Here is a 144,179-nt window from a genome sequence, read left to right as displayed (position 1 = left end):
GAATCTTACAATGTCATCTCGTCAAATTGTGCCGCACCTTTTTCTTCTTAGGCATCCTAAGTCTGAGGTATCCTGACACCAATCAGATCTGAATCTCGGCCAGATATGATGGTTGGAACATTTTCCAAGAGTCACAACATTGGTCTTTATATGGCCCGGTAAGGTGATGACATGCCTAGCACACCTGGCCGGAGGACCTATTGTTATAGTTTCCATCTTAGCAAGGTTAACCATTCTTCCATGAGGAAATTGTAAGACTTATTCTATAAGTTGTTCCTGATGAATCCTCTGTATATCCAAGTCCAACCTTTGCTTGAAGACCATGTCAATGCTATCTCGAAGCATGTCTGTGGTACTCCGATTTTCAACAAGAACATTTGAAGCCCAATGCTAAATGTTTCTTGCTCAATTATCCAAACACCGCTGTATGGGTAATGTCATGAAGTTTCTCTCCCCTTACCTAAAGGGTTCTCTACATTATATTTTGTCACAGATATCATGCCCTGCTTGTCCTTGGGAAGGATATACCCTTGAAATATGTGTTTTAATACATTTTCCTTTCCATTGTTCTGTTTATTCTGATAATCATATTTTCCTTTCCATTGGTTGGTTTAACGTTTCTGGTGATCATTATGATCTAACCAGTATTAATTCCCTGCTTGTGCAAACACCTCGGTGTACAACTCTGTCAGTAAGACCCTGTTACTATTGTTAATGACATTCCGGTAACCACCGATGGACGAGAACTTTGCCTATTGGCCCGCCTCGTTTCAACGAGCAGGAGAATGGTTCTCTTCGTCCCTCGCCCTTGGTACCAACGATGTTGCTGACATATAACTGACAGGCTACCCTCTGACTTGCCTTGCTATCATGATCGTGCAAGGTGTCACCGCCCTTCCTACTCTAACCACATGGTGGGCCCATAACCCATAGTTCCACAGGATCGAAACCTGACTCTCTTGTACACCCCTGTTCCCAAAGTTATTCCTCGCGCTTGATTTCGTATGTAATTCACGGGCCACCTTCCTAGTGATCAATTCTGGTATCATGCACAATACTTATTTTCGTTGCCTTGAGCCCCTTTCACGCCCTATTTCAGGCATCGAACGATTGCCTGCCCGCTTGAAACTTCCCAGGATACCTCCTTACTTTGCTCTCGATATTTTTGTAAGTTTCAATTCGAGAGTTACTTTCCGCCACCTTCCCCGATGTTATCAACAAGTTAGTCGACCTTGCAGAGGTTTGTTCTCCCAGCCCCTTTATTCTTTCGTAAGTACGATGGAGTTCCCAAAGAAAGGATGCCAACTTCATCATGATGACCTGAAGCAGAGAAATGAAGACATCAACATAATGGATCGACCTCTCTGAGAATAGCAACCAAGGCCGAGAAGATCCGTTAGAATTTCGTAACTAGACCTTCCCCTTCTCTACCTCTTAAATCTCGGGACGAGATTTCTTGTACTGGAGGAGAATTGTGACGCCCGGATAATTAAGCTACAGTAAACCTCTATTAATGGCGCCACGTCATCGCATTACCGTTGCCAATCCTCACTTGATCCAAATCACTGTTCGTATTCAAATTCAACTTTAAAGTCAAAAATTCAAATTTGTCAAACATGCATAGTAAAATGTTCAAAGTGTGGAAAATTCCATAACTAATTATGGTTGTGAACCAACATCTTTGCAAAGTGGTTTAATGCCTTTAACTAATTAAAACAGGGGCTAAAAATATTTATTACATGCTTTTAAATAGCAAACAAATATAGACCTATTAACTTCTTGTGGCAGAGGGGTAATTTAAAACACTAATTTAAGTGTTGGTCTCATATTTTTATAAAACTAAAATCTACTAGTAATAAAATAAAACAGAAAAGAAAAATAAATAAAAGAAACTGGAAAAGAATAAAAATAAAAAGGGGAGAAAACCCCCTGGGCTTCTGACCCATCGGGCAAGTGGGCAGCCCAGCCGGCCCACCCACACTTGCCTCCATCCCTTGCTACAGGGAGGCAGGGGGGTCGTGCCGCTCATCGCCCGGCCATGGCGCGCCCCTGCCGCCGTGGCGGGCATCCGCCGCCCCCCCCCCCCCGTCCTATATAGCCTCGCCCCCTTCCCCTCGGCGAACCCTAGCTCCTCCCTCCCTTTCCCCCTCGCGCCCCACGTCCTTTCTCTCTCACACACACACACACTGGCCAAACTAACCACGACGCACCGGAGCACGCCGCTGCGAATCACCGTGGCCACCGGCCATCGTCCGCCACACCGACGGGTTCAGGAGGACCGCCACAATCGACTTCGTCCATCCCGGGCCTCAAATCGAGCAGGGCCGCCCTGTACGCTCACCATCAACCTCGTTTCCACTGCGTGCATCGTCGTCGTCTGCCGTCGATTGCCGCCGCCCCGGTCCGTCCCCGACCTCCCCGAGCACGCCTACGGCTCCACGGTGAGCTTCTCCACCGGATCCTCCCTTTCCTTGCCTCGATCTGTCGCCGTTGAGGCCGCCCTTACGCTCGGCCGCCATGAATGGGAGCTCGAGCTCTTGTGTGTACGTGTGTGTGATGCTGCTTGCTTCTGTTGTGCTGCTGCGTGCTGCTCATGCTCCCACCGCTGCTCGTCGTTGTTGCCACTGGTTTCAGCCGCGCCCGCATCCCCTGCCGCGCCCTCGCTGCCCCGAGGCCACGCCCAGGCGCACCCGTCCGCCCGCTGCTGCTCGCGACTGCCCGCGTTGCCGCCGCCGCCGCTAGCGGTCACCGCTGCTGCTGCGCTACTACAAGCCCCTGCCGCTGCTTTGCTCTTCTGCTGGCAGGCGCGCTGCCCTTGCTTGCAGCTGCTACCGCTTTTTACTACTAGTTGCTGCTACTGATTGATGCTACCGCCGGCCGCTGCAGTAGCTTGGCCATAAGCGTGCGTGTGTGCACAACGTGCACAACCGGCTTTGCTTCTGGCCGCTTAGTTAATTAGAGATAAGATGGTTTAGGGATTATTTAGTGGCTAGATTAGCCTAGGTGTAGATGAAATGTGGGTCCCCTTGCTAAATAAATCTGTTTAACACTTTAGTTAACATAGCAGTCAATGACAAGTAGGCCCCACGACCACTATTCACACTTTGACCAGATCAAACATTGACTGTTGACTAGTTGACTGTGTATGCTGACTCAGCCACTGGACCCGTGTCATTCTAATAGGCTAGCTGCATGTGTGTATAAAAAGTAATACACTGTTTAAATTTCGAATTGAGGTATATTTCAGAATTCTAGAAAACCTTTAAAACTTAGAAAATTAGTAGAAATTCAACCGTAGCTCAGGTGAAAAAGTTTTATACATGAAAGTTGCTCAAAACAACGAGACGAATCTGGATACGCAACCCGTTCGTCCGCCACACATCCCTAGCATAGCAAACACGCAACTTTCCCCCTCCGGTTCATCTGTCCGAAAACGTCAAACATCGGTGATACTTTCCCAGATGTTCCCCCTCTTCGCCGGTATCACTTACTACCGCGTTAGGGCATACCTAGCACCGCGTATTGCCTCGTTATGTTTTGTGATGCTTTGGTTGCTCTGTTATTTATTGTGTTCCCCCTCCGTTACTTCTTCTCCGGCAGACCCCGAGACCGGCGCTGATGCCGCTGAGTACGACTACGTCACCGACGACCCTTCTTCCTGTACAACAGAGCTTCCAGGCAAGCCCCCCTCCCCCTTTATCACCAGATATCGCCTATTCTTCTCTATACTGCTTGCATTAGAGTAGTGTAGCATGTTACTGCTTTCGGTTAATCCTATTCTGCTGCATAGCCTGTCATTGTTGCTACAGTTGTTACCCTTACCTGTTATCCTACTGCTTAGTATAGGATGCTAGTGTTCCATCAGTGGCCCTACACTCTTGTCCGTTTGCCTTGCTATACTACTGGGCCATGATCACTTCGGGATGTGATCACGGGTATATACTATACACTTTATGTTCATGACACATGTGGTGACTAAAGTCGGGTCGGCTCGAGGGGTACCCGCAAGTGATTCTGATGAGGGGGCTGAAAGGACAGGTGGCTCCACCCCGGTAGAGGTGGGCCTGGGTTCCTGACGGCCCCCGACTGTTACTTTATGGCGGAGCGACAGGGCAGGTTGAGACCACCTAGGAGAGAGGTGGGCCTGGCCCTGGTCGGCGTTCGCGGATAAATAACACGCTTAACGAGTTCTGGGTATTTGATCTGAGTCTGGCCATTTGGTCTATACGCACTAACCATCTACGCGGGAGTAGTTATGGGTATCCCGACGTCGTGGTATCAGCCGAAGCACTTCTTGACGTCAGCAACTGAGTGGCGCGCGCCGCATTGGACCGTAAGCTCGCGCTTGTATTAAGGGGCTAGGTCTGCTTCCGGCCGCGTACGCAACGTGCAGGTGTGTATAGGGCGATGGGCCCAAACCCCTGCGCGCATAGGGTTAGACCGGCGTGCTGACCTCTCTGTTGAGCCTAGGTGGGGCTGCGACGTGTTGATCTTACGAGGCCGGGCATGACCCAGAAAAGTGTGTCCGGCCAAATGGGATCGAGCGTGTTGGGTTATGTGGTGCACCCCTGCAGGGAAGTTTATCTATTCGAATAGCTGTGTCCCTCGGTAAAAGGACGACCCGGAGTTGTACCTTGACCTTATGACAACTAGAACCGGATACTGAATAAAATACACCCTTCCAAGTGCCAGATACAACCCGGTGATCGCTCTCTAACAGGGCGACGAGGAGGGGATCGCCGGGTAGGATTATGCTATACGATGCTACTTGGAGGACTTCAATCTACTCTCTTCTACATGCTGCAAGATGGAGATGGCCAGAAGCGTAGTCTTCGACAGGACTAGCTATCCCCCTCTTATTCTGGCATTCTGCAGTTCAGTCCACCGATATGACCCTTTACACATATACCCATGCATATGTAGTGTAGCTCCTTGCTTGCGAGTACTTTGGATGAGTACTCACGGTTGCTTTTCTCCCTCTATTCCCCTTTCTATACCGGATTGTCGCAACCAGATGCTGGAGTCCAGGAGCTAGAGATCCCGAGGATGATTCTACGTGGAGTTCGGCTTCGAGGAGTAGTTAGGAGGTCCTAGGCAGGAGGCCTTGCCTTTTCGATCGTTGCTACTTTTGTGCTAGCCTTCTTAAGGCAAACTTGTTTAACTTATGTCTGTACTCAGATATTGTTGCTTCCGCTGACTCGTCTATGATCGAGCACTTGTATTCGAGCCCTCGAGGCCCCTGGCTTGTATTATGATGCTTGTATGACTTATTTATGTTTTAGAGTTGTGTTGTGATATCTTCCCGTGAGTCCCTGATCTTGATCGTACACATTTGCGTGCATGATTAGTGTACGGTCAAATTAGGGGCGTCACAAGGAGGCCTTAATATCCCTTACTTCCCTTATGGACCCCGCTGCCACGGGAGGGTAGGACAAAAGATGCCATGCAAGTTCTTTTCCATAAGCGCGTATGACTATTTACGGATTACGTGCTTACGTTATATTTATGAACTGGAGCTAGTTGTGTATCACCTTAGGTTATGACTGTTATATGATGAATATCATCCAACGAATCCACCGATCCAATGCCTACGAGTTTTTCGGATATTCTTCTTGCTAAGCTACTATTGCTATCGCTACTGTTACAACTGCTACAAAACGGTTACTATTGTTACCGTTACTATTTATACTATTACTATTACTGCTATCACTATCAAACTATTATACTACAGTGCTACTGATCACTTTGCTGCAGATATTAAATCTCCAAGTGTGGTTGAATTGACAACTCAACTGCTAATACTCGTGAATATTCTTTCGCTCCCTTCTGTCGAATCTATAAATTTGGATTGAATACTCTACCCTCGAAAACTGTTATGATCCCATATACTTGTGGGTTAGCAGTGATTTAGGAGCCGGTGTTAGTGTTATGCCTTTCTCTTTATATAAAAGACTTCATTTGGATAAACTCAGACCTACTGAAATATCATTGCGAATGGCTGACAAATCAACTGTCATACCTATCGTTATTTGTGAGGATGTGCTTGTTGTGGTTGCAAATTTACTATCTTAATAGACTTTGTTATACTTGAGATGCCTGAGGACGACAACATGTCGATTATCCTTGGTTGACCCTTTTTGAATACTGGAGGGGCTATTATTGGCTGCAACAAAAGCAAGGTCACTCTTCATATCAATGGTAATGAGCATATGATGCATTTTGGAAGAACAATTTCAAGTGAATGGTATTAATGTTATTGAAAAATCTCCAACAATTACTATTGGAAGTTTTCAACTCCCTCTACCTACTGCCAAAAGGAAATATGAAACACTTATTTTCGAGGAGATGCTTATCCCTGTTGAGGTAACTTAGTGTTTTATGAAAGTTCTTCGGGTTCATGCTAATCAGAAGTGGTTGTTAATAAGACTTGATCAACCTTATTAATGGATTATTTTCGAGAGGCATGTGGTCTATGAATTTAGTAGGCACAACCTTCTATACCCACTTTTTATTTGTCAGTTATTTCTAGTTAAATACAATAAAATGCTATGTTTATCCTCTTTTCTGAATTTTCCGTGCAATAAAAAAGTGCCCAAAAATATAAGTGCTCAAAATGACCTGAAATTTTAACACGATTTTTTTGTGAATGTTTGAGAATTTTTTATACAAATAAGATCATAGGGGGGTGCCCCTGGTGACCACTAGGCACCAAGGTGTGCCAGCTACCCGGCGGCGCTAGGGGTAGAAGACGAGAGATTGAAGAAGAATGTCGCTCGTTGGATGTAAATCCAATGCCTCGCTTAGGCTTCGACCTTTGTATTTTTAGTTTTTGCGTAAGTGCTTAGGCTTCGACCTACTGGCCCACATGTCAGCCAGTCCATTTGGTTTTTTTAGTCCATGTGGTGGGCTGGGTGAAACAATGATGTAGCGTCTATGCAGCTCGTTTATATATTATGTTAGAATTTAAAGCCCATTTGCATTTTTCTCAAAATCCGCAGACTTGTTGGGCTAGGTGAAAATATCTTGTTGGGCTAGACAGAGAAATGTTATAAAAACATAGACACATGATTGCACGTCTATTAGTGCATTGGTCAGTAAAATCTTTGCAAGCCTATGTACGCAATCACCAGGAGTTAACTTGCCAAGTTATATCTAAACAATTATTATTACTTTTTAGTAAGAACTTTCGATTCACAAAATAAAATATCATCTTAATTTGATGAGTTAATAGGACGTGGAGTATTATTATTTTTTAGGCTAGACGTGGGACAGTTGAGTTGGTTCTAGGGAAAAGTACTAGGAGAAAACTTAGATCACATCGAAAAAGAAAGTGGGAGAAAATTCAGATATAGGATTAATAAAAACAAAAAATAAAGGAAGTGGGAAGGTCTATACAATGGTTAGACGAATGACAGGTTTAAGGGAACCTTATGTTGTTTCTATTATATATATATATATGTGTGTGTGTGTGTGTGTGTAATAAAATAAGATATAAATATAAATATATATACTATTATAGAAGGGAAAACATAGGTTCAGTTTTGCATTCTTATAGAAAAATAGAACTGAGCTGTGCGTCATCCTAAAAAAACATAACTTGGGCTACTGATGATATAGACAAGCTAGGCTGGGAGACCCAGAGGCAGCTTGATACCTGCTGGACCACAAAAATAGTTGAAACCAACTGGATCAACTGTGTCTACATGTCGTGGGTTGTGCATGTTAAACAACAAAACCTAGGCCATGGACCTGGTGGGCCCGGGACTGTCAGCCTCTCGATGAACAGTCGTCTCCCGATTCCTCTCGTTCTGTTGACCATGTTGGGAACGACAGACGGCGGCGCCACGACGAGAGCACCAAGGCAGAGGACGACGTCGAGACCTTGGACCGAACGAACCGTATCAGGGCAAGATGCAAGCGGAGTGGAGTACGAGGGTCGACTTATTCGGGTGCAGGATGGGCCGGTGGAGCTACCGCCGCTGCCGGAGAATGTGTGGGAGTAGAGGGATGGCCTGGCCAGCGCCATAGGCTATGATGGGTCAGCAAGGCGTGCGCGGCAGCGCCGCCAGCCACTGTAGGAAGAGGACGAAAGATTGAACAAAATAAAGAAATAGAAATGGATAGGTGGTTGGTCCCAGATGTCTGTATACGAGACCTGCTGAGTCCACCTGAGAAGGGGAATATGTTGGGAGGAAGGAGACTCAAAGCATGGCAGCCCAGTGAACTAGTTACATACATAAGCAAATAGCCACTAAAAAAGCAAATAGGTTAATGAGTTCTTAGACAAAATATTTTGGACAAAACAGATAATTACGACACATAGGCTAATGCATGAAACACTCAGATGATAAAGGTGCTTAAACAGATAAAGTACATCATCTAGACATTCCTAGCACGCTTGACCATGACGCTGCGGCTGTCCGTGTACTCATCGGTTACGGGAATCAGACACGCCCTCATGTCCAAGATCCGCCTGTACATGTCGTAGCATGCGTATGCGTCCTTGGCCGTGTAGGTTATGTAGGCTAGATTCAGAGGTACTTCCCACATGTTCAGGTCCTCAGTATCGTCGTCTTCTTTCATGTTGGCCTAGCAGGGGTCGATGATATGGTCGCGGCGAGGTCAACCACGGAGTCTTTCTCCTGCCCATTGTCAATGATCTTGTATTGCTTCTCGATGTCGACAAGCTTGTTGCACTAGATGACCGAATCGTCACGTTCTTCCTTCTCTCCACTGTAGCGAAGGTGCAGTTGGCGCCGCTGATGAAACAGGAGAATGCTCCAGAACCTCTAATGGCCCTACGCAGTGGTAGATGAGAACCTCGTCCCGCACGCATACCTGGGAGACAGTGATCCGCTCTTCCCTGTCAGGAGACGAATGGATGGGCACAAGGTCTAGTCCTGCGACCTTGTGCTTTCTCCTCCTGTACGTACTGCTTGAACTCAGTGAGGCAGAGCTTCACCGAGTCCGGATCGTTGGTGTACATCACATTCAACTTGGTGTTGCAATGGGTCTGAAGGGCGAAGTCAAAGGTGAATTCCTTGTTAAAGTCCATATCCAGCAGGCTCACCCATCGGATCGCCATTGGAGTCTCTTCAAGTGAACGAGTGGGTAGGCGGCGACAGCAGTTCGTTTTTCAGCTCTTGGGGAACTGGATTCAACAGTGAACTGAGTGTGTACAGGCGACAACAGTTACTACCCCTCCCTTGCCCGCTGCACTCCCGGCAGAACATGCACCCTCGGCGCATTCAAACGCCTCCATTAAGAAACCTATTCCGGCCACACGTTGGTTCACGAGCGGGTCTGTATTGGTACTGTAATAACAAGTGTTAGTGGTCACTTTACTTAAATTTAATTAGCTTTAATTAAAATTTATTCTTGAAACAAGCAAAGCATTGGCTCGTTCTATCAGTGCCACAGGATCAACATGCACAACAATTAGAATTATTATTCTTAGGACGCACACGATCATCACATTTGCTGCACTTTCCACGTTTGTCCTCTGCATCATCATGTCGTGTTTCCTAGCTTGCAAGATCAGAACCAACAAATAAGATTCAAATAATAAGTACAACAAAGATGCCTACACATCTCATTGATTCCCAGCTTGCAAGATTCAGAACCAACCCATTAGAGACTTTTGATAAAGTGAATATCAGGATTAAATCCATCTTGGCTAGCCGTGTCATACAACCCAAGAACTTGGTGAATGCTCTTGACCATCACAACATCTGTAGTTGAGTATTCTTGTTTGCACAGATAAGAAAGAGCATGATTACTATAATAGTGGCACTAGTTGAAGCGAACTTTATTTCCAAAACGAGGAAAGGTTGCGATAGAATAGCTTTATTAAAAAATACAAAGTTAGCACAGTATGACAAAGCACAATAATGTTGATAAAGGATGTTACTGACCTCTGTGAGATGACTTTGGGAGATCAAGTTATTCTTCATGTCCCCATATCTTGCCATGAAAGCGATTCAATGACATTCATTAACACCTCAGTGTGGCAGTAGAAGGAGGAGCATCGACTCATTTCAATCACTTTTTTGTGTAGTTGAACTAAAATTATGGCGCCCGCCAGTTAGGGAGGAGGAGCATCGACTCATTTCAATCACTTTTTTCTGCAAATTATCTACATTGGAAATGAAATGGTAGCTAAGACAGTAGCTCTATTTTAAATGTATTATTACTTCATTTTATCAGTGGCAGTAGCAGTGCCAAAACAGTAGCACAAGAACACTAGCTGGATGCAGATTCAAAATCAACCAAAAAGGAACATACCCGGTCATGGGAACCATAACTGAGAGAGGGGCCCCTACGCCGCCACGACTCGATGAGGTCAACTTGCAGATCCATGATTCAATTCATGCAACTTTTTCTGCTGTTCACCTGAAATGAAGCAAAGATTGAATCATTCAGCTAGCAAGAAGTAGTTGCTCTCATGAGCTGGCAGGTTCTTCTTTAGTAGTTGCACTAAAATTGAGCAACATTAAGGTTGGCTGTCCTGCTCATGTAAGGTGCAACTATAATTTGCTTATCCTTTTGTGCAGTTCCACTAAAATAAAGTGCCATTGTGGTGACAGTGACGCCTCATCTTGCAAAGGCTAATAAAATGTTGCACGAGATTACCAGCAGAGTTTGACGGAGATTTTGGAAACTCCAATCACCATTTTGTGCAGTTCCACCAAAATTGAGAGTCGTTGCCCACGTGCCATTTTAGTTGAACAGTAGAAGACACTCATTCCAAAAAGTGTTTTGTGCAGTTCACCAAAAGGTCACAATAGCAACAAGGTGAAATGGATATCCCTATCCGCGCAAAAAGATAGAAAGAAAAAAGTTGCTGGTCAATAACAAGATACGAAACATACACGAAATGAAAAGAAGCATCATGATTACGTTCATGGCAATCACGCAAGGACAGTAGAAATTTTAAAACGACAACATTGCTTCATGTTACTGGAAGCATTATGATCAACAATGACATTCGTCAAATATGGGATTACTTTAATGGTGGCATTGCTTGTTTACCAGATACAGTAGATCAAAAGTAGCTAAAGAGTTGGTTTAAGGGCATGGGATAGTGGGGACACCAGGACACTCAGCAACGTAAAGAAGCAACTTACTTATCATACTGGGGAAAACAGCAGGAGTACCATTTGTAACACAGTTTAATTGCATCATATTACTGGAGGCATTAGATTAACAATAACACTGGTTAGACATGTCCTTACAGTAACTGTCTGATTGCTTCATTTTACATGCGCCCTTACATTAACAACATCAAAACATTGGTATAAGGACATGCGACAGTGGACGCATCAACACAATGTACCTACAAGGAGGCATAAAGTAGTGATGCCAAGTTTGTTCATACTCTGCGAGGGCACCAAATCTAATCATGGTGACCTTTTACTATGTGAGGGCAGCAAATCTAATCATGACATACTCTGTTGACTTGTCCACCAGCCACCACTTTCTATCCTTTTTTCAACCAATAATAGATCTGTTCCTTATCCAGTTTGTACTGCCTTTTCCCTTTATTTCCCTTTTCAACCAAGAGACCGGTTGGGTATCCAGACTCTACTACTTTCCCCCTGTTATCTCCTCTTTGAATCAAGTCCTACATTCATGCTACGACTTTCCCCCCTTCCTTCGTTGTTTGAACCAAGTCCTAGATTCGACTGCATGAAGTAGCTTTACCTCTAATAATACTAAAAAATTAGGTGGCTTTGGAAGAGCTGATGGAAGTCGAAAAATATCCACATGCAGACATGTGGGGAGCTGGGGCAGTAGATCAAGGACGCTTTCGAAAGAACTTATACCTGAGGGTCGTCGGGGTGTGGCTAGGAGGCCAGCGGCAGGTCGGATCTGCGCACAATACGGCAGGGAGGAAGAAGGGTCGGAGGACCTCCCGAGCCGGTGCTGTGTCGGAGAGAACGACACGGGCAGAGGATCTGGACCCGCCGGCAACTGTGTTTCCTTCCTCGTCACCGATGACCGCGTGAACGATGCACCTAGTCCTGTACACACACTGGTTGAAGGGAGCCGGCCGGATCTATGACCAGCGGTCAGCAGAGAGAAAATGTCACTACCGCTGTCTTGTTTAGATCCGGAGAGGATGAGAGAATGAAGAGAGCAACCCTGGTAAAGCAAGCGCTCAGGCCCCTGGCTATATATATAGTGGAGTGGTTATCTTTTTTCTCTCCACAGCAAGCATTTCCATTTGTGTACGTGGCATTAAAGAAAAGAAACTTTCTATTTAACGCGACTAACTGTAGTACTCCTACTTACTAGTAGTAGTATTGTTCATTTGTGCTCCCCGGCCCTCCATTCATTGAACAACCCCACGGGTGAATAAACATACAGTACTATTTATATAGAACGAACAAGCTTGAACTATTTTGGCTTTGAGATATCGATGGTACAATTTCACCACATTGCATCAATGGACTCAGTACATTGAAGTAACCTATAAGTACACACACATGCACGGTTTACATTCCGAATCACTAGCTAGAGCTTGAACTGTATTTGTTTACATGTACCACCTTTTTCTTTTGGTTTTCTGCTCCATGGCGCAATCCATCGATACAAAATTATATTGTGAGTAGTTAAAAGTTGAGGGCGGGGCTTTTCACGGGCAGTACGCGCGGCAGTTTTCGTGTAGCCGGTTTGACAAAGAGGCGAGGAGGGTGAGGGAGTAGCGGATTCAACTCACTGCTGGAAAGGTGGGGCTGTGCGATTTGACGGCGGGTTACTGCTGGAAAGACGAGGTCTTGTGATATGACTACTCACTATAGTCATTAATTAATGGCGCTACGACCAGGGTGATGCCCCCCTTCCGTTCCCCACTCTAATCTGGTGCATGACACGTCGACCGGGATGCTCGCTCTCCCACATGTCGGCGAAGTAAGAAGGAGCAAAGAATCATGCGGTATATATAGTGTATATACTAGTACTACTACTCACGTCGGAGGAGTGCGAACCACGGCAGCCCAGTGAACCAGCAGGCGATACGCCATTGAAAACAATCTGGTGATATGGCCATAAAAACAATGTGATATAGTCCAGTCTCTAGCATGTACAGTACTCCTCCTCTTCCACCTCCTCTCAGTTCATCGCCATCATACTTTCCCCACTCCTGTGTTTTCAGTATCCTCTAATCAAAGAGGCCCTTAGACTGGTTTAGGTCCGGTCTTTTTTATAAATGTGTTATGTCCAAAATTTAATGAACGTGCTCCGGTTTCTATGAAAATGCATCATTTATTTATTTATTCTTCCGCGGGGGGTTTGCATGTAGTAATTCATTTATTTATTTATTCTTCCGCGGGGGGTTTGCATGTAATTCGTAAGGTCTGAAATGTAAAGTACGCCGGCATGGTTGCATATGCTCCGAGTCGTGCATGCACTACGACCCAGATGCTCTATGTCCCACCTGTCGATGAAAGGAAGCACGTGGAAATAGCCTAGGAGTACATATAGGAGGATAAATGCGTGAAACAATATGTACTATGAAGCGTAGCTGCGGCTCGAAAAGGAGACATAAAGTGATGACAGGTATAGGTCGCACGCACCCAACTAATGGTACTAGACGTACGACTACTTTTTCCCTCAAAAAAAGAAAGAGGTATGAGTACTCAGTACTCCTATTCTATCAACACGAGTCCCATCTGACAACAATGTCTGTGTAGACAGCTAGCTCTTCTCCCTCGTTTCTCTCTTCTAATTCTAACTCAGCAGATGCGCGGTGGGCGGGGTGGGGATTTGACGATAGTCGGTTTGCTCAACTGCGGCCCCACCTGACAGTAAAAATGCTAAGACAACAAGCGTTCCCTAGCTTGAGCGGCATGCCGGACAGACCGTGTGGGGGTGCAACGCGAACGGCACAGCCATGTTGTACTTGTTCCACTTTCTCGTTTTCAACTCATGACATGTAGTAACACTCAGTTTTGAATATATAAGTTTGGTTGTCGCGCCAATATATACAGTACTCCCTCCATGTAGGTTGGGTCACTGAAGTCAAAATTAGACACAAAACACGATGGTGACGGACTAGTCTACCTCCGTCGTGGTTTATTTCTCCCCATCGTAATATGTGCCAAATTTTGACCATAAATTTGACTAACAAAAGGTTCATGCATGTCACCAAAATTATATCATTGAAAACTATGTTCAGATACAAATCAAACGATACAATTTTTGTTGACATGTCAGTTAAATCTTTGGTCAAAATTTAGCACAAATTACAAAAGGGACTAATAAACCAGGACCTAGGTAGTACACCAGGACGAAGACAGTGATACTACATATAATTAATGCCAAATAACAGCAAGGGATCGCACATGTCATTTCCGACTGGAATAAAAATGACATACACTAATAAAACATTAAGGCCATGAGGCGATGCAGTGCTGGTTACATGAGGCAAGAAGAAAGATGCATACATCGACGACGTCCACCTCCTCGACTCAGGGCGCCGGCCCACCGAACGGCGGCTAATTAGCAGCAGCTTTCATGGCCAGGTCGACGCGCTTCTGAACAATGGCATCAAAAGATTCTAGCCGGTGGAAGAATGCCAACGTCTTTCTGTCCTCGCTGGCCTTGTAGTGGCTTAAGTAGACGATTTCCTCGTAGACGTGGATGTGCAGGTCGACGGTTTGTTGCATGGCGAGGCGCTGCGCGGCAAGCGCGGCCTCGAGGTGCACATTCTTCGTCGCGACCTCTGGCAGCTGCAGGGCCACCAGTGCTTCAAAGAGTTCATCACCTGGAGGCCGATGAGGGTGGCAGGCAACGAGGAGCCTGGGTGCGTGGGCTGGAGCAGTAGGGCAAGATCGTCCGTGCGCTTCTTGACAGCGGTGAACTTGCGGATGGAGCCGACCATCGTCTCGCACATGCGAGAGGCGAAGCTGGCATCGACGAGGGCTATGACACCGGCGGTGGGGCACCTTTATATGAGAGTCCAAACTGTGTTGCATTCACATGTGCTAGCTCCATTCTGCTTCTCCAATTACTTACCTCTACATGCTAATTGAATGCAGTGACATCATTGACCGTTCAATGTTTTGGGAACCGCTACCCTCTCCCTCATTGACATTCAAGCCGTATCAACGTAAATGCGTGTCAAAAAGAGACTAGTCAGTAGTAGTATACTCAATATCGTGCACCGCGACCAAGGCGGAGAGGAAAACGAGAGAACTTAATACATATTTATTTACTACTTCTACAATAACGAATCAACTGCTACATGTTCGTCCACCGCGTGCGGGAGGGATAGCTTTTTGTAGTAAGCAAAAGCCTCTCCTCTTCTGTGAGCCACCGTGCGCATGGGCGAGGGAGAGGGCGTACTAGTAGTAAAATCAAGCTTCTCCTCATTGTACGAGTTGACACGACACACCATAGCACTGGCCCCACGTGCTTGCCTCTAAACTTGGCTAAAAGACCCGCGGTGTATGATATATTTGCTACAACCTGTAACATTTACCCCACCACAAATTAAAATATATATTCCTCTCTTGACCAGATCAGCGTGCAATCTACAATCACCGGGATAACAGGTAGGGCCAGAAGATTATTTTAATCAAAAAATGCTTTGAGACGGCCTCATAGCATGGAACCGACTCCAACAATTATGTGGAGAGTATCATATACTAGTATCATGCATATATGATAGTACTAGTGTATGATACTACCTCCATAGTGCATAATATCATAGAGTACTGTATCATAGATGATCATATTTATTGCCAAACATGATACGATATCTACCTATGTTACCCTCTCTCTCATCTCTAATTATCTGCCACATAAGCATGTTTACCACTACTATGGCCAGCCTTAAAGGTTGGTCATAGTGGGGAGTAAATTATACTAGTGTAATGCATATGACACTAGTCTAAGTTACTACCTCCACAGTGCAAAGTAACATAGTAGTAGCAGTATCATAGATGGCTTTATTTATTAGCTTGTAGACTCATCCTTTCTCGGGAAGCGCTATGTTACAGTAACATATTATGTTACTCTAAACACCTCTTTGCTCATTAACTACATGCCACATAAGCAAAATTTTCTTGGAGTGCGCTCTGTTACTATCTAAGTTACTCCCACTATGACTAGTAGAGGCATGGTACACGCTAATCCTAGATTAGTTACTACTACCTCCCATACACATGAAACTACCACACGAGCGTTCGGGTTGCGCTTGGCTCTTTGCCTCTTTGGGAAGTTGAACTTGATGGTACTACTACTATGTTACCACATGACTATCTTTCTTCATTAATTACTTGCCACATCATCTACTTTGCCTAGACATGTGTGATGTTACCACCTATGTTACTCCCATTGTGGGTAGTCTTATTGGTTGATTCCTATTCATGTACAGAAACAAGAAACGTGGTCGGATTTTTTTTCGGATTACTCGATTTCGTAAGATGACTATAACAAGCAATCGCCACAACAACCGTAAGATCTGCAACCAACGGTGGCACCTATTGGACGCAAACAACAATAGAAAAGAATTGCCACAAAACTGCCACACCACGCCCCACCCCTACATATAAGACTGCCACGCGAGCGTTCGCAACTGCCATGTTCGGGTTGCGCTTGGCTCTTCGCCTCTTCGAGAAGTCGAACAATGATGTTACTACTTCTACAGTATCGAATCAACTGCTGCATGTCCCGTCCACCACGTGGGCGAGGGAGAGCTTGTTGTAGGAGTAGTAAAAGCAAAAGCCTATCCTCGTCTGCGAGCCACCGTGCGCATGGGCGAGGGAGAGAGCGTACTACTAGTAATCAAGCTTCTCCTTGTTGTACGAGTCAACGCGACACATCATAGCACGGGCCCCACATGCTTGCCTCTAAACATGGCTAAACGACACACATTGTACAATATTTGCTGCAACCTCTAACATTTACCCCACCACAAATTAAAATATATATTCCTTTCTTGACCAGATTAGCGTGCAAACTACAATAACCAGGATGACAGGTAGGGCCAGAAGATTATTTTAATCAAAAAATGCTTCGAGACAGCCTCGTAGCATGGAGCCGACTCCAACGATTTTAAGCTTAGAGGCATGGTACACGCTATCCTAGACTATGTTACTATACTACCTCCCCTACACATGAAACTGCCACACGAGCGTTCGGGTTGCGCTTGGCTCTTCGCCTCTTATGGACGTCGAATAATGATGGTACTACTACAGTGGAGTACTACTAGTATGCTTCTGGCCATCTGACACCGAATGAACTCCTGCATGTCCACCGCGTGCGGGAGGGAGAGCGTGTAGAGAAAGCTTTTCCTAGTCCTGCAAGCAGCATGCTCATGGGCGAGGGAGAGGGTGTTGTAATCAAACTTCTCCTTGTTGTACGAATTGACGTGACACATCAAAGCAGCGCACTCAATATATTTCAATAATTTGTGTTTACCGACGCATTAATTACAACGCATGCATGCATGCCGTGACTTTCCTTTTGATACTTGCATGTGTTGATTTAATGCACATTGAAGTAGTATGAATATGTGATTGTAAAACTTTCTAATGCCCCATCCCTAAAGCGAGAGATGGTGGTGCACGAGGAGGGTGAGATCATGCCGACGGAACATGACCCGACGATGGAGCTCTCTATGGTCTCTATGGACCTCACCTTGCTCCACTGCCCCTTGTGCCTCCGCCCCTTGAAGCCTCCAATGTATGAGGTTCGAATACACCTCGTCTGTTCGGCTGATTGAGCAAGGTGCAGGTTTCTTGATTGATGTGATGTTCGATTGATTTGTGGAGTGCAAGGGAGGGCACCTGGCCTGTGCTGACTGTCGCGGCGAGCGCCCCGGGAACCAGCGGCATTGCCAGAAGGCCGAGCGCTGCGGCGGCTTCGATGTGCGGAACACAACACAGCGATGGACGTTGTTCTCTCCTCAGAGAGGGTGGAGTGCTCGCACGAAGGTTGTGGGCTCTACGTCACATACCACAAGCTCGCCGATCACCAGAGCGTGTGTCCGCTCGCACCCTGCAAATGCCTCATGCCCGTCTGCGGCTATGAAGGCCCGCCGCCAGCGCTCCCCCACCACATCAGCACCGTGCATCCCATGCCCGTGCACAGGATCCAGTATGGCAAGGTGCTCCAGCTGCAAGTGCCAATGTCGGAGCCGCGGCTCTTGCTGTTCGCGGAGGAGGACGGCCGCACGTTTTTCTTGGTCGGCGGCGTGCTCGACATTGGCGCGACTATCGTCGTGTTGGTCATCTGCATCAGAGCGGGGGCGTCCCCACCGCCGCACTACGCGGCCAAGTTGTGGTCGAACGGCCCTCCGGGGGAGCCCAAAGGAGGACGGATGCCGTCAAGGTGGAAATCGAGGTGACAAGCAATAAGGATCCCAGCGCCGTCATCGTGCAGGAGCTGACCTTCTTCACAATTCAGCCCAAGCTACTGGCCGGGGCTGGGTTGTCGAGGACGGTGTCCCTCCACATTCAGATTGACAAGCTCACCTCCTAACTGATTCTATAGTGCCTTATGTTTATCTTAGTAATATGCTAATATAGGGGTTAGCTCGGTCTACTTTAGCTTAAGAGATGGTGGATTTTGGTGGCAATGCAGCAATTACTTGGACATCAGATCAGCAGTTAAAGTAATTTGCAACAGTCGAACGGATATTTTGTCTGCTGGATATAAAGATCCTTTGGGTAAGAAGTATAATCTGCTTATATGGTTGTTTGTTGAGGAAGTATTGCATACTTCTGTGAGTTGACGCGACACATCAAAGTAGTACTACTACTAGTAGTACTCACCCGACTGCGCACCAAGAAGACGAAGCTCGTGTCGTGTTGGTGCCGTGTGCGGCCTGCACATTAACCAAAACCTCGCGCCTCCAGCTTAGCCTCTGTGTTTTAAACTTCTCAATCTCAAGGCCAAGGAGCAACAGGAACCTATGATAGAGCCAATCGGATGGTTGAGAACACTACAATTTGTAGCTACAGATGCGTGTGTGAGAGAGGACGAGTGCGTGCGTGCACCTCTTCTCTTCGTGTATAATGTACTAAACTCAGAGTACAACTGTATGTGGGTGGCATCGACCTAGGGAGCTAGAGATGGTGCGTGCGAGAAGTCCCGAGAGACTAGGTGTGTGCGTGGGAAAGAGGGAGAGAGATGATATGTGTCGATGTAATGCGTGTGAAAAAAAGACTAGTCTATAGCTCGCCACGAGGCTATTCCTAGCGAACGCTCCAATAACCGTAAGATATGTATCTGACGGTGCTAGTTATTGCGCATACATAGCAGTAGAAAAAAAGTACCGTGGCATATTACAAAACTTCTACACCACGACCGAGAACGCGTGCCCACGTTATGCCATCAAAGAATAGTGTCGCACTTCGAAACTAGAACCGTCAATAAATTTTGAGCTTGCGTCTCGCCACATTCCAAATTGCTACCATGCTATATTTAATTGCAAACCTATTCACAGCAATGAAAACCTAAATGGTTTCCCACTTATGAGCATATTAGTACTCGGTAATAAATACTCTACTCCAAGTTGACTGCACATTCCTCCTAAACTCCTCATCCACAAAAACAAACAGGTCTTTGATCGTCGTTCCCTTGCGTCTGCCATGGCCCGCATGAGTTCTGGATCGAGAGTTTACTACCAGGGAGAGGCGAGCATGGAAGCAAAAGCACGAGAGATGTCCCACCTCGCCGCGAAAGCAGCCGACATGCCCCGCCGCGCCGTCATAGCAGCACAGAGGTCCCGCCGCGCCACCGAAGCAGCACAGAGGTCCCGCCACATCGTCGATGCAGCAGACTGGTCCGGCCGCGCCGCGGAAGCAGCAGAGATGTGCCGCCGTGCCGCGAATGCAGCCTGGAGGTCGTCCCACACCATCGATGCAGCAGACTATTCTGGCCGCGTTGCGGAAGCAGCAGAGATGTGCCGCCGTGCCGCGAATGCAGCAGGGAGGTTCTCCCACGCCGTGGCGGCCTGGGAAAATGTCTCGCGGGCAGGCGAGGACTCTCGCAAGTGCATGTGCGCCATGCTCGATGGCCTGATGGGTCGGATCTCCGGCTGGATGAAGATGCAGGACGAGATGAATGCCTCGTTTGAAAATGCTACCGGCGTCATCCGGCGACTAGGGGAGGACAAGGCGAAGCTCCGCACCGAGTGCGACCTGCTGAGGGCGAAGATCGCCGGAAGGGCAAAGCAGGCAGAGGAGACTGCTGCCTTGTTGAAGAGGACGGGCGTCATCGTCAAGAAACTTATGGACGAGAATGCCATGCTCCGCATTGAGCGTGAAAGGCTGGTGGAGGAATCCGTGGATGCTGCCAAGCAGCGTAATGAGTACATGAAACTCATGAAAGATATCATCGCTGCTCGCTGTGAGAACTAGTCTCCGTGACCTACAGGGCATCAAGAAAGTAGAGATCAGCGAGCCAGAGCATTGTATGCATCTTCCTTCTTCTTTTGCCCTTGTGTATTTTGGGTGTAGCCGCATGTGGCTTTTTTAATTAGCTTCCTAAATATGTAAGAAAATTATTATCCACTGCCATCGTCCTTATATATTCATCAGTCTTGCTATAAGTCGCAGTAGATGCTATATAGGTCCGTCGGATCTTACATCAAGATCCGTGCAAAATTTTCTTTTCAGATTTTCTTTTTTCTCTCTTAAATCTCAGTCGAGTGAGACATTGCCACGCCATTAAACAGGGGCTCGAGCGCCATTAATGGAGACTTTGGGAGAGAGGTGGGCGTCAGATGGAGGTCAAAGGGCTCTCCTCCACGCGCAGGGTCCGATCACATGCCTCCCGTACTCAAATAGCTACCCCGCACGGTGCCTCCTAGCCAATAAAAAAAGGGACGCGTGGCAGCACGTAAATGGTAAGTAGAACACCCACGATTTCAATAATACTTGTGTTTCTGATTGTAACGTGACAACACTTGTTCCAAAATGACTTTGTTGATTGTTAATGTGTGCGCCTTCGCAAATCGGACAGCAAAATTACCACAGCATGTTGGTGCCATGTCATGACACCAAGCCAAGTTTCATAATTTTCATGCGTGATTTGGATTTACAGGAATTAGAAAACCAAGTTTCTCAATGTTTCCAGCCGAGCCACGACGCCCAGATGTTTGAATTCCAGTCCCATTTCTTGCATGGGACCTAGAAATTCACCCAAGGACACACATGTGATTTTTCAACCAACTTTGATGCACTGGAGCATGTGCTGGTAGTTCAAATTTGAATTATGCACATTAAATGACCAGAAACTCAATTAATGTATAAAAAAGGTCAAACGAATCTGGAATAATTCCAAAATTTAACATGGCACTCATATAGTTCTATGTTGCCTCTGTAAAGAAAATCAGGGGGTAGGGTATATCGTTTCGCACACAAAGGTGACACGTTCCCTCTCAGAACCACGAGCCTTCTTGAGAAAAGCTCCAGTTTGCGAGAAGCTTATACCAAAACTTGTTCCAATTCGGCCAATTTTTTTACCACAACATGTTAGTGACATGACATGACACCATGCCAAGTTTCATGATTTTCAGGTGAGTTTTGGATTTACGGGAATTTAAAAACCAAGTTTCTCAATGTTCTCGGCCGAGCCACGATGCCCAGATGTTTGAATTTCATTCCCATTTCTTACAAGAGACCTAGAAATTCACCCAAGGACACACATGTGATTTTTCAACCAACTTTGGTGCACTGGAGCATGTGCTTGCAGTTCAAATTTTAATTATGCACATCCAATGACCAGAAACTCAATTAGTGTATAAAAAAGGCCAAACGAACCAGGAATAATTCCAAAATTTAACACATCACTCATATAGTTCTATGTTGCCTCTGTAAAGAAAATCAGGGGGGAGCCAGCGTATACCGTTTTGCACACAAAGGTGACATGTTACCTCTCCGAACCATGAGGCTTGTTTAGAGAAGCTCCGGTTTGCAAGAAGCTTATACCAAAACTTGTTCTAGTTCGGCCAAAGAATTTACCACAACATGTTAGTGCCATGACATAACACCATGCCAAGTTTCATGATTTTCAGGCGAGTTTTGGATTTACAGGAATTTAAAGACCAAGTTTCTCAATGTTCTCGGTCGAGCCACGACGCCCAGATGTTTGAATTTCATTCCCATTTCTTGCATGGGACCTAGAAATTCACCCAAGGACACACATGTGATTTTTCTACCAACTTTGGTGCACCGGAACATGTGCTTGCAGTTCAAATTTGAATTATGCACATTAAATGACCAGAAACTCAATTAATGTATAAAAAAGGCAAAACGAACCCAGAATAATTCCAAATTTAACATGGCACTCATATAGTTCAATGGTGACATGTTCCCTCTTGGAACCACGAGGCTTCTCAAGAGAAGCTCCGGTTTGCAAGAAGCTTATACCAAAACTTGTCCCAATTCGGCCAAATTTTATACATATGAATCAACCTTTAGATTACCCCGAACATCTCGCTACCTAGACCAATGTACTGTGATTTGAATTCAACATAAAATGGATACAAAAATTTGAATTGGAGATCCTATGGTACATGCAGTTCATATTTAAATATGATTACTACTATATGCATGTTTTGTGTTATCAAGATAATATTTAAACGATGGTATAACTTGACAACAATCGTATTAAAATATGGAACATTGATTCAAATTAAGTCCATATGGTACACGACAATATATATATTCATAGGGTGGAGTAAAATGTTCATATAAGATGGAAGATCAAATTGTAGGACTACATCCATTGTAAACCGCAAGATCACCTAACGATATATTCGAATTCAACGTAATGTGGATTCAAAAATTGAAATTCGAGATCCTGGCATTTGTAATCATATAAAAAGGGACATGACTCTTTCTTGTGGTGGGAATTGATTTGTTTTTGTTGTTGCTGCGGGAAGTGCGAATTGATTTAGTACTATACATGCTAATCTGGTCTCCGGGTTTTTTTTATATTTTCTTGTAGTTTTTCAATGGCATTTATAGCAATATAGTAATAGGCGACATGAATCTCTTGTGTCTTGTATGAATTGTCCATTTTTTCTACACGTTAAGTTTGTTCTGCTGAACATGGAATCAACGCCTTGTTATCCCGAAATTTTCAAGCTCGAGTATTTTTTGTCTCTTCTTCTGCGAAACTCCCACCTCTTCAACCCGCGCCACGTTATCCCGAAATTTTGACGCGCGCGAAAACTCCCTCCTCATCCAGAATCAGTCCCGCAGCCCAGACACGAGAAATCCCCCTTCTACCCCTCAGCTAGAAATGTCGCCTCGGCGTCGCGTGGTCAAACGGTGGGGGTTCGTTCGTAACTTACCCCACATTTGAGACAAGCGCGTCCCTAAGCCATGGTTCCCCCTACCTTCCCCTTCGTACCCCGCCATTCGTACACCGAGGCCGCCAAAACCCACGAAACCCCACGCTCCTCCCTCGGCCTCCCGACCGTCGCTCGGCCGGAGCCTCTTCCCCAACAACATTGACCAAAGCAGCAACTCGACGTCCCTCATCCACCGCACCGGATGAGGCTCCGTCGTCAATCTTGTCGTCCCGTTGGATGAGCCACCCCGTCCTCCACCTCCAAGGAGCTACCCCAATGTTCGCCTCGTCTATCACGCCACCTCCATCGTCACAACGCTGTCTTGACCTGCCCCACTGGAACTGCAGCATCCTCAGCAATTCCTCCGATGAAGCCGAGGCCTACTCGGTGCCTCCAAGGAGGTTCTGCACTCACCACTACATTTTATCTTTTATTCGATCTCACGGGGCTGCCGGTGCTCGATACCAAGCAGCCATGGCGGGTCTCCATCGACAGCGCCGTCGCCGGCCGCTTCCTTCATGGCGTTTCTCCCCCATGTCGTTGCTTCCTCGGTGGTGACTTCCACACCAGCACTAGCTACTGCTGCTCCGGCTCTCGCACGCATTGCTGCTTCGGCTCTCGTTCGCACTGCCACTCTGCTCTTGTTGTCGGTCGCACTGCTACACTGCTCTTGCTTTCGTTCACGCTGCTGCTCTGCTCTGCTCTTGTTGTCGGTCGCGTTGCTGCTCTGCTCTTGCTCTCATTCGTGTTGCTGCTCCGCTCTTGCTCTCATTCATGATGCTGCTCTGCTCTTGCTATCGCTCGTGTTGCTGCTGCTACACGACCTGCGGCAGCTACAAGAGTTCTTGCTTTATCACTCGATCATGGTATTGCTGCACGAGCTACTCTCTGCTAGTGTGTTGCCTGCTCGAGCGGCTGCTGATTTAGATCACTGCTTCTCTGCTACCAGTGCTTGAACGCCCTAAACTTCTATTGCAGTGCCCTGCTACTAGTTCAATCAGTTTTGTAAGTAAAATTCAGTTTCGATAGTAAAATTCAGTTTCGACTATAAAGTTCAGTTTCTTCAGTTAAGTTCAGAGTCAACAGTATTTACAGCTTCTGTCGGAGCGGCCGCGGCGCGGCTGATGCTTTTTACATCTAGCACTTTTTGCGGATGTATTTTACATCATCTATTGCCCATGCTATTAGACTCCCACTTCAGATTAATGTTGTCTGTCTTGTCCTGCTTCAGCCTCGCCGTCGTACACCTCACCGGAGCTGCTCCAACGACGGAACCGTCCATCACAGCGGAGCAGTACCCTCGGCGCCGTCTCTAGAGGCCTCATGGGGCCTTTTTCGGCATCCTGCCGTAGGGGGATTCGATCATGAAGGGCATCTACATCAACCTTGGTGCCCTTCCGATGAAGCGTGAGTAGTTTACCACAGACTTACGGGTCCATAGCTGGTAGCTAGATGGATTCTTCTCTCTCTTCGATCTTCAATACAATGTTCTCCTCGTTGTTCTTGGAGTTCTATCCAATGTAATATTCTTTTGCGGTGTGTTTGTCGAGATCCGATGAATTATGGATTTATGATCAGATTATCTATGAATATTATTTGAGTCTTTTCTTAACTCTTTTATGCATGATTAAATATCTTTGTATTTCTCTTCAAATTATCAGCTTGGTTTGGCCAACTAGATTGGTACTTCTTGCAATGGGAGAGGTGCTTAGTTTTGGGTTCAATCTTGCGGTGTCCTGACCGAGTGACAAAGTAGGGGTAGCGAGGCACGTATTATATTGTTGCCAACTTGCCATCAAGGGTAAAAAGACGGGGTTTTCATCATATTGCTTGAGTTTATCCCTCTACATCATGTCATCTTACTTAAGGCATTACTCCGTTCTTATGAACTTAATACTCTAGATGCATGCTGGATATATAGCGGTCGATGTATGGAGTAATAGTAGTAGATGCAGGCAGGAGTCGGTCTACTTGACACGGACATGATGCCTATATTCGTAATCATTGTCTTTGATATCATCATAACTTTGCACTTTTCTATCAATTGCTCGACAGTAATTTGTTTACCCACCATATGTATTCTTTCAAGAGAGAAGCCTCTAGTGAAACCTATGGCCCCGGGTCTTTTTTCCATCATATATTTTCAGATCTATAAACCAAAAAACCCACAATTACTTTGCTGCAATTTATTTAGATTTACTTTAGTTTGCACTTTTATTTATCTTTTATACCTATCTCTATTAGATCTCACTCTTGTTCGAGACCGTGAAGGGATTGACAACCCCTTTTTCACGTTGAGTGTAAGTGTTTGTTAGTTTGTGCAGGTGTATAGATTGGAGACTTGCTTGTGCCTCCTACTAGATTGATACCTTGGTTTTTAACTGAGGAAAATACTTATCTCTACTTTGTTGCATGACCCTTTCCTCTTCAGGGGAAAAATCAACGCAAGCTCAAGAAGTAGCAAGGGGTCTCACATATAAATGCACTATCTTGGACATCTTTTATGATCGTGAGCCCCCATCAAATATTCTATGCTTGATCAACTAGTTGATGTTGGACAAGGATGACAACGTAATAGGTTATGTTTGATTATATTCACATAGAGGTTATACTGTCATGGATCCTCTAACATGTGGTGCTTGCTCATCATTTTTTGCTAGCCAAAATTTGTTCTAAGTGGAGATACTACTTTTGCATCTAAAAACCCTTGAACCTAGTTTCTTGCCATGAGATTCCACCATATATACCTATGGATTGAATAAGATCCTTCAAGAAAGTTGTCATCGGTCCAAACAGCAATAAAAATTGCTCCTAAGCAAGGTTGTGAGAATCACGATTCTGAATCCGAAGCTCCGATGGCAGGATCCCAAATCGCAGAATCTCCACTATCAGGATCGTAAGAACATAGATTCTATGAACAAAAATCGTAGAATCGGAGGGGTTAGTTTGGATCGTAAAGTCGTAGAATCATACAATAGAATCGCGATTCTGACAACCTTGCTCCTAAATATGTATGATCTTTTATTGTAAGGGAAAATAAGCTTTGCATGAACTTGTGATGGTAAAGAAATAAAAGCGACGGACTACATAATAAAGTTTTCTATCACAAGGGGCAATACAAAGTGACGTTCCTTTCCATTAAGAGTCGTGTCCTAAACTAAAAAGTACATGGCAACCTCTGCTTCCCTCTGCGAAGGGCCTATCTTTTAATGTTCGATATTTACTTTTATGCAAGAGTCAATAATGTTCATCCCTATTCCATTATTATTTATTCTCCAGGCACATATATCCAGTTGGATGTAGGTAATCATGAGTTATTATTGTTGACATTATCTTCGAGGTAAATAAGTTGGGAGGTGAAAACTATAAACCCCCATCTCCCTATGTGTTTGACTGAAACTTTTGCTCCATAAATATACCATTAGTGACAGTAATCATGGAAGACTAAATGATAGTTGAGTATGTGAACTTGCTAAACAATGCTCTTACATAGTTTTTTTTGGAAATACGATAAACTACAATTGTTTCAATGACTAAGATTATAGTTTTTTAGTTTTCAATGAGGTTTATGGCTCATACTTTAGCTTGTGAATGAATTGTTACTTGATCATGAGAAGTTTTATGATGATATGTTGCTGCTATGATAATGACCATGATGCTTTCATGTCCATATTTTGTTTTATCGACACCTCTCTCTCTCTCTCTCTCTCTCTATGCATGTGGTCATGACTATCGAGTTGACGAGTTTGGGATTCACTTGAGGACAAGTGAGGTCTAAGCTTGAGGGAGTTGATACATCCATTTTGCATCATGTTTTCCTATTGTTATTTATTATGTTTTGGGTCATTATTTCACTTTATGATGTAATTCTAATGCATTTTATCTCTTATTTTGCAATTTTCACATGAAGAGGGAGATTGCGGGCATCTGGAATTCTGTACCTAAAAAGCTACAATGGAGATATATATTCTCCACAACTCCAAATGGCCTGAAACTTTACGAAGAATTATTTTGGAATATATAAAAATATTGGCGGAAGAAATACCAGAAGGGGGCCCACCAGAGAATCACGAGTTCAGGGGGCACCCCCCATAGGGCGCGCTTGGTGAGCTCGTGGCTTCACCAGCAGGCATCTGGGGCCCATCTTCTCCTATATGATGATTTTTGTCCTATAAAAAACAGAAGAAGACTTTCGGGACGGAGCGCCACCGTCTCGGGGCGGAACCTGGGTAGGGGCACTTTTGCTCTCCGGCGGAGTGATTCCGTCGGGGATACTTCCCTTCGGGAGGGGGAAATTGAAGCCATTGACATCACCAACGATCCACTCATCGTGGGAGGACCAATCTTCATCAAAATCTTCACCAACACCATCTCCTCTCAAACCCTAGTTTATCTCTTGTATTCAATATTTGTCCCAAAACCTCAGATTGGTACATGTGGGTTGCTAGTAGTGTTGATTACATCTTGTAGTTGATGCTAGTTGGATTATTTGGTGGAAGATTAAATGTTCATATCCTTAAGCATATTCAATACACCTCTGATGTTGAACATGATTATGATTTGTGAGTAGTTACTTTTGTTCTTGAAAACATGGGAGGAGTCTTGTTATAAGTAATCATGTGAAATTGGTATTTGTTTGATATTTTGATTATATATATGTTGTTCTTCCTTTAGTGGTGTCATATGAATGCCGACTACATGACACTTCACCAAACTTGGGCCTAAGGGAAGGCATTGGGGAGTAATAAGTAGATGATGGGTTGCCAGAGTGACAGAAGCTTAAACCCTACTGTATGCGTTATTCCGTAAGGGGCTTATTTGGATACATATGTTTCACGCTATGGTTAGATTTATCCTAATTCTTCTTCCGTAGTTGTGGATGCTTGCGAGAGGGGTAATCATAATAGGGTTGCTTGTTCAAGTAAGAACAGCACCCTAGCACTGGTCCACCCACATATCAAATTATAAAAGTAACGAACGTGAATCAACTAATCATGATGAACGTGACTAGACGACAATTCCCATGTGTCCTCGAGAACACTTTGCTTACTATACGAGAACTTATAGGCTTGTCCTTTGCTATAAAAAGGATTGGGCCACCTTGCTGCACCTTGTTTACTATTGTTACTTGTTACTTGTTACAAATTACCTTGCTACAAAACTATCTGTTACCGCTACTTTCAATACTTGCAGAGAATACCTTGCTGAAAACTACTTATCATTTCCTTCTGCTCCTCGTTGGGTTCGACACTCTTACTTATCAAAAGAACTATGGTTGATCCCCAATACTTGTGGGTCATCGCAGACCTCCACTGCGCGGACCTCCTCCATTGACCTCCTTCGTCGTGGAACTCCTCGTGCCGACCTCATCGCCCGGCATACCTTCTCCACCGCAGGCCCTCATCGTCGGCCTCCTTGCGCTGGCCTCATCAACCAGCGGACCTTGACTGCTGCAGGCCCCATTGTCAGCCTACTCTCGTCAGCCTCGTCCCGACAGATTATGTCATTTAATTTCCAACCACATCAAGGCAAGCCAGCACAAGATCGGTTTCTTCCTCAAGACCTTGCCAAGCAGTCCAAGACGATGTTTCCGGTTCGACATCAACCCTGATGCAGACAAGGTACCGATCGAATGATACGTTGAGGGCGCCCAAGGGACCGCACGCCTGGCGACTAGAGTGTTCCCAAGGTCATATTCATGAAGATAGGCCACGACTATCATCAAGACAACAAGACTCCGCATGGGTTCTCATTCCCGAAGACAAAGGACTCTAACTCTAGACGCGCTCAGGGGCTACTGACGATGCCATAAACCAAGGGTACCTGACCTGCGGGGAGCAATGTCGCTCGGTCGGCCTCGGAGCCCTAGCTTGGACCTCCCACCACCAACGGTGGGCCTCCTCAGAAGGATATACATTACTTGTACCCTAGTTGTCGGGGGAAACGAGACCTATGGGATCCGGAGGAATCCCTTCTACGGTTGGCGGGGCACGGAGCTATGCAAAGAGCGGGACTGAAAGATCAGCGCGAGGGATTTTTACCCAGGTTCGGGCCGCAAACGATGCGTAATACCCTAGTCCTGCTTTTCTGTATATTTGGTGTTCTTGCGCTCTTGAACTAGCTATGGTGCATGTCCAAAAAGCCCGAATCCTTCCTCACTATGCCTCGGGCCTCCTTTTATATGTCAAAGGGGTCGCCACAGTGGCACACAGGAGGTGGAAAGTATGTACAGCGTACAAGTCTATCGCCTGGGACCGTAGGACAAACGCATTTAATGCGCTGCCGACGTGCCCTCTGATAACCCACAAGTATAGGGGATCGCAACAGTTTTCGAGGGTAGAGTATTCAACCCAAATTTATTGATTCGACACAAGGGGAGCCAAAGAATATTCTCAAGTATTAGCAGTTGAGTTGTCAATTCAACCACACCTGGATAACTTAGTATCTGCAGCAAAGTATTTAGTAGCAAAGTAGTATGATAGTAACGGTAACAGTAGTAAAAGTAATATTTTTGGGTTTTGTAGTGATTGTAACAGTGGCAACGGAAAAGTAAATAAGCGAAGAACAATATGTGAAAAGCTCGTAGGCATTGGATCGGTGATGGAGAATTATGTCGGATGCGGTTCATCATGTAACAGTCATAACATAGGGTGACACAGAACTAGCTCCAATTCATCAATGTAATGTAGGCATGTATTCCGAATATAGTCATACCTGCTTATGGAAAAGAACTTGCATGACATCTTTTGTCCACTACTAGGAAAAGGCTAATTAGCGGCGCACCTGTTTTAGCCATTAATGCGCACTATAGGTGCGCCACTATTACCATGCCACTAGTAACAAATACTAATGGCGCACCTCTGGTGCGCCATTAGTATTGCAGGTAACAGTGGCGCACCTTGTAGTGCGCCATTACTATTGCTACAGGTGCGCCACTGGTAACTTTTTTTTTGAAATTTTATGATTTTTTTTCAGAATTTTGAAGGCGGGAAAATAGTAGTGGCGCACCGTCCCACCGTGCGCCATTGCTATTTTTGAATTTTGAATTTGGATCTGGATCGCGATTTTTTTGCCCTTTTTTTTGCTCATTTTTTTGCACGATATTTTTTCAAATTTTGTTCTCGTTTTTGGATCTTGTACGTTCTTTTGCCGGAGAGGAGGGCCAAGGTCACCAGAGAGGAGGAGGAGGAGGTCACCGGAGAGGAGCTCGCCTACATCACCGGAGAGGAGGAGGAGGTCGCCGGAGAGGAGTTCACCGGAGAGGAGGGAGGAGAAACCGTGAGGGGAGGAGAGGGGGGAGGAGGAGCTCACCGGAGAGGAGGGAGGAGGAGATCACCGGAGAGGAGGGAGGAGGAGATCACCGGAGAGGAGGGAGGAGGAGCTCACCGGAGAGGAGGGAGGAGAAACCGTGATGGGAGGGGAGGAGAGGAGGGAGGAGGAGGTCGCCGGAGAGGAGGAGGAGGAGGTCGCCGGAGAGGAGGAGGAGGTCGCCAGAGAGGAGGAGGGGAGTATGGTGGAGGAGAGGAGGGGAGATGGAGTGGAGGAGAGGAGGAGATGGAGTGGTGGAGAGGTGGAGTGGAGGAGAACAATGAAGAGGTAAGGAGGAGAGGACCCCGCCCAGCCATATATACGGCATAGTAATGGCGCACCGTGGGCAGGTGCGCCATTACTAACTTTTTCTATTTTTTATTTATTTTGAATTTTGAAGGCGGGAAGATAGTAATGGCGCACCTTGGGCAGGTGCACCATTACTAACTTTTTTTATTTTTTTGATATAGTTTGAATTTTGAAGGCGGGAAGATGGTAATGGCGCACCATGGGCAGGTGCGCCGTTACTGAGTTTGAATTTTTTTTATTTTTTTGAATTTTTTTGCCTCTCCAGATCTTGAAAGACCTGTAAATTTTTTTCTGTTAGGTTTTTGGGGATTTTGAAAATGTTCAACGGGGTTCCCCGCCCCCCCCCCCCCCCCCCCCCGTTGAAATCGGATGTAACTTTTCGAGTAGATGATTTTTCATATAAAAAATGTTTTCATCGGAGTTCGTATGCAAAAGTTATGCCCATTTTAAAAATTCTCGAGAGATTTTGCAAAAAATTCGAACATTCATGTTTGTAAATTTTGCTAACAACTAGACCACATATCACATGGGAATCTTATTTTCTTTTATTTTTTTGACATTTCTATCATTTTCTTTTATTTTTATTTTTTGAAACTGAAAAGGCCGTCCACGGGGGGGGGGGGGGGGCGCATTTGGTGAATTTTTTGTAAGGCTCAGACGTGTGATGTGTAAATGTTAGTAGTGGCGCACCAGGGGACAGTGCGCCATTACTAGTTTTGAAAAAAAGTAAAAAAATTGTTAGTAGTGGCGCACAGAGTGTGTGGTGCGCCATTACTAGTTAAAACTAGTAATGGCGCACTGTCCCCTGGTGCGCCATTACTAGTTTTGGAAAAATAAAAAAAATGTTAGTAGTGGCGCACCGCGGGTGTGGTGCGCCATTAGTGATATGGACACTAATGGCGTACCTACACATGGTGCGCCACTGCTATATAGCAGTGGCGCACCACATATGTGGTGCGCCATTAATGTCCATATTAGCTATAGCCCTTTTCCTAGTAGTGGTCCTACCCTCCCGTGGCAGCGGGGTCCTAACAGAAACTAAGGGATATTAAGGCCTCCTTTTAATAGAGTACCGGACCAAAGCATTAACACATAGTGAATACATGAACTCCTCAAACTACGGTCATCACCGGGAGTGGTCCCGATTATTGTCACTTCGGGGTTGCCGGATCATAACACATAGTAGGTGACTATAGACTTGCAAGATAGGATCAAGAACACACATATATTCATGAAAACATAATAGGTTCAGATCTGAAATCATGGCACTCGGGCCCTAGTGACAAGCATTAAGCATAGCAAAGTCATAGCAACATCAATCTCAGAACATAGTGGATACTAGGGATCAAACCCTAACAAATCTAACTCGATTACATGATAAATCTCATCCAACCCATCACCGTCTAGCAAGCCTATGATGGAATTACTCACGCACGGCGGTGAGCATCATGAAATTGGTGATGGAGGATGGTTGATGATGACGATGGCGACGGATTCCCCTCTCCGAAGCCCCGAACGGACTCCAGATCAGCCCTCCCGAGAGAGATTAGGGCTTGGCGGCGGCTCCGTATCGTAAAACGCGATGAATCCTTCTCTCTGATTTTTTCCCCGAACACGAATATATAGAGTTGGAGTTGAGGTCGGTGGAGCTCCAGGGGGCCCACGAGGCAGGGGGGGCGCCCTGGGGGGGCAGGCGCGCCTCCCACCCTCATGGACAGGGTGTGGGCCCCCTGGCCTTGATTCTTTCGCCAATATTTTTATTATTTCCAAAAATAATCTTCGTGAAGTTTCAGGTCATTCCGAGAACTTTTGTTCTGCACAAAGATAACACCATGGCAATTCTGCTGAAAACAGCGTCAGTCCTGGTTAGTTCCATTCAAATCATGCAAGTTAGAGTCCAAAACAAGGGCAAAAGTGTTTGGAAAAGTAGATACGACGGGGATGGCAAAGAAGCTTGTCCCGTCCATCGCCGCCTCGCCTTGCTTCGACGCACGTCCAAGGTGACGAGGCATGCAGCGCCATGCTGGCTGGTTGGCTGCTGAGTTGGTGCGGTGATAGGGTCTTCACGAAGATCTGCATGCCACCACGCAGGTGCTTGGCTAGTTGGCCTAGAAGTTGCACGCTGCCATGCAGGCGCTGGCCTAATTGGCGGGCTGATTCCTGCGTCGGCACAGGCGCGGGCAGCGGAACGTTGGTGGGTGCGGGCCTAGCCTTGGCCCCGCAGTAGCCCCTGACAAGGGTCTTGCCGGGGTCTCGCGGGCGTCCCCGGCAAGGATCTGGCTGGGGGTCTTCATCTGTCCCCGGCAAGGCTCTTGCTGGGGGTCTCCGCCTGTCCCCGGCAAGGCTCTTGCCGGGGGTCCTCGCCTTCTGGTTTCTCTCCAGATTCGCAGGCCTTTGTTCCTCACAAAGATCTGCATGCAACCACACAGGCGCCCATGAGTCTTGGTCTCGACGTTGTCGATGGTGTCAGAACTCTCAGGCTCAAGGGTGGCGGCCTTGCTGGTGTTGGGCAAGTTGCCCGGCAAGGCTCTTGCCGGGGCTATGTAGGTCGCCTCGGCAAGGCTCTTGCCGGGGGAAATCCATCTTGTCCCTTTGCTCTCCGCGCCTCTAGCTTGAGCACTGCCCTGGCAGTCTTGTATCTTCGCTTCATCCGCCCCGCCAAGCGTGGCCGCAGGTATGGCTACAACTGCCCGTGCACAAATAAAAGGGTATAGAAAGGCCCCTACTTTTTTACACCGACAGGAGCCCCCGGGCCTGGGCCACACATAAGCGCGAAGCGTTGTTGGGCCAGGCCCAGAACAGTGCGCTGGCACGCGTGGCAGAGTTTTAACTGCGGTAACTCCTTAGGTTGGGGAGGCCGAGCCCCGGCCCCGCCCCTCTATAAAAAGGGGAGAGGGATAGTATCCTTCCGCATTCATCTCCTTCCATCTTGATTCCTTCCTTCCCTTTGCCATGGTGAGAGGCCACGTCGGTACTCCAATGGTGGTGACGAGGGCTTTTGCTCGACAGCGTGTCCTCCCTCCTCCGGAGCTCATGGCAGGGGAGCCTGCTGCGAGAGGACGAGGGAGGGGGCGAGGCCGAGGCCGACGCGGCGCTTGGGGGAGAGGAGGATGGGGCGGTGCACCGGCCGCGCTTCCGCCAGCGGCTCTTCCCCCAATGGAGGGCCATGTCGGAGACCAGCCCTACGAGTTCTTCATCAGGCTGTACAAGCCAGTGTGTGATCAACTATGCCTCCCCACTCCATTTGCTCGGGAGATGGAGCTCGACCCGCCACAGGCCTTGAGTCTGCACATGAGGGGTTGCGGGAATGGCGGCATGCGGGTCAATGTTGACTTGCCCGCCCCTCATGTCACATATCTCCGCCGCGGGTGGAAGACCTTCACCCATGCCCATAGCCTGGCAGAGGGGCTCGTTCTCCATTTCAAATTAATGGAGAACGGACTGCTCTCCGTCAAGGTCTTTGGGCACTTGGAAACCTGCTTAAGGTGCTACGCGGAGAGCTCCATCGACAACAAAACCTCCTCCTCGAGCGAGAGTGACGAGGAGGACATCGACAGCGACGACGAGGGTAGCGGGCGAGAGGACGCCGATTCCGACTCCGGCTGACAACATCGCCCTCCTCCCTCGGCCACGCGCCTTGCCGAGGGTCTTCCCTGTCAAGCTCTCCATCGGCACGTTGCCCGTCGCCCCTTCTTTGCCTTCACCTGCCGCACCTGGGAGGAAAGGGGCAAGAACGGAGATCACAGGGCACTTATCTTTTTTTTAACTTGTAGGCACTTGCCAAATCTTAATTTCTAGATAATGTAATCTCTCGAGCCCATGCTTGTGTCATGTAACCTTCGTACTTGTATCAGCATGTTAATGAAAAAGACTAGCCTTGCCGAGAACCCGTGCACGTGTACGTTCGTGCAGAGGCGAAATGCCTCCTTAGTGCAAATAAACGAGTCCTCCCGGCAAGCCGTCCTGCCGGTGCCCTCTGCGCCTACCGGAGAATCACATCTGCCGGGTTACAGACAAAGGGTCCAGCCCCTCGTTAATCTCCTTCTAGCAAGGGCTACTACGACCATTCCTACCGAAGTAGCGTTCGGACTAAGGATGGGAGCACCCGAGTTTTTAAAGAAGAGTGGCGAGGTTTTCTAGTGCACAAGTCATAGGTTACGAACACGAATGGGCAAGAGGTAAACTTTATCTATTTGGTCTGCCGGGGATCGTCGTGCCGGGCGGTCTTCTCAACTTCTTGCCAGAGCCGGGTCCTTAGCGGGATCGCGCGTCCTCGCTGTGGCTGGAAAGAAGAGAGGGCAAGAGCATGGAACCTTGGCAGTCCACTAATATTTGTTGGAATCAAAAAGTAGTACAATATCCTGGACAAGCATGCATATACGTATACACATAAACATGGAAATCAATGGGAAACTATACATACTAAGGGATTTCTTTCCCTGACTGCGCACAGGGTCTGCGCCTATCTCTGTACATAGGGTTACATGCCTTGCCGGTAAGGCTAGTACAAAAAGGGGGTTGCCGGGGCCCCCGGCAACCGCGCCTTAGGGGTAAAACTTGTGAAGATGTTCGATATTCCAGGAATTGCTCACCGGAATGCCATCTTCAGTCTCTAGGCAGACTACACCGGGCCTGCTGACTCGTATTACCCGATAAGGGCCTTCCCACTTTGGTGTCAACTTGTTTGAATTCTAGGCGGACTGGATTCGCCGAAGAACAAGGTCGCCTTCCTCAAGGCTTCGGGAGTAAACCTTGCGGCTATGATAGCGGCGCAAGGCTTGCTGGTAGCGAGCGGCTCTCACAGCAGCCTGAAGACGATCTTCCTCAAGGAGCGTTGTGTCATCTTGGCACAACTGCTCTTGCTAAAGCTCATCATAGGCGAGCACTCGAGGTGACCCGTATATGAGTTCCGTGGGGAGAACTACTTTTGCCCCGTATACCAGGGCAAAGGGTGTCTGGCCAGTGGCTCGATTTGGTGTCGTTCTGATCTACCAAAGAATCATTGGCAACTCATCAATCCAGCGCCTTCCACACTTGTGTAGCTTGTCAAAAGTTCTGGTCTTGAGGCCTCGCAGCACTTCTGCATTCGCCCTCTCAGCCTGGCCGTTACTTCTGGGATGAGCAACAGAAGCAAAACAGACCTTGCTACCGAGGTCTTGAATGTAGTGCATGAAGGTGCGGCTCGTGAACTGCGTGCCGTTGTCGGTGATGACTCTATTCAGCACACCAAAATGGCAGACTAGTCCCTTGAAGAACTTGGCGGTTGATTGTGCTGTCACCTTTCTCACCGGTTCCACCTCCGGCCACTTTGTGAACTTGTCGATCGCGACGTACAAGTACTCAAAGCCCCTGACAGCATGGGGAAAGGGACCCAGTATGTCGAGCCCGCGGACCAAAAATGGCCAGGAAAGAGGGATTGTTTGAAGGGCTTGGGCTGGTTGGTGAAGCTTCTTCGAATGGAACTCGCACACTTCACACTTGGTCACTAGTGCAGCTGCATCCTGTAGAGAGGTGGGCCAGAAGAAACCTTGCCGGAACGCTTTGCCGGCAAGGGCTCTTGCCCTATGTGGGAGCCACACATGCCTCCATGTATCTCTGCCAACAGCTTCAGTCCGTCTTCCCGAGGAATGCATTTTAATTTCATGCCGTTCGGTCTCCTTCTGTATAGGGCATCATCCACAAATTGGTACATGCTGGATCGACAGGCCACTTTCTGTGCCTCTTCTTGTTCCTCAGGGAGTTCCCCTGTTTGGAGGAAACGGACGGTGCGTTGGACCCATGCCGGAGCCTGGGGCTCGACGGCTAGGACTAAAGGCTCATCTATGGCCGCAGGTGCAGCTGCCTCTACGGTCAGGGCTTGAGGCCCTGCCAGAGGTTGCTGCTCCCCGGCAAGCTTGGGGCACCCGGCAACATCCTTGCCGGCGGCTCCTGGGAGCTCAGCCGGAAAGTACTTGCTGGGGCCCGCCTTCCTTCGTTTGTTCTGTCCTGCCGATGGCTCAACGGATGGCTAGGTTAATTGAAGCACAAAGGTACCTGGTTCCACAGGCAACTTGAGGGCAGCGCGTTTTGACAAGTCGTCGGCAATGCCGTTCTCTGCTCGGGGAACATGCTCTGCTTGTAGACAATCAAAACGCTCCTCCAACTTCCTCACCTCATCCACATTGGCCTCCATCAACGGGCTCTAGTAATCCATGTTAACTTTCTTGACGACGAGCTGCAAATCACCTCTGATGATGAGCTTCCTGATTCCGAGGTCTGCCGCGATCCTGAGACCGGTCGTACTCTGTCGTGTTGTTCGTTGATTTTTCCCGGGGAAAGTGCATCTGGACTATGTACATGAGGTGCTCTCCGGTGGGTGCAACAAGTAGCGCGCCGGCACCAGCACCTTGCAGCGAGAAGGTTCCATCAAAGTACATAATCCAATCACGGCTCGTCCCCTTGCCGGGAAGGGTGGTCTCTTGAATCTCTTCGTCGGGCGTTAAGGTCCATTCTGCTATGAACTCTGCCAAGCCTCGGCTCTTGATTGTCGAAGTACTTTCAAACTTGAGGCCAAAGCTCGATAGTTCCAATGCCCATTCCACAATCCTCCCAGTTGCATCCGGGTTGTGCAAGATTCGTTGCAAATGGAGGCAGGTGACGACGGTGATCTCGTGCGCTTGGAAATAGTGACGCAACTTTCTCGAGGCCATAAGGAGACCGAAAATTAGCTTCTGCATACCAGAATATCTTGATCTAGCCCCCTGCAAGAGGGAACTGACAAAAGAAACCGGGTGCTGCACCACCTTCTTCTTCTGTTCAACTTCGCACATCTGCGCAGACTCTGTCTTGACGGGACCGGGCCTTGCCGGGGGTTCCGCCTTACCGGCGTCAGGCCCTGCCTGGGAGAGCTCCGGCCCATTATCTGATGGCTCCGCTGCTACTGCTGCTTCTTCCTCAAGTTCCCTCTGTGCTACTAGCGCAACACTGACCACTTGATTCGTCGCTGCTAGATATAGCAGCAATGGCTCTTGTGGCTTAGGTGCGACTAGTATTGGCGTGGAGGAGATGTACTTCTTCAAATCTTGTAGCGCTGCCTCTGCCTCCGGAGTCCATTTCATCGGATCCACCTTTTTCAAAACTTTGAAAAAGGGGAGGGCGTGCTCAGCAGATTTGGAGATGAACCTACTTAGAGCAGCAATGCAGCTGGCGAGCCTACAGGCGTCTTTGACCCATCTTGGTGCCTCCATCTGCTCAATCGCTTTGATCTTGTCGGTATTTGCTTCGATTCCGCGTTGAGACACAAAGAACCCAAGAAGTTTGCCGGATGGGACACCGAACACGCACTTCTCTGGGTTGAGCTTGAGGTTGATCTTGCACAGATTTGCAAATGTTCCTTCTAGATCCTGCACGAGTGTGGCCTTGTCCTTGGTTTTGACCACTATATCATCAATATAAACTTCCATATTTCTATGCAGTTGGGGTTCAAAACCAATTTGGACTGCTCAGGCAAATGTCGAACCAGCGCTTTTCAACCCGAAAGGCATCCGTACAAGACAGTACCTACCACATGGGGTGATGAATGCAGTCTTTTCCTCGTCTTCCTTCATCATCAAGATCTGGTGGTATACTGAGTAGGCGTCGAGGAATGACAGCAAGTCACACCCGGCAGTGGAGTCCACTATCTGGTCAATGCGCGGCAGAGGGAAAGGATCCATTGGGCAGGCTTTATTGATATATGTATAGTCAATACACAGCCTCCATTTCCCATTTGCCTTACACACTACCACTGGATTGGCCAACCACGTGGGGTGGAGCACTCCTCTGACCAAGCCTGCCGCCTCCAACTTCCTGATCTCCTCGATGATGAACTCTTGTCGCTCCAAAGCTTGCTTTCTGACCTTCTGCTTGACGGGTCGCGCATGGGGACAGACAGCAAGGTGGTGCTCAATCACCTCCCTGGGAAAGCCGGGGATGTCGGATGCTTGCCATGCAAACACGTCGACATTCGCCCGTAGGAAGGCGACGAACGCTCTTTCCTATTTGCTGTCAAGGGTGGAGCTTATGGTAAAAGCTCCACCCGTGCCATCTTCTCTGACGGGCACCTTCTTGGTTTCTGGCGGGGCCACCTTGGACCTCTTGCTCCCGCTGGAGGAGCTCTCCGGCACGTCCTCAACGAGAACGCGGCGCTCCGAAGAGGCGCGTTTCCTGGAGGAGGTGCAAGAGTCCTTGTCGGGGTTAGAAGTCTTGCCGGAGGGGGCCTTGCCGGCAGGGGCAGCGGCCTTGCCGGTTCGCTTCCTTCCCCGGGTCTCAGCGGCAGGATCAAGTGCCTTGGCGGCAGCTGCTGCAACTGCCTCTCCGTAGAGTTGGTCGGTGCAGATGAGCACGTCTTTCTTGTCGTAGGGGACGGTGATGATGCTCATTGGCCCGGGCATCTTCAACGTGTTGTAGGCGTAGTGTGATGCCGCCATAAACTTGGCCAACGCCGGGCGGCCGAGGATCCCATTATAAGGCAAGGGAATCTTGGCAACATTAAAAACAATCTTCTCTGTCCTATAGTTCAGCTCACCCCCAAATGTAACGGGCAACGTGATCTTACCCTTCAACTGACTCCTCCCCGGGTTGACCCCTTGAAACGTGCCCATCTCCTCGAGATCTCCATCGGGGATTTGCAGCCTCTCGATCACGGCAGGCGAGATCAGGTTCAGACCGGCCTCGCCGTCAACTAGCACTTTTGTCACCATGAGGTTGCGTATTGTTGGTGAAACCAACAACTGAAGGAAATATGCCCTAGAGGCAATAATAAAGTTGTAATTTATATTTCCTTATATCATGATAAATGTTTATTATATTCATGCTAGAATTGTATTAATCGGAAACTTAGTACATGTGTGAATACATAGACAAAATAGAGTGCCCCTAGTATGCCTCTACTTGACTAGCTCGTTAATCAAAGCATAATGATCGTTTAGTTTAAATTGCTATTGCTTTCATCATGACTTATACATGTTCCTCTGACTATGAGATTATGCAACTCCCGAATACCGGAGGAACACCTTGTGTGCTATCAAACGTCACAACGTAACTGGGTGACTATAAAGATGCTCTACAGATGTCTCCGAAGGTGTTTGTTGGGTTGGCATAGATCGAGATTAGGATTTGTCACTCCATGTATCGGAGAGGTATCTCTGGGCCCTCTTGGTAATGCACATCACTATAAGCCTTGCAAGCAATGTGACTAATGAGTTAGTCACGGGATGATGCATTACGGAACAAGTAAAGAGACTTTCCGGTAACAAGATTGAACTAGGTATGATGATACCGACGACCGAATCTCGGGCAAGTAACATACCGATGACAAAGGGAACAGCGTATGTTGTTATGCGGTTTGACCGATAAAGATCTTCGTAGAATATGTAGGAGCCAATATGAGCATCCAGGTTCCGCTATTTGTTATTGACCGTAGATGTGTCTCGATCATGTCTACATAGTTCTCGAACCCGTAGGGTCCGCACGCTTAACGTTCGATGACGATTTGTATTATGAATTATGTGATTTGATGACCGAAGTTTGTCTGGAGCCCCGGATGGATCACGGACATGACGAAGAGTCTCGAAATGGTCGAGAGGTAAAGATTCATATATAGGACGATGGTATTTGGACACCGGAAGTGTTTCGGGTGATACGGGGTCACCGGAAGGTGTTCCGGGCAACCCCTGGCAAAGATATGGGCTTAATGGGCCAAGTAAGGGAACACACCAGCCCACAAGGGGTTGGTGCGCCCCCTATAGGGCCAGCCACGTGGGGAGAAAGGGAAAGGAGAGGAGGAAAAGGAAAGTATGAAGTAGGACTCCTACTTCCTTCCCCTCCCCCTCCTTCCTTTCCCCCTTGTCCAAATATGGTAAGGGGAGGGCCTAATTGGACTAGGGGCCCAAGTAGGATTCCTCCTACTTGGGCGTGCCCTAGGCTGCCTCCCTCCCTCTCCCTCCTTTATATACATGGGGAGGGCACCCCTAGAACACACATCAATTGTTCCTAGCCGTGTGCGGCGCCCCCCTCCACAGTTAACACCTCGATCATATCGTCGTAGTGCTTAGGCGAAGCCCTGCGCCGGTAACTTCATCATCACCGTCACCACACCGTCATGCTGACGGAACTCTCCCTCATCCTCAACTGGATCAAGAGCTTGAGGGATGTCATCGTGCTAAACGTGTGCTGAAGACGGAGGTACCGTACGGTTGGTACTTGGATCGGTTGGATCGTGAAGACGTTCGACTACATCAACCACGTTACTAAACGCTTCCGCTTTCGGTCTACGAGGGTACATGGACACACTCTCCCGTCTCGTTGCTATACATATCCTAGATAGATCTTACGTGATCGTAGGATTTTTTTTGAAATTACCGCATTCCCCAGCAGTGGCATCCGAGCTAGGTCTATGCGTAGATGTTATATGCACGAATAGAACACAAAGAGTTGTGGGCGATAATAGTCATACTGCTTACCAGCAACGTCTTACTTTGGTTCGGCGGTATTGTTGGATGAAGTGGCCCAGACCGACATTACATGACCACGTTCGTGAGACTAGTTCTACCGACATGCTTTGCACACAGGTGTCTGGCGGGTGTCTGTTTCTCCCACTTTAGTTGAATCGAGTTTGACTACGCCCGGTCCTTCTTGAAGGTTAAAACAGCACACTTGACGAAAAATGGTTGTGGTTTTGATGCGTAGGTAAGAACGATTCTTGCTAGAAGCCCGTAGCAGCCACGTAAAACTTGCAACAACAAAGTAGAGGACGTCTAACTTGTGTTTTGCAGGGCATGTTGTGATGTGATATGGTCAAGACGTGATGAGATATAAATTGTTGTATGAGATGATCATATTTTGTTAAAGTTATCGGCAACTGGCAGGAACTTATGGTTGTCTCTTTATTGCATAAGATGCAAGCGCCATATAATTGCTTTACTTTATCGCTATGCGATAGCAATAGTTGCAAAAGCAATAGTTGGAGAGACGACCACGTGACGACACGTTGATAAAGATCAAGATGATGGAGGTCATGGTTTCATGCCGGTGACGATGGAGATCATGACGGTACTTTTGAGATGGAGATCAAAGGCACAAGATGATGATGGCCATATCATGTCACATATTTTGATTGCATGTGATGTTTATCTTTTATGCATCTTATTTTGCTTAGTACGACGGTAGCATTATGAGATGATCCCTTACTAAAATTTCAAGGTATAAGTGTTCTCCCTGAGTATGCACCGTTGCGATAGTTCTTCGTGCTGAGACACCACATGATGATCGGGTGTGATAAGCTCTACGTTCACATACAATGGGTGCAAGCCAGTTTTGCACATGCAGAATACTCGGGTTAAACTTGACGAGCCTAGCATATGCAGATATGGCCTCGGAACACTAAGACTGAAAGGTCGAACGTGAATCATATAGTAGATATGATGAACATAGTGATGTTCACCATTGAAAGCTACTCCATCTCAAGTGATGATCGGACATGGTTTAGTTGATATGCATCACATGATCATTTAGATGACTAGAGGGATGTCTATCTAAGTGGGAGTTCTTAAGTAATATGATTAATTGAACTTAAATTTATCATGAACTTAGTCCTGATAGTATTTGCATATCTATGTTGTAGATAAATTGCTCGCGTATAGCTTCCCCGTTTTATTTATGATATGTTCCTAGAGAAAACTAAGTTGAAAGTTGATAGTAGCAATGATGCGGAGTAGGTCCGTGATCTGAGGATTATCCTCATTGCTGCACAGAAGAATTATGTCCTTGATGCACCGCTAGGTGACAGAACTATTGCAGGAGCAGATGCAGACGTTATGAATGTTTGACAAGCTCGGTATGATGACTACTTGATAGTTTAGTACACCATGCTTTACGGCTTAGAACCGGGACTTCAAGTTTTTTTGAAATGTCACGGAGCATATGAGATGCTCCAATAGCTGAAATTGGTATTTCACACTCAGGCCCGAGTCGAGAGGTATGAGACCTCTGACAAGTACTTTGCCTACAAGATGGAGGAGAATAGCTCAACCAGTGAGCATGTGCTCAGAATGTCTGAGTACTACAATCACTTGAATCAAGTGGGATTAATCTTCCAGATAAGATAGTGATTGACAGAGTTCTCTAGTCACTATCACCAAGTTACTGGAACTTCCTGATGAACTATAATATGCAAGGGATGATGAAAACGATTCCCTGAGCTCTTCATGATGCTGAAATCGGCGAAGGTAGAAATCAAGAAAAGCATCAAGTGTTGATGGTTGACAAGACCACTAGTTTCAAGTAAAAGGGCAAGGGAAAGCAAGGGAACTTCGAGAAGAATGGCAAGCAAGTTGCCACTCCCATGAAGAAGCCCAAAGCTAGACCTAAGCCTGAGACTGAGTGCTTCTACTACAAAGGGACTGGTCACTGGAAGCGGTACTGCCCCAAGTATTTGCCGGATAAGAAGGATGACAAAGTGAACAAAAGTATATATGATATACATGTTATTGATGTGTACTTTACTAGTGTTCATAGTAACCCCTGGGTATTTGATACTGGTTCAGTTGCTAAGATTAGTAACTTGAAACAGGAGTTACAAAATGAACAGAGATTAGTTGAGGGCGAGGTGACGATGTGTGTTGGAAGTGATTCCAAGGTTGATAAGATCACCATCGCACACTCCCTTTACCTTCGGGATAAGTGTTGAACCTAAAATAAATGTTATTTGGTGTTTGCGTTGAGCATTAATATGATTAGATCATGTTTATTGCAATATGGTTATTCATTTAAGTCAGAGAATAATTGTTGTTCTGTATATATGAATAAAACCTTCTATGGTCATACACCCAATGTAAATGGCTTATTGAATCTCGATTGTAGTGATACACATATTCATAATATTGATGCCAAAAGATGCAAAGTTGATAATGATAGTGCAACTTGTTTGTGGCACTGCCGTTTAGGTCATATTGGTGTAAAGTGCATGAAGAAACTCCATGCTGATGGGCTTTTGGAATCACTTGATGCTTGCGAACCATGCCTCATGGGCAAGATGACTAAGACTCCATTCTCCGGAACAATGGAGCGAGCCACTGACATATTGGAAATAATACATACCGATGTATGCAGTTCGATGAGTGTTGAGGCTCGCAACGGGTATCGTTATTTTCTGACATTCACAGATGATTTGAGTAGATATGGGTATATCTACTTAATGAAACACAAGTCTGAAACATTTGAAAAGTTCAAAGAATTTCAGAGTGAAGTTGAGAATCATCGTAACAAGAAAATAAAGTTTCTACGATCTGATCGCGGAGGCGAATATTTGAGTTACGAGTTTGGCCTTCATTCGAAACAATGTGGAATAGTTTCGCAACTCACGCCACCTGGAACACCACAACGTAATGGTGTGTCCGAACGTCGTAACCGTACTTTATTAGAGCGATCTATGATGTCTCTTACTGATTTACCACTATCGTTTTAGGGTTATGCATTAGAGACAGCTGCATTCACGTTAAATAGGGCACCGTCTAAAAATCCGTTGAGATGACACCATATGAACTGTGGTTTAGCAAGAAACCTAAGTTGTCGTTTCTTAAAGTTTGGGGTTGCGATGCCTATGTAAAAAAATTCAGCCTGATAAGCTCAAACCCAAATCGGAGAAGTGTGTCTTCATAGAATACCCAAAAGAAACTGTTGGGTACACCTTCTCTCATAGATCTGAAGGCAAGATCTTTGTTGCTAAGAGTGGATCCTTTCTAGAGGAGTTTCTCTCGAAAGAAGTGAGTGGGAGGAAAGTAGAACTTGATGAGGTAATTGTACCTTCTCTCGAATTGGAAAGTAGATCATCACTGAAATTAGTTCTAGTGATGCCTACACCAATTAGCGAGGAAGTTAATGATGATGATCATGAAACTTCAGATCAAGTTACTACCGAACTTCGTAGGTCAATCAGAGTACGATCCGCACCAGAGTGGTACGGTAATCCTGTTCTAGAAGTCATGTTGCTAGACCATGATGAACCTACGAACTATGAGGAAGCGAAGATGAGCCCAGATTCCGACAGATGGCTTGAGGCCATGAAATCTGAGATAGAATCCATGTATGAGAACAAAGTGTGGACTTTGGTGGACTTGCCCGATGATCGGCAAACCATTGAGAATAAATGGATCTTCAAGAGGAAGACGGACGCTGATAGTAGTGTTACTATCTACAAAGCTCGACTTGTCGAAAAGGGTTTTTGAAAAATTCAAGATGTTGACTACGATGAGATTTTCTCACTCGTATCGATGCTTAAAGTCTGTCCGAATCATGTTAGCAATTGCCACATTTTATGAAATCTGGCAAATGGATATCAAAACTGCATTCCTTAATGGATTTATTAAAGAAGAGTTGTATATGATACAACCAGAAGGTTTTGTCAATCCTAAAGGTGCTAACGAAATGTGCAAGCTCCAACAATCCATCTATGGACTGGTGCAAGCATCTCAGAGTTGGAATATACGCTTTGATGAGTTGATCAAAGCATATAGTTTTATACAGACTTGCGGTGAGGCCCGTATTTACAAGAAAGTGAGTGGGAGCACTACAGCCTTTCTGATAAGTATATGTGAATGACATATTGTTGATCTGAAATGATGTAGAATTTTCTGGAAAGCATAAAGGAGTGTTTGGAAGGAGTTTTTCAAAGAAAGACCTCGATGACGCTGCTTACATATTGGGCATCAAGATCTATAGAGATAGCTCAAGACGCTTGATAAAAAATTTCAATGAGTACATACCTTGACAAGATTTTGAAATAGTTCAAAATGGAACAGTCAAAGAAGGAGTTCTTGCTTGTATTGCAAGGTGTAAAGTTGAGTAAGACTCAAAACACGACCACAACAGAAAATAGAAAAAGAATGAAAGTCATTCCCTATGCCTCAGCCATAGGTTCTATAATGTATGCTATGTTGTGTACCAAACCTATTGTGTACCTGGCCATGAATTTGGCAAGGGGGTACGATATTGATCCAGGAGTGGATCACTGGACAGTGGTCAAAATTATCCTTAGAAGACTAAGGAGATATTTCTCAGTTATGGAGGTGATAAAGAGTTTGTCGTAAAGAGTTGCGTCGATGCAAGCTTTTACACCGATCTGGATGACTCTGAGTCTCAATCTAGATACATTTTGAAAGTGGGAGCAATTAGCTAGAGTAGCTCCATGCAGAGCATTGTAGACATAAAATTTTTGCAAAATACATACGGCTCTCAATGTGACAAACCCATTGACTAAACTTCTCTCACAAGCAAAACATGATCACACCTTAGTACTCTTTGGGTGTTAATCACATAGCGATGTGAACTAGATTATTGACTCTAGTAAAACCCTTTGGGTATTAGTTACATGGCGATGTGAACTAATCACATAAAGATGTGAACTATAGGTATTAAATCACATGACGATGTGAACTAGATTATTGACTCTAGTGCAAGTGGGAAACTGAAGGAAATATGCCCTAGAGGCAATAATAAAGTTGTTATTTATATTTACTTATATCATGATAAATGTTTATTATTCATGCTAGAATTGTATTAATCGGAAACTTAATACATGTGTGAACACATAGACAAAACAGAGTGTCCCTAGTATGCCTCTACTTGACTAGCTCGTTAATCAAAGATGGTTATGTTTCCTGACCATAGACATGTGTTGTCATTTGATGAACGGGATCACATCATGAGAGAATGATTTGATGGACAAGACCCATCCGTTAGCTTAGCATAATGATCGTTTAGTTTAATTGCTATTGCTTTCATCATGACTTATACATGTTCCTCTGACTATGAGATTATGCAACTCCCGATTACCGGAGGAACACCTTGTGTGCTATCAAATGTCACAACATAACTGGGTGTTTATAAAGATGCTCTACAGATGTCTCTAAAGGTGTTTGTTGGGTTGGCATAGATCGAGATTAGGATTTTTCACTCCGTGTATCGGAGAGGTATCTCTGGCCCCTCTCGGTAATGCACATCACTATAAGCCTTGCAAGAAATGTGACTAATGAGTTAGTCACAGGATGATGCATTACGGAACGAGTAAATAGACTTTCCGGTAATGAGATTGAAGTAGGTATGATGATACCGATGACCGAATCTCGAGATATTAACATACCGATGACAAAGGGAACAACGTATGTTGTTATACGGTTTGACCGATAAAGATCTTCGTAGAATATGTTGGAGCCAATATGAGCATCCAGGTTCCGCTATTGGTTATTGACCGGAGATGTGTCTCGGTCATGTCTACATAGTTCTCGAACCCGTAGGGTCCGCACGCTTAATGTTCGATCACGATTTGTATTATGAGTTATGTGATTTGATGACCAAAGTTTGTTCAGAGCCCCGTATGAGATCACAGACATGACGAGGAGTCTCGAAATGGTCGAGAGGTAAAGATTCATATATAGGACGATGGTATTTGGACACCGGAAGTGTTCCGGGTGATACGGGGTCACCGGAAGGGGTTCCGGGCAACCCCCGGCAAAGATATGGGCTTAATGGGCCAAATAAGGGAACACACCAGCCCACAAGGGGCTGGTGTACCCCCTATAGGGCCAGCCACATGGGGAGAAAGGGAAAGGAGAGGAGGAAAAGGAAAGTATGAAGTAGGACTCCTACTTCCTTCCCCTCCCCCCTCCTTCCTTTCCCCCTTGTCCAAATATGGTAAGGGGAGGGCCTAATTGGACTAGGGGCCCAAGTAGGATACCTCCTACTTGGGCATTCCCTAGGCTGCCTCCCTCCCTCTCCCTCCTTTATATACGTGGGGAGGGCACCCCTAGAACACACATCAATTGTTCCTAGCCGTGTGCGGTGCCCCCCTCCACAGTTAACACCTCGGTCATATCGTCGTAGTGCTTAGGCGAAGCCCTGCGCAGGTAACTTCATCATCACCATCGCCACACTGTCATGTTGACGGAACTCTCCCTCGTCCTCAACTGAATCAAGAGCTCGAGGGATGTCATCGTTCTAAACGTGTGCTGAACACGGAGGTAACGTACGTTCGGTACTTGGATCGGTTGGATCATGAAGACGTTCGACTACATCAACCGTGTTACTAAACGCTTCCGCTTTCGGTCTACGAGGGTACATGGACACACTCTCCCGTCTCGTTGCTATGCATCTCCTAGATAGATCTGACGTGATCGTAGGATTTTTTTTGAAATTACTGCGTTCCCCAACAACAACAGCAAACACCCGACCGCAGTCGTGCGATCAGGGTGATCCTCGGTGTCAAAAATGATAGGTGTGCTGGACCACTTCAGTGGCCTCTGGGCATCGAACGATGGCTCCGCCGCAGTGACTTCACGCGCCCACTGCTTCAGTTGGCAGTGAGAGGTGTGCAACGAGGCGCCGCCGTCGACGCACATGGCCTCCGTAGCTTTCTGGAACTCATGCTCGCCAGACTCGTCGTCCTCATCATGATCATGGTCTCCCTCCTTCTTGTCGCGGCCCCGAGCGGGCCTCTCTTGTTGATATCCTTGTCACGGCGACCTCCTCGACCGCAACGCTTCTTGTCGGACCCCTCAGCACCGTCCTGGCCCTTCTCCTTGTCACGCCTCTCATACTCGGCTTTCTGCTTCTCTACCAGCAGCTCAACCTGCCGGCAATTCTGGAGGTCATGGCCCTTGGTGCAATGGATCTTGCAGTACTGCTTGTCGGAGCCTCCTGGCTTGTCGGCAGCCGCCAAGGCCTGGCAGGCGGCGCACCCGACAATTTCCTTGCCGGGGTCGTCAACCTTGGCCTTCTTGGTGGCGCCTGGGTCGCCGGATCCCTCGAAGGCAAGCACGGTTTTGCCCTTACGCTTCCTATATTGCAACGTCGGCCCTTCTTTGCCGGGGAGACGGCGTCTTCGTCTATAGAGTCGGTTTCCGCGCCGGCATCTTCGCCGGGGCACTTCCTTCCTTCTTCAGCCCGAGCACATCTATCGGCTAGAACATAAAGCTTGGCTACATCCTTGACCTTGTTCATCGCCAGCTCCTCACGCATCTTGTAGTTGCGCACATTCTGATGGAATGCACTAATGACAGCGGCGGGATGAACATCTGGGATGTTGTACTGCACACGGCTGAACCTTTGTATGTACTTGCGCAGGGTTTCGCCGTCCTTCTGGGGGATGACATGCAAATCACTTGCCTGGCCAGGAGCTTGGCGGCCTCCGGTAAAGGCACCAACAAACTCGTGGCACAGGTCCGACCAAGAAGAAAAGGAATCCACTGGCAGGTGCATCAACCATGACATGACGTTGGGCTTAAGCACCAACGGGAAATAGTTGGCAAGCTCCTTGTCGTCGCGAGCCCCGGCAGCTTGCATCGTGTCGGGTGGTAGGTGCACCATATGCCAACGGGTGGCTTATCATGGTGGGTGCCAGTAAGACGTCGCCGGTGCCTGGAAACGGGATGAGGCGAAGACATGCACGCCGGCAAATCTTACCCAGGTTCGGGGCTCTCCGTGGAGATAACACCCCTAGTCCTGCTCTGCGGGGTCTCCGCATGATCACTAGATCAGAACGAGTAGCTACAAATGCTCCTTGAGCTGTTGGGTTCAAGGGAGAAGAAGAGCAAGGCTAACTCTTGCTTCCCTCTCTCTTTGGTGTGTGTGTAACTCTAAGAAGCCAACCCTTTGCATGGGTGCCCCGGGGGGTTTATATAGGCCTACCCCCCAGGGGTACAATTGTAATCCGGCTGGGCGCGGGTCCCAGTCGTCAATGTCTGTGCTCGTCGGCTTCTCCGCTGGCCGTCGGGGCCCGCCGACTGGTGGGTCCCGCCGGCTGCCGGCCTCTTGGTCGACAGGCCGGCCCCACCGCCTAGGGGTCTTGTCGGCGGCTGCTTACTGTAGCTTCGCCCCTGATGACGAGGGCTTGGTCGAGGTAAGCGTGGCTACAGTGTGCCGCCTCGAGGGCTCTCACTGTAGCCTTACCTCGTCTTGTCTCCTTAATGTGGCACATGCTTCGAGGGAGGGGGGTAGCCGGCTTCTGGGGGCCGGCTACACCCTTGGCCGACTGGGGGAGGCCGGGCCGCCTTCGCGCCTCTCTCTGGCTAAAGGGGCCCGCCGCTCGTGGGCCGTACCGGCGCCTGTCGTGGATGACGCCGAGGCCAGCATGGCTACAGTGCCGGGCCGGACGGGAGATGGCTGACCCGTACGGCGTCCTGTGGCCATGCCTACCTCGGGCTTCGGGGGTAGTGGGCTGCACTGTGGCCACACCCCGTCTTGTCACCGTTATGTGGGTGTAGTTCTGGTGGGTGCGGTCTCGGCCGGCTTTGCGGAGTCGGCGCGCTTCATGGCTGGCTCTTGGAAGTCGGTCCTCTTGGCGCCGGCTTCCTGGAGTCGGCCATCTCGCAACTATCTTGGGGGAGGTTACCAAGGCCGGGTCGCCTTTGGAGAGTCGGCCCCTGGGGTAGTCGGCCAGGGGAAGCCAGCCCAATGCTTCGAACGCTTGAAGGCTCAAATGGCCTGATAATTTTTGAAGAACCATGGGTAGTCGGTTAGGCTACCCGTGGCCATTTACTCCGACAGTAGTCCCCGAAGCTGGTTGAGCTTCGAGGTTGGGTGGGAGCCGAGAAGCTCAGTCAGCTTCTTCTCTTGACGAGCTGGTAGCTGAGAACCGACTCTGGTCAGGTGCGCCGTCTTGGTGAAAAACTTTGGAGTCGGCGAACGGGAGCCTCCCGGAGTGCGCACCGGGCCGCGGGCCGGCCACTTGCCGCCTCTGAACCACGTGGCATCCCTTGGCTAAAAAGCCTGCAAGCCCACGCGCGTGACGGGACGTCGCCGCAGGCCGGGGGCCCGCCACGCCCACGCCCTGGCCCAGGCGTGGATCCTCTGCGGCCCGAAGCCGCCCGCACGTCTTCCTGCAGCGGTTTCGGCACGCCTTTAGGGCGCAATAATCGCGAGGCGTGGGGGGGAGTGGGTGCAGTTAATCCCACGTCTCGCCCCACGCCCTGCCTCCCCAGCTTCACCTTGCGAAGCTATAAGTAGGGGGAGGGGGAGAGCGGCAGGCTCTCGCACGCTCCTCCTCTTTCCACCATCTTCTTCCTCCTGCCCTTTCTTGCAACAGCGCCTCGCCGCCGCGCTGTTCCACCACTCGCTCCTCCGCCGCCGCGCTCGTTCTCGCCAGCCCCACGCCACGATGCAGTACGGAGGGGATTGGGACGGCTCCAACGTCCATGAGGATCACGTAGAATTCCTCTGCAAGACGCGGCGGCTGCCCGGCGCAGACAAGGTGGAGGTCCGTCTCGCGCCGGCGAAGGAGATCACGCCGGAGCCGCAGGAAGGCGAGCGGGTAGTCTTCCGCTCGCATTTCTTGCGCGGCATCGGCCTGCCCGTGAGCGCCTTCTTCCGCTCTTGGCTCGAGTTCTACCAACTCCAGCCACACCACCTCACCCCGAACACGGTGGTGCTGTTGTCCACCTTCATCACCTTGTGCGAAGGCTACCTCGGCATCCTCCCTACCCTCGAGCTCTAGGGGGAGTTCTTCCAGTCCAAGCTGGGCACGCGCATGCAAGGCGTGCCAGCTCAGAGTGGCGCCTTCATCGCGATGCGGAGGGTGGCTGCCGAGAACCCCTTCCCCGTCATCACGCTGATCCAGTCCGTGAAGCTATGGCAAAAGTCATACTTCTACATGAAGAACGTCGCCCCGCAGGGCGACTACGTCAATCTGCCGGCATACGTAGCCGGCCCACCGGCGGGCAGGCGGGCCCACTGGTCCTACCGGGTCGTGACACTGACGCCGGCTGGAGCCGCAGCTGTCGCCCGACTACGGGTGATGGTCCAGTCGGAGGGCTTGTCGGGGCCCGACCTGCTGGCCGCCTTCGTCACGCGTCGGGTGCTCCCGCTCCAGAGCCGCCCTCATCTGATCTGTCAGATGAGCGGCCAGCTCGATCCGAGCCGGATGTGCACCAAAGACATGCCGCACGACGAGGTGGCCTATATGGTGAACTACCTTGCGAACTGCAAACTCTCCGCAGAGTGGCAGTTCGGCAAGGAACCATATTGCCGAGCTCATCCGCCGCCCACGGTATGTCCTCTTCTTCTCTTTTCCTTCTCTCATTTCTATTGCCGAGTTCCTTTGGGCCGACTCTGATCAGTCGGCTTGTCTCGACAGAGCCCTCTTCTTTGGCCTGCAGGCGGGTCGGACGCAGAGCGCCGATTCGTCCCGGACCGGACGGAGCATGATCTGGAGGACCCCGACTTGGGGGCGGCCGCTATGGACGACAACACCGAGCCGGGTGGTGGCCAAGCCGGCGGCGAAGCAGGCGGCTCCGGGCTTGGAGTCAGCTTTGACGACTGGCCGGACGATGACGAGGCCGAAGTCGTCCCGCGCCGTCAGCCGGCGTCTGGCCGCGGGGCGGGTTCCTCCGCTGCGCCGCCTGCTCGGGGCGGCGGGCAAAAGCGTCGTGCCGCGCAGGGTTTGTTCGGCAGTCGGTCGAAGAAGCCCCGAGGCGGGGCAGCAGCGACTAGGCGGGAGGAGGCGGCCGCGAAGGCGGCTCGCTTCCGCAAGGCGGTGAAGCAACCGCAGACGGTGTCGGCGTAAGTTCAAACTCCTTTGTGTACTCTTTTTTCTTTTCTCTGGTGGCTCCTGAATCCTTGTCTTTCTCCCCAAACAACCAGAGGTCCATTATCGCTCGAGCGGGCTGCTGCCGCCTCCGTTGTTGGGTCGCCGAGAGGATCTGGGAGCACCACTCGCCGCGTGGACCCCCGTGCCGATCTTCTGGCGGCGACGGAGCGGAACGCGCGGGAGGTGCGGGAGGAGCGGGAGGCGCGGGAGGCAGAGGCTTTGAGGGCGGCTGCCGCCAAGACGGCGCCGGAGGAGGAGGCGACGAAGGCGCGCGCTGACGCCGCGGCCAAGGCTCAAGCGGAGGCTGCGACTGCAGCGATGGCGGAGGAAGCCTTGCTGGTCACCCCGCTGCACGTTGCGGCGCCTGGGGGCCCAGAGCCCTCGCCCGAAGAAGCCGGCGGTGACCAGCCGGGGCTGGAGAGGGATGACAACGTCGTCATCTTGGAGAGGGCGGCGGTACCGACCCCGCCGTCTGGGGCGGCTCAAGGCGGCCGGCCTGATCTGCCGCCTGCGCAGTCGGCGGGGGGCGAGCCGGCCGCGAGGACTGAGCTGGCGGTCCGGATGCCGCCGAGCCGGCGCGCGGGGAAGGCTGCGTCGGAGCCGCAGCTGGCCGCGGGCTCCAGCTCGTCGGCCCGGGATGTGGAGGCGGCCAGCGCCACCTCGGGGTGGACGCCAGGCGGAGGGACGGCCGTGATGAACGTGGCCGCGCAAGACGTCCGGACCCGGCTCCAGGCCCAGGCGACGGCGCTGAGGCGGTACACCGACGAATTCCTTGCGACGCGGGCGGCCATCCGGGTTAGTCTTCTTATCTTGCTTCTTTCTGATCTTGGTCTCTTCCGTGGGGGCGCGTCAGCGCACCCACTGGGTGTAGTCCCCGAGTTCCGAGTCGGCTGCTGAGCAGGCGGCTTGGAACTTCTTAGTGGAACTAGTTTTGCTATTCTTGCTCTTACTTCGTTCTTCTGCCTGTCTTGCAGGACTACCACAATCTTCGCGCAGCTGCCTTCAACTCCCAGGCTCGGGAGCTGACCCAAAAAACCGCCGACCTAACTGAGAGCCGGGGTAAGTGCTTCGTCCTTTATCTGATGTGGGGGCGCGTCAGCGCACCCACTGGGTGTAGTCCCCAAGATCCGGGCCGACTGCTGAGCAGTCGGGTCAGATCTTTCTTGACGACTTCCTCTTATTGCTTCTTCTTTTTCTGTCGTCCTTGCAGCGGCCAATGCCGGCCTGAGGGTGCAGCTGGGAGGTTCTCAGGCTGCCCTTCGTGCCAAGGAGGCCGAGTTCGCCGCCTTGGTGCAGGAGCGTGACCGCCTGGCCAAGAGGTTGGCCGACCAGGAGGAGAGCCATAAGGCGGCTCTGAAGGCGGTGCAGGATAGCGAAGCCACCCTTCAGGCCGAGTACGAGACAGAGGCGGCTGGCTGGGCCGAAGAAAAGCAGACGCTGATCAATGGCTATGGCCAGATCGAAGATTTGGTTGACGGTAAGCCGCCTGCTTCTTCATCCTTTTTTGCCGCCTGCCGCTTTTGGCTTGTTTTTCTGACTTGGTATTTTCTCTTCTTTCTCTTTCTTTCTTGCACAGAGTACTTCCCTGGCTACTCTACCGCCGCCAACCAGATCATCGAGGCCCGCCGCCAAGCACGAAGGCAGGCTGGCGCCGAGATTGCACCAAACGCTGGCCGTTCGCTGGAGGAGCAGCTCTTGGCGATCCAGGCCCGTCTCCAGCCGGCTCACCGACTGCTCCGCCGGCTTCAGCGTGCCGGGGCGCAAGTGTTGGCCGCCCTCTGGCCCAGCGAAGTGGTTCCCCGCACCCCCAGTCGGACTGCCGACTGGCTGGAGGTGGCAGTCGGCCGCTTTGAAGCCTGGAAGGCCTCGGCGGCTCGGTCCGGCGCCAGGCGGGCGCTGGAGTTCGTCAAGGCCTGGTATCCCGGCCTGAGTCTGGACCAGATGGCTACCTGGCGGCAGCAAGCCGACACGGAGCTGGAGCCGGCGCGGCCGGCTATCATCCGGCGGGCTTCGGCGATCTCCGACTACACCGACACCGGCGCCTTCGCCCCTGAGGTGGATGACAACGGTGTTGCCCAGCCGGAGGAGTGGTTCGAGCTAAACCCGGCAGATGGTGAAGACTCGGCGGAGGAGATCGACTCTAGCGACGAGGGCGAAGAGGAGGAGGAGGAGGGTGAAGACGCCGGGCCGGATGGTGGAGCGGCCGACCAGCCTTAGCCTGACCGCGCCTCCAGCACCACGTCACGCGCGGGTGCGTCGCCTGCCACCGGTGGTGACCAAGCCGAGACCCGCCAGCCGGCCACTCCTTCAGCCGGCGACGCCGTCTCCACCGACCAACCCGGCTCCCGCACCGCGCCTTTAGTCTAGTCTGCTATCTTTTGTTTTCCTGTCTTGTCACTTTTGGAACAATATTCTGTTAAGTTTACACAATTCCACCCACTGGGGGTGTATTCGAACTATGTCGATTGCCGGCCTGTTGGGGGCTTTATATGTATATATGACTATGCATGTGTTTGGCTTTTCCTCGTTCTTTGCTTTTCATCCTTCTGCTGTTTCCTTTGCCGCCCTCCCTTGGTTGCCGCCTCCCCAGTCAGACAGTTGCTCTGCAATCTGTGGCTGGAGAAGTGCTTGGCCAATTGGGAGGGCAAGTACTCTAGCTTTGTTGGATTATAGCTAAGTATTTGGGAAGCCGGCCAGCCGGCTGTTCTGACAGCCGGCAAGCATGGTTGGAGGCCGTCTTTTCGCTATATGAGTTCATTAGTCCTTAGCCGTTTTTCGTGTGGGCGTCCTTTCTGCCTTGTCTCTTGCTAGTCGGACAGTCGGTTCATCGAGCTGCGACTTTCAACAAGAGAGGACTCGGGAGCCGGCACACTACTTGTCTGACTTCAGGTAGAACTTTTAATATAGCTTAGGGCGGCCAGTCCCCGGGCCGACTAGTCGAACCCGGTGCCAGACAAGAAATCAAATGTAATAATACATTCATGGATATGACACTCGTCACTCATAGATAAATAAAGGCAGTCCCCGAGTGCTCCTCGGGGGCTTGTTGTTTCGTACTTAATACAAAAGGGGAGCATGATACATACTGCTTTCAACTGTAAAATCTTCTCAGGAGGTTCGCATTCCATGGTCGCTCCGACTCCTTGCCGGAGTCGTCCCTCTTGCGTGCTCTTGGTTTTTGCGCGTCGATCAAGTAGTAGGAGTCGTTGCCTAGTGCCTTGCTGATGACGAAGGGGCCTTCCCAAGGGGCCGAGAGCTTGTGCTGGCCGGCTGTTCACTGGATCAGCCGAAGCACAAGGTCGCCCTCTTGGAAGGATCTTGGCTTGACCTTGCGGTTGTGGTAGCGGCGCAACCCTTGCTGGTAGATGGCGGACCGGCTGAGTGCTAACAGTCGGCCTTCTTCTAGTAGGTCGACGCCGTCTTCTCTTGCTTCCTTGGCCTCCGCCTCCGTGTACATGGTGACCCGAGGCGAGTCGAACTCGATGTCGGTTGGGATGACAGCCTCGGCACCATATACAAGGAAGAACGGAGTGAAGCCGGTTGACTTGTTGGGGGTAGTACGCAGACTCCAGAGGACAGCCGGCAGCTCATCGAGCCAGCAGCCGGCCGATCGCTCTAGTGGTACAACCAGTCGGGGCTTGATGCCGGAGAGGATGAGTCCATTTGCTCGCTCGACCTGGCCGTTTGACTGCGGGTGGGCAACGGACGCTAAGTCCAGTCGGATGCCCTGCGTCGCGCAAAAACGTGCCAGTGCTCCTTTGGCAAAGTTTGTGCCGTTGTCGGTGATGATGCTGTGCGGTACGCCGTACCGAGTAGTGATGTCGGTGATGAATGTCACGGCAGTCGGCCCGTTCAGCTTCTTAATTGGCTTCCCTTCGATCCACTTTGTGAACTTGTCCACGGCGACGAGCAGATGTGTCAAGCCGCCACGGGCTGTCTTGAAAGGACCCACCATATCCAGTCCCCAGACGGCAAAGGGCCAGGTGAGGGGAATGGTCTTGAGTGCAGAAGCTGGCAGGTGTTGCTTGGAACTGAAAACTTGGCATCCTCTGCAGGTCTTGACTATCTCTTTGGCATCTTCCAAAGCAGTCGGCCAAAAGAAACCATGGCGGAAAGCCTTGGCCACAAGTGATCTTGAGGCTGCGTGGTGGCCGCATTCGCCTTGGTGGATGTCCTTGAGGATTGCCACTCCTTTTTCTGGCTCGACACAACGCTGGAAGACTCCAGTGACACTGCGCTTGACATGCTCTCTGTTGATCATTGCATATGCTCTGGCTCGTCGTTGCACTAGTCTTGCTAAGATCTCGTCAGCCGGCAGCTCTCTGCTGACTAGGAATCTGAGGATGGGCTGGGCCCAAGCTGGAGCTGTGACTTCTTCTTCTGTTAGTGTAGCCACCATGACTCGGGTGGGTGGGTCGGGAGGCGTGGAATTGGAGTCGGCCACCGCTTCTTGTGTTGCTGCAGTCCCCGGGCCGACTGCTGCAGTCCTCGGGCCGGGCTCTAAAGCCCCCGGGCCGGGTGCGACTACGGCAGTCGGTGGGGCAGTGATCGAAGTCCCCGTGCCGCCTGCGGGGTTCCTCCAGTCGGATCCGACTGCATCGGGGATAGGCGGTACGAAGATAGAGTCCGACTCTGGAGACGGCTTGATGGACGGCTTGAGGAGGCGCTGGAGGGAGACGCCGGTCGGTATAGCCTGTCGGGTGGAGCCGATCCGTGCCAGGGCATCTGCTTGGTCGTTGTCGGCCCTTGGCACGTGAAGGAACTCGCACCCTTCAAAGTACCCACTGATCTGCTGGACGAGGAATCGATAGCTCGCCATGTTGGCGTCCCAGTCGCCAGACGACTGCTGGACCACCAAGTCTGAGTCGCCATAACACAGGATCCGGCGTATGCCGAGCTCTTTGGCTAGCCGGAGCCCATGTATGAGCGCCTCGTACTCGGCCACGTTGTTGGAGGCGGCGAAGTGGATTTGCAGCGTGTATCTGAGTTTGTCGCCTTTGGGAGAGGTGAGGACGATGCCGGCTCCCAAGCCGGTGCGCATCTTGGACCCGTCGAAGTGCATCCGCCAATGGGTAGAGTCGGGAGCCGGCGGTAGGTACTGGGTCTCGGCCCAGTCGACGAGGAAGTCGTCCAATGCTTGGGACTTGATGGCGGTGCGGGGCTGATAGAAGATTGTGTATGGTGCCAATGCAATGGCCCATTTAGCCACCCGGCCGGATGCATCCCGGCTGCCTATGATCTCGGCAAGCGGGGCGGTGCACACGACCGTGATGGGATGCTCTTGGAAGTAGGGCTTCAGCTTCTTGGCGGCGAAGTACACTCCATAGCACATCTTCTGGTAGTGCGGGTAGTTTTGCTTTGAACTGGATAGTACTTCGCTTAGATAATACACCGGCCTCTGGACTAGCTGGGCTCGGCCTTCTTCCGGGTGCTGGACCACGACAACTGTACTGACCACTCGGCTAGTCGCGGCAATGTAGAGGAGCATGGGCTCCTTCTCAGTCGGTGCCGCCAGGACAGGTGGGGTGGTCAGCATCTTCTTCAGCTCATGGAATGCTTGGTCGGCTTGGTCATTCCACTCGAAGTGAGTGGACTTCTTCATAAGTCGGTACAGGGGGAGAGCCTTCTCTCCTAGCCGGCTGATAAAGAGGTTTAGGGAGGCCAAGCATCCGGTGAACTTCTGCACATCTCGCAATTTGGTGGGAATCTCCATCCTCTCGATGGCCTTGATCTTCACAGGGTTGCACTCGATGCCGCGTTCGGAAACCAGGAAGCCTAGCAGCTGGCCGGCTGGTACTCCGAACACGCACTTCTCGGGGTTGAGCTTGATTTGGAATCGGCGCAAGTTGGCGAATGTTTCTTTGAGGTCTTCCAGCAGGGTGCCGCGCTTCTCTGTCTTCACCACAATGTCGTCTACATAGACGTGGGCATTTCTGCCGAGTTGCTTGAGGAGGCATTTCTGCATGCAACGCTGAAAAGTGGCACCGGCATTCCTCAAGCCGAATGTCATAGTCAGGTAACAGAAAGCTCCAAATGGTGTGATGAAGGCAGTCTTCAGGCGGTCTGCTGGGTCCAACTTGATCTGATGGTACCCTGAGTAGGCATCCAAAAAACTCAACAGCTCGCATCCGGCTGTGGAGTCTATCACTTGGTCAATCCGTGGCAGAGCAAACGGATCCTTTGGGCAGGCCTTGTTGAGGCTGGTGTAGTCTATACACATGCGCCACTTGTTGTTCTTCTTCAATACCAGAACTGGGTTGGCAAGCCACTCTGGAAAAAATACTTCCATAATAAAGCCGGCGGCGAGGAGCTGGGCTATCTCTTCTCCTACGATTCTTCGCTTCTCTTCTGACAGTCGGCGGAGGGGCTGCTTGACCGGCTTCGCGTCGGCTCGGACGTGCAATTTGTGCTCGGCGAAATCCTTCGGGACACCCGGCATGTCCTTTGGGGACCATGCAAAAATGTCTCGATTCTCACGAAGGAAGTCAACGAGCTCGCCTTCCTATTTACTGTCCAGGTTTGCCCCAATGACAGCAAACCTCTCCGGATTCTCCGGGTCCAGAGGTATCTTCTTCGTCTCCTTGGCCGGCTGGAAGGAGCCTTGCGCATCACAATCTTTGGGGTTGGGGGACAGGGCCGGCTGCTTGCCGGCCATGGCCACAACCCGCTCCAGCATCTTCTTCTCTTCTACCACTACGAGGGACTCGGCCAGCCGGCTACTCGCCATGGCACACTCGATGGACTTCTTGTAATCGCCGGCTACCATGATGATCCCCTTCGAGCTCGGCATCTTCATCTTCAGGTAGGCGTAGTGGGGCACAGCCATGAACTTGGCCAGAGCAGGTCGGCCAAGCAAAGCATGGTAGGGGCTCTCCAGATCCACTACCTCGAACCAGATCGCTTCTCGGCGAAAATGATCTTTGTCTCCGAAGAGAACATCCATCTTAATCTTGCCGATTGGGGAGCAAGACAAGCCGGGGACGATACCATGGAACACGGTCCGGCTCGGCATGAGCTGCTTCGCCTTGATGTTCAGCTTCTCCATGGTATCGCGGTACAATATATTGATACTGCTTCCGCCATCTATCAGGACGCGGGAGAATCGGGCAGCTCGCCTCTCCGTCGCGAGGGTGACGTCCAAGACCAGTGCATAGGAGCCAGGGGATGGCATCACCTCTGGGTGGTCGGCCTGGCTCCAGCTGATGGGCTTCTCGGACCAGTGCATGAACTCGGGGGCGCTAGAGGCGACCGCGTTGACCTCTTGGTGCTGACGGCGCCGACTGCGCTTGTCCTCGGCTTGGCTTGTGAAGACGACGTAGGCGGCGTGCTCTTCTGGGAACTCATCTTGAATGGCTCCGACTGCCGGCCGAGCCGCCGGCTGCTGGGGGGCTGGAGGCGGCGGGCCGGGTGGCGGAGGCGGCACCAACCCTTCGCCCTTGGAGATTCGCGTGAGCCAGTGGCATTTTCGGGTCGTGTGGTTGGACGGCTTCGCGCCACTGTGGAACTTGCAGGGGGCGTCGAGAGTCTGCTCGTAAGAGAAAGCCAGCTGCCAAGCCGGCCTGCCACCCTTCTTCTTGGGAGCGGGCCGCTCTTCGGGCTGTTCATCTTCAACTGTGGCCACCTGCCGACTGGTGGAAGGCGGCATGGGGGCCTTACGCTTGTGGTCGTTCTGGTAAGGGCGCCGATTGGAGTCGCCCGCCGGCGTCTTGGGAGCCGGAGCGAGCACCTTCCCGGAGGCGTCTACTCGGAGCTCGGTCTTCATCGAGGAGTCGGCCGTGGCGTACTTGTCCGCGATGATCAGCAGTTCGTCGAGGGTAGCCGGCTCATCGCAGAGGAGTCGGTGCTTGAGGAGGGTGCCCTCTCGACACCCGGCGGTGAAGTACTCGATGGCCTGAACCTCGTGCACCCCCTCGCAGGAGTTGCGAAGCTCGGCCCACCGCGTGAGGTAGTCGCGGGTCGACTCGTTGGGTCCTTGGACGCACAGGGAGAGCTGGCGAGGCTTGGGAGGCCTCTTGTACGTGCTGGTGAAGTTGCGGACGAAGACTTCCGTTAAGTCCAGCCAGCTGTTGATGCTGTAGGGCTTGAGGATGTTTAGCCAGGTGCGCGCCGTGCCTTGCAGCATGAGGGGGACGTACTTCACGGCTACGCGCCGATTGCCATTGGCTATGCTGACAGCGGTGGAGTAGTCGATGAGCCAATCTTCCGGCTTCACTGAGCCGTTGTACTTGGGCATGTCTCTGGGGAGCGAGAACCCTTTGGGGAAGGGCTCGTCGCGGATGCGGGGGCCAAAGCATGGCGGGCCGACATCGTCTTCTTCTTCTAACGCCCGGGATCGAGCAAGGCGGTCGATCCGGTGGCGGGCGTCGTTCTCGCCGACTCCTTCTCGACGGCCTAGTCGGTCACCAAGAGTCGGGTGCGTGACGGGAGGCGGGGTGAGACGTCTCTCCCTTCGAGGCGGGGGAAGAGGCGGATTTCCTTGGCGCTCCACCGCTCGAGGGCGGCCTTCCGCGTCGCGCTCGATGGTGATACGAGTCCGGCTGCGGCTAGTAGCCGGCTCCTTGTCTTTTCTCTGGCGGGCGCCGCTCGGAGTCGGCGAGCGGGACGTCGCGGCGTGCTCCCAGCGCGGGGATGACTATCGGCGCGGGCGCCGGCTTCATGCCGTTCTGCAGCCGCGTCGATCAGCTGCTGGATCCGCCTTGTCATGTAGGGGAGCTCGTCGGCCCCCAGCCCATTTAGCTCTTCAGCGGCCGCCTGGGCGGCTCGTAGATTCTCGAGCGGGGTGGCGTAGACGGGGCAATCTGCCCCCAGCATGCTGGCAATAGCCGCGCCGCGCTACTGGCCGAAGCCGGCTCGGCTCGGCCCGCTAGGCGGCGGCGTACCAAAGGCGGTGCGGTCGACTTCGCGCTGGTGGGCCTCGGTGAGGCGTCTCATGGAGGCTATCTTCTGGCCTTCCGCGACGAGGGCGAGGCGGCGTGCCTCCAGGGTCTCGGCGTCGGCGTCGGCCGGGATGGGGACGGATAGGTCGTGCATCGCCGCTTGCAGGGCGTCGTGGGCGTTCTCGCCCGAGTTGGCGACGTGGCTGATGACCAACACTTCGGTGACAGCGCTGCTGCCACTGTCAGCTCGAGGGAGAGGATCGTCGAAGACCACCACGTCGGAGGGGTAGGCGTCGAGCGATGCCGTGTCGGAATCGACAAGCATCGGGTCGGTGGAGCCGACCGACTCCAAGTCTGCAGCAGGCTCGCTGGAGACGTGAAGCTGGTCGAGGAGGCTGACGAGGCGGCTTTCGGGGTAGTCCGTTCCCGCGTCGGACGCGGGCTCGTCGGAGATGCGAGTCTCGCCGAGCAGATCGGCGAGGCAGCTCGCCGCGCAGGCGTCATCGACGCCTTGCAGCGCGTCGAGGCAAACGCCATCGGGCGCAGCAGGCTGGCTGCGCTCACGGGGGAGGAAGAGGGTTCCCGTCTAGAACAGGTCTCCGGACGACGGCGCACCTGGCCCCACGGTGGGCGCCAAATGTCGGCTGGTAGGTGCGACATATGCCAACGGGTGGCTTATCATGGTGGGTGCCAGTAAGACGTAGCCGGTGCCTGGAAACGGGATGAGGCAAAGACATGCACGCCGGCGAATCTTACCCAGGTTCGGGGCTCTCCGTGGAGATGACACCCCTAGTCCTGCTCTGCGGGGTCTCCGCATGATCACTAGATCAGAACGAGTAGCTACAAATGCTCCTTGAGCTGTTGGGTTCAAGGGAGAAGAAGACCAAGGCTAGCTCTTGCTTCCCTCTCTCTTTGGTGTGTGTGTAACTCTAAGAAGCCAACCCTTTGCATGGGTGCCCCGGGGGGTTTATATAGGCCTACCCCCCGGGGGTACAATTGTAATCCGGCTGGGCGCGAGTCCCAGTCGTCAGTGTCTGTGCTCGCCGGCTTCTCCACTGGCCGTTGGGGCCCGCCGACTAGTGGGTCCCGTCGGCTGCCGGCCTCTTGGTCGACAGGCCGGCCCCACCGCCTAGGGGTCTTGTCGGCGGCTGCTTACTGTAGCTTCGCCCCTAATGACGAGGGCTTGGTCGAGGTAAGCGTGGCTACAGTGTGCCGCCTCGAGGGCTCTCACTGTAGCCTTACCTCGTCTTGTCTCCTTAATGTGGCACATGCTTCGAGGAAGGGGGGTAGCCGGCTTCTGGGGGCCGGCTACGCCCTTGGCCGACTGGGGGAGGCCGGGCCGCCTTCGCGCCTCTCTCTGGCTAAAGGGGCCCGCCGCCCGTGGGCCGTACCGGCGCCTGTCGTGGATGACGCCGAGGCTAGCATGGCTACAGTGCCGGGCCGAACGGGAGATGGCTGACCCGTACGGCATCCTGTGGCCATGCCTGCCTCGGGCTTCGGGGGTAGTGGGCTGCACTGTGGCCACACCCCGTCTTGTCACCGTTATGTGGGTGTAGTTCTAGTTGGTGCGGTCTCGGCCGGCTTTGCGGAGTCGGCGCGCTTCATGGCTGGCTCTTGGAAGTCGGTCCTCTTGGCGCCGGCTTCCTCTGACTATGAGATTATGCAACTCCCGATTACCGGAGGAACACCTTGTGTGCTATCAAATGTCACAACATAACTGGGTGATTATAAAGATGCTCTACAGATATCTCTAAAGGTGTTTGTTGGGTTGGCATAGATCGAGATTAGGATTTTTCACTCCGTGTATCGGAGAGGTATCTCTGGCCCCTCTCGGTAATGCACATCACTATAAGCCTTGCAAGCAATGTGACTAATGAGTTAGTCACGGGATGATGCATTACGGAACGAGTAAAGATACTTTCCGCTAACGAGATTGAAGTAGGTATGATGATACCGATGATCGAATCTCGGGCAAGTAACATACCGATGACAAAGGGAACAACGTATGTTGTTATGCGGTTTGACCGATAAAGATCTTCGTAGAATATGTTGGAGCCAATATGAGCATCCAGGTTCCGCTATTGGTTATTGACCGGAGATGTGTCTCGGTCATGTCTACATAGTTCTCGAACCCGTAGGGTCCGCATGCTTAACGTTCGATCACGATTTGTATTATGAGTTATGTGATTTGATGACCGAAGTTTGTTCAGAGCCCCGGATGAGATCACAGACATGACGAGGAGTCTCGAAATGGTTGAGAGGTAAAGATTCATATATAGCACGATGGTATTTGGACACCGGAAGTGTTCCGGGTGATACGGGGTCACCGGAAGGGGTTCCGGGCAACCCCCGGCAAAGATATGGGCTTAATGGGCCAAATAAGGGAACACACCAGCCCACAAGGGGCTGGTGCACCCCCTATAGGGCCAGCCACATGGGGAGAAAGGGAAAGGAGAGGAGGAAAAGGAAAGTATGAAGTATGACTCCTACTTCCTTCCCCTCCCCCCTCCATCCATTCCCCCTTGTCCAAATATGGTAAGGGGAGGGCCTAATTGGACTAGGGGCCCAAGTAGGATACCTCCAACTTGGGCGTGCCCTAGGCTGCCTCCCTCCCTCTCCCTCCTTTATATACGTGGGGAGGGCACCCCTAGAACACACATCAATTGTTCCTAGCCGTGTGCGGTGCCCCCCTCCACAGTTAACACCTCGGTCATATCGTCGTAGTGCTTAGGCGAAGCCCTGCGCAGGTAACTTCATCATCACCATCGCCACACCGTCATGTTGACGGAACTCTCCCTCGTCCTCAACTGGATCAAGAGCTCGAGGGATGTCATCGTGCTAAACGTGTGCTGAACACAGAGGTACCGTACGTTCGGTACTTGGATCGGTTGGATCATGAAGACGTTCGACTACATCAACCGTGTTACTAAACGCTTCCGCTTTCGGTCTACGAGGGTACATGGACACACTCTCCCGTCTCGTTGCTATGCATCTCCTAGATAGATCTTACGTGATCGTAGGATTTTTTTTTGAAATTACTGCGTTCCCCAACAACAACAGCAAACACCCGACCGCAGTCGTGCGATCAGGGTGATCCTCGGTGTCAAAAATGATAGGCGTGCTGGACCACTTCAGTGGCCTCTGGGCATCGAACGATGGCTCCGCCGCAGTGACCTCACGCGCCCACTGCTTCAGTTGGCGGTGAGAGGTGTGCAACGAGGCGCCGCCGTCGACGCACATGGCCTCCGTAGCTTTCTGGAACTCATGCTCGCCAGACTCGTCGTCCTCATCATGATCATGGTCTCCCTCCTTCTTGTCGCGGCCCCGAGCGGGCCTCTCTTGTTGATATCCTTGTCACGGCGACCTCCTCGACCGCAACGCTTCTTGCCGGACCCCTCAGCACCGTCCTGGCCCTTCTCCTTGTCACGCCTCTCATACTCGGCTTTCTGCTTCTCTACCAGCAGCTCAACCTGCCGGCAATTCTAGAGGTCATGGCCCTTGGTGCGATGGATCTTCCAGTACTGCTTGTTGGAGCCTCCTGGCTTGTCGGCAGCCGCCAAGGCCTGGCAGGCGGCGCACCCGACAACTTCCTTGCCGGGGTCGTCAACCTTGGCCTTCTTGGTGGCGCCTGGGTCGCCGGATCCCTCGACGGCAAGCACGGTTTTGCCCTTACGCTTCCTATATTGCAGCGTCGGCCCTTCTTTGCCGGGCAGACGGCGTCTTCGTCTATAGAGTCGGTTTCCGCACCGGCATCTTCGCCGGGGTACTTCCTTCCTTCTTCAGCCCGAGCACATCTATCGGCCAGAACATAAAGCTTGGCTACATCCTTGACCTTGTTCATCGCCAGCTCCTCACGCATCTTGTAGTTGCGCACATTCTGATGGAATGCACTAATGACAGCGGCGGGATGAACATCTGGGATGTTGTACTGCACACGGCTGAACCTTTGTATGTACTTGCGCAGGGTTTCGCCGTCCTTCTGGGGGATGACATGCAAATCACTTGCCTGGCCAGGAGCTTGGCGGCCTCCGGTAAAGGCACCAACAAACTCGTGGCACAGGTCCGACCAAGAAGAAAAGGAATCCACTGGCAGGTGCATCAACCATGACATGACGTTGGGCTTAAGCACCAACGGGAAATAGTTGGCAAGCTCCTTGTCGTCGCGAGCCCCGGCAGCTTGCATCGTGTCGGGTGGTAGGTGCGCCATATGCCAACGGGTGGCTTATCATGGTGGGTGCCAGTAAGACGTCGCCGGTGCCTGGAAACGGGATGAGGCGAAGACATGCACGCCGGCAAATCTTACCCAGGTTCGGGGCTCTCCGTGGAGATAACACCCCTAGTCCTGCTCTGCGGGGTCTCCGCATGATCACTAGATCAGAACGAGTAGCTACAAATGCTCCTTGAGCTGTTGGGTTCAAGGGAGAAGAAGAGCAAGGCTAGCTCTTGCTTCCCTCTCTCTTTGGTGTGTGTGTAACTCTAAGAAGTCAACCCTTTGCATGGGTGCCCCGGGGGGTTTATATAGGCCTACCCCCCGGGGGTACAATTGTAATCCGGCTGGGCGCGGGTCCCAGTCGTCAGTGTCTGTGCTCGCCGGCTTCTCCACTGGCCGTTGGGGCCCGCCGACTGGTGGGTCCCGTCGGCTGCCGGCCTCTTGGTCGACAGGCCGGCCCCACCGCCTAGGGGTCTTGTTGGCGGCTGCTTACTGTAGCTTCGCCCCTGATGACGAGGGCTTGGTCGAGGTAAGCGTGGCTACAGTGTGCCGCCTCGAGGGCTCTCACTGTAGCCTTACCTCGTCTTGTCTCCTTAATGTGGCACATGCTTCGAGGAAGGGGGTAGCCGGCTTCTGGGGGCCGGCTACGCCCTTGGCCGACTGGGGGAGGCCGGGCCGCCTTCGCGCCTCTCTCTGGCTAAAGGGGCCCGCCGCCCGTGGGCTGTACCGGCGCCTGTCGTGGATGACGCCGAGGCCAGCATGGCTACAGTGCCGGGCTGGACGGGAGATGGCTGACCCGTACGGCGTCCTGTGGCCATGCCTGCCTCGGGCTTCGGGGGTAGTGGGCTGCACTGTGGCCACACCCCGTCTTGTCACCGTTATGTGGGTGTAGTTCTGGTGGGTGCGGTCTCGGCCGGCTTTGCGGAGTCGGCGCACTTCATGGCTGGCTCTTGGAAGTCGGTCCTCTTGGCGCCGGCTTCCTGGAGTCGGCCATCTCGCAACTATCTTGGGGGAGGTTACCAAGGCCGGGTCGCCTTTGGAGAGTCGGCCCCTGGGGTAGTCGGCCAGGGGGAGCCGGCCCAATGCTTCGAACGCTTGAAGGCTCAAGTGGCCTGATAATTTTTGAAGAACCATGGGTAGTTGGTTAGGCTACCCGTGGCCATTTACTCCGACACATCGCGACAGTGTAGATGCTGAGGAACTCCGACGGGTGAGTCTTGCCGTTGTACTTTTCTCCGACCTCAAGCTTGAATGTGCGGTGGGTGGGCCACTGAAACTGCCGCAGCTCACGGGTAAAGGCTAGACAACCCACCTCGTAAGGTAGGTCACGGAACCCCCCGGCGCTGGGCGGTCCATAGTGGGCCCCGCACGCCTGTCTGACTGATGGCGCGCCTCCCGCCGGCGCTCGATAGTGGTTCGAGCGTCTCTCTGAGCTCGCTCCCGAAGAATTTGACGTTGGTTGCAGCGGGCTCGCGGGTCGGACGACACCGTGGAAACATTGTGGTGGGCGTCGGCCCGACGAGCCGGTGGCTGCTGTTGCGGGCGTGGGGGAGGAGAGTGCACCATGGTCGCAGCATCTCCGGTCCTTCCACGGCCGGCGTGCACCGGCTCGACAGAGCGCCGGCACGAGGGTTCCGCTGGTTGCAGCTCATCTTTATTGGCGAAGCTGATGAGGCTCCGAATGGTGGCACTCCACTCGTCGAGCTTCTCCGCAGTAGGAGGGAAGTCAAGGAGCAGTTGCACGCGCGCCAACGCTTCCGCTGGCGTGGATGGTGCCGAAGCTGCATGGACCGTGACGCGCTCCGACTTCTAACCACGTTAGAAGGAGCTGTATCACGGTCTCGCTGTCGCGCGTTTCTGCCAGCGTCTGGGCGCGCATGCTGGCTCGGTGCGTCTTGAGAGTGACGCAAAGGGCTCTTCCCGCGGTGGTGCCCGGGGGCACCGACGTCGCGGCGTTGCTCGTCACGCGCGACCTGGGAAGGCCGCGGCGCAGACGCCGGCTGGGGCATTCTAGAGGTTGCCGCGCCACCCGTGGGCAGCACGGCCCCGCCCCCGGACCCAGCGGCGTGTGGCTCATCGTCTTGGGCACGAACGACGCCGCTCGCCTGGCTCCGATGGCCAGAGTGTCGTGGGTGCTCGCGGGCCACGCCTCCGCCACCATCTGCGGCCGCCCCGTCGCCCGCCCGCGCTGGGACAGGTGGTTCGGCTCCAGACGAAGCGATCGCCCTCTTCTTGGGAGCCATGGCAATGAAGAAGTCGACGCGCTAACTCCTAGACCAGATTTTCACATCCTCAGCGCCCCCTATCTGGCGCACCAAAGATGTCGGGGGAAACGACACCTATGGGATCCCGGGGAATCCCTTCTACGGTTGGCGGGGCGTGGAGCTGTGCAAAGAGCGGGACTGAAAGATCAGCGCGAGGGGATTTTTACCCAGGTTCGGGCCGCAAACGATGCGTAATACCCTAGTCCTGCTTTTCTGTATATTTGGTGTTCTTGAGCTCTTGAACTAGCTATGGTGCATGCCTAGTCCAAAAAGTCTGAATCCTTCCTCGGTATGCCTCGGGCCTTCTTTTATATGTCAAAGGGGTCACCACAGTGGCACACAGGAGGTGGAAAGTATGTATAGTGTACAAGTCTATCGCCTGGGACCGTAGGACAAACACATTTAATGCGCTATCGACGTGCCCTCTTGCTTTATCAGGGACGGCAAAGAAGATTGTCCCGTCCATCGCCGTCTCGCCTTGCTTCGACGCGCGTCCAAGGTGACGAGGCATGCAGCACCACGCTGGCTGGTTGGCTGCTGAGTTGGTGCGGTGACAGGGTCTTCACGAAGATCTGCCTGCCACCACGCAGGTGCTTGGCTAGTTGGCCTAGAAGTTGTTGCACGCTGCCACGCAGACGCTGGCCTAGTTGGCGGGCTGATTGCCGCGTCGGCACGGGCGCGGGGCAGCGGAACGTTGGTGGGTGCGGTCCTAGCCTCGGCCCCGCAGAAGCCCCCGGCAAGGGTCTTGTCGGGGTCTCGCGGGCGTCCCCGGGAAGGATCTTGCCGGGGGTCCTCATCTGTCCCCGGCAAGGCTCTTGCCGGGGGTCTTCGCCTTCTGGTTTCTCTCCATATTCGCAGGCCTTTGTTCCTCACAAAGATCTGCATGCCACCACACAGGCGCCCCTGAGTCTTGGTCTCGACGTTGTCGATGGTGTCAGAACTCTCAGGCTCAAAGGTGGCGGCCTTTGCTGGTGTAGGGCAAGTTGCCCCGACAAGGCTCTTGTCGGGGCTATGTAGGTCGCCCTGGCAAGGCTCTTGCCGGGGGAAATCCATCTTGTCCGTTTGCTCTTCGCGCCTCTGGCTTGAGCACTGCCCTAGCAGTCTTGTATCTTCGCTTCCTCTGCCCCACCAAGCGTGGCCGCAGGTGTGGCTACAACTGCTCGTGCACAAGTAAAGGGGTACAGAAAGGCCCCTACTTTTGTACACCGACACTAGTAGAATACTTGGGCGCCAAGCCATGTAAACGGACTTGGGCACTGGTAACCCTAGCCCTCACCCATCTATATAAGGGGAGGGAGGGGCCTCCCAAGTTGGCATCTAATAGACCAACAAAGATTCAATCTCTTCCACCTCTCCATTAGACCTCAAACAGCTCCAAATCATATATACCTCATATGAGGCCACATCAATACAATCAGACATGCAAGATGTAGGGTATTACTCCACTATGGAGGCCTAGACCTGGGTAAATCCATGTCCTATGTGTATCCAATCTGATCCTCTATGCGCTCTGCCCCGTGAGGAACCCTATGCAAGGATCCGACGGATTTCCAATTTGTCAATGGGAAAATCCTCCGCTTCTCCAAGGACGACCTCACCATCCTCTCCACCTGCGAGATCAAAAGGTACAACCATGAGGCCGGGCTTGCAAAATTCATCATCCACGTAGGGAGGCAGATGAGGCGGGCCTGGCAAGAAGGGTTGGACCACAGTGGCTTTCTTGCCATGGCCAAGGAGGATGCACTCCATATCACCTGCTGCCTCCACCGACTCGCTGGTGGTCGACGGTCGTGGTGCATGTTGGACCAGGGTTGATGCTGCCTGGAGAATTGATGGATGGGGCGTGCATGGTGCCCAACTCAGAGAAGGCACTCTGGATAATTGTCCTCAAGTGTCGTACGGTGCTGCCCGTTCACGAGATTGTTCATGTAAACATCCTGAGGGATGCCAAATCCAACTTCCGAAGGTGCGGGTTGACTCAAATGGTATGTGTTGGTTTTAGCGGCGATGCATTAGCGCTAGTGCGTACTGGATTGGATGAAGTAGACCATGATCCCGTCGACGAGGGGCATGCTGGACAACGTTGAGGTGGTGGCCCCAGGAACATGGAAGGCATATCCGCGTGGTAGCTCCAACTATGGTGATCTGCGAGATGGCTACAACGGTGGTTGGATTGGAAGACCAGATTTATTCCAATCGTCCTTCTCCTCCATCGACCAAGATCAAGGGAGGTGCGGCATTCACCAGAAGCAGGGGACGGGGTGGAACTTGCATTCATTTTTTCTTTCCATTTTCTATAAGCCGATTTGTTCAACATTGATGTGTTGTTTCGCTTTGCTTTGCTAAATGATCAATAATATATGGCTATGTACATCCATAGACTAAGTATCTAGGTCAAAAGGTTGCGTCTCCGGCCTCTTGGAAACCTGGTTACTCACAGTTTGGGGTTAGTCTAATGGCGGTAAAGAAACATCTTTTCTGTTTTGAATCCTTCGCGACAAATGACGGGTCAAAAATTTGTTTCTAGGAGGACAATAGCCTAAGCAATGCCAGCCTCCGAGAATAGTATCCAGCTTTGTACCATATTGTTTGCGATAAGATGATACTCTTGCCTACGTCCTCAGTTCATCCCTGTCAGATATTTCTCCTAGGCAGGATTTGATCGGGCCTCGTCTTATGTCATGGCAAAATCTTTTATCTAAATTGGATTTGAATAACCTTACACAAGGACGAGATGTGTTTCACTGGAATCTCACTACATCTGGATCCTTCACAGTCAACTCTACGTACCATGCGATCACGCACTAAGAGATCTAAGTGGAGGATAACAAGAAAATTTGGAAGTCGAAGATTCCACTAAAAATTAAAAATCTTTATGTGGTATCTTCAGAGGGGAGTTGTGCTTACCAAAGAGGATCTCGCCTGTCGCAACTTGCAAGAAAGTAAGGAGTGTAGTTTTGTACTCACGTCGAGACAATCAAAAACTTTTTTTCCGGTGCAAGCTTGCGTGTTCTACATAGCCAATCATCCAAATAGAGTCTAATTTATGTCCGCCCACAAGTCCTGCCAATATTTTGGTCATTGGTTGGACGGCATTCCAAATAAGTTTAGAACATTATTAAGGGTGGGAGTGTATGCCTTATTATGGTCACTTTGGCTATGTAGAACTAATTTGGTTTTTAATAAAATAAACTCTTATCCTTTGCAGGTTATTTTTCGTTGTACGCACTCGCTTCCTATGTGGTCCACACTACATCGAACGGAATGCCAACCGTTGTTCAAGGCAGTGTGTACGCGGTTGAAGCAGGTGGCCAAGGACGTTTTTACCCAACATGGGTGGCATTATAATCTCTAGATCGGTTCATCACCTTCTTCAACATGGGATCCTACATGACTCTACTGTTGCAGATATTTCAGTTTCTCGTTTTTTTTGTAAAACTTTTGGTGTTTGACTATGTGCATCTTGATTATGCAGAGCCCGGGAGTTACTCATCATGATTTGTACTACATTTTGAGTTAATAAAAGTGTCATTTATCAAAAAGTGTACATCCATTGACGCAGAGGCCGGAGGTGTTACCCTCCTTTTCGAGAAAGAAGCATCACCCTATCAGCGATTTTAAGTTATCAATAAGGTTTATCGTAGTAAGGGGTTGTAGTCATAAGAAAGAAGTCACATGCTAGTGGATTTTTTTAAATATCATTATTTTTTATGGAATCCTGAAACTATGGTCCTCAACTTGGAAAATTCAGAAGTATGACCCCGTCCGTCGCACTACACTTTGGTCACGCTCGGGCCGAAGAGTCAGCAAAATGCGCCCAGGCCGAGAGTCAATCATTTGTCGAGCCCGGGCTGAGGAGCCACTCTTTGGTTTCATCGGGGCAGAAGAGCCACTCTTCGAGGGTGCCACTGCAAATTACTAATAGCAATAAAAACAACATTGGAAGGATGAGCCTATGGAATAACCAAATGGAATCTAAAATATCAATTACCCTAATGTGGTCTCATATTACTTTTGTAGAAAAATTATTTTTGGATTTGGTCGCACCTAAACCGAAGAGTGGTCTTCGGCCCACGAGGACCGACATGCAACTTCGGTTACCACATTACGCGAAGAATTAGGGCAATTCCAACAGGATGACGCAAGCGGACACAACTCCAACGGGCCAACATGATCCTTGAGGGTGATGAAGAGGCCGGGGAGGGAGGTCGAACTCGGTGGAATGGGTGGGGAACTGACCTGTGTGCAATCGACGGGCGGGACAGGGGAGGACGCCGCGGGCGTCCACGCGGATGCAAAAACAACCCAAATTTGTGCTAGAAATGGGTCAAAGTAGACATCAAAACTAATATTGGTCCATTTGCATCACCAGAGGTGTGTCCGAATCAAATTTGTGTTAGAAATGGGTCAAAGCGGACAGCAAAAAACATTGGTCCATTTGCATCGCCGTGGGCGTCCATGACGTGTCCGCGTGGACGCAAACCAACCCAAATTTATGCTAGAAATGGGTCAAAACGGACAGTAGATGTCCGTTTGCATCGCAGCGGGCGTCCGTGCAGACTGAGGCCTGGCCAAATTTTGTGTTGGAAATGGGTCAAAACGGGCAGCAAGACGGACATTAGTCCGTTTGCATCACCTTGTTTGGCCGTGATTTCTGTCCGCGCGGACGAAAATGAATACGGAAAGACGAAATGTGTCGGTCAGTTGAAGTTGCCTTTATCTTTATTCTTGCCTTGATCAAAAAATGGCTCTTCTATTCCGATGAAACCAAAGAGTGACTCCTCGGCCCGCCTCGGCCAAAGACTAACTGGCCTCGGCGCGACCAAAGGGTGACTCTTCGGCCCGGGCGCGACGGAAGAGTGACTGTTCGGCTCAGGTGCGACCGACGGGGTCATACTTTTGAAAGTTCTCAGTTCGGGATCATAGTTTCCGGATTTCGTACAAAAATGATAAATTATTTTTAAAAAAATCACATGCGAGTACTGCTAGAATCGCACCTGGACTGTGTACAGGTACACACGCGTGCAGGCAACATACACACGTACTGCGTGACAACATTGGGAGGCCGCCCGACAGAACCGGCCTGCCAGGCCGTCATAGCGAGACGTACCGCTACAGCGAGCGAGGGAGAGGCAGTCAGCTCAGCTGGGTCAAACCTAACGGATCCGACGACGTGATCGCGGTGCGCGCCGGGTACAGGACAGGGCCAAGACAGGACTGGACTGGAACGCGACGCGACGCGCCTCCACGCACACTGTAGCGGCAACGTGCCCCGTACCGCGTGGCCGTGCATGCACGCGCTCGCGGCCTGTGTCCGTGCGGCTACGACTAGACGGGATGTCGGTGGCGTTCTAAGCCCACCGGACACGAGGAAGCCCCTGCCGGAAAGTGCCCAGCCGCTGTCTCCTCTTCCTCGCGCCACTGCTAGGTCTGCTCGCTGTCTCGTCCGATTAAGTGGATTGCTTGTTTTTTTTTTCTTGGGAAATGTTATGCGGAGTCATGAATGGACCACAGACTTCCGGTCGATGGCAATTCGATTGCGTGCTCCATCTACGCATCAGTCTCTGCTGTGTCAACCTTGAATTGGACTGAGATCTAGTGCCTTTATCAAGTGAAGTCACGGTGCAACTTTACCCTTCTAATCTCCATCCAATCCACATCCTACGGTCCAGATCATACAAGGAGAAAGGCTCTCAACACTTAGCAGTTTTCAGCATAGCTTTTGTGTAGATGATTACTCAACATTGACACTTATTGCTGTAGCATTCGGACATTATGCGCTACAGCCTTTTAATATCAAGTTCTACTGGATTTAGTGTCAACTGCAATTGATTTATTCCACTTTGATTGCATAATGCACTACTGTATAACCAAACCAAATTTTGTTTTATAGTCTGTTCATGAGTATCTGCAGTTCTTTATTTTTTGGGTTTCAATCTGTTCAAATAAAACTGAGTTCAAGTGCCACTGCATCGTTGTTTGCAGCTTATTGATGTTTGCTGCTACCCTGAAAACTGCTAAGTGTTGAGAGCCTTTCCCCTTGTGTGATCTGAACCTTAGGATGTGGATTGGATGGAGATTAGTAGGGTAAAGTCGCAGCGTGACTTCACTTGATAAAGGCACTGGATCTCAGTCCGAATTGGATTTGAGTACCCCTCACATTAAAAACAAAGGAATTACTGCACGAACGGGAAACCTTTTGGATGAGGTAACGGCATCTGTCTACGAACAGGATGGTCAGTTCACCGACACGGATGCTGAAGCCCACCATCCAATGTTATCTGCATACATTTCAAATCAAATTTCAGCTAACTGGACAAAATTTATTCAAATACGGCGGATTTCATATAAACCAGATGAAATTCATTACATTTTAAACATTCTTCATTAAAAAAAGCAGCCAGACCCTAAACGTATACTACGGCGACGACCGTCATCCACCTCCTGTGCATGCCGCATTGGCGACCACGTCCTTCAACTGCCGTCTTCATGAACGACGGCAGGGTTCAAGACCCGTGAAGTGAAGGTATGGTCTCTGACAAGGAAGAGTAGAACATGAGAGACGGACCGGCCCACTTGGGACACAATGCCCTTCCGCCTCCCATCCTACTCATCGTCAGAGGAGTCTGCGAACTATCCGTCGCCGATGCCGGTGAATGTGAGGTCGATGATGGACGTGGACGGCCCTTCACTGTCCACCTACCATATGGGCCCCTGAAAGTTGGACAGTGGCGCGAAGGATGCGCAACTAGTGGCGTCCTCGATCGTCTGCGCTGCCAGCACTTGTGCAGCCGCAGCCGCGTCACTGCGTTGCAAGAGGCGTGTTCAGCACGCGCGTCCTCTTAGGGCACCTAGTGCTCCGCAACGAAGTTCAGGTTAGCCGCAGCCATGGCGGCCACGACCTCTTCGCGTGTGCGCTCGCCATAGATTTGGCCCTCCGCTAGCCGGGGCTGCTTGAAGAGGAGCATGTTGTACCTCTGCTCCTTCCGTGTCTACCGGAACACTGACATAGGAATCAGCGCAGACTGCTCCTTATATGCCATCGCAGCGTCATAGTGTGCCTGCGACTGCTTTATGATCAAGTCGGCATGCACCGGCGCGGTGTCATCGTCGGACCCCGTCTCCATTGTGGGGTCGTCGTCGGAGACCTCGGGGGAGTTGGTCGGCATGCCGGGCTCGATCCTCCTAGCACGGCGGCTCTACCAGACGGCCGCAACGGTGGCAACCTCGTGCTTCGTCTCTGTCGTCAGGCTCTCCCACAGAGCATTCCCGCTCTCAGTCATGGTGGATGTGGTGCAAGGAAAGAAGATGTGGTGTTGTGTGGAGTTTAGCCGGGTGTAGCCACCTTTAAATAGCATATTCTGGTGAGGCCAAGTGTCCGGGTGCGTTAATGTGCGGCCCCAGAGTTGGTTCCTCGGCCGACAAGCCTGCGTAATGGCGGCATATGGGACGGACAGGCATTGAACGGATGTGATAGATATTTGCCTCGTCCGGTACAGTAAACGTCTTTCGGGGATTGAACAGGCACGAACACCGAGGACGCGGCGCGGGCGACGCTCTCGGCTGGCGCGCCGATTCAATGCGGGCGCTAGTGAGAGGTCACGTCCTCTTTGGGCCGGCTTCTATGCGGAGCGGCCGCTCTACAACATGAATGCGGGCAGCTGGCGCCGAGCGGAAATGCATGCACGCGAGAGAGGAGGATTTTTGGTGGGCCGGAGTAGTCAGGAGCGAGCGTGAATGTGGTTCGAATGCCTGCAAAGCCCCCCTCCTCCACACATTTTCTCTAGTTTGCGGGAAAAAGCGCGTACGGACTAGCCGGCGGGCCGATATAGGACCGCGTCGGATGACAAAACACGTCCAGACCTCATAGTCTGGACGTATGCGGATGCTTTGAGGGTCGCCGTTGGAGATGCCCTAATATCACTAATGGTGCTTAAACTTGTCGTCGATGTTTACTTTAGTGCTTGAACTTGAAAAACACGCCGAACTGGTCTTAGAACCTGACACGGGCGGGTAAATACAGTGATAATCTCATTCGTAGACGTACAGCGCGCAGAAAGGGCACCTTTTCTGATTAGCATGCACATGTAGTGTGGGACCCGCTTTCAACAGATGGCTTGTTTTATACATGTCTCTATGACACTAGGACCCACATGTCAACACATAGAGAAAATCGACAGAAATAAATTGTCGCCGCTGGGATTTGAACTAGCATCGTGGCGCTAGAAAACCGGCTGCTAGCAAATGGACCATACAATTGCCTGTTCAGTAATGATAATATTTTTTTAAGACACTCTCGCTAAGCTTTATTCATATCAATTAAACAGTAATGATAACTGGTCATTAATGTTTTGTATAAAACACATTCAAGGGTTTTAAATGGGCTGCTGTCAGTGCAGCCCATTTTGCACATGGTATTTTTTTTAGGAATTTGTTAGAAGTTTGTAAATTATGATCACAAAAATAGAAATAAAATTCAAATATTTGTGTCATAAATATTGTTAGTAAAAAATTAAAAACTTATTTAAAAGCGTTCATGTAATCTTTAATAATATTTACTTATTTACATGTGAATTATATTTGAGGCATTTAGTAAATACAAATTATTAACTTTTTTAGTAAATGTAAAAAGGTATACCTCGTGGCTTATATTTAAACTTATACAAAATTATGAATACAAACATTTCATTAATATTCACTTGTCATAACTTTCATGTGTGGCATATATTCACAATTTATGTATAATTCAAATATAGTCAGATGTAAATATTTTATAAAGACATTTTGAACTTTATTTTTTATATTTATGAATATTTTTAAATTATACAAACAATTATTAGAAATTAAACTTATGAATTATAAAATTGTGCATACAATTCTTCAAATATTTGTATGTTTAACATAATATTTATGAATTTATGTGCTTTTTAAAACTAAGAAAGTTAACATGTGCAACATGGGACACACTTACTGCAGCTATTTAAACGACAGGGGCATGTTCCTTTACAAGATATAAGGCCTTCATTTTAACGTAGTTCAAAACATGAGTGGTACTTTGACACTAGTTCGAATCCCGACCGTGACACTTTTTACCGTTTATTTTCCCTTTGTGCTGACAAGTGGGGCCCACCTGTCATAGAGACTTTCACTACGAAAGCCACCTGTTGGAAGTGGGTCCCATGTCACATGTGCATTTTAATACAATACCACATCAGCGCATTATATTTCTATGGATGGGATTATCACCGTATTTACACGCTTGTGCCAAGTTCTTGAACCAATTTGACATATTTTTCAAGTTCAACCACTAAATTAAACATCGCTTTTGAGGCCCACTTGATTATCAAACAGAACACTATATCATCAAAGCGGTATCCTGTTTTGGTAGATGCATGTTTTGGCACTGCCCAGGTCATAAGAAGGCTAGGGTTTTGGTCCATGTCTTGATTAATGAGCTAGCTCTAGTGCCTTACGGTCCTGTGGTGAAAAGATTTACTGATATTAGTGGGCTAGGAACTTCACGGACAGTACTTGTGTATGTTTTGAGAGGAAGAAATCCCAGTCAGGGTCTGGTTGGAAATGAAGATGCATCACCTCCCATGGGAGCATCACCACATCTCGAGCAATTACCTTTCTTGAACGCAATGTAGTAAGCCCAATACAATGAACAAGTGTGGTAGCTACAGAATGCAGCGAATGCCTGGGAAGCAGCTCCAGCCCGCCATCACCCCAGCAAGGATGGTGTTGGGGAACGTTGCATGGAAAACAAAAAAAATTCTATGCACACGCAAGATCTATCCACGGAGATGCATAGCTACGAGAGGGGGAGAGCATCTACATACCCTTGTAGATCGCTAAGCGGAAGCGTTTATCAACGTGGTTGATGTAGTCGTACACCTTCACGATCCGTCCCGATCAAGTACCGAACGTACAACACCTCCGCGTTCAGCACACGTTCAGCTCGATGACGTCCTCGTCTTCTCGATCCAGCAAGAGAGGCGAAGCAGTAGATGAGGTCCGGCAGCACGACGGTGCGGTGACGTTGGTGGTGAAACTATTCTGTAGGGCTTCGCCAAGCACAACGGATGTGGACGGAGGAGGAACTAGAACTAGAGGGAGAGGGAGCGCCGCACACGGCTTGGGGATCGTGGTGTGTCTTGCCCCCTCCCCTCCTCACACACACACACACACACACACACACACACACACACACACACACACACATATATATATATATAGGTGGAGGGGGAGGAAGGGCTGCCCTAGGACGCGTCCCAAGCGGCTGGCGGCCGCCCTAGGCGCCTGCCCTAGCCGCCCCACTTTCCTTCTTTGGCGCGTGGGGGAGGAAAGGGGGGCCGGCTGCCCTAGGGCACCTCCCCTTCCCTTTCTCCCTTGTGTGGAGAAAGGCAGGAGGGGGCTAGCCCCTCCCCTTTCCTTTACAGGGCCGGCGGCCAGGATAGGGGCGCGCTAGTCCCCTGTTGGCTGGTGTGCTCCCCTCCCCTTGGCCCGTTAGGCCCAATAACTTCCCGTGGCCTTTCAGAACCCTTTTCGGTGATCCGATAAATATTCGCTGTGTTCCGAAACCTTTTCGGAGACCAAATACTATCATCATATATATCAATATTTACCTCTGGACCATTCCGGAGCTCCTCGTCATGTCCGTGATCTTATCCGGGACTCCGAACAACATTCGGTCACCAACATACATAACTCATATAGTACTATATTGTCAACGAACGTTAAGCGTGCGGACCCTACGGGTTCGAGAATGATGTAGACATGACCAAAACGCTTCTCCAGTAAATAACCAATAGCGGGATCTGGATGCCCATATTGGTTCCTACATATTCTACAAAGATCTTTATCGGTCGAACCTTTATGACAACATATATAGTTCCCTTTGTCTGTCGTATGTTACTTGCCCGAGATTCGATCGTCGGTATCTCCATACCTAGTTCAATCTCGTTACCGGCAAGTCTCTTTACTCGTTCCATAATACATCATCTTGTGACTAACTCCTTAGTCACTTTGCTTGCAAGCTTCTTGTGATGTTGTATTACCGAGAGGGCCCAGAGATACCTCTCCGTCATACAGAGTGACAAATCCCAATCTCCATTCACGCCAAATCAACAGACACCTTCAGAGATACCTGTAGAGGACCTTTATGATCACCCAGTTACGAAGTGATGTTTGATAGCACACAAGGTATTCCTCCTGTCCAAGAGTTGCATGATCTCATGGTGTAAGGAACATGTATTTGACATTAAGAAAGCAATAGCAAAAACTGAACGATCATATGCTAAGCTAACGGATGGGTCTTGTCCATCACATCATTTTCCTAATGATGTGATCCGTTATCAAATGACAACTCATGTCAATGGTTAGGAAACCTTAACCATATTTGGTCAACGAGCTAGTATAGTTAGAGGCTCATTAGGGACATAGTATTTGTTTATGTATTCACACATGTATTTAAGTTTCCGGTCAATACAATTCTATCATGAATAATAAACCTTTATCATGAACAAGGAAATATGATAATAACCAATTTATTATTGCCTCTAGGGCATATTTCCAACAGTCTCCCACTTGCACTAGAGTCAATAATCTAGTTCACATCGCCATGTGATTAACACCCAATGAATTCTATGGTGTGATCATGATTTGCGTGTGAGAGAGGTTTTAGTCAACGGGTCTGCAATATTCAGATACGTGCATACTTTGCAAATATATATGTCTATAATGCTCTGCATGGAGCTACTCTAGATAATTGCTCCCACGTTCAATACGTATCCAGATACAGACTTATTGTCATACGGATCGGTGCCAAAGCTTGCATCGATGTAACCCTTTACGATGAACTCTTTATCACCTCCATAACCGAGAAACATTTCCTTAGTCATCTGTAGGTACCTAAGGATAATTTTGACCGCTGTCCAGTGATATACTCCTGGATCACTTATGTATGTCCATTTGCCAGATTTCATAATCATAAAATGCGGCAATTGATAACATGATTCTGACAGACTTAAGCATCGCTACGGGTGAGAAAGTCACATCGTAGTCAACCCCTTGAACTTGTCGAAAAACTTTTGTGATAAGTCGAGCTTTGTAGATAGTGATATTACCATCAGCGTCCGTCTTCCTCTTGAAGATTCGTTTATTCTCAACGGCTTGCCAACCATTGGGCAAGTCCACCAAAGTCAACACTTTGTTCTCATACATGGATGCTATCTCAGATTTCATGGCCTCAAGCCATTTGTCGGAATCTAGGCTCATCATAGCTTCTTCATAGTTCGTAGGTTCGCCGTTGTCTAACAACATGACTTCCAGGACAGGATTACCGTACCACTTTGGTGCGGTAAGTGTTCTGGTCGACCTACGAGGTTCAGTCGTAACTTGATCCGAAGTTTCATGATCATCATCATTATCTTCTTCTCTAGTTGGTGTAGGCATCATGGGAACGGTTTTCTCTGATGTGCTACTTTCCAATTCGAGAGAAGGTACAATTACCTCATCAAGTTCTACTTTCCTCCCACTCACTTCTTTCGATAGAAACTCCTTCTCTAGAAATGACCCATTCTTATCAACAACGATCTTGCCTTCGAATATGTGGTAGAAGGTATACCCAATAGTTTCTTTAGGGTATCCTATGAAGACACACTTCTCCGCTTTGGGTTCAAGCTTATCAGGCTGAAGCGTTTTGACAAAAGCATCACATCCCCAAACTTTAAGAAACGACAGCTTAGGTTTCTTGCCAAACCATAGTTCATACGGTATCGTCTCAACGGATTTAGATGGTGCCCTATTTAACGTGAATGTGGTTGTCTCTAATGCATAACCCCAAAATGATAAAGGCAAATCGTATAAGAGACATCATAGAATGCACCATATCTAATAAAGTACAGTTGCGACGTTCGGACACACCATTACGATGTGGTGTTCCAGGTGGGGTGAGTTGTGAAACAATTCCACATTGTCTTAAATGAAGGCCAAACTCGTAACTCAAATATTCACCTCCACGATCAGATCGTAGAAACTTTATTTTCTTGTTGCGATGATTCTCCACTTCACTCTGAAATTCTTTGAACTTTTGAAATGTTTCAGACTTGTTTTTCATCAAGTAGATATACCCATACCTACTCAAATCATCTGTGAAGGTTAGAAAATAACGATACCCGCCGCATGCCTCAACACTCATCGTACCGCATACATCGGTATGTATTATTTCCAATAAGTCATTAGCTCGCTCCATTGTTCCGGAGAACGGAGTTTAGTCATCTTACCCATGAGGCATGGTTCGCAAGTATCAAATGATTCATAATCAAGTGATTCCAAAAGTCCATCCGCATGAAGTTTCTTCATGTGCTTTACACCAATATGACCTAAACGGTGGTGCCACAAGTATGTTGCACTATCATTATCAACTTTGCATCTTTTGGCATCAATACTACGATCTTCAACAAGAATAGACCATTCATCAAAGACGCATGACCATAAAAGATATTACTCATATAAATAGAACAACCATTATTCTCCGACTTAAATGAATAACTGTCTCGCAGTAAACAAGATCCAGATATAATTTTCATGCTCAACGCTGGCACCAAATAACAATTATTAAGGTCTAAACTAACCCCGAAGGTAGATGTAGAGGTAGCATGCCGACGACGATCACATCAACCTTGGAACCATTCCCGACGCGCGTCGTCACCTCATCCTTAGCCAATCTTCGTTTATTCTGCTACTCCTGTTTGGAGTTACAAATATGAGCAACCGAACCAATATCAAATACCCAGGCGCTACTACGAGCATTAATAAGGAACACATCAATAACATGTATATCAAATATACCTTTTTTCACTTTGTCATCCTTCTTATCTGCCAAGTATTTGGGGCAGTTCTGCTTCCAGTGACCATTTCGCTTGTAGTAGAAGCACTCAGTTTCAGGCTTGGGTCCAGCTTTGGGCTTCTTCACGGGAGCGGCAACTTGCTTGCCATTCTTCCTATAGTTCCCTTTCTTTCCCTTGCCCTTTTTTTTGAAACTAGTGGTCTTGTTAATTGATACGTCTCCGATGTATCTATAATTTTTGCTTGTTCCATGCTGTTATATTATCAATATTGGATGTTTTATATTCATTTTATAGCAACTTTATATCATTTTTTGGGACTAACCGATTGACATAGTGACCACTGCTAGTTGTTGTTTTTGCTTGTTTTTTGCTTCGCAGAATATCCCTACCAAACGGAGTCCAAACGCAGCAAAACTTTTTGGAGATTTTTTTGGACCAGAAGACAACTTGGGAGCTAAGGAAGCACTTGGGGGAGGCCCGTGGGGACCACAAAACACCAGAGCACGCCTGTGGGGCCCACGGGGGTCTCCTCCACCCCCTCTCAACTCTATAAATACCCAAATATTCCAGAAACCCTAGGGGAGTCTACGAAAAACAATTCCAGCTGCCGCAAGTTCCAGAACCATGAGATCCAATCTAGAGCCCTATTCCGGCACTCTTCCAAAGGGGAACACGATCACGGAGGGGTTCATCATCCTCATTGGTGCTCCTCCAATGATGCGTGAGTAGTTCACCATAGACCTACGGGTCCGTAGGCAGTAGCTAGATGGCTTCTTCTCTCTTTTTGATTCTCAATACAATGGTCTCTTGGAGATCTATTTGATGTAATGACTTCTTGCGGTGTGTTTGTTGGGATCCGATGAAGTTCGAGTTTATGATCAGATTTTTATCCATGAATATTATTTGAGCCTTCTTTGATCTCTTATATGCATGATTATTTATAGCCTCGTATTTCTTCTCCGAATCTTTGGTTTAGTTAGGCCAACTAGATTGATTTTTCTTGCAATGGGAAGAGGTGCTTTGTGATGGGTTCGATCTTGCGGTGTCCTCTCCTAGTGACAGAAGGGGCAGCAAGGCATGCGCGTATCGTTGCTATTAAGGATAACAAGACATGGTCTATTCCAACATGAATAGATCTTGTCCACATCATGTCATCGTTCTTATTGCATTACTCTGTTTCTCCATGAACTTAATACACTAGATGCATGCTGGATAGCCGTCGATGTGTGGAGTAATAGTATTATATGCAGGCAGGAGTCGGTCTACTAATCTTGGACGTGATGCCTATATATTGATCATTGCCTTGGATATCGTCATAATTATTTGTTCTTCTATCAATTTCCCAACAGTAATTTGTTTACCCACCGTGTTCTATTGCTACTTCTTGAGCTTGCGTTGGTTTTTCCCTTGAAGAGGAAAGGGTGACACAACAAAGTAGAGATAAGTATTTCCCTTAGTTAGAGAAGCAAGGTATCAATCCAGTAGGAGATAACGCACAAATCACCAATACCTGCACAAACAATCAAACACTTGCACCCAACGTGATAAAGGGGTTGGCAATCCCTTCACGGTCACTTGCAAAAGTGAGATCTGATAGAGATAAATAAAATTAAACAAAAGATAAATTAAATATTTTTGGGTTTTTTGGTTTATAGATTGGAAAGTAAAAGATTGCAAAATAGTAGATCGAAAACTTATATTGTGTAAAATAGACCCGGGGGCCATAGGTTTCACTAGAGGCTTCTCTCAAGATAGCAAATAATATGGTGGGTGAACAAATTACTGTCGAGCAATTGATAGAAAAGCGCAAAGTTATGACGATATCCAAGGCAATGATTTTGTAATATAGGCATCACATCCGTGTCAAGTAGACCGACTCCTGCCTGCATCTACTACTATTACTCCACACATCGACCGACTCATGCCTGCATCTACTACTATTACTCCACACATCGACCGACTCCTTCCTGCATCTAGAGTATTAAGTTCATGAAGAACAGAGTAACGCTTTAAGTAAGATGACATGATGTAGGGGAATAAACTCAAGCAATATGATGTAAACCCCATATTTTTATCCTCGATGGAAACAATACAATATGTGCCTCGCTGCCCCTACTGTCACTGGGAGAGGACACCGCAAGATTGAACCCAAAGCTAAGCACTTCTCCCATTGCAAGAAAAACCAATCTAGTTGGCCAAACCAAACCGATAGTTCAAAGAGAACTACAAAGATATCAAATCATGCATAAAAGAATTCAGAGAAGATTCAAATAATATTCATAGATAAGCTGATCATAAATCCACAATTCATATGATCTTGACAAACACACCACAAAAGAAGATTACATCGGATAGATCTCCAAGAACATCGAGGAGAACATGGTATTGAGAATCAAAGAGAGAGAAGCCATCTAGCTACTAGCTATGGACCCGTAGGTCTGTGGTAAACTACTCGCGCTTCATCGGAAGGGCAATAGAATTGATGTAGAAGCCCTCCATGATCGAATCCCCCTCCGGTAGGATGCCGAAAAAGGCCCCTAGATGGGATCTCACGGGAACAGAAGGTTGCGGCAGTGGAAAAGTGTTTTTGTGGACACTTCTGGTGGTTTGGGAATATATGTGAATATATAGGAGGAAGATCTAGGTCAGGGGGCCACCGAGGGGCCCACAAGGTAGGGGGCGCGCCCTCCACCCTTGTGGCCGCCTCGTGGCTCTTCTAACTTGCACTCCAAGTCTCCTAGGTGTCTTCTGGTCCAAGAAAAATCATCGCGAAGGTTTTATTCTGTTTGGACTCCGTTTGGTATTCCTTTTCTGCGAAACTCAAAAACAAGGAAAAAAACAAAAACTGGCACTAGGCTCTAGGTTAATAAGTTAGTCCCAAAAATAATATAAAATAGCATATTAATGCATATAAAACATCCAAAACAGATAATATAATAGCATGGAACAATAAAAAATTATAGATACATTGGAGACGTATCAGCTATTTCTCGAGAGAAGCCACTAGTGAAACCTACGGCCCCCGGGTCTATCTTTTATCATATTTGCTTTCCAATCTATTTTTTGCTGCATTTGTTTTCAGATCTATTATTCCAAAAACCCAAAATACCTTGTTGCACTTTTTCTTTACTTATTTTATTTTGTGTTTTTGCGAGATCTATTTACCCAAACTCATACAAAGCGATTTATCTTTTCCCCGAGGAGGGATTGACAACCCCTCTTACGCGCCGGGTTGCAAGTATTTTGTTCTTTGTGTGCAGGTACCGTTTACATAGTGTTTCTTGGTTCTCCTATTGGATTGATACCTTGGTTTTACAACTGAGGGAAATACTTACTGTAGCTGTGCTGCATCATCCCTTCCTCTTTAGGGAAATACCGACGCAGTCTAGCCACGTCATTAACCACAAACACTTTATGCTCCTTCTTGATTTCTACCTCCGCCGATTTCAGCATCGCGAAGAGCTCGGGAATTGTTTCATCATCCCTTGCATATTATAGTTCATCACGAAGCCTTTGTAGCTTGGTGATAGTGACTGAAGAACTCTTTCAATAACACTCTCAACTGGAAGATCAATTCCCAACTTAGGCAAGTGGTCACGATACCCAGACATTTTGAGTATGTGTTCACTGACAAACTATTCTCCTCCATCTTACAGCTAAAGAACTTATATGAGACTTCATATCTCTCAACCCGAGCATTTTCTTGAAATATTGACTTCATCTCTTGGAACATCTCATATGCTTCGTGGCGTTCAAAATGCTTTTGAAGTCCTGGTTCTAAGCCGTAAAGCATGGCACACTGAAATTGAGTACTCACCAGATCGAGCCTGCCAGATGTTCGTAACATCTACATCAGCTCCTGTAGCAGGTCTGTCACCTAGCGGTGCATCAAGAACATAATTCTTCTGTGCAGCAATGAGGATAATACTCAAGTTACGGACCCAGTCCGTGTAGTTGCTACCATCATCTTTCAACTTAGCTTTCTCTAGGAACGCATTAAAATTCAAGGGAATGGTAGCACGGGCCATTGATCGACAACATAGATATGCAAAAACTACCAATACTAAGTTCATGATAAATTTTAGTTCAAATAATCAAATTACTAATGAACTCCCGCTTAAATCAACATCCCTCAAGTTGTCTAAGTGACACATGATCCAAATCAACTAACCCATGTCCGATCATCACGTGAGATGGGGTAGTCTTCAATGGTGAACATCTCTGTGTTGATCATATCTACTATATGACTCACGTTCGACCTTTCGGTCTCCAGTGTTCCGAGAGCATGTTTGTACATCCTAGGCTCGTCAAGTTTAACCCAAGTATGTTGCATGTGCAAAACTGGCTTACACCCGTTGTATGTGAACATAGAGTCTATCACACCTGATCATCACGAGGTGCTTCGGAACGATGAACCTTAGCAATGGTGCATACTCGGGGAGAACACTTTTATCTTAAAATTAAGTGAAGGGATCATTTTATAATGCTACCGTCGCTCTAAGCAAAATAAGATGCATAAAAGATAAACATCACATGCAATAAAAAATATGTGACATGATATGTCCATCATCATGTTGCGCTTTTGATCTCCATCTCCAAAGCATCGGCATGATCTCCATCATCACCGGCACGATACCTTGATCTCCATCGTTGTGTCGGCATCGTCTCGCCAACTATTGCTTCTACAACTATTGCTAACACATAGAGATAAAGTAAAGAAATTACATGACGCTTAAGTGATTGACACGCAGGTCATACAATAATTAAAGACAACCCTAAGGCTCCTGCCGGTTGTCGTACTCATCGACATGCAAGTCATGAACTTATTACAAAACATGATCATCTCATACATCAACATATATCATATCTTGACCATATCATATCACAACATGCATTGCAAAAACAAGTTAGACGTCCTCTACTTTGTTGTTGCAAGTTTTGCGTGGCTGCTACGGGCAACTAAGCAAGAACGGTTCTTACCTACGCAAAACCACAATGGTGATTATCAAGTTGCTATTTAACCTTCTGCAAGGACCGCCATAGTCAAATCCGATTCAACTAAAGTAGGAGAAACAGACACCCGCCAGCCACCTTTATGCAAAACAAGTTCCATGTCAGTCGGTGGAACCGGTCTCATGTGCGTCGACATGTAAGGTTGGTCTGGGCCGCTTCATCCCACAATGCTGCCGAATCAAAATAAGACATTGGTGGGAAGCAATATGAACATCACCTCCCACAACTCCTTTGTGTTCTACTCGTGCATATCATCTACGCATAGACCTGGCTCACGATGCCACTGTTGGGGAACGTTGCATGGAAAACAAAAAAATTCTACGCACACGCAAGATCTATCCATGGAGATGCATATCTACGAGAGGGGGAGAGCATCTACATACCCTTGTAGGTCGCTAAGCAGAAGCGTTTATCAACGCGGTTGATGTAGTCGTACACCTTCATGAACCGTCCCAATCAAGTACCAAACGTACGACACCTCCGCGTTTAGCACACGTTCAACTCAATGACGGCATCGCCTTCTCGATCCAACAAGAGAGGCGAAGCACTAGATGAGGTCTGGCAGCATGGCGGTGTGGTGATGGTGGTGGTGAAACTATTCTGCAGGGCCTCGCCAACCACAACGGACGTGGAGGGAGGAGGAACTAGAACTAGAGGGAGAGGGAGCATCGCACCCGGCTTGGGGATCGTGGTGTGTCTTGCCCCCTCCCCTCCTCACATATATATAGGTGGAGCGGGAGGAGGGGCTGCCCTAGGGCGCGTCCCAAGGGGCTCGCGGCCGCCCTAGGCGCCTGCCCTAGCTGCCCCCCTTCCTTGTTTGGCGCGTGGGGGGAGAAAAGGGGGGCCGGCTGCCCTAGGGCGCCTCCCCTTCCCTTTCTCCCTTCTGTGGAGAAAGGCAGGAGGGAGCTAGCCCCTCCCCTTTCCTTTACAGGGCCGGCGGCTAGGATGGGGGCGCGCTAGCCCCCTGTGGGCTGGTGTGCTCCCCTCCCCTTGGCCCATTAGGCCCAATAACTTCCCGTGGTCTTCCGGAACCCCTTCTAGTGATCCGATAAATATCCAGTGTGTTCTGAAACCTTTCCGGAGACCAAATACTATCATCCTATATATCAATCTTTACCTCTGGACCATTCTGGAGCTCCTCGTCATGTCTGTGATCTTATCTGGGACTCCGAACAACATTCGGTCACCAACATACATAAATCATATAGTACTATATCGTCAACGAATGTTAAGCGTGCGGACCCTGCAAGTTTGAGGATGATGTAGACATGACCGAAACACTTCTCTGGTCAATAACCAATAGCGGGACATGGATGCCCATATTGGTTCCTGATGTCTACTACATAACCTTCTTCTTGTAGACGTTGTTGGGCCTCCAAGTGCAGAGGTTTGTAGGACAATAGCAAATTTCCCTCAAGTGGATGACCTAAAGTTTATCAATCCGTGGGAGGCGTAGGATGAAGATGGTCTCTCTCAAACAACCCTGCAACCAAATAGCAAAGAGTCTCTTGTGTCTCCAACACACCCAATACAATGGTAAATTGTATAGGTGCACTAGTTCGGCGAAGAGATGGTGATACAAGTGCAATATGGATGGTAGATATAGGTTTTTGTAATCTGAAAATATAAAAACAGCAAGGTAACTGATGATAAAAGTGAGCACAAACGGTATTGCAATGCGTTGAAACAAGGCCTAGGGTTCATACTTTCACCAGTGCAAGTTCTCTCAACAATAATAACATAATTGGATCATATAACAATCCCTCAACATGCAACAAAGAGTCACTCCAAAGTCACTATTAGCGGAGAACAAACGAAGAGATTATTGTAGGGTACGAAACCACCTCAAAGTTATTCTTTTCGATCAATCCATTGGGCTATTCCTATAAGTGTCACAAACAGCCCTAGAGTTCGTAGTAAAATAACACCTTAAGACACAAATCAACCAAAACCCTAATGTCACCTAGATACTCCAATGTCACCTCAAGTATCCGTGGGTATGATTATACGATATGCATCACACAATCTCAAATTCATCTATTCAACCAACACAAAGAACTTCAAAGAGTGCCCCAAAGTTTCTACCGGAGAGTCAAGACGAAAACGTGTGCCAACCCCTATGCATAAGTTCACAAGGTCACAGAACTCGCAAGTTGATCACCAAAACATACATCAAGTGGATCACATGAATATCCCGTTGTCACCACAGATAAGCACATGCAAGATATACATCAAGTGTTCTCAAATCCTTAAAGACTCAATCCGATAAGATAACTTCAAAGGGAAAAGTAAATCCATCAAAAGGAGATAGAGGGGGAGAAACATCATAAGATCCAACTATAATAGCAAAGCTCGCGCTACATCATGATCGTGCCACATCAAGAACACGAGAGAGAGATCAAACACATAGCTACTGGTACATACCCTCAGCCCCGAGGGTGAACTACTCCCTCCTCGTCATGGAGAGCGCCGGGATGATGAAGATGGCCACCGGTGATTGATCCCCCCTCCAGCAGGGTGCCGGAATAGGGTCTCGATTGGTTTTTGGTGGCTTCAGAGGCTTGCGGCGGCGGAACTCCCGATCTAGGTTATTTTCTGGAGGTTTGGGGATTTATAGGAGAGGTTGGCGTCGAGAACAAGTCAGGGGGGACCCACGGAGAGTCCACGAGGCACAGGGGAGCGCCCCAGGGGGGTGGGCACGCCCTCCACTCTCGTGGGCCGATGGGACTCCCCTCCGGTAACTCTTCGTTCCAGTATTTTTTATATTTTCCAGAAAAAATCTCCGTTGATTTGCAGCGCATTCCGAGAACTTTTATTTCTGCACAAAAACAACACCACGGTAGTTCTGCTGAAATCAGCGTCAATCCGGGTTAGTTCTAACCAAATCATACCAAAATCATGTACAAATATTATAAACATGGCATGAATACATAAAAAATTATAGATACGTTGGAGACATATCAGATCCTACATATTCTACGAAGATCTTTATCAGTCGAACCTTTATGACAACATACGTAGTTCCCTTTGTCTGTCGGTATGTTACTTGCCCGAGATTCGATCATCGGTATCTCCATACCTAGTTCAATCTCGTTGCCAGCAAGTCTTTTTACTCGTTCCGTAATACATCATCTTGTAACTAACTCCTTAGTCACTTTGCTTGCAAGCTTTTTGTGATGCTATATTACCGAGAGGGCCTAGAGATATCTCTCCGTCATAGGAGTGAAAAATCCCAATATGATTCATGCCAACTCAACAGACACCTTCGGAGATACCTGTAGAGCACCTTTATGATCACCCAGTTACGAAGTGATGTTTGATAGCACACAAGGTATTCCTCTGGTATCCGGGAGTTGCATGATCTCATGGTCTAAGGAACATGTATTTGACATTAAGAAAGAAGTAGCAAAAACTGAACAATCATATGCTAAGCTAACGGATGGGTCTTGTCCATCACATCATTCTCCTAATGATGTGATCCCGTTATCAAATGACAACTCATGTCTATGGTTAGGAAACCTTAACCATATTTGATCAATGAGCTAGTCTAGTTAGAGGCTCACTAGGGACATAGTATTTATTTATGTATTCACACATGTATTTAAGTTTCCGGTCAATACATTTCTAGCATGAATAATAAACCTTTATCATGAACAAAGAAATATGATAATAACTAATTTATTATTGCCTCTAGGGCATATTTCCAATATATGGGGTGCCTGGCCTGTGCTTCTGCCTGTTCCACTGGCTTATTAGGGCTTCAACTATAGACAATACACTAGTTATGATGGGTTGTCGATGATCGATGGGATATAGACAGCAGATTCTGGGCAAGATGATGGCCTACGTCTTTGGAATGAGCACATGGCAATGGTTGAAGCTGTAGTTGAATAGTTTATGCAGGGAGCTCAGCCGGAAGAATTCAGTTTTTGTCAGGTAAAAGAGCATGAGGTTGTGATGGAAGTGCCAGTTGAACAAAACCTTCTTGAGTTCCGCATTCACTTTTATGCTAATGTCTTCACTCCTCGTATTCGTTGGTCTGTGGATCGACTCCTTTGGAAACCAGGTGTATGACTTTTGCTCAAGGGCTGCAATGTTTTATTTTTGAGTTGGTGTGGGTGCCTGTTACACTCGGTTCCCTTTCTTGTTATTTTCCACAGGAACCAACTCCGTCATCTGCTCCCCTGTTGCCTGGGTCGTTGCTACTTCTTGAGCTTGCGTTTTTTTTCCTTGAAGAGGAAAGGGTGATGCAGCAAAGTAGAGATATGTATTTCCCTCATTTAAGAACCAAGGTATCAATCCAGTAGGAGGAACACACAAGTCTTTAATGATAGCACCTACACAAACAAACAAATACTTGCACCCAACGCGATAAAAGGGTTGTCAATCCCTTCATGGTTACTTGCAAGGATGAGATCTTATAGAGATAGGTATAAAAGATAAATAAAAGTGCAAAATAAAGTAAAGGTAAATAAATTGTAGGAAGGTATTTTTTTGGTTTTTGTTTTTGTAGATCTGAAAATAATATGATAAAAATAGACCCGGGGGCCATAGTTTTCACTAGAGGCTTCTCTCTTGAAAGAACGCATACGATGGGTAAACAAATTACTGTTCAGCAATTGATAGAAAAGCGCATAGTTATGACGATATCTAAGGCAATGATCATGAATATAGGCATCGCGTCCGTGACAAGTAGACCGACTCCTGCATGCATCTACGACTATTACTCCACACATCGACCGCTATCCAGCATGCATCTAGTGTATTAAGTTAACAAGAACGGTGTAATGCCTTAAGCAAGATGACATGATGTAGAGGGATAGATCTAATCAATATGAAATAAACCCCATCTTTTTATCCTTAATCACAACAATACAAATACGTGCCTCGCTACCCCTTCTGTCACTGGGTCAGGACACCGCAAGATTGAACCCAAAACAAAGTACCTCTCCCATTGCAAGAAAAATCAATCTAGTTGGCCAAACCAAATCAATAGATTAGAGAGAAATACAAAGCTATCTTAATCATGCATAAAAGAGTTCAGAGAAAACTGAAATAATATTCATAGATAATCTGTTCATAAATCCACAATTCATCGGATCTCAAGAAACGCACCGCAAAATAAGATTACATCAAATAGATCTCCAAGAACATTGAGGAGAACATTGTATTGAAGATCAAATAGAAGAAGCCATCTAGCTACTAGCTATGGAACCGTAGATCTGTGGTAAACTACTCACACATCATCTTAAGGGAAGCAAGGTTGATGTAGAGGCCCTTCATGATCACATCCCCCTCCGACAGAGTACGGGAAAAGGCCCCAAGATGGTATCTCATGAGGATAGAAACTTGCGGTGGCGGAAAATTATTTTTGGTGTGTCCTCTGGTATACGGGGAATATTTGGGTATATATGGAGCTGAGATTAGCATTGGAGGAGCCACAGGGGGCCCACAAGCCTAGGGGGCGCCCCTTCCCCCTAGGGCGCGCCTCCCGAGCTTGTCGTGGCCTCGTGGCTCTTCTGGCCTCCCCCCGAAGCTTCCTAGGTGTCTCCTGGTCCAAGAAAAATCGTCAAAAACTTTCATTCCGCTTGGACTCCGTTTGGTATTGATTTTCTGTAAAAGATAAAAACATGAAAAAAACAGCAACTGGCACTGGGCACTAGGTTAATAGGTTAGTCCCAAAAATGATATAAAATAGCATAATAATGCATATAAAACATCCAAGATGGATAATGTAATAGCATGGAACAATCAAAAATTATTGATACCTAACATCCCCAAGCTTAATTCCTGCGCGTCCTCGAGTAGGTAAATAAAAAAAACAGAATTTCTGTTGTGGAATGCTACCTAACATGTTTATCATGTAATCTTTCTTTATGTAGCATGAATATTCAGATCCATAAGATTCAAAACAAAAGTTTAATATTGACATAAAAACAATAATACTTCAAGCATACTAATAAAGCAATCACGTCTTGTCAAAATATTATGGCTAAAGAAAGTTATCCCTGCAAATTCATATAATCTTGTCATGCTCTATCTTCATAACACAAAGTATTTATCATGCACAACCCCGATGACAAGCCAAGCAATTGTTTCATACTTTCGACATTCTTAAACTTTTTCAACTCTCACACAATACATGAGCGTGAGCCATGGATATATCACTATAGGTGGAATAGAATATGATGGTGGAGGTTGTGTGGAGAAGGCAAAAAAAAGGAGAAAGTCTCACATCGACGAGGCTAATCAATGGGCTATGGAGATGCCCATCGATTGATGTCAATGCAAGGAGTAGGGATTGCCATGCAACGGATGCACTAGAGATATAAGTGTATGAAAGCTCAAAAGAAAACTAAGTGGGTGTGCAACCAACTTGCTAGCTCACCAAGACCGGGCAATTTGAGGAAGCCCATCATTGGAATATACAAGCCAAGTTCTATAATGAAAAATTCCCACTAGTAATATATGAAAGTGACAAAATAGGAGACTCTCTATCATGAAGAACATTGTGCTACTTTGAAGCACAATTGTGGAAAAGGATAGTAACATTGTCCCTTCTCTATTTTTCTCTCTTTTTTTCTTTTTTTTCTCTTTTTGGGCTTTTTTTTTTATTTTGGGCACTTTGGCCTCTTTTTTTATTTAATTCCAAAGTCTCATCCTCACTTGTGGGGGAATCATAGTCTCCATCATCCTTTCCTCACATGGGACAATGTTCTAATAATGATGATCATCATACTTTTATTTACTCACAACTCAAGAATTACAACTCGATACTAGAACAAAAATATGACTCTATATGAATGCCTCTGGCGGTGTACCGGGATGTGCAATGAGCTAGCGTGACATGTATAAAAAATATGGTCGGTGGCCAAGCCACAAATACTATGTCAACTATATGATCATGTAAAGCAATATGACAATGATGGTGCGTGTCATAATAAAACGGACCGGTGGAAGTTGCATGGAAATATATCTCGGAATGGCTATGGAAATGCCATAATAGGTAGGTATGGTGTCTGTTTTGAGGAAGATATAAGGTGGCTTATGTGTGAAAGAGCGTACCATATCATGTGGTTTGGATGCACCGGCGAAGTTTGCACCAACTCTCAAGGTGAGAAAGGACAATGCACGGTACCAAAGAGGCTAGCAATGGTGGAAGGGTGAGAGTGCGTATAATCCATGGACTCAACATTAGTCATAAAGAACTCACATACTTATTGCAAAAGTTTATTAAACCTTGAAACAAAGTATTAACATGCATGCTCCTAGGGGGATAGATTGGTAGGCAAATACCATCGCTCGTCCCCGACCGCCACTCATAAGGAAGACAATAAAAAATAAATCATGCTCCAACTTCATCGCATAACGAGAGACCATACATGCATGCTTCGGGAATCACAAACCTTAACACAAATATTCTTACTAAAACACAATTACTCACTAGTATGACTCTAATATCGCCATCTTTATATCTCAAAACAAATGCAAGGAATCAAACTTCTCATATATTCAATGATCTTCATGAAAGTTTTTTATATCCCTCTTGAATACCCATCATATTAGGACTAAACTCATAACCTAAGCAAATTGCCATAATATTTATAAGACTCTCAAAATAATATAAGTGAAGCATGAGAGTTCGTCAATTTCTTCAAAATAAAACCACCATTGTGCTCTAAAAAGATATAAGTGAAGCTCTAGAGCAACTACCTAGCTCAAAAGATATAAGTGAAGCACATAGAGTATTCTAATAAATTCACCATTAATGTGTGTCCCTCTCAAAAGGTGTATACAACAAGGATGGTTTTGGCAAACTAAAAAGCAAAGACTCATATAATACAAGACGCTCCAAGAAAATCACATATCATGTGGTGAATAAAAATATAGCCTCAAGTAATTTACCCATGGATTGAGGACAATAGAGGGGATGCCATTCGGGGCATCCCCAAGCATAGATTCTTGGTTGTCCTTGAATATTACCTTGGGGTGCCTTGGGCATCCCGAAGCTTACGCTCTTGTCACTCCTTATTCTGTATTCCATCGAAACTTCACCCAAAACTTGAAAACATCACAACATAAAACTCAACAGAAAACTCGTGAGATTCGTTAGCAAAACAAAGCAAATAACCACTTTTAGGTACTATTGTAAACTAATTCCAATTTTATATTTGTATTATATATGCTGTATACCAACTTCTCTGTGGCTCATACCCCCCCCCCCCCCGATACTACACATAGATTCATCAAAATAAGCAAAGAACACAATGAAAATAGAATCTGTCAAAAAGAGAACAGTCTGTAGTAATTTGGACTTTAGCCAAACTTACATAACTCCATTTTTTTGAAAAATTAGGACAACATAGGAAATTTGTATATCAATTAATTGGGAAAAACTCAGAACTTAATCACGTTCCAGTAGATCAGATCAATTCTGTTACTCGGCGCAAAAGTTTCTATTTTCTCACAAAATGAAATCAACTATCACCCAAATAATCTCAAAGGTCTTACTTGGCACAAAAACTAATTAAAACACTAAAACACAATCATAACAAAAATATAATCGAATAAACTCATGAAACAGAAAATAAAAATATTGGGTTGTCACTCAACAAACACTTTTTTTCAAAGCCTTTTAGCTAGGCACTGATAATTTTAAGGATGCTCGCATGAAAGACAAGAATTGAAGCACAAAGAGAGCATCATATAACATGTGATAATCACATTTAAGTCTAACATACTTCCTATGCATAGGAATTTTATAAGAATTTTTTTTATCAAAACAAGCAAAAACTAGCATATGCAAGGAAGAAGAATAAAACATTGACAATCTCAAAACGAAGAGAGGTAATTTAGTAACATACAAATTTCTACAACCATATTTCCCTCTCTCATAATAATTACATGTGCGATCATATTCAAATTCAACAATATAGCTATCACATAACATATTCTCTACATGATCCACATGCATGCAAAGTTGACACTCTTCCAAAATAGTGGGAATATTGAAAGTGCGTTATATCGACTAGAGGGGGTTGAATAGGCAATTTTTACAAATTCATCACTGAGGAAATTCAACTTGAGTAATTTCCTAAGCAACGAACTACAAGCAGCGGAATAAGTACTCAGGTACATGCATAACAAAGCAGTAGCATAGTCATCATGATGAAATGAAACATACACAGAGCACAGGTAGCGTGTAAACAGGATAAGCAGGCTGAAGACAAAGTGACTGAAGAATTAGGATTGATGAAATTGAGAAAGTCTTCAGTCAAAGTCTTCAAATGGTAACAGTCAAGTTCATCAACACATGAATGAGGAAATGAAAGTGTTGAGGAAATAGAACCACTAGCTTTGTGAAGACAATGATTTGGTAGACCAATTCCAAATGTTGTGACAGTCGTACGTCTCGTTGGAGCGGCTAGGTATTTAAACCTGGGGACACATAGTCCCGGACACATAGTCCTCACCGTATTCTCCTTGAGCTAAGGTCACACGGACCTCGCCCAATTACTCGTGGTAAGTCTTCAGGTGACTTCCAAACCTTCACAGACTCGGTCACTCGGCGATCCGCAATTCCTCTTGGATGCTCTAGACCATGACGCCTAACCGTCTAGAAGATGCATAGTCCTCAAAGGTAACAAGCATCGGTTCCACACAGGAACAATCTCTTCAGTGATGCTCATTCACTTTGGGTTTGTAGGTGTTTGGGTTTTGGTTTTTCCTCACTGGTGATTTTCGCTCAAAGTCCTCGGAGGATGGGATGCTCTCAATGACAAGTGTTAGTTTCTCTCGGAGCAGCCAACCAACTATTGGTTGTAGGGGGCGGCTTTTTATAGCCTAGGGAGCAGCCCGACATGATAAGACATAAATGCCCTTCAATGATATGACCGCTAGGTGGATAAGATATTTTGGGACAGCTGGCGCGTAGCACAGCAACAGTTGAAAATTTGAGCTCTCAAATTCCTCAGAGCTATCATGTTCCTCACTTGTAGGCAATCCGCCCTGGCGAATTCCTAACTCCTCAGTCAGAACAAATTCCTCAGAGAACAGAAGATCTTCATCTCTGTCATTGGAGAAATTGGACTGAAATGTATGAGATTTCCAATGGCTTCACTCGAAAGGATTGGGCAGGTGTAGGATTTGAGATGAGCATCACTTGGAAAGTGTTTCCTTAGTTTTACCTCAACCCCCTTTAACAGTACGGTGTTTCCTATGACTCAAGAAATAGAAAATGAAACTTTGAAAACAAAGTCTTCACGCTTCATAATCCTCGCATCAATATCGAAGTCTTCAAGGTCACACCAATTTCCTCACTTTCAAAGTCTTAAAGAAACCAAAGTCTTCAAATGAAGACATTCATTTTTAAGGGTTGACTTTCATCGTAAATATCAAACTCCTCATAGACTTATAGAACCTGTGTACACTCACAAACACATTAGTCCCTTAACCTATAAGTCTTCAATACACCAAAATCACTAATGGGCACTAGATGCAGTTACAATCTCCCCCTTTTTGGTGATTGATGACAAATAGGTTAAGTTTTCAACGGGGATAAACATATGAAGTGTAAATGCTGATATTGAGGAATTTGATTGCAAGATATAGAAGAACTCCCTCTGAAGATGTGCATATTTGAGGAATTTGCTTTGGATAGCAAATGCACATTGTAGAGTAAAATCATGGAGATCTCCCCCTATATCTTGTAATTCATACACGCATTTGACATATAATATGAAGAATTTGAAATGCATGATGAAATATGGTGTCTGACAAATTCAACATGTGTGCATTAAGGTACTTGAGGAAATAAGCATGCACAAACGCAGTTCAAAAGAGTCAGAGCACCATAGGACTTAAGTTTACAACTCATCAGAGCAAACACCTCAGAAGACAAAGAGTTGTAACTTAAAGAAAAAACACCCATATATAAGAGACCCGCTTGAAGACTAACTCAAATTTCTCCCCCTTTGTCACTAATGACCAAAAGGGATGAAAAATGACGACTAACGCCCCCGAAGAATATCATGATGATCTCGATGGAGGGGCGCCAACGTTGTTGGGGTCGTCCGTTGAAGTAGGGCCTACCGCAGTGTCGTTGAAATCTTCAGCTTCAGCCGTCTCACGCGATGAAGAAAATGAACTTGTGACGCGCTGAGGAACTTTGACCTTCTTGAAGTTCTTCGAAGGTGGCTGAGACCAGTCAAAGTCCTGTTGGAAGCCCATCTGCTTGAGATCTTCATCACCGTACAAGTGAGACAATATGGTCCAAGTGCGATCAAAGCCTTCATGCAAGTAATAGTGATTCTTCTTCACAGTGTTTTGAGTGACAGTCATGTTTTGAAGAATTGAGCCAAACTGACGCTTGACCCACTTGTGATTGCGATCGACCTTCTGATGAAGACTTAGAAGGAGCTCACGATCAGTCATCTCTCGTGGAGCAGTGGCTTGAGGAACTGGCTTTGAAGCTTTTGCGGCAAAGTCTTGGGTTGCAGAGTCATAATTGGTGGAATAAGATGCAGCTTTGCGAAACTGGCCATCCAATGGACGAGTGCCTTCATCAATAACAGCAGCTTTGCCTTTCTCATGAGCTGAGGAAATAGTCCTTTTTGAGGATTTAATAGGAGGCAAATAGCTGAGATGATTCTGACAATCTGCCTTGTAATGAATTGAAGACCTTAATCTGATGAATTTCATGATTCGGGGAGCATAAGGCTTCAACTCAAAAGGTGATAAAGCAACATTAGCCAAAGTCCTCATGAAGAAATCATGGTAGTTGATAGGAATGCCATGTATGATGTTGAACGCAGATTCTTCATGATGCCAACAACCTCTTCTTCATCATAGTTGTGGACTTTGACTGGACTGAGGGTTTTGGTCAGAATGCGATAGATTGTCATTGGCACATATAGCAATTCCTTCATGAGGAATGTGGTTCTTGGAGCTTGGCCTGGCTTCAAAGGCTTCATGAATTCATATATGAGCCTTACGCCTTCAGCAGGAGGACTGACTGGTATGGCATGAAGCAATTCAGAGGCCGGGGCTTTGTAATGAGTATTATTAGTCATCCAATCAAGCACCCATGAATTCACATCATCCACATTTCCAGTGAGGTGAAGTGTAGCATAGAATTGAAGAATGAGTTGTTTATTCTAGTCGCAGATATCAGCATAGAAGTTCAAAAGCCCAGCGTCATGAAGACCATTCAGGACAGGTTGGAAGCACGGAAGGGACTCCATGTCCACATGAGGAATTTGACGGTGCTCAAATACCTTGTCCTTATCAAATAAGAGTGAAGAATGGAAGTTCATCTGACTTGCAGTCCAGAACCGCTTGCGTCGAAGTCTTGCTGAGTCATATGGATTGAATTCAGTGAAGAGATGGTGCTCGAGGTTTTGCATATTATTAGCATCCCCAAGATTGAGGTTTTGCATATTATTAGCACAATTGACATTAATAGAATTTATAATAAAACCAATGCAATCATGCTTTTCATTCAAGGTGCTATCGTGAATCACTTCGTAAATTTCTTCTTTTAACACTTCATCACAATTTTCAGATTCATGAATTTCAAGCAAAACTTCATAAAGATAATCTAGTGTACTCAACACTAGCAATTGGTTCATTATAATTGGATCTTTTAAAAAGAACAGAAAGTGGATGAGGATCCATAAAAAATTTTCTTTCTTATTTGGAATAAACATACAATTATACCAAGCGAACAAGTAAACAAACCAAGTAAGACATAAAGGCAAACGAAAAGGCAAATATTTTTGTGTTTTTCTGAAAACATTTTTTAGAAGTGGGGGAGAGGAAAACGAGGGGCAAATGGTGAATAATGTAAATGCAAGAGATGGGAGTTTATGATGGGTACTTGGTAGCCTTGATGTAGATCCTCCCCGACAACAGTACCAGAAATTCTTCCTGCTACTTCTTGAGCATGCATTGGTTTTTCCTTGAAGAGGAAAGGGTGTGTTGACGCTCAAAAGTGGCACAATCGTAAAGGTTTCTTAAAGCTATGTCAAGATTAATTCAAACTTATGATTGGAAGTCACCATGGAATGGGTTTCTTTGAGAATATCAAGATGGATATGAAGATGGTCTAAAGAGGAGCTCGGATGCAAAAGTTATGACAAGTTCAGAGATGCTCTGGCATGAAACTCAATTGAGATGGCCTTTGATGGAAAATGTTTCAAAATCAGAGTTGTGCGTCTTGTCGAAGCGGTTGATTTTGATATAAAAATTATCTTAATCCGAGGTTGTATGCAAAATCTAGAGCCGAAAATATGTGGCTGCATCAGGATGGCCACACACTCCGGGGGTAATCATCTGGGTTTTGGATTTCTCTCGGGATGGCCGGACACTCCGGGGATGTTCGTCCAACTTTTGGATTCTTTTGCTGCAGACTTCGGAAAACAGCCGAAACCCCCCTCAAGATGGCCTCTGGTCAAAAAACGTTCAACATGAAAGTTGTTCATCTCATCGAAACGGTCAAGATTTCTTTTGGGCTCGTTCCCATCCGAGGTCGTTTACTGCCTCAAAAGTGACCCGCAAGGTGCAGCCAGGTTGTAAACCGAACTGTTTTGGAAAGTTCAGATTCCGAGTTGGACCCAAACTAGGGTTTTGAGGCACTCAAGAAGCAGCGTGAAGAGGCTTTTGAGGCACTCAAGAAGAAGAGCGAGGAGCAGGATTTGGAAGCGTTTCTTTCAAGTTTCAAGAAGGACCGTCAAGGCAACATCACCCGGTTGGAAATGTTAATTTCCCTCCTCTCATTGGCGAACAAGATGTAATCACTGTGAGTAAAGTTGTTTCTCCAGAGCAAGTGGTTGTGATTGAAAGTATTGTTAGTAAGGGTAATGTGATGACATACAATTCTTTCTTAGCAAGTACTAATGCTCAGAAAAATATGCCTCCGTCATCTAGTGGTACTGTTGGTTTATCTGAAAACTCTAGTCCAACTTTATCTATATCATCGGAACCTCCTATGCAATAACAATATAGTATGCCGTTGAATTTTTACCCTAGTCAAACCAGCCAGCTTGTGGCTGCACGTACATACCTAATCCTATTATGAGTGTGCCCAATTCGGCATCAACGCCGAATCACACTGTCACACCACCCATAGGCGCAAGCATGTTTGGTCTTCCGTCGAATTATGTTTCGGCGCTCATCCCACAAGTTGCACCACTAGCTAGTACTCAGGTTGCTCCTATGTCATTGCCACAAACATCTTCATCTACCTCAGATCCAATTTTAGCTAAATTAAGGGAGGATTTGCATAAGATGTTTCTAGAAACTTTCAAAAACGAGCCGAAAGTAAAGAGTCATGTGTACCAAAAGCCTTATCCCGAACACTTTGATGCAGTTTTGTACCCTCAAGGTTATAAGGTTCCTAATTTGGTCAAATTTAGTGGAGAGGGCACGAAAACAACATGGGAGCATGTTAGTCAGTATCTAGCACAATTGGGTGAAGCAGGTTCCATAGAAGAATTGGAAGCATGGTTTGCTGCTTTACCACATGGTTCAATTCTCTTATGGTCGCAATTAGAGCAAAAGTTTCATGATCACTTTTATAGCGGCGATAATGAGCTTAAGTTGTCACATCTTACATCAGTTAGGCAAAAACATGATGAATCGGTGACCGATTATGTCAAGAGATTAAGAAATATAAAAAACAGATGTTATATATAGCTTGGTGATAACTGAGAGAGACTTGGCGGATCTTGTTCTTAATGGTTTAAAAACTCACATTAAAGAGAGGCTAGAAAGTTATGAGTTTTTGAATATTAACCAAGTCTTAGAAAAAGCTTTGGCTCAAGAGAGTCGGAGTAAAGAGGTTAATAGGTCTACAACTGATCGTCCTAGAATGCATATGGTTGAATACAATGATGAAAATTCAGACGACGAGGTTGATGTCTATACTATTGGGTTTGTTTGGTCTTTGTCGGTGTCAAAACCAACGGATCTCGGGTAGGGGGTCCCGAACTGCGCGTCTAAGGTCGATGGTAACATGAGACAGGGGACACAATGTTTACCCAGGTTCGGCCCCTCTCTATGTAGGTAATACCCTACTTCCTGCTTGATTGATCTTGATGAATATGAGTATTACAAGAGTTGATCTACCACGAGATTGTAATGGCTCAAACCCTAGAAGTCTAGCTTGTCTGACTATTGTATATGTATCCTCTACGGACTAAGCCCTTCCGGTTTATATAGACACCGGAGGGGACTAGGGTTACACAAAGTCGGTTACAGAGAAGGGAATCTTCATATTTGATCGCCAAGCTTGCCTTCCACGCCAAGGAGAGTCCCCTCCGGACACGGGTAAAGTCTTTGGTCCTTGTATCTTCACAGCCCATTAGTCTGGCCCATGTCCAACAGGCCGGACGCCCGAGGACCCCTTAGTCCAAGACTCCCTCAGTAGCCCCTCAACCAGGCTTCAATGACGAGGTGTCCGGCGCGCAGATTGTCTTCGGCATTGCAAGGCGGGTTCCCTTTCCCGAATACTCCAAGATAGTCTTTGGACGCAACGAACGTGTCCGGATCTGCAACACAAGTACCACACACAACCGCAGAGAGTATAATATTTCACGAGTCCAATCTGCTGACAACTTTTTGTAACGTGACATCACGCTTGTCCGGTCATTATTTCGAACCGTTTCTTGTCCTGCCGTTCCACGTTTCGAGGCGTGGTTTTTATTGGCATGTCTTGTCGAAGCAGAGATCGTGTCCCCTTATTGCGGGATTCTCATCAATACGAGCGTGGGTAACCCAACCATCCCATTGGGATAATTCCTTAGGAATAGGCAGGTTTTCAGGCTTAGGAGGAGGCGTCCGATACCCGTTGCCTTTATAAAGGAGCCAAGGGCCGTCTATTTTTACACCAAACCTCTCCTCAGCCTTTTCAACCTCGAGTTCTAGCACCCAAGGTTCGACTTCATCGCTTTGACCTTCCCAATCATGTCCGGACCCAGCCCACAGGGCCGATGGGTGGCTTCCTCTGTTACAGAGGAGGACATTGCGAAGCTTCGGGCGGCCAGATACCTGACCGCGGAGATCCCCCACAGGTTTCCTGCTCAAGGACAGGTTATTCCGACTCCCAGATCCGGCGAGAGGGTCGTATTCATCTATCACTTCCTCCGAGGTCTAGGATTCGCTCTTCACCCTTTCGTCCGAGGGCTCATGTTTTATTACGGACTAGATTTTCACGATCTAGCCCCAGATTCTTTCCTCCACGTCTCGGCATTTATCATCACGTGCGAGGCCTTCCTCCGAATCCCCCCACACTTTGGCTTATGGCTCAAGACCTTTAGTGTGAAGCCGAAGGTAGTCGACGAGGAACAGGCGGAGTGTGGCGGTGCTGCAGTAAGCAAGCTTACCAACACTCTCTGGCCAAAAGGCTCTTTCACCGAAACTTCCAACCAATGGCAACGGGAGTGGTTTTACATCACAGAACCCCACGGTACCAAGTGGGCAGCTATACCTACATTCCGTTCTAGCCCTTCGTTATAGCTTGCATCATGGATTAATAAGGGGCTGGATTGGGGATCAGTTGATGAAGTGCAGACTCTACAGAGCCGCATCCGAACCCTCCTTGAGAAGGACATCGATCTTGTCAATGTGATTCAAGTAATGCTAGTCCGCCGAGCCCTGCCATGCTAGCGTAGGCCTCTCTGCATGTGGGAGTTTAATCTGGAAGGACCATGAACCCTCCAACACTTCTTCGGCACTACGCACAAAGGAATGTGGAAGTTGTTTTTCGGAAAACGAAAACAGTGGCTGGACACCACCGAAGACATCAGCCTCGACTGCAACCATCCGGATACCTCGGTAAGCGCTCAACTCCCGAACACTTTGTAGTTAAGTATGCCGTAATACGTTACTAAGCAAACTATCTTCTTCCAGGGCTGGATAAAGAAAGTGGAGCGAATTAGGTGTTCGGCCCCCCTCCCCGAAGACTCAGCGGATCCCGTACTAACAAGGATGCTAGCCCCGACACCATACCAGATGCCTGTGAAGGTGGGCAAGGCGGAGAGCGGGAGGACCAAAGGCGGCCTCCATCCCGAAGGTGTATAATACATTGTGTCCGAGGGAATCAAAATTCCATCGCCTGAAGACAAAAGTGAAGGAGAAGTCAACGTCTCTTCTCCCCATGGTAAGAAAAGCGCCTCCCCCGAAGTTTGGGAGGAAAAGTCTCCTAAGCGAGGCAAGAGGCCTCTGTTGGGTGGCTCGGGTTTGGAGGATGACGTCATCGCGCAATCCCACCGAGAGGACAATCCTGTGGGCAAATCGTAAGTGAACAAGGGTGTTTTAAACGTATCCCGTTCCTTTCCTGCGACCGAGGTAACATCTAGAATATATGTTTTTTGCAGCTCGGCACACGGTCTTCTTCAACAATCCTCTTCCTCGGGGGATCTTCTCCCAAAGATGATGGAAAGCGAGACGCCTCCACCGGTCTCCTCGCCCAATAGGGCGGACGACTTTGAGGTGTCGTCACGGAGGGTCTCTCCTGATCAACAAGTGGTGCGAGGGATGACGAAGACACAACCTGAAGGTGATACTTCGGTAGCCCATAGTCCGGGGGACAACAACGAAGGCCCCGAGTTGTCCAGCCTACAGCCGGAGACAACTCCAGGGATGAATAACCGGATCCCTTCAAAGGGAGGCCATACTCCTACAGCAGCTTCCAGAGATCCAGAAGCGCCGGATATATTGATGAACATGCTGCGACATGCATCCATCTTAGAGGAACATCGTACCATGATGGGCACGGTGGTTGAAAAGGTCCTGTCCGCGAAAAGCGGATTGAATGAGGCCTTCACGAGCCTGCTAAGAGGCTTCGAGGTTGGTACTGTAAAATTTGTGATTGTGTTTTTATTCACAAACTGCACATGTGTATAGGTTAGTAGCCCCTGAGACTCTGATTGGCTTCCCAAGGGAGGCGCTCAGAGGATCAAAAAGATATGCCTAGGAAATAATCTGATTAATTGGAACACAGGTTGTTACCTCCCTGGCGACTGCCCGGACTTCATAGGTTGCCGATCTGCAGCGGAAGATTGATGAGGCGGATAATGACATCACGCTTATCAACAGGCGGCTTGACGAGGCGCAAGGTATGTTTCTGGGGCAGTCATAATATGCACGTGCTTATCATATAAGCATGACGCTAAGAATTGTATAATGAGATATACATGTCTGCAGATAGTGCTGCCGCAGTCGAGATCCTTCGGGCTGAGCTAGCCCGGGCCAAGGAGCAGGCCCGGATCAGTAATGTGGCTGCCGAAAAGGCATCTGCCGAGTTAAAGGCCGAACAGGCTGCTCAGCACCAATACGAGGAGAGAATATCCACGATGGCGCTTGAGCTAAAGAATGCCGCTAGCCGCTGTGAATTTCTCAAGAAGGATAATAAAGCCAGAACGGCTGATCTTGACAAGGCCTTATGAGAGGTGAAAGAGGCGCGGTCCGAGTCTAGAGCGGCCCGGGAGGAGATCCGGCAAGCTGGGGAGATCGCGGCTGGTAAGCCCTTTTTGTTACAAACTAAGTTCGGCGATCTGAATTATGCCCCGCTTAATCAAGTGTGGAGTTCTCTAGACGCATTGTTGGATTTGTCGAAGAGTGTCTCCGATGCGACGTAGTTTTTCCAAGCGCAAGAAGGACGGCAGAAAAGCTGTTCTGGTCGCAATTTAGCATGCCAAAGCGTCTGCTGCTGCTGAACGAACAGATGGCCCGGTGGGCAGAGCTCCATGAGATATCTGGATCTGCCATGAAGGACGTCGTGGTCCGGCTGTGGCCGACCGAGCCAATTCCGGATAGTTATTTTGGTCTGGTGCAGCGATTTGTTGATGCGGTGTCGCGTATCGACGCCGTAAAGTGGTCGTCGTGTATTGAAGGTGCACGGATGGCTTTTGCCCGTGTCAAGACATACTGGGCGAAGATGAAGGCCACCGACGTTGCAACGAAGAGTGCACCCAAGGGCAAGGACCACCATGCACCAGAGCATTATTTCGAGGATGTCTTAGAGGGTGCCCGCTTGATAGAGGGTCAGTGCTCGAAAGACATGATATTCGAGTGATATGTATTGAAATTGTAAGAGACAATATTATGAAATAATAAGGCTATTTTTCATTTTAAAGTTGCTTAAAAGCTTTGATTCCTCCTATGCAGCCGTTTTTATATAATCTGAAAGTTTTCCAGTCGTCGGCTTCAACCCCCTCGTAGAAAATACGGGGGTGTTCGGAAAAGCAATTGATCACTCTTAACCCAACGTCTTGGTCCATAAAGGAGGTGTCAATGCGGTGAACTAGGCAATCGGACTATAGGGCGTTAACGCTTTCACTTAGCCATAGGAGTTTTATGGTGGATCTACGATATAGACCCTGTTATGTACGCGGTTATCCCAATGTGGTGCGTTATATGTATGACCTGAAAGAAGGTCCTTCGTGTAATACGGGGGAATCGTGAAAGATTTCGTTAAGTCATCGAGTGGTTGACCAGCTCTCGCCGCATCATCATAGTCAGTTTTCGGCTTTCTCTACTGAGGTGTTTGACCAGATGAACCGGAAACACAATCGCAGTAGTTCTCCCTTTACTACCCTAGCCGATAGAGCAGAACGTAAGGTAGTAAGCACAGGAGCTGGGCAACCCAACTATTGACCCAAGACATGATTCGGAGCTGATGCATATAAGGCCGAACTCGCGACGCCGAAGTATGCTATACAGCTGTTCGGACTTTGTTGGCAACTCATTTTGCTCCCATGCCAAACCCCTGGCAAGTTATGTCGGGGTGGGTGTGTGAAACAACCAAAGGAGCAAAATTTAGTTCTTTATAGAAAAGTGAATACCGGATACGGATTATGTTCACTGGAACCTGAGTGACATGCCAATTGTCATTTTATAGATAATAACGCCGCAACCCCGGCTATTTGACATGCCAGGGGTCGACGGCTGAGGAAACAGGCACTTTACATGCTCGCAAAATAGAGAGTGTGGTCTACAAAAAGTTGTTTTGGACCTCCTGTCGCACGTCTGTGTCGCCTTTCCTCGGTGTTGGGGCTCCTTAACAGGAGTAGCCTTTGGGTGAATTTATGAACCCGAACTCCGATAGAGTCCATGATATGACCAGCCTTTGCGCCACCTGTGGTAAAGGATAATGAAAAAGAAAGAGTAGTTAGAAAAGAAAAAAGAGGTTATGGGAGTACTTGCAGGCTCGTCCGTATTGTGCTTCCGCCGATGCCCAGGGTATCTTAAGTGCATTGTTATGTATGTGCGGTGCAGATTTCACAGGTATATGAGGTGGACGGCGGAAGCGGAACTGCTAGTCCAGCTCCGGAATTGGTCGATCCTGTTGAATGGAGACTGGTGGCTTAATGGCCGACAAGGTATGCGGTTTAATAAGACCGCTTTGTACTTCGGCTGAGGTTGCCGTAGTATGATCCTCGGTCCGGAGGGAGTGCTTCTCCTGCTCCCCTTAAGAGTTGTGTGTCATGTATACCATGTTCACTATTTTTACTTCGGGGGGGGGGGGAATTGCTTCTGACCCCCGGTATTTGGTTGGTGAGTCTCTTTGTCGTCGCTATCATCTGGCGGCCTCCTCCCCTTGTGTTCGGCATTGAGCTTGCCGGCCTGCTTGAAGACCCAACAGCTTATGTTGGTATGATTAGCTGGTTTATCGGGGTGGCCATGAATCTGGCAGGGCCGATCCAGTATCTTGTCTAAATTGGATGGTCCGTCTGTGTTTGCCTTGAATGGCTTTTTCCGTTGACCGGGTTTGGGGCCGCTGAATCCGGCGTTGACCGCTGTTTCGTGCGTTCTTTCATTATCATTGCGACGTTTGTGTTTACTGCGTCGTGGCTTGCCATTGCCGTCTCGGACTTCGGAAGTGCCCGGATCGCTGGCGCTGTTGCTTCTACGAGTGAGCCAGTTGTCTTCTCCCGCGCAAAAGTGGGTCATCAGAGCGGTAAGGGCTGACATGGATTTTGGTTTTTCTTGACCGAGGTGGCGGGCGAGCCACTCGTCCCGGACGCTGTGTTTGAAGGCCGCCAGGGCTTCCGTGTCCGGACAGTCGATGATTTGGTTCTTTTTAACTAAGAACCTAGTCCAGAGCTTCCTGGCTGACTCTCCGGGCTGCTGGACAATGTGACTTAAGTCATCGGCATCTGGTGGCCGGACATATGTACCTTGGAAGTTGTCGCGGAAGGCGTCTTCCAAGTCCTCCCAGCTGCCAACAGAGTTTTCCGGCAGACTGTTTAACCAGTACCGAGCTGGTCCTTTGAGTTTTAATGGGAGGTATTTGATGGCATGGAGGTCATCTTCGCGGGCCATATGGATATGGAGAAGAAAATCCTCGATCCACATCGCGGGATCAGTTGTTCCATCGTATGATTCGATATTCACGGGTTTAAACCCTTCTGGGAATTCATGCTCCATTACTTCGTCAGTGAAGCAAAGAGGGTGTGCAGCGCCTCTATATCAGGCCACATCGTGATGTAGCTCCGATGGAGTCCGCCTGCGGTTTTCGGCCCGGGCGTGACTAGGCTTGTCACGTCCGAATAGATAGCCGTCATCACATGTCAGGGCACGTCCTCGCGATCCGTAGATCGATCTGGTATTTCCTGCTCTACTGTCCAGGTCCTACCGAAGGTCATATGCATGGCCCCGAGCTGTTTTATCTCTGCCTTTACGGCGAGGTGGGGCGGGCTGGTGTTCGGCTCGAGTTGCCGCTTTATCCCGACTGCGTGGTGGTCGGTCAGCCGCATTGCGCGATGATGGTACGGGCTCCGGTGCCTCATCATCGAACTGAGGTAGTGATTTGCGCTTCGGGTAACTTTTGGCTGGGCGCCTAAGGCCGTATTCTTCGGCTGCCAGGACACTAGTCCATCTATCATTTAGCAGATCTTGATCAGCTTGAAGCTGCTGCTGTTTCTTTTTCAGGCTCCTTGTAGTGGCTATTAGCTGGCGCTTAAAGCGCTCCTGCTCGAGAGGTTCCTCAGGCACGATAAAATATTCGTTGTCGAGGCTTGCCTCCTCCTCAGAGAGCGGAAGATAATTACTATCTTCCGAGTCTTCGTTTATGGCCTGTTCGTCGGGGCTAACTTGCCCATCTTCCCGTTCTTCTTGTTCGGAGGTTGCTTCAACGGGGTCTTCATTATCTTCGGCACCGTCCGGAGTATTGTCTTCTCCTGTGCCGGTGTTACTATCTTTGCTGCGGCATGATTTTGAGCGGCGCCGTTGACGCCGGTGCTTTGGTGGTATCTCAGGAGGTTTATCCTCGACTGGGTCCTTCTTGTTATCGCCCTTGTTCTCTTCAGGTGTGTCCACCATGTATACGTCATACGAGGAGGTGGTCATCCAACGTCCGGTAAATGGTGGGTTTTGGGCCTCCTCTTCTCCGGCATCGTCGTCCATACCGTCGATGTCTTTGGAGCCATAATTGAGCATGTCAGTTAAGTCTTCGACAGTGGCTATGAAGTGGGCGGTGGGTGGGAAGCAAAATTCTCCGTCATCAGCTTCCAGTTCGAACCGGATAATGTTCGGATGTGAGCCCCCCTCTAAGGATAGTGCTCTTAATGAGTTTAACACGTCGCCCAAAGGCGAGTGCCGAAAAACGTCCGCAGAGCTGAATTCAATGATCGATGACTGATCGAGCTCGACGCTTCTGGACGCACATGGTTCGGAACCTGTAGCCGGAAACGAGTCCGAGGCTCCGGTAACACAGATTCCACTCGAGGTTGGATCTATGTGCGGCTCTGACGCCGCTGGGACTGCGGCACCCATGGCGGGGTTGAGCTTCCCATCTTTGGATGGCACGGTCTGCTTAGGATCTAAGGCCAGAGCAGTCACGGGTGCTATCTCCTGGGCATGGTCCGATGACAGATTTAAGTCATGTTCATCGTGGTAACGGGGAGCAACTGCCACGGTCTCGAATCCGTCGAAGATCAAGTCTCCACGGATATCCGCGACGTAGTTCAAGTTCTCGAATCTGACCTGACGGCTAGGGGCGTAGCTGTCGATCTGCTCCAGATGGCCAAGCAAGTTGGCCCGCAGTGCGAAGCCGCCGAATACGAAGATCTGTCTCGGGAGGAAGACTTCCCCTTGAACAGTATTGTTGTAGATGATTGAAGGAGCCATCAAACCTTTTGGGGACGGCACAGTGGAACTCTCAATGAAAGCACCAATGTCGGTGTCAAAACCGGTGGATCTCGGGTAGGGGGTCCCGAACTGTGCGTCTAAGGTCGATGGTAACAGGAGACAGGGGACACAATGTTTACCCAGGTTCGGGCCCTCTCTATGGAGGTAATACCCTACTTCCTGCTTGATTGATCTTGATGAATATGAGTATTACAAGAGTTGATCTACCACGAGATCGTAATGGCTAAAACCCTAGAAGTCTAGCCTGCCTGACTATTGTACATGTATCCTCTACGGACTAAGCCCTTCTGGTTTATATAGACACCGGAGGGGACTAGGGTTACACAAAGTCGGTTACAGAGAAGGGAATCTTCATATTTGATCGCCAAGCTTGCCTTCCACGCCAAGGAGAGTCCCCTCCGGACACGGGTAAAGTCTTCGGTCCTTGTATCTTCACAGCCCATTAGTCCGGCCCATGTCCAATAGGCCAGACGCCCAAGGAGCCCTTAGTCCAGGACTCCCTCAGTCCTCAAAGGCCAAACTCTATACATGCAATGCTCTTAAGCTGATTCGAAAGAATCGTGATGAGGAGATGAAGTTTTCTTTTGATATATCTAAGTGTGATAAAATATTTGATGCTCTCTTGCAAGATAAAATGATTAGAATATCACACACCATATCGCCGTTTGATGAGCTGAAACGGTGTGCTTATTGCAAGTACCATAATTCATTTTCTCAAGCTACTAATGATTGCAATGTTTTTCGATGACAGATACAATCGGCTATTAATGACGGGCGATTGAATTTTGCTGAGATGCAAGTTGATAAACAACCCTTCCTGATAAACACCATGGACTTGGAAGGAAATAAAATGGTAATTTGGCCTAGCATAGCCGAATCTGCTAACAAAGATAATGGTGTTATTGGTGAACCCAAGAAAGGCAAGGAGGGCGCCAAAGTCTTGGGAAGAGAGGTTGTGCTTGATAAGCAACCCGATGACAAGGAAGTATTGAAGATCACCATAAAAAATCCTGCACTCGGGGGGCGACCACAAGTACAAGAAGATACTCATGTTAAATTTATCAAGCCCAAGAATTCAGAAGTTGGCAAGCAGGAAAAGAGTGAAGCTAAGCGCAAGCGAATCAAGCCAACTTTTGATATGTTGCTATCCAGATATGCAAGTCAAGCGGCCGGTTCTAGCTCTAATTGGCCATCACATTCAAGATCGCCTCCGAAGCAAGAGTTTCGACACTATGCAAGGCCATATGGGTCATGGACACCGACACCATGGATGTCACAACCCCCGTATGCGCCATATTACATGAGAAACTTCAATGGAGGATGGGGGAATCCCCTTGATGTCTACTACGCAACTTTATTCTTGTAGACACGTGTTGGGCTTCCAAGCACAGAGTTTTGTAGGACATTAGCAATTTTCCCTCAAGTGGATGACCTAAGGTTTATCAATCTGTGAGAGGTGTAGGATGAAGATGGTCTCTCTCAAACGACCCTGCAACCAAATACAAGAAATCTCTTGTGTCCCCAACACACCCAATACAATGTCAAATTGTATAGGTGCACTAGTTCAGCGATGAGATGGTGATAAAAGTGTAATATGGATGGTAGAAATATATTTTTATAATCTGAATAAATAAAAACAGCAAGGTAGCAAATAGTAAACAAGCACAAAAACAGTATTGCAATGCTTGAAAATGAGGCCTAGGGTCCTTACTTTTGCTAGTGCAATCTCCCAACAATGCTAATATAATTGGATCATATAACCGTCCCTCAAAGTGCGATGAAGAAATCACTCCAAAGTTCCTATCTAGCGGAGAACATAAGACAGAATTGTTTGTAGGGTACGAAACCACCTCAAAGCTATTCTTTCCGATCAATCTATCCTAGAGTTCGTACTAAATTAACACCAAGCTATTCTTTCCGATCGATCTAACCAAGAGTTCATACTAAAATAACACCAAAGCAAATACAGATTCGTAATATTCAATCCAACACAAAGAACTTCAAAGAGTGCCCCAAGATTTCTACCGGAGAAACAAAGACAAGAACGTGCATCAACCCCTATGCATAGATTACCCCAATGTCACCTCGGGAATCTGCGAGTTGAGTGCCAAAACATATATCAAGTGAATCAATACGATACCCCATTGTCACCACGAGTATTCAATTGCAATACATATATCAAGTGTTCTTGAATCCATAAAAGTATTCAATCCGATAACAATGAAATCTCAAAGGGAAAAACTCAATTCATCACAACAAGATAGAGAGGGGAAAACACCATATGATCCAACTATATTAACAAAGCCCGCGATACATCAAGATCATGACATCTCAAGAACACGAGAGAGAGAGAGAGAGAGAGAGAGAGAGATTAAACACATAGCTACTGGTACAAACCCTCAGCCCCGAGGGTGGACTACTCCCTTCTCATCATGGTGGCCGCCGGGATGATGAAGATGGCCACCGGAGATGATTCCCCCTCTGGCAGGGTGCCGAAATGGGGTCTAGATTGGTTTTCGATGGCTACAGAGCCTTGCAGCGGCAGAACTTCTGACCTAGGTTAACCCCGAGGGTTTTCGGAATATTTGTGAATTTATAGGGTAAAGAGGGGGTGTGGGAGGCCACCGAGGTGGGCACAACCCACCTGGGCGTGCCTGGGCCCCCAGGCGCGCCCCGGTGGGTTGTGCCCCCCTCGGGGCACCCCCAGGTGCTTCTCTGGCCCATCCTGGGTGTTCTGGTCCATAAAAATTCTCCAAAAAGTTTCGCGGTGTTTGGACTCCGTTTGATATTAATTTCTTGCGATGTAAAAAAAAGCAAAAAACAGCAACTGGCACTGGGCACTGGGTCACTAGGTTAGTCCCATAAAATGATATAAAGTTGCTATAAATTGATTGTAAAACATCCAAGAATGATAAAATAATAGCATGAATACTTCATAAATTATAGATACATTGGAGACGTGTCAGCATCCCCAAGCTTAATTCCTACTCGTCCTCGAGTAGGTAAATGATAAAAGAAATAATTTATGAAGTGTGAATGCTAGCAAAGTGCATAACTTTGATCAATGATGATTTCAATCACTTTTCCTAGCATCATAATAACAACTCTTCCTCATAAAACTTATCATGATAAAGTAGCAATTGAAAATAGAATTTTTGTTGTGGAATGCTACCTATCATATTCATCATAAACTCTTTCTTTTGTAGCATGGACATTTGGACTTTTATATGGTTCAAAGCAATAGTCTAGTTTTGACATGAGGACTTTAATACTCAAGCATACCAACAAGAAACCATGTCTTTAAAAATATCAACGCTAAAATAAGTTATCCCTAGCACATGATGCTCAATCATTAATCCATTCATGAAACACACTCGCATATTAGCTACACCCAATGATCAATTACGATCATAGTGCCTCCTAGTTGGTGCTTTATAAGAGAAGATGGAGACACAAATTAAAAATAAAAATTGCATAAAGTAAAAGAAAGGCCCTTCGCAGAGGGAACTAGGGATTTGTAGAGGTGCCAGAGCTCAAAGCAGAAATTGAGAAACATTTTGAGAGGCATACTTTTCCCACCAACGAAAACGACTTAGAGCTCCCAACACTTTCCATGCTAGATATATCATAGGCGGTTCCCAAACAGAAGATAAAGTTTATTCCTTTTTCCACCATACTTTCACTTTCCATGGCTAACCGTATCCACGGGTGCCCTCCATACCAACACTTTCCAAGGAATTTATTATTTGACAACATCAAGTAAATTCATTTTTCATTTCGGGTCTGGGCATCCCTAATACCTTTGCGTTACTCTCGTGCAATGACAAGTGAATAAACACTCACCGTGAGAATAACACATCTAGCATGGAAAATATTGGCCACCCCTCACCGCCTCGCGAGCGGTACGAGCACACAAAAGAGAAATTATTTTGAAAATTAGAGATGACACATACAAATTTGCTTAGAACGGCAAAAGAATACCACATATAGGTAGGTATAGTGGACTCATGTGGCAAAACTGGTTTAAAGGATTTTGGATGCACAAGTAGTGATCATACTTAGTGCAAAATGAAGGCTAGCAAAAGATTGGGAAGCGACCAACCAAGAAACGAATAATCTCATAAGCGAGCATTAAGCATAATTAACACTGAATAATGCACCACAAGTAGGATGTAATTTCACTGCATAACTATTGACTTTCATGCTTGCATAGGGAATCACAAACTTTAACCCCAATATTCTTACTAAAGCATAATTACTCATCAACATGACTCACATATCACATCATCATATCTCAAAACTATTACAAGGAATCAAGTTTATTTTGTCCAATGATCTTCATGAAAGTTTTTATTATATCCTTCTTGTATATCTATCACTTTGGGACTAATTTCATGTGTTGCTTTTGATAAGCTCGAACAAATATAAGTGAAGATCATGAGAATAATATTTCTTTATCTCAAATTAATTTAAGTGAAGCAACAGAGAATTTCTTCAAAAATACTAAAGCACAACGTGCTCAAAAAGATATAAGTGAAGCACTAGAGCAATTCCATAAAAAGAGCTTCGTTGACGGGATGTGAATGTCGCTTACCTACCCTTCCTGGCAACTATTTGAGGACTCTATTTTATTTCAAAACTTTCAGATCTAAGTACTTTATTAAAACAGCAAGCAAAACAAAATAAAATGACATTCCAAGGATAGCACAACTCATGTGAAGAAGCAAAAACTTAGGCTCAACCGATACTAACCGATAATTGCTGAAGAAGAAAGGTGGGATGCCTACCGGGGCATCCCCAAGCTTAGATGCTTGAGAATTCTTGAATATTATCTTGGGATGCCTTGGGCATCTCCAAGCTTGAGATTTTGTGTCTCCTTAATTCCTCTCATATCACGATTTTCCTAAATCTCAAAAGCTTCATCCACACGAAACTCAACAAAAACTCATGAGGTAAGTTAGTCTAAACCAATGCAAAAACCTTATCATTCTCTACTGTAGCGAATCACTAAAATTATTATTCAACATTGTACTAAATGCCTCTTCATATTTAATACTCCTATCCTCAAATAGAATCATTAAACAAGCAAACATATGCAAATGATGCAAACATAACAACAATCTGCCAAAATAGTACAGTATGTAAAGAATGCAAGAGTATCAATACTTATTCAACTCCAAACATTATGGAATTTTACAAAACTGTAGAAAATTTGTCAGAGCTTATTTTGCAAAAAGTTTCAACATTTTATCACATTCTGACTTTTCTAGGGAATTTTTGCAACATCGATAAACTTTCTATTTTGAAACAGCAACATGTAGACTTGCAAAATAAGCATGGCAAAGGCTATACTTGATATTTTTATTGAAAATAAAGATGCAAAAAATTATTCTAAATAACAGCAAGAAAATCCTAACAAAATAAAATGATGCTCCAAGCAAAACACATATCATGTGACGAATGAAAATATAGCTCCAAGTGAGGTTACCGATAATGTTGGAGACGAAAGAGGGGATGCCTTCCGGGGCATCCCCAAGCATAGTTTCTTGGATCTTCCTTGAATATTACCTTGGGGTGCCTTGGTCATCTCCAATCTTAGGGTTTTGTCACTCCTTATTCCCCTCATATCGATATCTCACCCAAAACTTGAAAACTTCAATCACATAAAACTTAACGGAACTTTGTGAGATAGGTTAGTATGATAAAGAGCAAACCATTTCATTTTGGTACTGTCGAATACAAGATTCATAATTGTTTCCACACAATGCCTACTATAGCATATCATTTCCACAATTTATATTGAGCAATATAAGCCATAGAAACTAGAAAACATTCAAACTATGCATTGAAAATAGAATATGTCAAAAACAGAACAGTCTGTAGTAATATGTACTCCAACCATACTTCTGCTACTCCAAAAATCCTGGAAAAATAGGAAAACCTGGGAAATTTGTCTATTAGTCTTCTTCAAAAAGAATCAGCATTTTATCACACTTCTGTTAAAAAAGAGAATTGTTTTCTTGAGCGCAAAAGTTTCTATTTTTCAGCAAGATCAAATCAACTATCACCGTAAGCCATCCCAAAGGTCTTACCTGGCACTTTATTGAAACAAAATCAATAAAACATGATTACTACAGTAGCTTAATAATGCGAACACATAAAAACAGTAGGTAAAAGTGTTGGGTTGTCTCCCAACAAGCGCTTTTCTTTAATGCCTTTTAGCTAGGCATGATGATTTCAATGATACTCACATAAAAGATAAGAATTGAAGCATAACGGGAGCATCATGAAGCATATAACTAGCACATTTAAGTCTAACCCACTTCCTATGCATAGGGATTTTCTGAGCAAACAACTTATGGGAACAAGAATGTCGGTGTGCAAAAGTAGGGGCCTTCTGTACCCCTTTACTTATGCACGGGCAGTTGTAGCCACACGTGCGGCCACACTTGGCGGGGCAGAGGAAGCAGAGATACAAGACTACCAGAGCAGCACTGAAACCAGAGGCACGAAGAGCGAAGGGGCAAGGTGGGTTCCCCCCGGCAAGAGCCTTGCCGGGGATGACCTACGCTGCCCCGGCAAGAGCCTTGCCAGGGCAACTTACCCAACACCAGCAAGACCGCCACCCTTGAGCCTGAGAGTTTCGACACCATCAACAACATTGGAACAAAGGCTTGGGAGGTACCTGCATGGTAGCATGCAGATCTTTGTGAAGACTAGAGGCCTGCAAGACTAGATGAGAACCATAAGACGAAGGCCCCCGGCAAGACCCTTGCCGGGGACGCCCACAAGACCCCGGCAAGACCCTTGCCGGGGACATCTGCGGGGCCACAACTAGGCCCGCACTTACCAAGGTTTCGCTGCCCCATGGCCATTCCAACGCAGCAGCCTGCCTGCCAACTAGGCACGCACCTACGTGGCAGCATGCAGCTTCTAGGCCAACCAGGCAACCACCTGCGTGGTGGCATGCAGATCTTCGTGAAGACCCTGCCACCGCACCAGTGCAGTAGCCAGCCAGCCAGCGTGGCGCTGCATGCCTCGTCAGCTTGGACGCGCGTTGAAGCGAGGCGAAGCGGCAACAGACGAGACGAGCTTCCTTGCCGTCCCCGATAAAGCAAGAGGACACGTCGGCGACACATTAAATGCGTTTTGTCCCACGATGTCAGGGATATACTTGTACACTGTACATACTTTCCACCTCCTGTGTGCCACTGTGGCGACCCCTTTGACGTATAAAAGGAGGCCCGAGGCGTACTAAGGAAGGATTCGGACTTTTTGGGCTAGGCATGCACCGCAGCTAGTTCAAGAGGTCAAGAACACCAAATATACACCAAAGCAGGACTAGGGTATTACGCATCGCTTGCGGCCCGAACCTGGATAAAATTCCTCCGTGTTGATCTTCTAAACCCGCTCTTTGCACAGCCCCGCGGCCCGCCAACCGTAGTAGGGATTCCCTGTGATCCCATAGGTGTCGTTATTGAACCCCGACATCTTTGGCGCGCCAGGTAGGGGGCGCAAGCTGTGAAAAATCTGGTTTAGAAGTTAGCGCATCGACTTCGTCATCGTGATGGCCCCCAAGAAGAAGGGGATCACAGCAATCGGGTCGTCCGGAGCAGGCCCGTCCGCACCAGCGTGGGCAGGTGACGGGGTGGCCACGGATGGAGCTGGAGGCACGGCCCGTGAGCATCCATGATACTCTGGCAACCGGAGCCAGGCGAGCGGCGTCGTTCGGGTCCAAGACGACGAGCCACACACCGCTGGGTCCGGGGGCGGGGCCATGTTGCTCATAGGCGGCGCGGTAACCTCTATGACGCCCCAGCCGGCGCCTGCACCGCGGCCTTCCCAGGCCGCGCGTGATGAGCAACGCCGCAACGTTGGTGCCCCCGGCCGCCGCCGCGGGAAGAGCCCCTTGCGTCACTCCCAGGACGCACCGGGCCGACGTGCACACCTGGACGCTGGCGGAAGCGGCGCGCGACCGCGAGACCGTGATAGAGCTCCTTCTAACATGGTTAGAAGTCGAAGCGCGTCACGGTCCATGCAGCTTTCGCCGACACCCACACCAGCAGAAGCGTTGGCGAGCGTGCAACTGCTCCTCGACTTTCCTCCCGCCGCGGAGAAGCTCGACGAGTGGAGAGCCACCATCCGGAGCCTCATCAGCTTCGCCAACAAAGATGAACCGCGGCTAGCAGGACCCTCGTGCTGGCGCTCGGTAGAGCCGGTGCATGGCAGAGGAGGGAGAACTGGGGGTGCTGTGACCACGGTGCACTCCCCTCCCCCACGCCAGCAACAGCAGCCGCCGGCTCGTCGGGGCGACGCTTGTGACAACGCTTCCACAGCATCGTCTGACCCGCGGGCCCGCTGCGACCAACGTCAAATTCTTCGAGAGCGAGCTCAGGAGGACACTCGGACCACCATTGAGCGGCGGCGGGAAGCGGGCCATCAGTCAGATAGGCGTGCGGGGCCCACTACAGACCACCCAGCACCGGGGGGTTCCGGCGACCTACCTTACGAGGTGGGTTGTCCGACCTTTACTTGTGAGCTGCGGTAGTTCCAGTGGCCCTCCCACCGCACGTTCAAACCTGATGTTGGGGAGAAGTACAACGGCAAGACTCACCCATCGGAGTTCCTCAGCATCTACACCACCGTGATGCAAGCCGCCGGGGCCCGCGACAACAAGGTGCTCGCCAACTACTTTCCGTTGGCACTCAAGCCCAACGTTATGTCATGGTTGATGCACCTGCCAGTGGATTCCATCTCTTCTTGGTCGGATCTGTGCAACGAGTTTGTTGGCACCTTTACCGGAGGCCACCAAGCTCCTGGCCAGGCAAGCGATTTGCATGTCATCCCCCAGAAGTACGGTGAGTCCCTGCGCAAGTACATACAAAGGTTCAGCCGTGTGCGGTACAACATCCCAGATGTTCACCCCACCGCTGTCATCAGTGCATTCCATTAGAATGTGCGCAACGGCAAGATGCACGAAGAGTTGGCGATGAACAAGGTCAAGGATGTAGCCGAGCTTTATGTTCTAGCTGACAGATGTGCTCGGGCTGAAGAAGGAAGGAAGTACCCCGGCGAAGATGCCGGCGGGAAAACCGACTCCACAGACGAAGACACCGCCGCCCCAGCAAAGAAGGGCCGATGCCGCAATAGGAAGCGTAAGGGCAAGACCGTGCTTGTCGTTGAGGGATTCGGCGACCCCGGCGCCACCTAGAAGGTCAAGGCTAACGACCCCGACAAGGAAGTTGCCGGGTGCGCCGCTTGCCGGGCCTTGGCGACTGCCGACAATACAGGAGGCTCCGACAAGCAGTATTGCAAGATCCATCGCACCAAGGGCCACCACCTCCAGAACTGCCGACAGGTTGAGCTGCTTGCAGAGAAATAGAAAGCCGAATATGAGAGGCGGGACAAGGAGAAGGGCCAGGATGGCGCTGAGGGGTCCGACAAGAAGCGTGGCGGCCAAGGAGGTCGCCGCGGCAAGGATAATCAACAAGGGAGGCCCGCTCGGGGCCGTGACAAGAAGGAGGAGGATGATGATCATGGTGAGGACGACGAGTCCAGCGAGCACGAGTTCCAGAAAGCTACGGAGGCCATGTGCGTCGACAGTGGCGCCTCGTTGCATACCTCTCACCGCCAACTGAAGCAGTGGGCGCGTGAGGTCACTGCGGCAGAGCCATCATTCGATGCCCAGATGCCACTGAAGTGGTCCAACACACCTATCATCTTTGACACTGAGGATCACCCTGATCACACAACTGCGGTCAGGTGTTTGCCATTGTTGGTTTCACCAACAATACGCAACCTCAAGGTGACAAAGGTACTAGTTGATGGTGGGGCCGGTCTGAACTTGATCTTGCCTGCTGTGGTCGAGAGGCTGCAAATCCCCGATGGAGATCTTGAGGAGACACGCACGTTTCAAGGAGTCAACCCAGGGAGGAGTCAGCCGAAGGGTAAAATCACGTTGCCCATTACATTCGGGGGCGAGCTGAACTACAGGACGGAGAAGATCGTTTTTGATGTTGCCAAGATCTCCCTGCCCTACAATGGGATCCTCGGCCGCCCAGCGCTGGCCAAGTTCATGGCGGCATCACATTACGCCTACAACACATCAAAGATGCCCGGGCCACTGAGCATCATCACCGTCCCCTCTGACAAGAAAGACACACTCATCTGCGCTGATCAACTCTACCGGGAGGCAGTTGCAGCAACTGCCGCCAAGGCACTTGCCCCTGCCGCTGTAGCCCCGGGGGAGAAGAAGACCGGCAAGACCTCTTCCGGCAAGACCTCCTGTACCCACTCTGGCAAGCGCGCCTCTTCAGAGTGCAGCGCTCCCATTGAGGACGTGCCAGAGAGCTCCACCAGCAAGAGCAAGAAATCCAAGGCAGCGCCACCAGAGACCAAGAAGGTGCCCATCAAGGAGGACGGCACGGGCGGGGCTTTTACTATAAGCTCCACCCTTGACAGCAAATAGGAAAGCGCGCTCGTCTCCTTCCTGCGGGTGAATGTCGACGTGTTTGCATGGCAAGCATCCGACATCCCCGGTGTTCCCAGGAAGGTGATTGAGCACCATCTTGTTGTCTGTCCTTATGCGTGGCCCGTCAAGCAGAAGGTCGGGAAGCAAGCTTTAGAGCGGCAAGAGTTCATCGTCGAAGAGATCAGGAAGTTAGAGGCGGCAGGCTTGGTCAGAGGAGTCCTCCACCCCATGTGGTTGGCCAATCCAGTGGCAGTGCATAAGGCAAATGGGAAGTGGAGGCTATGTATTGATTACACATATATCAATAAGGCCTGTCCAAAGGATCCTTTCCCTTTGCCACGCATAGACCAGATTGTGGACTCCACTGCCGGGTGTGACCTGTTGTCATTCCTCGACGCCTATTCAGGATACCATCAGATCTTCATGATGAAGGAAGACGAAGAAAAGACCGCGTTCATCACCCCGTGTGGTACGTACTATTTTGTAAGAATGCCTTTCAGGTTGAAAAGCGCTGGTTCGACGTTTTCCTGAGCGGTCCAAATTGGTTTTGAGCCCCAGCTGCATAGAAATATGGAAGCTTACATGGATGATATAGTGGTCAAAACCAAGGACAAGGCTACGCTCGTGCAGGACCTGGAAGAAACATTTGCGAATCTGCGCAAGATCACCCTCAAGCTCAACCCGGAGAAGTGTGTGTTCGGTGTCCCATCCGGCAAACTTCTTGGGTTCTTTGTGTCTCAGTGCGGGATCGAAGCGAATCCCGACAAGATCAAAGCAATTGAGCAGATTGAGGCGCCGAGACGGGTCAAAGACATCCGTAGGCTCGCCGGCTGTGTTGCTGCTCTAAGCAGGTTCATCTCCAAATCTGCTAAGCGCGCCCTCCCCTTTTTCAAACCAATGAAATGGACTCCGGAGGCAGAGGTAGCGCTACAGGATTTGAAGAAGTACCTCTCCTCCATGCCAATACTAGTCGCACCTAAACCACAAGAGTCGTTGCTGCTATATCTAGCGGCGACGAATCAAGTGGTTAGTGTTGCGCTAGTAGCACAGAGGGAACTCGAGGAGAAGCAGCGGTAGCAGCGGAGCCGTCGGATGGTGGGCCGGGGCTCTCCCCGGCAGGGCCCGACGCCGGCTAGGCGGAACCCACGGCAAGGCAGAGTCTGTGCAGATGGGCGAAGTTGAACAGAAGAAGAAGGTGGTGCAGCACCCGGTTTATTTTGGTAGTTCCCTCTTGCAGGGGGCTAGATCAAGATATTCCGGGATGTAGAAGGTACTTTTCGGCCTTGTTATGGCCTCGAGAAAGCTGCGTCACTATTTACAAGCACACGAGATCACCGTCGTCACCCGCCTCCCTTTGCAACAGATCTTGCACAACCCAGATGCAACTGGGAGGATTGTGGAGTGGGCGTTGGAGCTGTCGAGCTTTGGCCTCAGGTTTGAAAGCACTTCAATGATCAAGAGCCGAGCTTTGGTAGAATTCATAGTAGAGTGGGCCTCAACGCCCGACGAGGAGATTCAAGAGACCACCTTTCCCGGCAAGGAGACGAGCCATGATTGGATCATGTACTTCGATGGGGCTTTCTCGCTGCAAGGTGCAGGTGCCAGCGTGCTACTCGTCGCACCCACCGGAGAGCACCTCAAGTACGTGGTCCAGATGCACTTTCCCCGGGAAAAATCGACGAACAACACGGCAGAGTACGAGGGATTGCTTGCCGGTCTCAGGATCGTGGCAGACCTCGGAATCAGGAAGCTCATCATTAGAGGTGATTCGCAACTCGTCATCAAGAAAGTTAACAAGGATTGCTAGAGCCCGTTGATGGAAGCCTATGTGGATGAGGTAAGGAAGTTGGAGGAGCGTTTTGACGGTCTACAAGCGGAGCATGTTCCCCGAGCAGAGAACAACATTGCCGACGACTTGTCAAAACGCACTACCCTCAAGTTGCCTGTGGAACCAGGTACCTTTGTGCTTCAATTAACCCAGCCATACGTTGAGCCATCAGCAGGGCAGAACAAGCGAAGGAAAGTGGGCCCCGGCAAGTACTTCCCCGCTGAGCTCCCAGGAGCCGCCGACAAGGACGTTGCCGGGTGCCCCAAGCTTGCCGAGGGGCAGCAACCTCCGGCAGGACCCCAAGGCCTGGCCGTAGAGGCTGCTGCCCCCACGGCCGAAGATGAGCCTTTAGTCCTTGCCGTCGAGCCCCAGGCTTCGGCATGGGCGCAGGACACCGTCTGTTTTCTCCAAACAGGGGAACTCCCCGAGGAATAGGAAGAAGCAGATAAGGTAGCCCGTCGATCCATCATGTACCAGTTTGTGGATGATGCCCTATACAGAAGGAGACTGAACGGCATGAAATTGAAGTGCATTCCTCGAGAGGATGGACTGGAGCTGTTGGCAGGGATACATGGAGGCATGTGTGGCTCCCACATAGGGTCAAGAGCCCTTGCCGGCAAACCGTTCCGACAAGGTTTCTTCTGGCCCACCGCTCTCCAGGATGCAACTGCACTAGTAACCAAGTGTGAAGCGTGCCAGTTCCATTCAAAGAAGCTTCATCAACCAGCTTAAGCTCTTCAGACAATCCCTCTTTCCTGGCCATTTTTGGTCTGGGGGCTCGACATACTGGGCCCCTTTCCCCATGCTGTCGGGGGCTTTGAGTACTTGTACATCGCGATCGACACGTTCACAAAGTGGCCGGAAGTGGAGCCGGTGAGAAAGGTGACAGCACAGTCAGCCGTCAAGTTCTTCAAGGGGCTAGTCTGCCGTTTTGGTGTGCCCAAAAGGGCCATCACCGATAACGGCACGCAGTTCGTAAGCTGCACCTTCATGCAATACATCCTAGACCTCGGCGGCAAGGTTTGTTTTGCTTCTGTTGCTCATCCCAGAAGTAACGGCCAGGCCGAGAGGGCAAATGCAGAAGTGTTGCGAGGCCTCAAGACCAGGACTTTTGACAAGCTACACAAGTGCGGAAGGCGCTGGATTGACGAGTTGCCGACGGTTCTTTGGTCGATCAGAACGACGCCAAATCGAGCCACTGGCCAGACACCCTTTGCCCTGGTATACGGGGCAGAAGCAGTTCTCCCCACGGAACTCATATACGGGTCACCTCGAGTGCTCACTTATGATGAGCTTGAGCAAGAGCAGTTGCGCCAAGATGATGCAACGCTCCTTGATGAAGATCGTCTTCGGGCTACTGTGCGAGCCGCTCGCTACAAGCAAGCCTTGCGCCGCTACCATAGCCGCAAGGTTCATGCCCGAAGCCTTGAGGAAGGCGACCTTGTTCTTCGGTGAGTTCAGTCCGCCAAGAATTCTAACAAGTTGACACCAAAGTGGGAAGGCCCTTACCAGGTAATACGAGTCACCAGGCCCGGTGCAGTCCGCCTAGAGACCGAAGATGGAATTCCAGTGAGCAACTCCTAGAACATCGAACATCTTCGTAAGTTTTACCCATAAGGCACGGTTGTTGGGCCTCCCGGCAGACCACTTTTTTGTACAAGCCTTGCCGGCAAGGCATGTAACCCTTTGTACAAAGCCAGGCGCAGACCCTGAGCAACAGATAAATAAATGAAGCGCTGGCGCCCTAGAAATTAGCATGCATGCTAGGTTGAGTCTCTCTCTGTTAGGGTTCATAGTGCTTGGCGGCAGCTAACCCCTAGCGTAGAGGTCGAGTGCGTGTCTTTCTGTCTCTTCCAGTCCGTTCTTGGTTCGCAGGCTGCACAGGCGTTTCTGCAGAGCCATTTGGAGGAAAGAAGGCGGATCAACACCCGACCCCGGCAAACCAAGGTTGCCGAGGGCTACAAATTCAAATAAGTTTTCTCTCCCCCGCTATGCGTTTCCGTATGAAGCTTAAACGTACGGAACTTCGTTCACTCCTAGGCCACCGTGCTCCCTTCTTCCTATTCCCAAAGACCCTTCTTCGGACCGGAACTTGGTTGTAGTCGCGGTAGAAAGGGGACGAGCGAGGGGCCTAATCCTACTTTGCCCCTACCTCCGCCAAGGGCATGAGTGTGGTCGGGCTATAAAGTGGGAGGACGGCAAGGCTTGTTGCCGGGCGACGTTGTTTGCTTAAAGTAACGAGGACTCGCTCCTTGGTGTGGGCCTCGCTCACGCACAAAAGAACCCGGCAAACACCCTTTTCCTTAATACGTTGATCAAACAAGTACAATTCATACAAAATGTAAACATGAGCAAGGGGTTACAAGGTCTAAATTCGACAAGTGCCCGCAAGCTTAAGATCTAAAAAAGAAGATAAGATGCCCGTAATCCCTTTCTTGTCCCTCTCCTCGGGAAGCGGACAGGATAAGCAGGAGGGCAAAAGGAGTGCCTAGGCAAGGTACAAGCAGTAGAAGACACCGAGAGAACATCCCGGCAGATGGTGCTGCTGCCAGTGTCGTCTAGGGACGGGGCATCCGACATCTAGTCGGATCCGTCCCCGTCGTCCTCCCCACTGGTCCCCTCCTCGTCACCGTCGCTCGAGGAGGAGCTCTCGTCGTCGGTCGAGCTCTCCGCGCAGCACCCTAACCTGTGTCCCGAGCGCCCGAAGACCTTGACGGAGAGCAGGTCGCTCTCCACTAACTTGAAGCAGAGAACGTGCCCCTTCATCAAGCAATGGGCACGTGCGAAGGTTTTCCAACCCCGACAAAGGAGCATCACATGAGGGACGGGGAGCCTTGTATTCACCCACATGTCGCCGTTGCAACACCCCTTCATGTGAAGCCTCAGCCTCGGCGGCTGGTCGATCTCCAGCACCCTCGCGAATGCCTCGGGAAGGTGAAGGTGGCTACACGGTGGCTCGCGCAGCTGCAGGATGAACTCCAGCGCCGTGTCCCCGACATGGCCGCTCGACGAAGCGGGAGGAGACAGTGGCAGAGATGGCGACGAAGATGGCGATGACGCGGGTGTCCCCTTTTCGCGCCCGCCTCTGCCTCGACCGCCTCGCCGACCGCGGCCCCGTCCGGCACCTCCACCTCGGGTGTGGCCTTCGCCTTGGGCGGCTGGTGAGGGAGTCCTGGATTAGGGGGTCCTCGGACAGCCGGACTGTTGGACTATGAAGATACAAGATTGAAGACTTCGTCCCGTGTCCGGGTGGGACTCTCCTTTGCGTGGAAGGCAAGCTTGGCATTTCGGATATGTAGATCTCCTCCCTTGTAACCGACTCTGTGTAACCCTAGCCCCCTCCGGTGTCTATATAAACCGGAGGGTTTAGTCTGTAGGACAACAACAATCATAATCATAGGCTAGCTTCTAGGGTTTAGCCTCTACGATCTCGTGGTAGATCAACTCTTGTAATACTCATATCATCAAGATCAATCAAGTAGGAAGTAGGGTATTACCTCCATCGAGAGGGCCCGAACCTGGGTAAACATTGTGTCCCCCGCCTCCTGTTACCATCCGCCTTAGACGCACAGTTCGGGACCCCCTACCCGAGATCCGCCGGTTTTGACACCGACATTGGTGCTTTCATTGAGAGTTCCACTGTGCCGTCACGATAAAGGCTTGATGGCTCCTTCGATCATCGGCAACGATGCGATCCAGGGTGAGGTTTTTCTCCCCGGACAGATCTTCGTATTCGGCGGCTTCGTACCGTGGGCCAACTCGCTTGGCCATCTGGAGCAGATCGAGAGCTACGCCCCTGGCCGTCAGGTCAGGTTTGGAAGCTTGAACCATACTGCCGACATCCGCGGAGACTTGATCTTCGACGGATTCGAGCCCATGTCAAGTGCGCCGCACAGTCACGACGAGCATGACTTAGCTCTACCGTCGGACGGTGTTCGGGAGAACACACCTGTGGCTACTCCGGCCCTCAATCCGGAGCAGATCGCGCCGTCCGAGGATGGGCGGATGGACCCCACCATGGAGGCCGCACACTCAGCGGCGATAGAGCCGAATACTGACTTCACCTCCTATGAGACCTGTGTTGCCGGACCCTTGGATTCGTCCCCGGCCACGGGCTCCGAACCGCCTGCGTCCGTGCCTATCGAATCTGATTGGGCACCGATCATGGAGTTTACGTCCGCGGATATCCTTCAGCACTCGCCCTTGGGCGACGTGCTAAATTCATTGAGGTCTCTCTCCTTGTCAGGAGACCCTTGGCCGAACTATGTCCGGCTTGAGTGGGAAGCGGACGACGAAGAAATTCATTCCCCACCCACAACCCGCTTAATAGCCACTATCGACGACTTAACCGACATGCTCGATTTCGACTCCGAAGACATCGATGGTATGGACGATGATGCAGGAGAGAAACAGGAACCACCGCCCACAGGGCGCTGGACAGCCACTTCATCACACGATATATACATGGTGGATACACCCAAAGAAAACAATGATGAGGAACGGTACGAAGCAGCGAAGGATAGTCCCCTCGAGAAGCAACCAAAGCGACAACGTAGCCGCCGCTCCAAATCCCGCCTTAGCAAAAACAGCGATAACAGCGCAAGAAAGAATAATACCCCGGTCGACTCCAAAGGAAACGATGACCACATGGACCCAGCGATGGAGCAGGATGAGCAAGCGGACGGCGAACATAGTAAAGAACCGCTGTCCGATCACGGCAACGCCGAGGGTAAAGCTCATCAACCTGTCTCCGGAGAGGAGAACAGTCCGGACGGCGATGCACACATCATCCCGGAAAGGCAGTTGGAACAAGAGAACCTCCATAGAAGGCTTATTGCCACCGCGAGGAGCCTGAAGAAGCAGAAGCAAAGGCTTAAGGCCGCGCAGAATACGCTCAACAGCAGATGGAATAAAGTGCTTGACACTGAAGAAAAGTACGGCGACAGTCGCCACACAAAGAGCTATCCAAAGCGCAAGCTGCTGCCTGAATTCGACGACGAGGCTTTAGAGCCCATCTAGCCGAAAAATAATACGACCGATCAACCGGATCGACCACCCCGTGGCCGCGACAGGGCGGCTAACGATGTCGCACACAAGTCAGCACACGATTTACGTGAAGACTTGCACAAAAAAGCTGGTTTGGCCAGGTCCATCTACGGATCTAGGAAGCGCGCTCCTGCACAGAATCATGGCCGCCCAAACGACTATTCTGACCGAATAACAGCTCGGAATCAAAACCAAACGCTACAACCGTCCAAAGAATGCCATGACACATCCAAATACAGGGGTGCCGCACACCCCCTATGCTTCACCGATGAGGTGCTGGACCACGGATTTCCAGAGGGATTTAAACCCGTGAACATAGAGGCATACGATGGAACGACAGACCCTGGGGTCTGGATTGAGGACTTTATCCTTCACATCCACATGGCTCGCAGAGATGATCTCCACGCCATCAAATACCTGCCCCTCAAGTTGAAAGGACCAGCTCGGCACTGGCTGAAAAGCCTCCCCGAAAACTCAATTGGAAGCTGGGAAGAGCTTGAGGACGCTTTTAGGGCCAATTTTCAAGGGACCTATGTCCGACCTCCGGAGGCAGACGATTTAAGTCACATAATTCAACAGCCTGGAGAGTCAGCCCGAAAGCTTTGGAATAGATTTCTCACGAAGAAGAATCAAATCGTCGACTGCCCGGATGCCGAAGCCTTAGCGGCTTTCAAACACAGTGTCCGGGATGAATGGCTCACCAGACACCTCGGCCAAGAAAAACTGAGGACAATGACAGCCCTAACAAGCCTTATGACCCGCTTTTGCATGGGCGAAGACAGCTGGCTGGCCCGTACCGGCACCAGCAACCCAGGCACATCCGAAGTCAGGGATGGCAACGGGAAACCGCGACGCAATAAAAGCAAGCGTCGAAACAACGAAGACAGCCCAGACAACACGGCGGTAAACGCCGGATTCAGGGGCTCTTGACCCGGTCAACGGAAAAAGCCAGCTAAAGGCAGCAGGGATGGACCGTCCAGCCTAAACAAGATTCTTGACAGATTATGTCAGATTCATGGCACCTCCGACAAACCCGCAAATCACACCAACAGAGAATGCCGGGTCTTCAAGCAGGCCGGCAAGCTAAACGCCGAACACAAGGGGAGGGAGACACCAAGCGAAGACGAGGATGAGCCTCGCCAGCCGAACACTGGGGGACAGAAAAAATTCCCACCAGAGGTCAAAACAGTGAACATGATTTACGCAACTCACATACCGAAGAGGAGGCGCCAGCGCGCACCCCGAGGCATATACGCCGTGGAGCACGTCACCCCCAAGTTCAACCCTTGGTCGGCCCGCCCAATCACTTTTGATCGCAGGGATCACCCGACTAGTATCCGGCACGGAGGATCGGCTACCTTGGTGCTAGACCCAATAATTGACGGATACCACCTCACCCGAGTCCTTATAGACGGCGGCAGTAGTCTTAATCTGATATATCAGGACACCATCCGCAAAATGGGGATAGACCCGACAAGAATAAACCAAAGCAATACTACCTTTAAAGGAGTAATGCCAGGCCCAGAGGCCCGCTGCACGGGCTCTCTAGTTTTAGAGGTTGTATTCGGTTCTCCCGACAAATTTCGAAGCGAAGAATTAACCTTCGACATCGCTCCATTCTGAAGCAGCTATCACGCACTACTCGGAAGAGCGGCTTTCGCTCGTTTCAACGCAGTACCGCATTACGCTTATCTTAAGCTCAAGATGCCCGGTCCACGTGGCATCATCATAGTTAGCTGAAACACAGAGTGTTCCTCACGTATGGAGAAATATGTGGCGGCTCTAGCAGCCAAGCACTGAACGGCCTCTCCAACCAAAATAAATGATCGGTCGTCAAGACCAGGGACACGGTTCTATGAGTCCGGCGCACCACTAACTGTAACAGCTCAGATAAACCTGAGATTGGGTCGATAGATATACCCCCATAGGTGGTGCTAGGGGCTTCCCGCACGTAAAAAGGCCTACAGTTCGGCCTGATCCTATTTAAAATTGCATTTTTATGGTTCATTAAGAATAACCAATTTTTCGCACGAAGACTTTCACCTGGGTTTTTCTCTTTTACAGATGATCACCGTGCTACACCCTTCTAGGATATGGCACAACGCAGACACAGGCGCAGAGGTGCAGCAGGGCCCCACTCAAAGGTTTCTTTTTAGATTAAGACTCTGTGTAAACCTTTTTTACTGTCTCTTGTTGCTTCACTCCCTCCGGATAGTCAACACAACCGAAAGGGATGCTGACGTTATGGGCATTTCGTCACGTCAGACTAATGCCAGTACCTGGAAATTCAGGGCTCATTATCGAGGGCGTTACTCAGCCCAGTATATGTTGTAAAGTCCGAATACCTTAGGGAGTGTTCGGCGTCGCGAGTTTGGCCTTATATGCATCAGCTCCGAATCATGTCTTTGGTCAATAGTTGGGTTTGCCCGGCTCCCGTGTTTTGCTACCTTATGTTCCGCTCTATCGGCTAAGGTGGCACCGGGAGAACTACTGCGATTGTGCCCTGGTTCATCTGGATGAGCACCTCAGTAGAGAAAGCCGAAAACTGACTGTCATGATAAAGCGCGAGACTGGTCAACCACTCGATGACTCAGCGGAATCTTCGCGATTCCTCCGCATTAACGAAGGGCCGGTTTCCCGGTCATGTATGTACGCGCACCGTATTCGGATGAGCGCGGAAGTAACAGGGGTTATATCGTAGCCCCACCGTCAAACTCCTATGGCTAAGTGACAGTGTTAAAGCTATATAGTCCGATTGCCTTGTTCGCCGTGCGGTCACCTCCTTAATGTGAATACGCGCTTTTCTGAACACCCCCGCATTATGTGCGTGGGGGCTGAAGCCGACGACTGCAAACATTCAGGTTATATACATACATAAACGGCCGCACAGGAGGCATCATAATACTTTTAGGCAAAAGTATAAACACAACCTTTATAATCCAAATAGCATTGTTTTTACAATTAGGACACATGTCACTCGAACATGATACTCTTCGAGCACTGAGCCTCTATTAAACGAGCGCCTTCTAGGACTTCTTCAAAATAGTGCTCAGCCGGGACCTGGCCTACGGCCGGATTCCGGGTTGCAATAGCGGTGGCCTCCATCTCTGCCCAGTACGTCTTAACACGGGCAAGGGCCATCTGCGCACCCTCTATGCACGCCGACCTCTTTACAGCGTCGATATGCGGCACAACACCAAGGAATCGTTGCACTAAACCAAAATAACTATTCGGCCTTGGTCCCTTCGGCCAAAGATGATCCATGACAGACCTCATGGCAAGTCCGGACAACCTATGGAGCTCGGCCCACTCGGCCATTTGTTCATTTAACAGCAGCGGACGCGTTGGAGCACTGAACTGCGACCAGAACAATCTCTCCACTTCATGATCTTTCTGATCTTTGAAAAACTCAGTCGCATCAGCAGCACTTGTTGCCAAGTCCAAGTACGCATCTGCAGCACTCCATAATTGATCCAGAGGGGCATAATTCGGATCTCCAAACTTCGTCCGCAACAAAAAAGGCTTCCCAGCCGTGATATCTCCGGCTTGACGGAGCTCCTCCTTCGCCGCTCTGATTTGAGAGCGGGTTTCCTTGGCTGCTTCCACGGCTTTCTTCAGGTCAGCCGCTTTTGGTTGGCTTTCCTTTTCAAGAAGCTCATTTCGGCCGGCGGCATCTTTCAGCTCAACAGCCATCTTGGCTATTTTATCTTTGCTCTGGCGATGAGCAGCCTGTTCGGCTCTTAAGTCTTCGGCCGCCTTTAGGCAAGTTCCGCCCGAAGTGTCTCCACGGCGGCAGCTCCATCTGCAGCCACAACATATTATAGATACTAGCATCATGCTCCTCTTAATAATGGTTGACCAACCGAAAATAGTTACCCTGTGCCTCATCAAGCCGCTTGTTCACAAGCGTAATGTCGGCATCAGCCACGTCAAGTTGCCGCCTCAGTCCGGCAAACTCAGCAGTCCGGCCAGCCACCGGACCCTCAGCCGCCTGCACATGAAAGTAGCGCGATCATTACCTGGGACTATGATCCTCTGTCTGCCGCCTCTGGATAGCAAATAGAGTCTCAGGGGCTACTATCTGTATAGAGCACACCTAGCGTGTGCAGTACCATCAAAATTTTTATATTACTTTGCGTACCTCAAAACATCTTAGCAGGCTCGTAAAAGCCTCATGCAACCCTCTTTTGGCGGATGAAATCCTCTCAACCACCGTATCCATTAAAGTACGATGCGCCTCTGAGATAGCCGCTTGCTCCAGAAGACCCATCAGTGCGTCCGGTTGTGCACCGGACAGTCCCGGACTCTTTCTGTTGCTCTCCTTCGGAGCCGAATACTCTGGACTTCGGGTGGCCGAAGGGTTACCTTCTGGCCTCGGCGGATCAGGAGAAATCCTCCATGATGACACCTCAGGGTCGTCCGCCCCATGAGGCGGGGAGACAGATGGAGGCGTTTCGCTCTCCATCATCTCCGAAAGAAGATCCCCCAAAGACGAGCTCTGTCGAGAAGGGCTACGAGCCGGACTGCGAGATATATGTCTCAGTTATTGTCCTCGGAGATAAAGCAGGTTATATTTACCAAAGTACTCTTGTTCACTTACAGCTCGGTGGAGGGCTGGCCCCCTTGCGGGCGCTGTGCGGTAAGGACGCCCTCCGGGGCAGGGCCCCCTGGCGAAGGTTTCTTCCCTCGTTTAGAATCCTTCGTTTCCAAGACTTCAGAGGCGGTCCTTTTCCTTCCTTGGGGAGAGGGGATTCTAGATTCTTCTCCCCAATTATCCTCCTTTGCGGAGACACTAATTCCCTCGGTTTGGATGTGTAATGTGTGAAGCCCGCTTTCGGCTTCTTTATTCCTCCCTTTATCTTCCCCTGATGGCACTTGATAAGGTGCGTGCTCAAGCATCCTAGCTAGTACAGGATCCGGTGAGCCTTCGGGAAGGGGTGCCGAACACCTGATCATCTTCGCCTTTCTTATCCAGTCCTGGCCAAGAGCGATTTTTTCAGAATGATGTTGTGACAAATAAAAAGACAGCATGTTCGGCCACAGAATTACTTACGTGGGTATCTGGACGGTTGCAGTTGAGACCCGCATCCTCGGTGGTGTCCGGACACTTTATTCATGATCCGAAGAACAATCCATACATCTCTTCGAGCGTCACGCCGAAGAATTGCTGAATAGTTCGCGGTCCTTCCGGGTTGAACTCCCACATACGGAGAGATCGACGTTGGCATGGCAGGACCCGACGAACTAGCATAACTTGCATTATCTTGACAAGACTGACATCTCTCTTGAGGAGATCTCGGATGCGACTTTGCAATGTTGGCACGTCATTAACTGGCCCCCGGTCCAGCCCCTTGTTGACCCATGACGCCAGTTGTGGCGGGGGGCCCGAGCGGAAGGCGGGGGTAGCTACCCACTTCGTACTTCGGGGAGCTGTGATGTAAAACCACTCCCGCTGCCATAAATTGGACACCTTCGGGAAGGAACCCTTTGGCCATGGAGCATCGGCGCCTTTGCTTATTATGGCACCTCCGCATTCTGCATGTCGCCCATCGATCATCTTCAGCTTCACATTGAAGGTCTTGAGCCATAAGCCGAAGTGTGGGGTGATGCGGAGGAAGGCCTCACACACGACGATAAACGACGAGATGTGAAGGATGGAATTTGGAGCTAGATCGTGGAAATCGAGCCCGTAATAGAACATAAGCCCTCTAACAAAGGGATCAAGACTAAAGTCTAGCCCTCGGAGGAAGTGGGAAACAAATACGACACTCTCGTTGGGTTCGGGAGTGGGGATGACCTGCCCTTGAGCAGGCAGCCTGTGCGAGATTTCGGCGGTCAGATACCTGGCTTCTCTTAGCTTCTTGATGTCCTCCTCTGTGACAGAGGAGGCCATCCACCAGCCTTGAAGGTTGGATCCGGACATGGTTGAAGGTCCGAAGCACTTAGCCTGAGCCTTGGGTGTTGGAACTCGAGGTGGGGGAAGGGAAGGATCGAGCGCGAGAAGAAAAGGACAGGCCTTGGCCCCTTTATAAAGAGGGTGAATATCAAGTGTCCTTCGTGTGGCCGTTTGGAACTTGCCTAAAATCGAGGAGTCATACTAACAAGCACGATTGGGTTACCCACACCCGTATTGATGAGAATGCCGTGATAAGGGGAACACGATCTCTGCTTCGACAAGACGTGCCAATAAAACCGCCTCGCAACATGTGCAGTGGCAGGCTGGGAAAAACGGTTCGTAATGACCAGACCACGGCAGGATGTCACGTTATGAAAATTTGTCAGCAGATTAGATTTGTGGAATAATATACTCTCTACGGTGGTATGTGGAATTTTTTTTGCAGAGCCGGACACGATCCTTGTGTTCAAAATCTTCTATGGGGTATTCGGAGGAGGAACCCGCCTTGCAATGTCGAAGACAATCTGCGCACCGGACTCATCGTCATTGAAGCCTGGTTCAGGGGCTACTGAGGGAATCCTGGATTAGGGGGTCTTCGGACAGCCGGACTATATACTTTGGCCGGACTGTTGGACTATGAAGATACAAGATTGAAGACTTCGTCCCGTGTCCGGGTGGGACTCTCCTTTGCGTGGAAGGCAAGCTTGGCAATTCGGATATGTAGATCTCCTCCCTTGTAACCGACTCTGTGTAACCCTAGCCCCCTCCAGTGTCTATATAAACCGAAGGGTTTAGTCCGTAGGACAACAACAATCATAATCATAGGCTAGCTTCTAGGGTTTAGCCTCTACGATCTCGTGGTAGATCAAGTCTTGTAATACTCATATCATCAAGATCAATCAAGCAGGAAGTAGGGTGTTACCTCCATCGAGAGGGCCCGAACCTGGGTAAACATTGTGTCCCCCGCCTCCTGTTACCATCCGCCTTAGACGCACAGTTCGGGACCCCCTACCCGAGATCTGCCGGTTTTGACACCGACAGCTGGCTCTTCCTTGACCGCCACGGCTCTCTCGCGGGAGGAGGACCTAGTTGCCACCGCAGAAGAATGGCAGCGGCCACGCCCTCTCGCCATGGCAGTTGATGGAGAATGGAGACAAAGGGAAGACGCGAGAATATGCCTCTCCTCCTCCTCCTGAGTCCCTTTTTTATAGCCGAGCGGGGAAGGCTAACGACTGGCCCTACGCCTCTGAAGAGCCTGTTCAAGTCCGGCTCATTAAGTTGGTGACGAGCGAGGTCATTGACCGCCCTCCCTTCCCAATCAAAGGCGCATGAGTATCGGCCATAGCACGCCTTCCCATATCCCGTGCGTCTGTCACCTACCCCATGCCGTGCATGCGGCGTACGTGGCGAAAGGGGCAGGCGTAGTGGGAAACGTGGAACACCGGTTCCAAGGCAGGGAAAGTAAATGAGCAGCGGCCCTGCAATCTTCTTTTTTATATAGGGAAGACGCGAGCCACCTCTTTACTGTTCACTGCGGGATGACGCGAGCATGCTGTGGTCATTCCACACACGACCCCCATGTCACGCACTCAACGCGGGTCATGGGGAAGCGCAACTGGCGAAGGAGTTACCGCAGTCAAGACTCTACCACGCGTGCCCGTGCACCATTCTGGGCGTTGCCCAACAACGCTCTGCGCTTATGTGTGGCCCAGGCCCGGGGGCTCCTGTCGATGTACAAAAGTAGGGGCCTTCTTTACCCCTTTACTTGTGCACGGGCAGTTGTAGCCACACCTGTAGCCACGCTTGGCGGGGCAGAGGAAGCAGAGATACAAGACTACCAGAGCAGCGCCGAAACCAGAGGCGTGAAGAGCGAAGGGGCAAGGTGGGTTTCACCCGGCAAGAGCCTTGCTGGGGACGACCTACGCTGCCCCGACAAGAGCCTTGCCGGGGCAAATTACCCAACACCAGCAAGACCGCCACCCTTGAGCCTGAGAGTTCCGACACCATCGACAACATTGGAACCAAGGCTCGGGAGGTGCCTGCATGGTGGCATGCAGATCTTTGTGAAGACCAGAGGCCTGCAAGACTAGATGAGAACCAGAAGACGAAGGCCCCCGGCAAGACCCTTGCCGAGGACGCCCACAAGACCCCGGCAAGACCCTTGCCGGGGACATCTGTGGGGCCACAAGCAAGCCCGCACTTACCAAGGTTTTGCTGCCCCATGGCCATTCCGATGCAGCAGCCAGCTTGCCGACAAGGCACGCACCTACGTGGTAGCAAGCAGCTTCTAGGCCAACCAGGCAACCACCTGCATGGTGGCAAGCATATCTTCGTGAAGACCCTGCCACCGCACCAGCGCAACAGCCAGCTGATACGTCTCCATCGTATCTACTTTTCCAAACACTTTTGCCCTCAATTTGGACTCTAACTTGCATGATTTGAATGGAACTAACCCGGAATGACGCTATTTTCAGCAGAATTGCCATGGTGTTATTTTTGTGCAGAAATAAAAGTTCTTGGAATGACTTGAAACTTCACGGAGAATATTTTTGGAATTAATAAAAAATACTGGCGAAAGAATCAAGACCAGGGGGCCCACACCCTGTCCACGAGGGTGGGGGCGCGCCTACCCCCCTGGGCGCGCGCCCCTGCCTCGTGGGCCCCCTGAAGCTCCACCGACCTCAACTCCAACTCTATATATTCATGTTTGGGGAGAAAAAAAATCAGAGAGAAGGATTCATTGCATTTTACGATACAGAGCCACTGCCAAGCCCTAATCTCTCTCGGGAGGGGTGATCTGGAGTCCGTTCAGGGCTCCGGAGAGGGGAATTCGTCGCCGTCGTCATCATCAACCTTCCTCCATCACCAATTTCATGATGCTCATCGCCGTGCGTGAGTAATTCCACCGTAGGTTTGCTGGACGGTGATGGGTTGGATGAGATTTACCATGTAATCGAGTTAGTTTTGTTAGGGTTTGATCCCTAGTATCCATTATGTTCTGAGATTGATGTTGCTATGACTTTGCTATGCTTAATGCTTGTCACTAGGGCCCGAGTGCCACGATTTCAGATCTGAACCTATTATGTTTTCATGAATATATGTGAGTTCTTGATCCTATCTTGCAAGTCTATAGTCACCTATTATGTGTTATGATCCGTTAACCCCGAAGTGACAATAATCGGGATACTTACCTGTGATGACCGTAGTTTGAGGAGTTCATGTATTCACTAAGTGTTAATGCTTTGGTCCGGTACTTTATTAAAAGGAGGCCTTAATATCCCTTGGTTTCCAATAGGACTCCGCTGCCACGGGAGGGTAGGACAAAAGATGTCATGCAAGTTCTTTTCCATAAGCACGTATGACTATATTCGGAATACATGCTTACATTACATTGATGAACTGGAGCTAGTTCTGTGTCACCCTATGTTATAACTATTGCATGAGGAATCACATCCGGCATAATTCTTCATTACCGATCCAATGCCTATGAGCTTTTCACATATTGATCTTTGCTTAGTTACTTTACCGTTGCCACTGTTACAATTACTACAAAACTGCTATTGTTACTTTTGCCACCGTTACCGTTACTTCCATACTACTTTGCTACTAAATACTTTACTGCAGATACTAAGTTAACCCGGTGTGGTTGAATTGACAACTCAACTGCTAATACTTGAGAATATTCTTTGGCTCCCCTTGTGTCGAATCAATAAATTTGGGTGGAATACTTTTCCCTCGAAAACTGTTGCGATCCCCTATACTTGTGGGTTATCAAGACTATTTTCTGGCACCGTTGCCGGGGAGCATAGCTCTATTCTTTGAGTCACTTGGGATTTATATCTACTGATCACTATGAGGAACTTGAAAGACGAGAAAACCAAAATTTATCCCTCAACTACGAGGGGAGGTAAGGAACTACCATCTAGCTCTGCACTTAATTCACCTTCTGTTTTGAGTAAACTTGCGACATCTAAACCTGCTTCTGCTATTAATTCTGATATGTTGCATGTTATTGATGATGCCACTTCTGCTATGCATGATACTTATGATGAAACTACTTCTATGCTTGATACTACTGTGCCACTAGGTGAATTTCTTGATGAACAACTTGCTAGGGCTAGAGAGAATGAAATTATTGAAAGTGATAATATTGATGAAAGTGATGATGAAGATTCTCCCCCTGGATATGAATTGCCCGTTGTGCCTGAGGGTTATGTTATGGATGAAAAAACTACTAGAGACTTTCTTGCTTGCAATGATAGATATGATCTTAAGAAATTATTAGCTAAGCTAAAAGAAAAATCTTTGAGTGCTAGAATGAAATATGACCCTGCTTTTGCTACTTCACCTATCTGTATTTCCGATAAGGATTATGATTTCTCTGTCGATCTTGAGATATTTACTTTGGTTGGATCTGATCCTTTTTATGGCTATGAATCTGAAACTGTTGTGGCACATCTTACTAAACTAAATGATATAGCCACCCTATTCACTGATGATGAGAAAACTCGCTACTACTATATCCTTAAATTATTTCCGTTCTCACTAAAGGGTGATGCTAAAACATGGTTTAATTCTCTTGATCCTGGTTGTGCGCGTAGTCCCCAGGATATGATTTATTACTTCTCTGCTAAATATTTCCCCGCTCATAAGAAACAAGCTGCCTTAAGGGAAATATATAATTTTGTGCAAATTGAAGAAGAGAGTCTCCCACAAGCTTGGGGGAGGCTTCTCCAATTACTTAATGCTTTGCCTGATCATCCTCTCAAGAAAAATGAAATACTTGATATCTTTTATAATGGACTAACCGATGCTTCCAGAGACCACCTGGATAGTTGTGCTGGTTGTGTTTTCAGGGAAAGAACAGTTGATTAAGCTGAATTGCTATTGAATAATATGTTGACTAATGAAAATAATTGGACACTTCCTGAACCAACTCCTAAGCCAACTCCGAAGAAAAGGGGTATTCTATTTCTCAGTCCTGAAGATATGCAAGAGGCAAATAAATCTATGAAAGAAAAGGGTATTAAAGCTGAAGATGTTATGAATTTACCACCTATTGAAGAAATACATGGTCTTGATAACCCGACACAGGTAGTAAAGGTAAATTCTCTCTATAGATTTGATGAAGGTGATATTCCTCGTTATAAGTCTGCTAGCCGATGCTTAGATGAGTTTGATAATTTTATTGTTAAACAAGAAAACTTCAATGCTTATGTTGGTAGACAATTGAAACGTAATGCTTATATGATTGAACACTTGAGTGATTATATTTCTAGAGTTAAAGGTGAACTTAAACTCATTAGTAAACATGCTTCTATGGTTACCACTCAAGTAGAACAAGTGCTTAAAGCTCAAAATGATTTGCTCAATGAATTAAATAATAAGAAAAATGATAATGATGTTAGAGTTATGACTAGAGGGGTAAAATGACTCAGGAACCTTTGTATCATGAGGGGCACCCTAAGATACTTGAGCAAGATTCTCAGAGAACTAATGTTGATACGCCTAGTCCTTCTAAGAGGAAGAAAAAGAAAAACGATAGGACTTTGCATGCTTCTAGTGAACCTGTTGTTAACACACCTGAGAATCCCAATGATATTTCTATTTCTGATGCTGAAACACAATCTGGTGATGAACATGAACCTAGTGATAATGTTAATGATAATGTTCATGTTGATGCTCAACCTAGCAATAACAATGATGTAGAGATTGAACTTGCTGTTGATCTTGATAACCCACAATCAAAGAATCAACGTTATGATAAGAGAGACTTCATTGCTAGGAAGCACGGTAAAGAAAGAGAACCATGGGTTCAGAAACCCATGCCTTTTCCTCCTAAACCATCCAAGGAAAAGGATGATGAGGATTTTGAGCGCTTTGCTGAAATGATTAGACCTATCTTTTTGCGTATGCATTTGACTGATATGCTTAAAATGAATCCTTATGCTAAGTATATGAAAGAAATTGTTACAAATAAAAGAAAGGTACCGGAAGCTGAAATTTCCACCAAGCTTGCTAATATACTTCTAAAGGTGGAATACCTAAGAAACTTGGAGATCCAGGAGTACCAACTATACCATGCTCCATTAAAAGAAACTATGTTAAAACTGCTTTATGTGATCTTGGAGCCGGTGTTAGTGTTATGCTTCTCTCTTTATATCATAGACTTGATTTGAATAAGTTGACACCTACTGAAATATCTTTGCAAATGGCTGATAAATCAACCGCTATACCTGTCGGTATTTGTGAGGATGTGCCTGTTGTGGTTGCAAACGTTACTATTTTAACGGACTTTGTTATTCTTGATATTCCCGAGGACGATAGTATGTCGATTATCCTTGGTAGACCCTTTTTGAATATTGCAGGGGCTGTTATTGATTGCAACAAAGGCAATGTCACTTTTCATGTTAATGGTAATGAGCATACTGTACACTTTCCGAGGAAACAACCTGAAGTCCACAGTATCAATTCTATTGGAAAAATTCCAACAATTATTATTGGAGGTTTTGAATTTCCTTTTCCTACTGTCAAGAAGAAATATGATATTCTTATTGTTGAGGATGTGCATATCCCCGTTGAGATAACCTAGTGTTATTCGAAAATTCTCCGGTTTCATGCGATTCGGAATGAGTTTGTTAACAAGACTTGATCAACCTTGTTAGTGGATTCCTTTTGATGAGCATGAAATGGATGAAGTTAGAAAGCACAACTCTCTGCACCCTCCTTTTACCTTCTGTTATTTAGATTAAATAAAGCAAAAATAGTATTTTCTGTCTATTTTCTGAATTATCCTTGCAATAAAAAATACCCCGAAAATAAAAGTTCTCCAAATGCCCTGAAATTGAAATATGATTTTTTTCCATAATATTTAAGAATATCTGGCACTAAGAACACATCAGGGGGAGCCACCACCTGGCCACGGGGGTGCAGGGCGCGCCCACCCCCGGGAGCGCCCTCTGCCTCATGGGCCCCACGTGCCCCCCCTCCACTTATTCCTGCACCCACACACTCCTTCCTCCAGAAAAAATCACCAACCAGCTCAAGCACGAGTTCTAGCTCATCTTGTTGCCATTTTTGATCTCCTTGCTCAAAGCTCCACTCACAAAACAGCGTTGGGGGATTGTTCTTCGGTATGTGACTCCTCCAATGGTCCAATTAGTTTTTGTTCTAGTGCTTTATTCATTGCAAATTTTTGCTGCTTAGGTGACTCTGTTCTTGAGCTTGCATGTCAAATTTATATGGTCCCAAGTAGTTCTAATGCATGATATAGTCTCTAGTCAGTTGTGGGAGTAGTTGCTATCAATTTTGTTGAGTTTGGTTCACTTTTATTTTGAGTTACTAAAAATTTCAGAAAATTTCAGATAATGAAGAAGAGATTATTGAGGGGCTCTTCGAACCGAAGCTCGAAGGATAAGCAAAGTGAGGAGGATAAGAAGCCCAAATATAATCTCCCTCGCACCGTGGAGGTTCGGCCGTGTGAATGGCCTTGTGATGAGTTCTTGAGAGCAGCCGGGATTCATGATGATTTTTATTACTTGGCTGAGAATGCAGGCCTCACCGACTTCCTCCTCGACCAGCTCGAACAGTATCTCCTACTCACTAATATTTTTGTGCAAAAATTTCATTTCCATTCTAGGAGGTCACCACCTTCGATGGATTTTTATTTATATTATGAGTATAGGGAGATGTCCCTTTATGATTTTTGTGAGGTTTGCAAGATACCCTTTGAGGGCAGCATAGAGGAACCACACCGTAATGATGTGGAGGGATTTATTAATGAAATTGCTGTAGGGGAAACGAGGAAAGTTTCTGGTGCAAGAATTACTAGCATACATTTTCCTGTTCTATGTTACTTTGCAATATTTGCTAGTAGATGCTTGATTGGTCGCGGGAATAGTGGAAATCTTAGTGCTCCTGATATTGTTATTTTGCGCCATGCTTTGTTTCATGATACAACTTTCAGTCTAGGCGCTATTATTGCTAAACGATTAAGTTTGAACCGTACAAAGGGCCCATCCTCGGTGGAATCTTTGCCTCGCGCCTTGCTGCACATTTTAATATACCTATTAGGCATTATGAGAAAGAAGAAATGTTGCTGCCTCCTGTCTTTCTAGATTATAAGAGTATGGTAGCACATGACTTTATTGTTAAAGATAAGAAGAAGATGCTTAAGTATGAATTGATATTTGATAAAAATTATTGTGAGATTATTACCTTGCCTGCGCCCTCTTTGTTTAACATATTTTCAGGCACGTACCTCATCCTGCCGGAGGCCATTTATGCGTACTGGAGCTTGACACCAGTTACAGAGCCTGAGCCGGAGCCACCCCTGGACCCTTATCGACAGTCTGTATCCAGAGGAGCTCGCTAACCAGTGGCACCCTAAGGATCCTCCTCAGTACACTAGAGAGGGCCACTTTGATCCGTGGGCATAGACCAACTTAGGCCAAAAGCCTAAGCTTGGGGGAGTACGTATTTCTCACCGACATTACATTCATGTTCATACACTCATTCTAGTTGTCGGTGCTCATACTTTTTCATTGTACTATCCATGCTAGTTTACTTTCCCTTTTCTCGCTTTCTTCTTGTGTGCTTGAATAACCTTAAGAAAAACCAAAAAAATTAGTTGTAGCTTTTAGCTAGTTTACTTTCCATGCCTGTAGTAGTAATAATTAAAAGAAAACCCAAAAAGATCTCTCGTTCTTCTTTTGCTTGTTGGGAGCTTTCCCGTGTAAATAGTTTTATTTATTTTCTTTCCTTTGGGGTCGAGAGGAGAAGACCATAAATGAAAAGGGATAATTAGATGTATGCCCCTAGTTGTGTCCCACTCGCCTGTTTTACCCCTAATTCCCAAAAGTCACTGGTTCTGTCCAAGTCACTTTGCTTCTATTATGCTTTTGCCCTTTGACCGTTTGACCATCAGTTTGAAAACTTCATAACTAATTCATACTAAATCAGAAAAATGCAAATAAGATACCAAAATGTTCAGAAAGACATCACCTATATGTCAGTGTCATTTGCATTTATGAAAAAAGTGTTGGAAAGTGCCCATCCGAGTTTTAGCTCTTATGCTACCACCATGAATAGTAAAATCTAAAAAATTCAAAAAAAATAAAAAATTGGTGGCAAAGAATGATAAATGTTTTAATTGCCTACCAAGTTTCATCAGGGAATAACATTCGTGGGTGTCGCGGCAAAAAAAAAATAAGCACTCCAAAATAGATTATTTTTTTGCCACGACTTCCATGAATGTCGTCCCCTAATGAAACTTGGCAAGCACTTAGAACATTTGTTGTTCTTCGCCACCATATTTTTTTTGAATTTTTTTGAATTTTTTAGAGTTCACTATTCATGGTGGTATCAAAAAAGCTAAAACTCGGATGTGCACTTTGCAACACTTTTTTCATGAATGCTAATGACACTGACATATAGGTGATGTTTTTCTGAACATTTTGGTATCTTATTTGCATTTTTCTGATTTAGTATGAATTAGTTATGAAGTTTTCAAACTGACGGTCAAATGGTCAAAGGGCAAAAGCATAAGAGTAGCAAAGTGACTTGGACAGAACTGATGACTTTTGGGAATTAGGGGTACAACAGACGAGTGGGACACAACTAGGGGCATAAATCTAATTATCCATAATGAAAATGTCAAAGTGGCTCTTATATGCATTATTGTTGATTTAACCAGGAGCCCATGTTACCTTGTCTTCTCCTTTGTATTAAGATGCCTGCAGATTCCAGCTTAGTCTAATGCACATGCACTATTCTTATTATCCACACCGTTAGGTCGTGCAAGTGAAAGGCAATAATGACGATATATGATGGACTGATTGAGATGAGAGAAGCTGGTATGAACTCGACCTCTCTTGTTTTTGTAAATATGATTAGTTCGTCGTTCCTGATTCAACCTATTATGAATGACACATGTTTGCAATGACAATTAGAGATTATAGTTGCTTATGCCATGCTTAATTAGCTAGGAGTTTATAATGGTTTACCTTGCGTGCCAACATGCTATTAAAATGGTTGTGATGTGGTATGATAGGGTGGTATCCTCCTCTGAATGATTCAAGTGGCTTGACTTGGCACATGTTCACGCATGTAGTTGAAACAAAATCAACATAGCCTCCACGATATTTATGTTCATGGTGGATTATATCCTACTCATGCTTGCACTCAATGTTTATTAATTTTAATGCATGTTCATGACTGTTGTCGCTCTCTAGTTGGTCGCTTCCCAGTCTTTTTTTTCTAGCCTTCACTTGTACTAAGCGGGAATACTGCTTGCGCATCCACTTCCATAAACCCCAAAGTTGTTCCATATGAGTCCACCATACCTTCCTATATGCGGTATCTACCTGCCGTTCCAAGTAAATTTGTATGTGCCAAACTCTAAACTTTCAAATGAAATTCTGTTTTGTATGCTCGAATAGCTCATGTATCAACTAGGGCTGTCTATATCATCCATGCTAGGCGGGTTATTCTCAAGAGGAGTGGACTCCGCTCCTCACTCACGAGAAAATGGCTAGTCACCGGGATGCCCAGTCCCATGCTTAAATCAAAATAATTGCAAACAAATCTCCCCCAGGACTGTTGTTAGTTGGAGGCACCCGTTGTTTCGGGCAAGCCATGGATTGATGCTTTTTGGTGGTGGGAGAGTATAAACTTTACCATTCTGCTTGGGAACCACCTATAATGTGTGTAGCATGGAAGATATCGAGATCTCTAGGTTGTTTTGTTGACAATGAAAGTATGCTGCTCAAAATATTATTTATCTCTATTTCAAAACCGAGCTCTGGCACCTCTACAAATCCCTGCTTCCCTCTGCGAAGGGCCTATCTATTTACTTTTATGATTGAGTCATCACCCTCTTATTAAAAAGCACCAGTTGGAGAGCACTGCTGTCATTTGCATGCATTACTATTAGTTTGCATTGAGTATGACTATGACTGGATCTCTTTTACCATGAATTACAATGTTTAGTTAGTCCTCGATCTTCAGAGGTGCTCTGCATTTATGTTTTGCAGTCTCAGGGCTAG

The sequence above is a fragment of the Triticum aestivum genome, chromosome 6D (assembly GCF_018294505.1).
Source record: "Triticum aestivum cultivar Chinese Spring chromosome 6D, IWGSC CS RefSeq v2.1, whole genome shotgun sequence".
In the NCBI taxonomy this organism is placed as follows: Eukaryota; Viridiplantae; Streptophyta; class Magnoliopsida; order Poales; family Poaceae; genus Triticum; species Triticum aestivum.
The sequence above is the reverse complement of the archived record's forward strand: the minus strand, read 5'-3'. Positions refer to the sequence as shown.